We start from the raw sequence: 132,048 nt of genomic DNA, 5'->3' as shown, positions 1-132,048 counted from the left end.
CTATGGTTCACCTGAGAACAGGGAGCTGTGAATATCATTTAACTACCCTACGCTGGTGCAGCAGTACTCTACCTATTCACCTTGATTCAGGCGCCAGCAGAAAACGGTTTGCTGTGAGTGACGAGCAGCGCAATGTGACAGTTGTAACGTTCTGCCCTGAACACGAAAATATACAAACTACGCGGTCTGCCGTTCTAATTATCGGAATGCTAGAAACTTCCCCATCAGAGCCATGAAATCCTGGAAGATTTCAGTGTGAGATGCGTCTGCTCGCTGGTATGACCAAACCAATTTGACCCCCAGGCAGGACGGCGGGTGCTGGAATTGTCAAACGTCAGACAGCCGACTCAGGGTTCACCCTCGTGACACTTGATTTGCCTGAGATGATAAGCAGATCCTTTGTTGGTGCGTTTGGATACTGCCACAGGCTGTTAATCCGCTACAAGATATAGACCATAAGTCTCACCCACTAGGGACAAACCCGACGTTCTCCACCAGGGAAGGACCAGGAGAAGAAGTCCCTCGAATAGCCACAACCACCTTCCATGAAGCCTTGGTATGGGAGACAAATTAGCAAAAGAAACTCCTCCCACATTGCACAAAACAATTGCACTGTCCTCTACTCATTGAATCTCCCCTCTTGAGTGTTCTGTTGGTGTGGTTGCCAATACACACACCACCAGGGTTCCCACGCTGTGAGGAGAAAGCCTCTACTTTGCATATCCTGACAGTAATTAGTCAACAACTTCAGATCTCTCTGATCTGAAAAAAGAAGAGGCATCGGTATCACGGTAAGTACGGTCATGTTTAGGTAAAAAATCATCTGCCTAGATGGGACCACAGTTGATGTAATCTTTCTAGGTTGACCATTTCCAATTTCTGAAAGAAGGCTGTTACGCTTCCCAGACAAGGCACTATTGAAATATATATTTTTGCCACCCATTAAAAGAGCATAGCGAATTACTGGCGTCAGGTTTGCGTGTGTGTGTGTGTGGGAGGGGGGGAGGCGGCGGGGGAGGGAGGGTTATAGTACTACCTCCACTAGACACATACGCCAGTTGCTCTGTTTGTATCGTCCCAGCTTCTCACATGAGAATTCATGGAGTTTTACGGTCTTCCCACCATTTACACAAAAGCTCAGTGTGCAGCAGTTTCACTTAAATAGCTTCCTCAACCCGCTTTCAGCCATCTGGCCACCTTCTACGATGGACTGGCGCCTGGCCCAGGTATAGTATATTGCGAACTGGTGCACTTGTAAGTAGAAGGAGGAGAGCGGCAAGAAGTCCCTCTGCAGAAAGACCCATTGAACACTATTTCGCAGAATCACTCGCATGTCGTCACTGTGCTCAGTATTTATGGATTCCAATTCATCTTGCTCCCTGGTCTTGGCTGTCACCACGGAGGCTCCCACACTCCAGGATACACATGCAGTTACAATAAATTCTACCCAAAATTTCCTTGTTTAGAAAAACTCATTAATCACACATAGGAAATGTAGTACTGGGGAACACTGAGATCATGCCCTAAAATACGAAAATGGCTCTGAACACTATGGGACTTAACTTGTAAGGTCATCAGTCCCCTAGAACTACTTAAAACTAAGTAACCTAAGGACATCACACACATCCATGCCCAAGGCAGGATTCGAACCTGTGACCGTAGCGGTCGCGCGGTTCCAGACTGTAGCGCCTAGAACCGCTCGGCCACCTCAGCCGGCCCTGAAATACGAATGATAGTCTGATTGACATTGTTGTTAAAGTGAGAGGTGGGCCACCTGTCATCCTTTCTGGCAGTACAATAACTCGTGTATCTCAGAATCCATAATGAAGAGGTCAATAATCATCCAACCTGTGCCATGGTTAATGGGCCGGCCGGAGTGGCCGAGCGGTTCTAGGCGCTACAGTCTGGAACTGCGCGACCGCTACGGTCACAGGTTCGAATCCTGCCTCGGGCATGGATGTGTGTGATGTCCTTAGGTTAGTTAGTTTTAAGTAGTTCTAGGTTCTAGGGGACTGATGACCTTACAAGTTAAGTCCCATAGTGCTCAGAGCCATTTGAACCTTGGTTAATGGTTTTCTATACCCGTTTACTCCTAACAAACAGTTCAGCCAACAGCTACAAAACACCATACGAAAGTGTATGGTGTGTAAAACTCTATGACTAGACTAGTATGAGTTAACTTTGTGGCAAGTGGAAGAGAAAAGACTAGCGGGTAGCGCCCTGTCGACTATATAATTATAGTTGGAGTAAAAACTCAATGGTAGGGAGAAAGCTATGAACTTTTTAAAGGAACCATCCCAGCGTTTGCCTTAAATAACACAGAAAAAGCATTCGATATCTAAATTATACTGGCCAAAAGTGGATATCAGCTTCAGTCCTTCCGAATCCTGCTGTACCTGTATCGGAATAATACTTTAATTTACCTCCTCAATGATGATCTCCCACTGTTTACTTCGGTGTCAAAATTTCATTCAAATCAGACAAATTAACATGCAAAAACATAACATCAACACCTGTAGAATTTTCATAATTTTGAACAATTATGCTAGCAGAGTTGGTACAATGCATATCACTAAAGACCTTATTGCTGACTACAAGCATTTAATCGTACCCTGTAGCCCTCAACTAGAGCACTAACACATTTTGTCGAATATATATTGCAATATTACGAAAAACGTGCGCCACTGCGACATCATGTAAATACAACAAATGTTTAACTTCTGTCATCCGCCAAAATGCCTCTGAAATGGTTTGTTTCAGCAAATATGAGATGGAAGTTCTTAACAAGTACAACGGTTCAGCCGGCCGCTGGTGGCCGAGCGGTTCTGGCGCTACAGTCTGGAACCGCGCGACCGCTACGGTCGCAGATTCGAATCCTGCCTTGGGCATGGATGTGTGTGTTGTCATTAGGTTAGTTAGGTTTAAGTACTTCTAAGTTCTAGGGGACTTATGACCTCAGCAGTTGAGTCCCATAGTGCTCAGAGCCATTTGAACCATTATGAACACCGGTTCAAAATATAAATTCTTGATACAGTTTGAAAGCATACGAGAGTCGGTTTCTTTTAGTTCGCTTATACTGTTCATTTTCTGTGGTCAAAGATTTGTGCTGCACCCACCTCATGACGGATGCACGTAGCGATGGATCCTGACACCAGTGAAGCTCAAATTGATGACTCCTCTTTCCTGAGTAAAATGTAATTGATCATTACGATTATTAATGAAGCTAGCTGATTGATGCATCGCTGTCATATAGCACTTTCTTGAAATCAAAGACACCTAGAACCATTTTTGATTCGATGATCGGACAGGTTGGAGACTAAATTCTCATAGACACCAGTTTCATGTGAGATCATATACTGAGTTTATATGTTAATATTTTATTGATTATAAAGCAAAAGGAATTGGTCGTACTAACGTCATATTACTTATGCTGGGTGTCCCAAGAGGAATGGTCGGTATTCCGTGATATGACAGCAAAAATCATTGGAAGCACCAAAGTCTAGTAAACATAGGTTCTAAAATACCTTAAGAGATATGAGTACTTCATCCTAGATACTGTGAAACAAATCTCTCCTACTCCCAGCTGCATCACTTAAGAGCTATCAGCATTTGTTCATCATCGCTACTGTGAAACATTCTTCTACTGGAGAAGTGCTCATATTCCTTAAGGTGTGTATTTTAGAGCCCATGTTTATCTGTAATTCTTTTCTTGTTTTGATCCATATTATTACCACTCAAAATGTAGAAAGCAAAGAGATTAGGAGAGATTTGTTCCATAGTAGAGAATATGTGGAAATGGTAATGGCTCTTACGATATGCATTTTATAGGCCATGTTTTTGTTTCGAATGATTGTCTTTGTCATATCGCTGAATACTGACTATTCCTCCTGGGATATCCTCTATAGAATATCTTCCAAATCGTTACACTCTTCGTCTGAGTAATTGTCGTACGCAAGAAAAATACGCTCTGTATTCTTCTAAATGTTACGACACGACCTCGGAAGTTTATTTTAACTTTACAGAACTTTCCATACTAGTAATTAATTACTAATACCTTTTAATGAAACGTTATGTTTGCCTCTTGCATTGTAGCACGTAATCCAACAAACTTTTTACCTATCTCTCTCCACTCGAATGTACCTCAGCTGTCTGTTCATCTCATTTTACAGACACTTACCATTCTGGACATAGCCTCTTGCAACAGAAAATAGACGTGTAAGGTTTTCTCGGGGTCTGTTCAGAAAGTAAGGTAAGATTCGGCCCGAAATGGAAACTACAGTGAAAATCCGACGGAACTTCTCACAGATTTGTTGATCAGGATCTTTAGTACGCCAGTCGACTGCGTCTCTTTTAAGTTCTGAGTGATCATGTAAAGATGCCTCGATCAGTGGTGTTCCCGCCATATATGAGGACCTCGCGAGAGATTTCATCCGGTGGCATCCAGCCGACATAACAAAACTGTCCTGCATTTCCTTCTTCATTACAATTGTCGTCCGCACTCTGCAGGGGCAATGGAGATGTTCCTGTAGAGTCTTCGATGGTAAGTGTTTGATCACCCACAATACAGATCGTAATTGGCTCCCCATGAATTTCCTCTCTGCTCCCATTAACTGCTGACTATGACGACGCATGGAGAACTGTCATGACTTACTTTGCACGCTGTGTGGTTCTTTAGTGGATACAGCAGCGAAGAACAGATGCCCTTCATGAACATAGAATTAACATATTAGTTTATCCTGCATCTAATATGAAAGAATAAAAATAATACATCAGTTTGTCGTCGTAGTTGCAGCGTCAGTTGCTAACAGTGAAATCGAATGTTGAAATATAAATGGATACAAAATAACTTGCAATTCAGGCTTTAGTACTATGGAATTCAGTAAATGATGAGTCCTGACCTATATGAAAGTCTATAAATGTCATTCAACACCCAAACACACAAAGTAGACATTAGTGTATGAATGTTCTAATCTAAGTAAACCCACCGCTAGAGCTCCGGAGATGGGATGCTACCATCTCATTGGCAGTGGTGTAATCGCTCGTGGCAATGCCCTCATGTCACTGTAGCAGCTGTACGATGCATGGTGGTGTAAGTGGTGGCGCACGTACTTCAGTAATTCCACCGCTCGAGCGGTGTAATCGTTGGTGGCTGCGCTCTTATGCCATGCTAGTAGGTATAGGATTCACGGTTGCGTAACTAGCGGTGCACGTACTTACGTAAACCCGCCGCTCGAGCTCCAGAGAGGTGATGCTTGCATCTCATTGGCAGTGGAGTCATCGTCAGTGGCAGCGCCATCATGCCGCGGTGGCGGCTGTAGGATTCACGGTGGCATAACTGGTGGTGCGCATACTTAAGTAAACCTGCTGCTTGAGCTCCGGAGATGGGATGCTAGCATCTCAGTGGCAGGGGTGTAATCGTTCTTGGCAACGCCCCCGTGTTGTGGTGGCTGCTATAGTTTTCACAGTGGCGTAATTGGCGGCGCGCATACTTAAGCAAACCCATCGCTCGAGTTCCGGAAAGGCGATGCTTGCATCTCATTGGGAGCAGTGTAATCCTTCGTGGCAGAGCCCTCATGCCATGCTGGCGGGTGTAGGATCCACTGTGGCGTAACTGGTAATGCACCTATTTAAATAAACCTGCCTCTTAAGCTCCAGAGAGGGGATGCTTTCATCTCATTGGTAGCAGTGTAATCGTTCTTAGCAGCGCATTCGTTCGCGGTAGTGGCTGTAGGATTCACAGCTATATAACTGGCGGCGCGCGTACTTCGCGTTCCAGGTAGGATAAATGTCAGGAGCAGGCAAAGTACGATATGAACTCACAAATTTCAATAAGGTATCTTCATGTGAATGTGAAGCTCGAAGTTTTGACACTTGCTTCTTGGACGTTCGAACCAAACGTTCTGCCACGTTGTTAGACTGTAGCTGCCCTGAGATGCTGAATTCCAGTGTTTGCAGAACTGTGCTAATTCCTTGGAGGAATAAGGAGATACATCGTCAAAAACAATTTTTTGTGACCACTCTTCGAGAGAAAATACAGAAGCGAGCTCCTTGACATATTCGTCGAATGCTCTGGGATGAAAAAAAAGTTAATTTTCTGTAGCCATCCACGATAATCAACCATCATGTTTGTCAGAAGGGGCCAGCAATGTCTATACGGTAGTATTGCCCGGAAGAATAATTGCCATGGACAATCAGACTGTGGCCACGAAAAAATTCCTGGTGCGGAGCTGCTGAGTGTCTGCACAAGCGAGACATTGTGCCGTCACATATTCAGTTTGCTTCTCTAAAGCAAACTATGTACAATGCTGAAGCACCATCTGCTTAGTGCGAACTGTTCACCAACAATCTCTATGCAGAAGTCTTAACATCAGCTGTTGCAACAAGGCGGAGATTAAAGCTCTGCCGGCCGCTGTGGTCTAGCGGTTCTAGGCGCTGAGTCCGGAACCGCACGACTGCTACGGTCGCAGGTTCGAATCCTGCCTTGGGCATGGATGTGTGTGATGTCCTTAGGCTAGTTAGGTTTAAGTATTTCTGAGTTGTAGAGGACTGATAACCACAAATGTTAAGTCCCATAGTGCTCAGAGCCATTTGAACCACTAAAACTCTTGTCTGTTCATTAGGCGTGTGAAGCAAAATCACATCAGTCAGAAGAGATAAACTATTGCATAGCACAAGGTATCTTCGCACTAACGGATCTGGAATACATTTCCGAGAGCGCGGCCAACCTTTGCGAATGTAACTTTGTAACAATCATAGCGAGTAGTCATGCTCTGTGGCTTGTGGAATCCTCGATGAATCAATAAGTAGAAATCCATTGCTTCTGAATCAAAAGAATAAATATGTAAACAAGAAGGTTCCGTTGCGTCGAATGCTGCATCTGAGCTGACATGTAAACGAGACAATGTGTCAGTGTTTGGGTGTTGCGCCGTCGGGCGAAATAGGATTTCGTACTGGTAATTTTACAATAGTAGTCACCAACGTTGAAGCTACTGCAGCGTGCGGTCGGGAACTCGATCTGATGCAAGAAACAGTGCAGTGAAAGGCTTGTGGAACACGACCACGAAAAACTTTCTGCCACACAAGTAATGACAAAACTTTGTGTCACCATATACTAAAGCCAGGGCATCCTTCTCCAGATGACTACAATTAATCTGAGCAATGTTTAAAAGTTTGGAAGTAAATGCGATGGGGCGTTAAGTTTTCCCAGATTTGTAGGATAAAACTAGACGCCATGGGACGAGCCATGGACTGCTAGCAGCAGTGGTTTGAGCGGATCATAGTGCATAAGGCAAGACTGGTAAAGTAATGAATTTTTCAGTCTTTGAAATGCTGGGTCAGTGTTTTGTCCATTGGAACGGAACATTTTTACGTCTTCGGTGCTTCAGAGGTGTGGCAATTTGCGCTGCATTAGGAATGTAGTAAGTCAATTTTCCAAGAACAGCATGCAGTTCATGGAAGTTCTTAGGAGACAATAATTCCTGAACTGCTTGCAAATCGTTCGCCGAAGGACGAGTACCATTGGCTCGATGATATGTCCTATGTATTCAGACATTTTGTTGAAAAATGAGCATTTCTGCAAGTTACATTTGAAGCCCGCCTCGGTTAAAATTGGAGAAAGGTAGTCCAAATTGTTAAAGTGTTGTTCGGAGACAATTAGGTCGTCAAGATAAAACGATAAGGTACCCTGGACGTTACTTTTTCGAGTAATTTTTGGAACAACGAAGGCGCGGAATCACTTCCAAAATGTATGCATCAGTATTCAAACAAGCCCATATGAGGATTCACAACAAAAGTTTTCTCTTCCTCTTCGTCCAACTGTAATTGAAGGTAGGCTTCTGCAAAATCAGAACTGTCCTCCCGCTAATCGATCCAAAATATCCATGGAAGCAAATAAGAATCAAAGGCGGTCTATGAATTTACCGTGCTTTTGCAATCCGCACAAAGACGAATCTTCCCATTTGACTTACGAAAGGCGACTATGGATCATGCCAACTGACTTAACAGGTTTTAAAACACCAGCGGATTCCAGTTTCTGAATTTGTGTAGCAACGTCGTCGCATAATGCATGCCGCACAGGGTGCAACCGGCAAATTATGGGTTGTGCATTAGCTTTCAGCATTATGTAAGGGTGAAAATCTTTTGCACTTCCTAGAGTACCGTCAAACAAATGTTGATAATTGTCTCAAGGTTGTTGAATTGCGGCTGGGCAATCTTTTGTCAATGACCTGCACATTGTTTTATATGTCTGATCCGAAGAAATCAAACGCATCAATGCCGAAAATATTTGGACTCATGCGTGAGTGACCAACCGTGAAAGGTACTTCCTTATTCTTGTTCTTATATATTGCAAGTAAGTGGCATTTTCCAAGCACGGAAATGCTGTCGCCGTTACAGGCGGTGAGATGTTGACTTAACGTTTGCAAAGGTGGTTAGCCTAATTTTGTACATGTATCTAGGTTAAGCAACGTATAGAAGTTCCAGTATCTTTAAAAGACGCTGAGTGGTTTCAAATTTACAGTGTAATCCACAGTTTGCAGTGTGTCCTCTGAATACAATTGTCCATTAAACACTATTCGACGTTCAAGTGATCTAGCCATTGAATCAGTTGCGTCTAATGCTAATGCAATATCCATTACTTCACTCAAATACATAGGAAATTCCAAACGAACCTTTCTTGATATTTCCGGTTGTAGCCGCCTCAAAAATGCATCAAGAGCCCTCTGCTCTGCTTCCCACAACAATAGGAGGTTAACCCTACCATCATTCGTGAGCCCATAGGCGCATACATTGATTTTGCGAATACTGTCGACGAAACTTTCAATCGATTCCTCCTGCTTACGAAAAACCCTTGTAAGTAGTTTCCGACAATATCTTGGTGTTCTTCTTCCGATATCCCTCTATTAACCCTTCCTGAAAATTATCAAATGCTTTAGCATTCCTCAAATTCTCATTACTCATGACATGTGCTCTAGCATCTCCAGTTAACTTCAGTATAGCAACATGTAATAAATGCTCCTTACTCGATTTCCCCAATTTTGCGGCTGTAGCCAAATTCTCAAAAAAGATAAAAAACATCATCCTCGTGTTTCCCTGAAGACGGGGTAACCAGTATCGCAGTAGTGCCATGCAGGGTGGGTGGGTTTGGATGTGATTGCTCTTCCTCCACCGCTGTGAGGTAAGTCACCTCTATCAGTAATTTGTCTACCCGATCCCAAAATTGCCCAATAACCTCAGCCGCTGAAAGTTCCTTGTCGATGGCTACAATTTAACCAAGAGAAAAGTATACCCAAGAATATAAAAATGATCCGGGAAAAAAACAGGAAAAGGGACAACGCAACAGGCTCGAAACTAAGATAACTGAAATCGGCTCTTACTTCCTTTTCTGCGAGGCACACTGTAGCTCTAGGAGCTCCATGTTACTGAATCCTAACTCCACATTGTAAACGGATCACATTAACGGGCACGGGAGTCCACTGTCCGTCGCTGGAATTGAACGTGGGTTCTCTGCTGGGCATGAGGAAGAGGGCCTTTCTTACGTGGTGCTATGGCTGGGGTAGGGGTTGTTTGTCTCAAGTGAATCGATAACTGGTGGGCAGGAATATTACTCGGCTAGATCTTAAACCTCATTTGCATCGATAACTTTTTAGCACTTCACTGAGGCGAGGGCTGCGATGCTTTAGAATTTCGGTCCTCAATCTCTGATCTGATGAAATATGAATAGTAGCATAGCGAAACGTTTCATCCTGATACGTTCCGCCATAAACAAAACTGTATTGCAGTAGTCATGACCTGCAGTTCCACGATCCATTTTTATAGGACTGCTCACTGCGACGTTACGTGCAGAAAAATTCATACTGTGCAAAAGCAATGTGTATTTGACCCTCAAAAAACTAATCTACTCTTGCAATTGTGACCTCATATAGCTGGGTTTGGGGATCACTGGCGAGGAAAATTTCACTATAAGGTGTACACTCTTACACACGAAAAGAAAAATTCATGACATGATCCAACTGTGATTTTGTAGGCATCTAAATGTTGATATAGCTGTGTTATGTATTCTTTCCATGTTTCCTCCGTCTCATTGAAGTGCCGGAAGGGCAGCTGAATTCCTTCTTTAGCGTCTGGCGCCCTTTGCTACTGAGCTGCTTTCATTTGTACGACGCAAGAAAATGCTGATAGCAGTTATTTGTTGACTCTGAATATGAGCAAGAGAAGTTAGACGCTGCTCAACACTTAGATGTCTTTCTCTCTGATTTGCCATGATTCTTTAAATATATAAGCTTAAATATTTCAGCTTCGGTATTTCAACTTAATATATGCACACGCACAGGATAGAAATCAGTAGAACGAAAAAAAAAAAAAGAAAATTGTCCAGCTGTGGTGTCCAAAAATCCTTGTTCCACTATCGAATCCTCCTCGCCAGTTTGTTATGATTTCCTTTTCACGCCATGTTGTTCTTTAGTGGATAGAGGAGCAAGGAACGAATACCATTCATGAACAGATAACTGAAATACTAATTTATTCTACTACGTGCCTACTGGATTCGTGATTTCCCGTCAGAAAGGTCACAGTTCGCAGTAATAGACGGAAAGTCATTGAGTAAAACAGAAGTAATATCCGGCGTTCCCCAAGGAAGTGTTATAGGTCCTCTATTGATCTACAGGGTGTTACAAAAAGGTACTGCCAAACGTTCAGGAAACATTTCTCACACACAAATAAAGAAAAGATGTTATGTGGACATGTGTCCGGAAACGCTTAATTTCCATGTTAGAGCTCATTTTAGTTTCGTGAGTATGTACTGACTCGCGACTGGGGAAGACCTAGAACGACGAGGACACCTGCAATGGACGAGTCAATTCTTCGTGCAGTTGACGATAACCCTAATGTCAGCATCAGAGAAGTTGCTGCTGTACAAGGTAACGTTGACCACGTCACTGTACGGAGAGTGCTATGGGAGAACTAGTTGTTTCCGTACAATGTACAGTGTGTGCAGGCACTATCAGCAGCTGATTGGCCTCCACGGGTACACTTCTGCCAATGGTTCATCCAAGAATGTGTCGATCCTCATTTCAGTGTAAATGTTCTCTTTACGGATGAGGCTTCATTCCAACGTGATCAAATTGTGAATTTTCAAAATCAACATGTGTGGGCTGACGAGAATCCGCACGCAATTGTGCAATCACGTCATCAACACGGATTGTCTGCGAACGTTTGGGCAGGCATTGTTGGTGATGTCTTGATTGGGATCCATGATCTCTTCGTGCTCGTATTGTGGACGGCTGTGATACAATACGCCATTCTCCAGGGCTGCATCAGCGCATCAGGGATTCCATGCGACGGTGGGTGGATGTATGTATCCTCGCTAACGGAGGACATTTTGAACATTTCCTGTAACAAAGTGTTTGAAGTCACGCTGGTACGTTCTGTTGCTGTGAGTTTCCATTGCATGATTAATGTGATTTGAACGGAAGCAATAAAATGAGCTCTAACATGGAAAGTAAGCGTTTCCGGACACATGACCACATAACATATTTTCTTTCTTTGTGTGTGAGGTATGTTTCCTCAAAGTTTGGCCGTACCTATCTGTAACACCCTGTGTATTAACGACATAGGAGACAATCTGAGTAGCCGTCTTAAATTGTTTGCTGATGATGCTGTCGTTTACTGTCTTGTAAAATCATCAGATGATCTAAACAACTTGCAAAATGATTTAGATAAGATATCTGTATGGTGCGAAAAGTGGCAATTGACCCTGAATAAAGAAAAGTATGAAGTTATTCACATGAGTACTAAATCAGCTAATTTTTCATTACGCGGTAAGTCACACTAATGTGAAAGCTATAAATTCAGCAAAATTCTTAGGGATTACAATTACAAATAACCTAAATTGGAACGATCACATAGATAATATTGTCGGTAGAGCAAAACCAAAGACTGCGATTCATTGGCAGAACACTTAGAAGGTGCAACAGGTCTACTAAAGAGACTGCTTACAGCACGCTTGTCCGCCCTATTCTGGAGTACCGCTGTACGGTATGGGATCCGCATCAGGTGGGACTGACGGATGACATCGAAAAGTACAGAGAAGGGCAGCTCGTTTTGCATTATCGCGAAATAGGGCAGATAGTGTCACAGACATGATACGTGAATTGGTGTGGCAATCATTGAAACAAAGGAGTTTCTCGTTGCGACGGGATCTTCTCATGAAATTTCAATCACCAATTTTCTCCTCCGATTTCGAAAACATACTGTTGCCACCCACCTACATAGGGAGAATGATAATCACGATAAAATAAGAGGAATCAGGGATCGGACAGAAAAATTTAAGTGCTCATTTTTCCAGCGTGCCGTTCGAGAGTGGAACGGTAGAGAGAGAGCTTGAAGGTGGTTAATTGAACCCTCTGCCAGGCACTTTATTGTGAATAGTAGAGTAATCCCGTAGATATAGATGTAGGTGTAGATCTAATATCAAATAGTAAAAATAATATATAAATTTGTGGCAGTGGTTGCAGCGTCAGTTGCTAACAGCAGATTTGAATATTGGAATACATACCGATGCAAAATGATTTGCAGTTCAGACCGTCTTCAGTACTATGACCGTTCAGCAAATGACGAGTCCTGGCAAGTATGTAAGTTTTTAAGAGTCATTCAACAGGCAAACCCACAAAATGGCGTTACTGCATGAATATCTGATCTTAAGCAACAGGCTTCTGGAGATCTAGAGAGTAGATGCTTGCATTTAATTGCAACGGCGTAATAGTTTGTGACAGCGCCCGCGTGGGGCTGTGGTGTCGTAACTGGCGGCGCGCGTATTTGGAAGTGTTGCCGATCGGTTTGTGGTCCACACCCCAACAACGAGCGGCAGACCAGCAGAGAGGATTGGCGGCAAGCGCAGGAGGCTGCCTTCTATCAGGAGGGTATTGGAAAACTGGTACAATGCTACGCAATTGTCTAAGTCGAAGCGGCGACTGTGTAGGGAAGTAGCTCGAAGATGTAGCTAACTGTTGCAAATTATAAATTTTTTGTTTTTCACTGTAATTGGACCGTACTTTCGGAAAAATCATTGTGTACATATATTTTATACACGGCGGTGGCTAATGTGGTGTCGGGTCTCCTTTTTCCCGCCTTTTGTTCGACTGACATTTACACAACAAGTCGTTGGACGTCCCCTGCAGAAATATTGAGCCACGCTGCCTCTATAGCCGTCCTTTGTTGTGAAAGTGCTGCGGTGCAGGATTTTGCGCACGAACTGGCTTCTCGATTACGTCCCATAAATGTTCGATAGGTTGCCAAATCATTTGCTCGAATTGTCCAGAATGTTCTTCAAACCAATCATCAACAGTCGTGGCCTGGTGACATGGTGCATTGTTGACCGTAAAAATTCAAAAATGTTCAAATGTATGTGAAATCTTCTGCGACATAACTGCTAAGGTCATCAGTCCCTAAGCTTACACACTACTTAACCTAAACCTAAACTTAAACATGTGCATCCTTTGTTCCTTGACAGTGCAACAATATACGTCTTTCGAGGTTAATTACCAAGAAGGTAATTGTCATGTTAGGGTTCCCGGTTTCGTACAAACATTGTCGTCATTTATGGTTCAGTTGGCTCTGAGCACTATGCGACTTAACTTGTGAGGTCATCAGTCGCCTAGAACTTAGAATTAATTAAACCTAACTAACCTAAGGACATCACACACATCCATGCCCGCGGCAGGATTCGAACCTGCGACCGTAGCGGTCGCCCGGTTCCAGACTGTAGCACCTAGAACCGCACGGCCACTCCGGCTGGCCATCTTTTATGTTCCAGTTGAGAATTGATAACTGATACTGGTTCCAACGTCAATATTTGACGTGTCTTTCTGGTTAGTGATCGAGTCTCGAAAAGACAAAAAGCTTTGCTTGGTTACCAATGGCTTTACGCTCTGGGTTTGCATCTGATCTTTGTGTACAAGTAACTGTTGATGAGTAATGTGAACAATGATACTACTTGTTATTCGGTTATAATGTTGAGATTTCCGTAGAGTGCTTGCCGCCGTTAAGCACGTTTTCTTTTAATTGCTTAGTATTACATAAAGTTGATGCGAAACCACTCCCCGTCGAACGTTGAATGACGTTCAGCAAGTGTTAGGTAAACCTTTTGGTCAGCAAAGAACTTGTTTCCAATTGCCATACAACTTTGTAAATCCATACATTGTGTCAAATATTTAATTGTGCCTAAGGATTACTGAACGATTTATGCGACAAAATTAGTTGTCCCATAACGTTTGAAATGTCACTTATTGTAATTAAATTTTGTTTACAAACGTTAAGGACTGTCTGATCTCTTCTGTGCTATCGTGGTGTTACTTTACATTTGGACGGACTGTCATTAAGACCGGTGGTCTCTAGTAGTGTCTAGCGGTGCCCATTGTGTATCTTACAATGACTGTACTGTGGAGGGTTGCGACGATGTGCAACACAGGTATGTTATGTTGGTTGCATACATTCAGGTGCAGCCTACACGTTGGAATTCAAGCGTGACCGACTATTTTTGCTGTCGAGTGTACATGTTACATGTATTGCAACAATAATGAAAATCATGTACTTTTTTCGTACTTACTCTGGTGATTTCGTTTGAAACCACTGCGGCTGCAGGGGTAGTATTAGAAGCTAATGTTGTTGTTAATTTCAGTTTCGCAAAATGTGTTCTCGCAAATTAAAGGATGAGGAAGTTCTGGCATGTCTTTTAGAAGAAATTTCTTCTGATGTGGACTCTGAGATTGACAGTATCAGTGGTAATGGAAGTGATATTCTGGCTGAAGACAGTGATCTTGATTCACAAGTGCCAAGACCAGTGATAGCTAATGTTGTTTCTGAAAGTGAAAGAATAATAGTTCTGCAAATTACAGTGATTACAGTTTCTGTTCTGAAAATAACGTTCCACTAATTAGGTCTTTGAATTTTACATGGGCAAGGGATGACAGTACGACGCAAATGGCTGGTTCAAATGGCTCTGAGCACTATGGGACTTAACATCTATGGTCATCAGTCCCCTAGAACTTAGAACTACTTAAACCAAACTAACCTAAGGACATCACACAACACCCAGTCATCACGAGGCAGAGAAAATCCCTGACCCCGCCGGGAATCGAACCCGGGAACCCGGGTGCGGGAAGCGAGAACGCTACCGCACGACCACGAGCTGCGGACTACGATACATTCTTCGACTTTTTAGAGGAAATTCGTGTCAAAGTAATACTGAAAACTGAAGGTCAAAGTATGCTGCTAGTTGATTTCTTTTTATATCTATTTGGGGACAATATGCTGGAACACATAGTATTCCAGACTAATCTTTATGCTATTCAGAATGGTAAGAATTACAGATCTCTAGAAAAAGATGAACTCAAGGTGTTTTTGGCTATAAATATTCTAATGGGTATCAAACAACCTTGCGCATATCGTGATTGCTGGTCATCACACAACGGACTCAGAGATGAGTACATTTCTTAACTTATGTCACTGAAAAGATTGAGCTGGAATTTATCTCATATACATGTAAATGACAATGTCCTTATGCCACAAAAAGGGAATAAATGTTACGACAAATTGTATAAAATTGGACCACTAATAAATCAATTACTGACAAGGTTCAAAGAATGTTATGCTCCAACTAAGGAGCAATCTGTTGACGAATGCATGGAACAGTATATGCCTCAAAATTCCATCAAGAGAGGGTACAAAATATGGGTCAAAGCTGACAAAATGGGATGTATCTGCGATTTTGAGGTATATACTGGGAAATCAGATGGTGCAGTGGAGATATGTGTGGGAGAGAGGATTGTAAGAGATTTGTGTAAAGCCTTAGAAGGCAAAGAATATCACATATATTTTGTCAATTTTTTTACTAGTGCTCCACTTTTGCAGACACTAAAACTTGATGGTATCCTAGCCTGTGGTTCCATTAGAGCTCATAGAAAAGGACTTCCCTCTTCTGAAACGGGACAACGAGCTGCGGAGAGGAGAAAGTGACTGGTCAGTTCGTTCTGATGGGATTGCATGCATGAAATGGAAAGATAAACGTATTGTCACGTTAGTGTCAACAATTGACTCACCTGTAACTTTGAAAGAAGTCGCTCGGCCACCAACGGCCGGCACAACTAAAGGAATATCGGCGGCTTGTTGTAGCTGGCCATGCAGGATCCCGTGTTTTCAAAGACAGTCCTGGTCGCCAAAGCACATCATCTGAACCATGCGCCAAAAGGTGTAAAACTGTTGTTCCAGTGGAAAAACGCACAACAGAATCAAAACATCTGCCAGTACATGGCACATCGAGGCGATGTGTACACTGCAGCACAAAAAGTAATCCACATAGAAGCAGATGGACGTGTTCTTCCTGCCAAGATGCTTTGTGTTTGTCAGTAGAAAAGAACTGTTTTGTGCTCTATCAAGGAAAGTAATGAAGCTTAAGGTGGTGGTCTCATTTGAAGCCACCGCATTTATTGTGCAGTGGTTTCATTTGAAACCGCTCTGTACCTGCCTTTTTTCACATTTTTTCATAATATTGTATGAGTTATATCCTAATAAAACAAAAAAACTTTAAAAAATGGTTTTAGTTATTTTGCGTCTGAAAGGGTTAGGCGGAGAGCAAGGGATCGACATGCATACCATTCAGTTTCAATGTCAGCGGTAACCTTCGAGGAACTGATATCTCACTGATAACGGGAGTGGTGTCCCGCTATCTCACCCACACCGGGCGCGGCAGGCTGACCACCGGGTCAGACGGCTGACAGACATGGCACGAGTAGGAGGCGCAGTGACGGTGACCATCCCGCAGGGCACGCTCAGGGGCCGCAAGGCCAAGACGCCCTCTGGCCGGCCCTACAGCGCATTCCAGGCCATCCCGTACGCGCTGCCGCCCGTCGGTCCTCTCAGGTTCAAGGTGAGCACACGTAACAACTACTTTTACTATAACGAAGTAGTCTGATCAAGCTAATCCAAGCTGCATTTCACTTGTGAGTCATCGGTCCTCAGGATTCATGCGGCCTACCATTACTTTTTCTCCCTTGCCAAAATCTTCTGAGAAAGCACTTATACCCAACATCCTGAGTCATTTGTGGAATACATTCATATTTCGGTCTTCTACAATCTTTTCCCTCTACATCTCCCCTTAGTACTCTATTTGATGTTTAAACATATTCTACCCTATTGTCCCTCCTGGTCGACGTTTATCAAATATCACTTTCTTCGTCTTTTCCCCTGACAACCGTCTCATATAATGTCCACCTTTTTTTCAACTCCTCCTACAACGCATCTCAAACACTTAGATACTTCTTAAATTTCCTCGCAGCCAGTGCTTCACTTATCAAAACCTCTGTCGGTTTTCGGAACGCTTGCGGACGAAGGTTGCTACGATACAACTCTCAACGCTCGTTTACCGTGTACAATCCTCTTTATCCATGCACAACTGCTGCAACCTACATCCTTTCGAAACTGCATACTGTGTTTGAAATAATTATTCCCTCTACGGTTTTTACGGACCGCACTCTCCGCCATTACCAAATTGACAATCCCTTCACGCTGCGGCATGTGTGATATCAGCCGATACTTCTTTTTAATCAAGTTGTGACACAAATTTATTTTCTCCCCAAACCAATTTAGCTCCTATTCGTTAGTCGTCTTATCTGTCCAACTAATCCGCCGCAGCAGGTGAGTAGTCTCTGCGGCTGTCTGCTCAGTCAACGATCCAGATTCGATTCCCGATGTTGTCAGTGATTTTCCTTGCTGGGATGGCTGGGTCGGCGTGTACTCAGCCTCCTGAGGCCAACTTAGGAGCTCATTAAGAGATCCTACAACGATCGGGAGAACTGTGAGCTGTCCACCTACATACCGTTTCCAATGACGCCTTTGGCAGAGGATGACACGGTGGTCGGTGATGCCCAATTCGCCGTCTAGCACATTACCTACCAATATAACCTTGACCATAGTTTTGTAGCACCACGTTTCAAAAGCTTTAGTTTATTTATAGTGTAGGCTGATTATCAACCAAGTTTCACTTTTCTACAAGGCTGCTCTTCAGTTCTTATGTTCAGAAACTTTCCAACACTTTAATTTGTATTCTTTGTACCAAATTTGCCTTTTTCGTAATCATTTTTCTTACTATTGTCAGTCTGTATCTTGTATAACTTCTACTGAGCCTATTTTCAGTTATCTTTCTGTCCTACTGTCATAACATCTACTTTTTACAGTGTTCAGTTTCCTTATCTAATACCCTCATGATTTGATTTAATTCTGGTACATTACTTTATCCTTGTTTTACTGATGTTCGTCTCGTTACCTCTTTTCAAGATACCGCCCAATCCGTTCGACCGATCTTTCAGAGCCTAGTAGACTGACAGAATTACAAAGCCAGTGACAAACTTCTAAGTTTTAATTTAGTGACCCAGCACTTTTATTCCCCTCCAAAATTTCTTGTTGGTTACCTATATTATCTGCAAAGTATCCAGACTGAATAACATTAGAGACAGGCTAAAGCTCTATCTCTCTCTCCCTTTTCAACCATAGCTTCACTTTCATATCACTCCAACTGTAGTCTGCATTCCGTGCAAGTTGTGTGATAACCTTTCACTTCTTATATTTCATCCTTGCTGCCACCTAGCCAACATCGTCAGAAACGTTCCCTAAATTTACGTCTACCGTAAACGTAAGTTTTGCCTCCTCCAATCCGTGTTCTACGACCAGTCGTATCGTACAAAGTTTGACGAGAGCAGTGTTTTATCATAGCAGTGTTTGATCATTACGAAGAAAGAATTCCAACGCAAAGGCGACTAGTTGCAGCCGGAATAGAGGACTTATTTCTCAAAAATTTCGTGCAAGACGAACAGACGTTGTGAAATATCTCTTTCCTCTCAACCTCCTACTTTTCGTCTCTGCTTTACATTCACCAACTCAATAGCAAACTGATAAACATTAGATCATTGTCCACTACGACAATGAGAACATTTTTGATGAGGAAACAAATTTTTGAAAAGCGATTTTCCCACGTCTTTCCTCCTTCTAATACTTCTCGTTACAACAGAAAAGATGGAGTTTCGACAAACAGTGAACCACACAGCGACATGGTAAAAGGAAAAAAACGATAAAACAAGTTATAAATGGCTGTGAAACAATTAAAACAATCGTGAAAGGAATTCGCAGACATCAGCGCAGGGCATTTCGGTGGAGGTTGCCGTAGATATGCATAGATGGAGAGGCTTACGCAGGAGGGACTAGCATGAGGATCTGCATTTAGCCACTCTTCGAAAACAAAACGACAAAGGATTAGAGAATGTGATTGTAGTCTCAGTGCAGCAGTTGACCTCTCTCAGTTTTCTGGCAGTGTCTCGATGTTAGTCAGGTCATACGAAGGAATGCCTCGTAGATTTCAGAGGTTTTGGATGTAGTTAGGAAGTTTATTTTTAATACAAGGTGCTTTTCCTATACCACCAGTAATGAACATCTGTCCTCCAAGTTGATACTCATACAGACAAAAGTAATGTCACTGTCTCACTGCGTGATCAGAGGAAAGCGCTGTTTTTGCCTCAGCCAGTTACTAGAAGGATATCACATATTTTGTTCTAACGCTGACGGTAGGTAAAAAAAACAATCGTATTCAAACGCAAGCTTGTTGAAACAGTCATTCTAGCTTTCTGTCATTAACACCACATCATCTGCAGGATGTTCTACCTTTAAGGTTAAGTGTTCGTTATGTTGTAACAGATGATGTTTCTGACTGCTTCGATGATTTTTTTCTGATATCAATTAAAACATATGTGAAGCAAGTTCATCAACATTGTTGAAGGAAATTAACAGTCTCTTAGCGTTATTTCAGAAGTGTACTCTGCGGCACAACACAGGCTAAAGGGATCCCAGAAGACTGTCGTCAGGCACGTCTCAACGGAATGTACCTGCCGATCGAATGTAATTTAATTCCTCTCGTTATTAGATTTATAGAGATAATACTATCTCCTGCTACGAACCTGTCAAGTATTCTTGCGATATGATATCAATTCACATGTTAGATAACTCCGAAATCTGCGAAGTAGTTTCTTCAAGTTTCCTCGTCACAGTATATCGATATTTTCCACCTCACGTTTATAACTTTGTTAATCGTTTCATTTCTAAAAAGGCTTTATTTTTTGTGGTCGATTAGACGTCAAGTAAAGGATCCAATAAGTAATAAACTGTTTTCAGCTACTGGTTGGGTAATAAGAAGGGCGTTGATAGCACTTAAAGTATCAAACGCTCAGAGAACTAAAACATCAAAAAGTGGTACTAAGAAGGTCACAGTGCAAAATTTCGTAAATATCGAGCACAATAAATTTTTGTCATTATCTCAGAAGGAATGTACTATGTAAGCCCACTCTCTACTTCTACATCTATATAGATACTCTACAAGCTACCTTACGGTGTGTAGCGGAGGGTAACCCTTAACACTACTTGTCATTTCCTTTCTTGTTCCATTCGCAAATAGAGTGAGGGAAAAATAAGTGTCTATATGCCTCCAAATAAGCCCTAATATCTAGTACGTTATCGTCGTGGTCCTTACACGCGTTGCATGTTGGTGGCAGCAAAATCGCTCGGCAATTCGCTTCAGATGCCGATTCTCCAAATTCTCTCAACAGCTTTTCTCTAAACGAACGTTGCCTTCCCTCCAGGGATTACCATTTGAGTTCCCGAAGCATCTCTGTAACACTTACGTGTCCTTCGAATCTACAGGTAACAAATCTAGCACCCCTCCTCTGCTCTGATGTCTTTCTTCAATCTGACCTGGTATGGATCCCAAACACTCGACTTATATGCAGTCTCCTTCACCGGCAAATCACTCGTTGCTATTATTCAAGAAGTCTTCGAGACAGATATATGTGAACTTCTCGTATACCCTCGTACCTTCATTGACAGCCTCCAATTGAGTAACGTGCCAAATGCTTTACGGAGATCTAGAAACATTGTTCGCAGTACTTTTTTGAGTCATCAGTCTTCTGACTGATTTGATGCCTATAGTTTTTGCTCCCTACAAACCCGTCTAGTGCCCTCTCCTTGTTAGCGTTTTCCACATATTCCTTCCCTCTAAAATTATGTGCAGAACCTCCTCATTCCTTACCATATCGGTCCACCTAATTTTCATCATTCGTCTGTAGCACTACATCTCAAATGTGTCGATTATCTTCTAGTTTTCCGACAGTCTGTATTTCACATCCATACAATGCTGTGCTCCAAACATACATTCTCAGAAACTTTATCCTCAAATTATGACCTATGTTTGATACTAGTAGATTGCTCTTCGCCAGAATTGAACTTTTTGCCAGTGCTACTCTGTTTTTGGTGTCCTCCTTGCTCCGTCTGTCATTGGTTATTTTGCTGCCTAGGTAGCAGAATTCCTTAACTTCATTTGGTTCGTGACGATCAATCCTGATGTCAAGTTTCTCGCTGTTATCATTTCTGCTACTTCTCATTACTTTTGTCTCTCTTTGATTTACTTTAAATCCATAATCTGTACTCAATAGGCTGTCCATTCCATTCAGCAGATCATGTAATTCTTCACTTTCACTGAGGATAGCGATGTCTTCAGCGAATCGTATCATTTATACCCTTTGGCCTAGAATTTTATTTCCACTCCTGAATCTTTCGTTTATTTCCCTCATTGCTTCTTGATGTACAGATCGAACAGTAGGGGCGAAAGACTACATACCATTTTAATCCTAGTATTTCGTTCTTGGTCGACCACCATCATTATTTGCTCTTCGTTCTTGCACTTATTGTGTGTTCGCCCTCTCTCCCTATAACTTACCAATATTTTTCTCAGAATTTCGAACATCTTGTTCCGTTTTACACTGTTTTTCTAGGTCGACATATCCTATGAACGTTCCTTGATTTTTCTTTAGTCTTGTGTCCACTATCAACCAAAACGTCAGAATTGCCTCTTGGGGTCATTATTTTTCCTAAAACCAAACGGATAGTCATCTAACACACCCTCAATCATGTTTCCCATTCCTCGGTATATTATTCTTATCATTAACGTCGATGCATGAGCAGTTAAGCTGATTGTGCACTATTCTGGCACTTTCAGCTCTTGCAGTCTTCGGAATTCCGTGGATGATATTTTTCCTAAAGTCGCACGATATGTTACCAGACTTATACAATCTACACACCAACATGAATAGTTGTTTTGTTGTCCCTTCCACTAAAGATTTTAGAAATTCTGATGGAACGTTATCAAACCCTTCTGCCTTATTTGATCTTAGGTCCTCCAAAGCTCCTTTAAATCCTGATTCTAATATCTGGACAAAGTTCAAAACCATCATACAATATGTGTTAGATGAGTATGTGCCAAGAAAGATAGTAAGAGATGGAAAAGAGCCACCGTGGTACAACAACCGAGTTAGAAAACTGCTGCGGAAGCAAAGGGAACTTCACAACAAACATAAACATAGCCAAAGCCTTGCAGATAAACAAAAATTACGCCAAACGAAATGTAGTGTGAGGAGGGCTATGTGAGAGGCGTTCAATGAATTCGAAAGTAAAGTTCTATGTACTGACTTGGCAGAAAATCCCAAGAAATTTTGGTCTTATGTCAAAGAGGTAGGTGGATCAAAACAAAATGTCCAGTCACTCTCTGACCAAAATTTTACTGAAACAGAGGATGACAGACTAAAGGCCGAAATACTAAATGCCTTTTTCCAAAGCAGTTTCACAGAGGAAGACTGCACTGTAGTTCCTTCTCTAGATTGTCGCACAGATGGAAATGGAAATGGAAATGTCGTGTGGCTAGGGCCTCCCGTCGGGTAGACCGTCCGATGACAAAATGGTAGATATCGAAATAGACGACAGGGGGATAGAGAAACAATTAAAATCGCTCAAAAGAAGAAAGGCCGCTGGACCTGATGAGATACCAGTTCGATTTTACACAGAGTACGCGAAGGAACTTTCCCCCTTCTTGCAGCGGTGTACCGTAGGTCTCTGGAAGAGCGTATCGTTCCAAAGGATTGGAAAAGGGTACAGGTCATCCCCGTTCTCAAGAAGGGATGTCGAACAGATGTGCAGAACTATAGACCTATATCTCTAACGTCTATCAGTTGTAGAATTTTGGAACACGTATTATGTTTGAGTATAATGACTTTTCTGGAGACTAGAAATCTACTCTGTAGGAATCAGCATGGGTTTCGAAATAGACGGACGTGTGAAACCCAGCTCGCGCTATTCGTCCAAGAGACTCAGAGGGCCATAGACACGGGTTCACAGGTAGATGCCGTGTTTCTTGACTTCCGCAAGGCGTTCGATTCAGTTCCCCACAGTCGTTTATTGAACAAATTAAGAGCATATGGGCTATCAGACCAATTGTGTGATTGGATTGAAGAGCTCCTAGATAACAGAACGCAACATGTCATTCTCAATGGAGAGAAGTCTTCCGAAACAAGTGTGATTTCAGGTGTGCCGCAGGGGAGTGTCATAGGACCGTCGCTATTCACAATATACATAAATGACCTTGTGGATGACATCGGAAGTTCACTGAGTCTTTTTGCAGATGATGCTGAGGTGTACCGAGGGGTTGTAACAATGGAAAATTGTACTGAAATGCAGGAGGATCTGCAGCGAATTGACGCTTGGTGCATGGAATGGCAGTTGATTCTCAATGTAGACAAGTGTAATGTGCTGCGAATACATAGAAAGATATATCCCTTATCATTTAGCTACAAAATAGCAGGTCAACAACAGGAAGCAGTTAATTCCATAAATTATCTGGGGTACGCATTAGGAGTGATTTAAAATGGAATAATCATATAAAGTTGATCATCGGTAAAGCAGATGCCAGACTGAGATTCATTGGAAGAATCCTAAGGACATACAATACAAAAACAAAGGAATCTGGTTACAGTACGCTTGTTCGTCCACTGCTTGATCTGGTACGGATCCCACACTCAGCAGTGTGGGATCCGTACCAGATAGGGTTGACAGAGAAGATCCAACGGAGAGCAGCGCGCTTCGTTACAGGATCATTTAGTAATCGCGAAAGCGTTACGGAGATGATAGATAAACTCCAGTGGAAGACTCTGCAGGAGAGACGCTCAGTATCTCGGTATGGGCTTTTGTTAAAGTTTCGAGAACATACCTTCACCGAGGAGTCAAGCAGTATATTGCTCCCTCCTACGTATATCTCGCGAAGAGACCATGAGGATAAAATCAGGGAGATTAGAGCCCACACAGAGGCATACCGACAATCCTTTCCACGAACAATACGAGAGTGGAATAGAAGGGAGAACCGATAGAGGTACTCAAGGTACCCTCCGCCACACACCGTCAGGTGGCTTGCGGAGTATGGATGTAGATGTAGATGTAAATGTAGAAATCGACTCCTGTTTTTCTCTTCTGTCATCATACGAACTTTGGCCTCATAGAGGCCTTCAACCTACTCATTTCACCTATCCGCTCTCTCCTCAGCACATAACAATGGAATTCTGATTACACTCTTAATGTTGCCACCCTTGCTTGTAACCCCACCGAAGGTTGTTTTCACTTTCCTACACTCTGAGTCTTTGTTTCCGACTATCGTTTCTTTTTCGATTTCTTCACGTTTTTCATGCAGCCGTTTCGTCTAGTGGACGAGCGGTTCTAGACGCTTCAGTCCGGAACCGCGTGACTGCTACGGTCGCAGGTTCGAAACCTGCCTCAGGCACGGATGTGTGTGATGTCCTTAGCTTAGTTAGGTTTAAGTAGTTCTAGGGGACTGATGACCTCAGATGTTATGTTCCACAGTGCTCAGAGCCATTTGAACCATTTTTCGTCTTAGATCCTCTGCACCTCCTGTTTATTTCATTCCTCACCGACTTCTATTTCTGTATTCCTAAATTTCCCTGGACTGTTTTTTTCTTCCTTCTTCCATCGATCAGTGAAGTATTTCTTCTGTTTCCCACGGTTTCCTTTCAGTTATCTTCTCTGTACGTATGCTTTTCTTTGCAAAGTCTGTGACTGCCCTTTTCGCAGATGTCCAGTGCTTTTCAACTGTACTGCCTACTGAACTATTCTTTGTACCTGTACCTGCAGTCTTCGAGAACTTCTGGAGATATCACCATTCCTTAGTACTTCCGTATCCACTTCCCTGCATATTGATTCTTCCTGACCAATCTCTTAAACTTAACCCTACTCTTCATCACTACTACATTGTGATCTGAGTCAATATCTGCTCCTGGGTACTCTTTACAATCCAGAATCTCATTTCAGAATGTCGGGCCGTGATGAAATCCAAACGAAATCTTCCCGTATCAGCCGATCATTTCCAAGAATATCTCCTCCTCTCATAATTCTTGAACAGAGTATTCGCTGTTTCTAACTGAAATGTATTATAGAATTCAATTAATCTTTCCCCTCTCTCATTCTTTATCCCAAGCCTATATTCTCTTGTAACCTTTTCTTCCACTCCTTCCCCTACAACTGCATTCCATTCCCCCATTACTATTAAATTTTCCTCCCTTTGTGTATTGTGTTACCCTTCCAAGATCCTCATGTACGTCCTCTATCTCTTAATCTCCCACTTGTGACGTCGGCACGTTTACCTGGCTTATCGTCGTCGGTGTTAGTTTGATGTCGATTCTCATAAGAATAACCCTATCACTGACCTGTTCACAGTATATTCACAACGAATCCTACTCCCGTTATACCATTTTATGCTGCTATTGATATTACCCTGTACTCATCTGACCAGAAATTCTCGTTCCATTTCCATATCACTTCACTGACGTCTACTGCCTCTAGATTGAGCCTTTGCATTTCCCTTTTCAGATTTTCTAGCTTCCGTATCACATTCAAGCTTCTGACATTCCGCGCCCCGACTAGTAGAACATTATCCCTTTGGTGGTTATTCGATCTTTTTTCATCGTCACCTCCCCACTGGCATTCCTCTCCCGGAAATCCGAAGGGATGTGAGATGTTCCGGAATCTTTTACGAATGGGGAGATAATCATGACTATCTTTCAATTACAGCCACATGTATTGTGGACAGACTTTACGTGTGATTAATGCAGTAGTTACCATTGTGTTTCCATCGTCATGCCATTGACCATTGCTGATTCTTCTGCCTTCAGGGGCGCTTCCTTACCCCAAGGGCAAGAGAGTGGCCTGAACCTCTGTCCACTCCTCCGCCCTCTTTGACAAGGTCGTTGGCCGAATGAGGGTGACTTCGTATGCCACAAGTCTTTGGCCGCCATTGCTGATTATTAGTCAAAACTTAAACAGTGGCGTATTTCGAACCCGGCACCGAGGACTTTTTGATTAGGAATCAATGACACCACCCCTAGACCACGAGTATATTCAGTAGTATATCATATGAGAAAGGGGAAGTTAAGTTTGGCACGAGCGATGCTTTCTAAAACCACGCTGATTCGTAGATATAAGCTTTTCAGTCCTATGAATGTATATTAAATTCGAACTGAGAATATGTTCAAGCATTCTGCACCCAAGTTATGTACTCTTTCTCTTAGTTGAGATAATAATCGTGACAATTTCCGTGTATCCTCTCATATTAGTACTAGGATTATTGGAGTTCTGGCCAGATAACAACCCTGACGACAAGATGTGGCTCTACGGTCGCAAAGGTGGGTCGTCCAGTGTTGTGCTGACTTAATAATAGCCCAAGATGTTTATGACAGGTTCTGACAGGCAAGCACCGATTACACATACTAAGTCCAGTATACATTATTCTAATAAATAATCACTAAAGCAATTTAAATAAAACAAAACGAGTGGAATAAATATGCTAAATAATATAGTCAACCCAGTGGTGAAGTTAGGCTGAATACGGGATACTGTATTTTTATTAAAAGTGCAAAATAAAATTATGGTCTTAGATAAATTATCAAATGCGTATGGATTTCCACGTCAAATAAAAGAATTAAAAACGTAGCTAATTGTAGTTAAGATTACGTGAAAAGAGAGAAAATATACAATTTGGTCATAATTAACCGAGCATCAGTTAGAGGACGTTGATATTGGGCGAATCTATCCTTCGCCCTTATTACGCCATGAACTATGATCGGACACTTTCAGTATGGATGAACGTCCGTGGATGAATGACAGCTCATTCTTCCTCAAGTATCGAAACCAGAGGAGGTTGTGATGTTGGACGCTGGGGTCAGGAGTGGAAGCGACGGTCCAACTGTTCCCAAAGTATTCCATTGGGTTCAGGTTGCCCAACCAGTCCATTTCAGGAATGTTATTTTCCACAAATCAGCTCATCACAGATGCTGCTTTATGACAGGGTGCGTTGTCATGCTCATACAATCAATCATTTGGTACGAACTCTTTCTCTGTCGTACACTGTACAGAATGCTGAAAATATTTTCCTTTCGGATGTAGTACTTTCTTAAGCTGAATAATGGGATAACATCCTAACTACTAAAAGCGTGCCCGTATTGTAACACTGCTTCGTCCATACTTCACTGTTGGAGCTACACAACATAGCAAGTGACATTCTACAGGCATTCGTCGAACCCAAACTCTTCCATCGGTTTGCCACAGGGTATACCGTGATTCATCACTCCAAATATTTCGTTTCTAGTCACGCACTGTCCGGTGATGTTACTCTTTACCCCACAACAAGGATTGATCTGCAGTGAGTAGTGAAATGTGTATCTCATGAGGAGCTGTCCTCCATTGTATCCCATTACTTTTAACTCACAATGCACGGTAGTTATTACTGTGACAACTGGACCCCTGGTAACACTTTGGAGCTGGCATGTTATTCTTGCCGCTGATTTCATGCAATGTTTTACAAGCAATGCTCGTTGGTCTCAATCCGTCAGTACATGCGATCTGCCTAGTCTTGATTCAGCCTTGACTGTTCCTTCGGGTTTCCACTTCGGTATCGCATAATCAACAGTCGATTTGTGTTTCATTAGTGTGGTTGAAATGACCTAGGATGGATTTGCTATCAATGTGACATACGGATAGTACAAGCTTGAGGTGACGGAGTTCTTCTGACAGAGTTATTCAACTGTTACTCTTTCTGTATTGAAAACACAGTACTCAGCGCTACTCCTCATATTGGCTAGTCTATTTCTCGTGACAACTTGTGGTCACTTTCGCATTACCTAGAGGTATACGGATGCTTTTGATAGACTGTGCATTTCACAGATTCCACATTTAAACATCCAACTCGATAATGAAACGAGATTTGAAGTCTCAGCTATATGTGACAGTTAAACCTAAGTCAGTGATGCTGTTCCTTCGGGTTTCCACTTCCGCGACAGCTAAAGTTCATTATGAAATATACTAACTCCCCCGCCATGTTAATGTTCTCCAGCTGCGAAAACATGCGTAACTCGAAAACACTGTGATGTTTAAAATGCCCCAAGTGCTTCTAAAATCCAGTTATCAGTTAAATTCAAAGTACTGAAATGGCGCGGCTGCGCTGTCACCCAGAAAACTAAGATGAATTCCTTACTCAACGCTGCTCAAATTCACCACCACCTCGCCACAGGAGCTACTGCCAGTACTGACTGCCAAAAAGCGACTGACTAAGAAGTGTCACAAGATGTCGTAGTGTCACTGGTTTAGCATGTGCGAAACTAGAGCACACTAGTCACGTCACCATTCGCTTCAAGAGTATCGTCATAATCACCATAAGCAAAGGAACATTGATCTTCTTGCAAAAAACATCTGAAATGAGCACCACCCAATTATGGCCGCTTTCCGACTTCACAAAATAATGTAGGATACGTGTTACTGCAAAAGTTAGTAGAAAGTCACTATGGACGCGTCATGCATAAATTCCGAAATAATGAAATACTAGCTGATTTGCTTTCGTTAAGTTTGTCGTATCGAAACAATGTGGTCTTTTATGTGGTGCCCTTGGTTTAATTAAGACTCACTAAATTCGAATTACAGCTGCTTTAACTAGTAGCCTGTTTCAAAGGCAAAGATGTAGCATAGCTCGTGCTGTCGTCATGACATGGAATTGTGTGGTACATTGAGCGCTGGTCAAATTATTCGAGTTGTGTTTGTCAAAATCGTTGGTCCTCTGGATCAAGTCAAATTTCGAAAAAACTATGTTAGATATCTTCACTTAAAACTTACGGGCTGATAGGCCATGGTCGATGTATAAACCTCTCCCCTGACGTTTCTTCTCCGACTGCGAGAGACGTCCTCCGAGGTAAAGCGGCAAGTTGCAGAGAAAGCACCATACCATGGCTTGCACGTTCACCGGATCTGACGTCCCCGAATTTCTTTCCGTGGGGAAAGTTGAACGATATTTTCTATCGTGATCTTCCGACAACGCCTGACAACATGCGTCAGCGCATTGTCAATGCATGTGCGAAATTACAGAAGGTCAACTACTCGCTGTTGAGAGAATTGTCGTTACCTGTATTGCCAAATTCAATGAGGTTGACGGACATCATTTTGAGCATTTATTGCATTAACGTGGTATTTACAGGTAATAACGTTGTAACAGCATGCGTTCTCAGAAATGATAAGTTCACAAAGGTACATGTATCACATTGGAACAACCGAAATAAAATGTTCAAACGTACCTACATTCTGTATTTTAATTTAAAAAAAAAACCTACCTGTTACCTACGGTTTGTCGAAAATTGTGAGCCATATGTTTGTGACTATTACAGCGCCATCTATCACAAAGCGAAAAAAGTGTTCCGACTAAAACATACATATTTCTTTATGTACTACACGAATATGTAATAAAAATGGGGGTTCCTACTAAAAAAAACACAGTTGATATCCGTTTGACCTATGGCAGCGCCATCTAGTGGGCCTACCATAGCGCCATGTGATTTCCCCCTTCAAGCTAGACTTGTTTCGTCTTTGTAGTTTTTTCGTTTGACGCTTATTTCGTGAGATATTTGGCCCGGTCACGATTAATGGACCACCCTGTATTGTTGCTTCACACCTAAGATTCATAAAATACAATGTAAATATTGATCAAATTTCGTTATGTATCAGAAAATTCTTGAAGAATCGACAGTAGTCACAATCTACAGCACATCACTATTCACTAATTAGAAAATGGAAATCATCTTTAGTTATGGTTACCTATTCTCCCACGTATTTTCGGGATGTGAGTAAGTTGATGGTGTTGATTACTGGTTGGGCCCTGTAACAAGGAATGTTTCTGAAACAAGGAAGTTCTCATACATTTTCATACTCAAAAGTAATTTGTTGTTATTTGAATTGAATCGCACCACCAACAGTTACGATAAGGACGTAGATAGGAAAATTAACAATTGCGTGACTACAGAATTACGGACTCATGGTCCTAAAACTGTATGTGTTTTGGTCTTTCAGTCTCCAGAACCACCAGAAAAATGGAGTGGTATACGAAACGCCACAGTTGAACCTAATGTAGCACCTCAAATGGACGTATTTTTCGGTAATCAGTATAAAGGAGACGAGGACTGCCTGTACCTAAACGTGTACACACCTAAGGTAAGTTTCCATAATTTTTGTTATTCATTGAAGTTTCTCATGCTCTTCTCTGCAATCATAACTCACAGGATAAATCAGTTTATGTGTCATACGACATATCACTCAGTATCGGCTATCATTTCATTTTGACAGCTTTAACGAAGTTTGATATACTGAGGTATACTAGACGATCAGTAATTCCTTTCTTTATTTGCATAGGGGAAGGCAGTAACTTTCCACCAGGAAAGTAGTTCTGAAATGCTTACGCAACAAAATCCACTGTTCAATAATACAGTGTTGTCGTCGTGATACAGCGTACTATTTTGTAATGGAGCAGCACAGTTGTTGTAGGCCATATTTCAAATCTCTAGTACTACTGTATTTGAACACGTTGGAAGCTGTTGATTTACTTGCAGTACTTTGCGCAGTGAGTTCAAGGTTGTTCAAATGGAATCATATTAGCACAGAGCGCTAGGCACGGTGTCGAAGAAGTATCTACATGTCTTACCTCATATGAACTTTTGAGCACTGGCCTTATTTTCGCATGTGTCCAAAAATTAAAGCAACGAACTGCTGTTTCCCCATCCAGTGTCTAATTCATGGTATAATCGTATAAACTGTCGACAGATGTCATTACGATCGGACGAAGGCAGCAATAACGTCAGGGCACCCATCAAGCGGGGTAGTGTTTGCAGCGTATTCGCATAACCACAATCTCTGTGCACAGAGTCATAGACGGTGCTGCACGTCTCAGAATAGACACCTACTGACTCTCTACTGTGGAGAACACTTACAATATCGAACTGTGACAGATCTATTAAAGAACTGCTTGTTCACCCTCTTCTGGAGTACAGCTGTGAAGTGTGGGATCCGCATCGGATAGGATTGACCGAGGGACAAAGAAAAATTTCAGAGAGGGCCTATCGTTTTGTATAGTAGCGAAATAATGGAGACTGTGCCAAGGAGATGATACATGGATTTGGGGGGGGGGGGGGGAGGGAGCAGAGGGGACAGTCATTAACACAAAGATGGTTTTTGCTGAAGCAAGACCTTCTCCTGAAACTTCAGTTACCAGATTTCTCCTCGCAATGTGAAAATATTCTATTGTCACCCACTTACACAGGGAGAAACGATCATCATCATAAAGTAAGAGAAACCAGAACTCGCACGGAAATGTATGAATGTTTGTTTTTACAGTGCGCTTTTCTAAAGTAGAACGCTAGAGAAACAGCTTAAAGGTGGTTCGATGAACCCTCTACGAGAAATTTAATCGTAACTTGCGAAGTAATCATATGGATGTAGATGCAGAAAGAATTTAAACATGTTTGTGTGACTGATTAAAAAACTTGTTTTCTTTGTCATGACTCTTTCCGTCTAAGGCCCATCATCTGATGTCATCTTTCAAATTTTACAGAAACCTAAATTTCTTATAAAACTTAGTTGTAAATGAACAGTACTCAAGAACAAAGTCTTATCTGGTACAGAAAGACGTATCATTTTAGATACAAATATAGGAGGCTTTGATGTAACACATATTATTAATATGTACAATAATAGGTAGCATCAGTTCTTGGGTCGTTGCTCATCCGACCAAGTGGAATTGAGTACACCATTAGACTAAGTTAAAACTTCACAAGTTTGAACTGGGTTGGACGAGCAACGACCTAAGAATTTTTATTTTGTGATAAAAATGAAAATGTGTTTCTATGCTAAGTTACAGACCCAATTTACGCCGTAACAGATTTCATTTAGTCCTATCTTGATAATTATTTTATATATGTCCAAACAAAAACGCAAGTAAAGATTTTCGTACTCTGATTTTATGGTAACGTGTCACTTGAATATTTATAAGTATGTTTGGATTTTTGCCGGTGGGTGGCCAAGTAATTTTGTAAGTGTTTTATACTCTGATAAGCACTTTCAGCAACTGTGGCCTAAAAATTTAAAGGTAATACTTTCATAGGCCACGACTCTGTGTGACGCCGTTTAAACCTGCATCGAAACGCTTGCCCCGCCTAGCGTAATCTAGCCTCCTCCCAGCACACACGGTAACGCTAGCCATTTCTCGTATGGCAGTTCAGCAGTTAAGATGGAAACTTTGCAACTAATGTTAGTATCATTTATTGATCATTATAATAATATGTGTTACATCAAAGTCTCATACATTTGTATCTAAAATGGTACGTATCTCTGCGCCAAGGAACATTTTGTTCTTGAATATTGTTCATTTAGTCTGACTTTTGTAATAAATTAGCGTTTCAGTGAAATTTACAGCGTAACCTCTTATACCTTTGCTTGTAATAGGTCATTAGATGATGGGTGAAACCTGAAAAGTGTCATAACAATAAATGTAGTCGACTATTTCTAAGCAACCCCATTGCGTTTTTGAATTATTTCCAATAATTACTTTGATATCCTCTCGTTTTTAGAACGGAGAATTGTAAATACACAATGACACAATCGTGTTCTGCTTCTTAGATGTGTCACATTTGCTTCATTTGAAAAATTTAGTATTTTCTGTCTTTAAGCTTCCGACAGGAGCTAGTGCCAAACTGAATCCAGTCATGGTGTGGATTCATGGAGGTGCATTTATGATGGGCTCTGGAAACACGGATCTTTACGGACCTGAACACTTACTGGAACACGATATTGTGCTGGTGACTCTCAATTACCGTGTGGGTGTACTAGGTGAGGCCACTGCGGTCAGCTACGTATACGCTATGGCGTTTAGTACGACTGTTGTTCTAGTCATCGACTCTGGGTTCATAACATGATTTTATCACCTGTTTGTCTGCAGGTTTCTTATCAACTGGAGATGAGGTGATCCCCGGGAACGTTGGTCTCAAAGATCAAGTGATGGCCCTCAAATGGGTCAAGAGTAACATCGCCAACTTCGGAGGAGACCCACAGAACGTCACAATATTTGGCGAGAGCGCTGGCGCGATGTCCTGCCATTTGCTACAAATCTCTCCTGCAGCTAAAGGTTTGTCGCTATAGTTTTCTGCTTTCCTAACAGTCATTTATTGACTTTTTGGGATCTTTGAAATATGATTAATACGTGCTTCGTCGTGATGTGAAGTGGCGAGAAATCTCAGGTGCTTAGCTACGAGGTAGTGCGGTGGTAAGACATTGGACTGCTTCTCCACTGGATGGTGGTTCGAATCCGATGGTTCCTTTGACATGGTGCTCCGATTTCCTTCCCCTTCGTTTGTCATTTCGTCTCCGAAGACTACATTGTTCGCGGACTGTTACACACTAAATATCCTTTATGTGGCGCATAGGCGTCAAGTTCAGCACTTTCCCAACGGTGTATTGCCTGTGAGATAAACTGTAAGACATTTTACACGACTGATAAGTTACAAAAATCATTTATCGACAGATATAGCTCAATTCTCGCCCACCCTACACCTGTAAAATTGTCTTACAAAGATCTCATCTGACTTTGAGCGAAGAGATAAGTGGAGTAGGCTTAACGCTCCTACAATTAATGATGTAGCCGCAGCAGCACTCTAATTCCCTTAAGAGAAAGTGGGTCTGACCACTGGATATGAAAACGTGCATCCGTGAAGGTCAAGGTACTACATCGAAGTGGTACCTAACTTTCAGAGACATCTCCACTAAGACAAAACACGATAACAGAGCAGCACGTCACAAGAAAATCAGAACACGTCAAGTCTCCACAGAAAGAAAGTTTATTCGCTTTTACCAGTTGCGTCTCTTCAGACAAAACCAGCTCCAGTTAATAGCTCCAGGATTTAATACAGGTACTGCGGACCCATCACATTCGCACTCTCCTAGCTGCACCACCGAACGGTGTGGCACAGAGTTCGCATATTGGACGCATATTCTGGAGGACAACGGTTTAGATCACCATCATATTTAGGGTTTCCATCACTTCCCTAAGTCGTTTAAGGCAAATGTCGGGACGATTTCTTTGAAAGTGCACAGCGGAATTCCTTACTTGTGTTTCTTCTCTGATGTTGTTGTCGATGGGTCGTCACATACTAATATTTGTTCATTCGTTTCTAAGCCACAACACTCGGCTGCAAAAATTAAACATTAAAATCAGCTCAAAGCTACATGGAAACATTCCGTAACGAAATAAAATGATCTTTCACACTTACAGTATATCACTAACTTATGACGTCAGTAGCTCCAGTTATGACCTACATCAAAGACGGCCCACAGCGACCTCCCCACATCAAGGAGTACAGTCCGATCAACGCTCAGATCTCAAGAGCTCCAAGTACCTCGTAAACTGTTTTTCACCCAACAAATAATGAGCTGTTGACTCTTAATTCAAACGCTGTCGTCTTGAGTTGTTACCCATTTCTCGAACAAACAGCGCTTGTCTTGTTTATACTGTCTCCCAGCAGGAGTGATTATTTCCCACTTAATGATACTGGGAGAATATCTGTCATCGGCGGAAGGTTTGTAATCATTAATTGAGCTTACCTCAACACCAATAACCTTCCCAGTAGTCCGTCATGGTGAAGTAATCACATTGGTGATGACAGCAATAATATAGTCATCGAAAAATAAGGAAACTCCTTGCAGATGAACCTCTGAAGGATGTTTACTAATTGGCAATGAACAGTAATGTTATATTTAACATAAATAAAAGATTGTCATGGATTTTAGTTTGCAGAGAGAAAGTGATACGTCTATAAACTGGATACCAAATTTCCTAGGAATGAATATTGGTTGTCAGTTGAAGTTATGTGAACGTACAAAGATACTTGCAAAAAGAATTTCATCAGTATGGTAAGTCGTGACTGTCTCGTCATCAGTGTGTGAAAGCCAGTGTCTTTTAAGTGCGTAATACTCGTACGCCCACTTAGTGCTTACCTGCGTAACTTCACCATGGAGAAAAAACGCAAATAATTGTAGACACTTTTCAAAATACAAAAAGGAGTATAAAATAAGACAAAAACCAATTGCGTTTATCATAAAGATGTGATAAAAGATTTAGGTTTACCAATCCGTAACGCACATCAAAAATAGCTCATGGACCAAAATCTAAACAGAAATTACCAAAAAAGAATAAAACTCAAAAGAGCTGTCTAGCAAAGAATTAAGTTGTACAATAAATTACTATGTGAAATTACACAGATAACCACAACAATTATATTGGAATATGGGAGTTTGGAATTGCCTGTTGAGCAATTTATTATGTAAAGAAAGCGTTATTTAGGCAAAATAGAATAGCCGTTAAAGGACATCATGCCATACATCGACAGTACAGTATCAGTTTATTATCCGGAAATCTTACGCCGAAGCTCTGCAGTGGGTAATATTAACATCTAAACCTCTTTCTGATTACACAATCTTACTCCTTCAAGAGAAATGGTGATTAAGTTTTTCAGGCAGACAAGTAGGAAGTTGCGGTACACGAAATGAAAGCTAAACATGACCGTTACGATCCTGTCGCCAGCGGACATTTTGCGTGTAGCGTGCCCATTGAATGGTTTTGAGAAACTAGTGGACAGTGTCGCATTGGATTTTTACTTTCTGAACTATCTTCTAGACCTGGGAGTATGTTAACGCCTGCATACAAGATTTATGGTTTTTGGGTTGAAGTGATGGCACTTTGGGGAAAGTAGAAGAACTGAGACGTTATTTTATAAAGCTGCAAGTGCTATATATTCCAATATAACTCGTCTCCGTCCGAACAGTCCTCGGAAAGCCTAACGGTACCGACCAACCGACATGTCATCCTTAGCCGATAAACCTAGGCGTCGCTGGATCCGGATATGAATCGGCATGTGGTCAGCAAACCGCTCTCCCGACCGGAGCCACTGATTTTCAGCCAAGTAGCGCCTCAATTGGCCTCACAAGGCCTCAGTGCACCCTGCTTGCCAACAACGCTCGGGAAAACCGGACGGTCACCCATTCAAGTGTTTGCCAAGCCCGACAGTGCTTCACTTCGGTTTATTGACAGGAACCGGTGTTATCACTGCGGCAATGCCATTAGCATATATTATAATCGTCGTTAATCCCAACGCTTTGTAGAAATTGAGCTAGACACTGTAACTTCAGTTTGTTTCTCAGTATAATATGTTAAGCACATTGTAACGAACAAAACCAAAACAGGCAATATTGTCAGTCGACATAATATACGTTGTTGTTGTTCTTCTTGTTTTAGGGTGCAAGACACCTGCGTTCGTAAGCACTCGTGTCATTACTTAAAACGGTCACTTAACGGATGGAGTTGAAGTCGATGATACTCAGAGCCTAATCGACTGGAATGGAGGGACAGCTAAAAACAATCACGTCCCCCTTGAGGGGGAAATTGATACGGTTAATAATTAAATTTCGTTAGCCATACTACTACAACGAATAAAAAGTGAACCACGACCTACAGTTCGTGCTGTATCTGCTAAAATATCTGATTGTTCAGTTGACAAACATACGTTGGAACGTAAACGACTGTAAAATAGTCATAGGGGCAGAAAATGTCATACTGTTGATAGCTGGTTGCAGTAAATACAGAGTGGTGCGAGGCCTCCACTTAAAAATGACGGTGACTGAAACGACAGCGCCCAGTACGCAGCAGAGCTGAAATATCTCCTCCCTACGACAGGAACGAGAGGAAGACGTCAAGTTTGTTCCCATATAGATAAAATCAATGTCGAAGCCGGAGGGACACAGTGTTCCTATTTGATGGAACAGAATAGCTAAAAGGCCTAGGTAATCCATTCCGTTGTCGCCATCATCAACGAGCGAGTGGAGGCATTCGTGAATTCGTTGTACTCTACCATCTAGTGAGCAAGATGTATGAGACAGCCAAAAAACCCTCAGAATTCAAGAAAAACATAACAATTCCTATCCCAAACAAAGCAGGTGCCGAATTATCAGTTTAATAGGCCACGGCTGCAATAGACTAACACGAATTTATTTACAGGAAAAATTGGTAGAAGCAGACCTCGGGGAAGATCAGTTTGAATTCCGTAGAAAGGTTGGAACACGTGAGGCATACTCACCCTGCGACTTATCTTAGAAAATAGATTAAGGAAATGCAAACCTAAGTTTCTAGCATTTGTAGACTTAGAGAAAGATTTTGACAATGTTGACAGGAATTCTTTCAAATTCTGAAGGTGGCAGGGGTAAGATACAGGGAGCGAAAGGCTATTTACAATTTGTACAGAGACAAGATGGCAGTTATAAGACTCGAGGGGCATGTAAGGGAATCAGTGGTTGGGAAGGGAGTGAGACAGGTTTGTAGCCTATCCCCGATGTTATTCAATCTGTATATTGAGCAAACAGTAAAGGAAACAAAAGAAAAATTCGGAGTAGGAATTAAAATCCATGGAGAATGTTTGAGATTCGCCGATGACATTGTAATTCTGTCACAGACAGCAAAGGACCTGGAAGAGCAACTGAACGGTATGGACAGTGTCTTGAAAGCTGGATATAAGATGAACATCAACAAAAGCAAAACGAGGATAGTGGAATGTAGTCGAATTAAATCGGGTGAAGCTGCGGGAATTAGATTAGGAAATGAGAAACTTAAAGTAGTATATGAGTTTTGCTATTTCGGAAGCAGAATAATTTATGATGGTCGAAGTAGAGAGGATATAACTTGTAGACTGGCAATGGCAAGGAAAGCGTTTCTGAGGAAGAGAAATTTGTAATATTGAGTATAGTTTTAATGGGCAGGGGAGAGCTGCATCTAATCAGTCTCTGGACTAAAGACCAAAACAACACAAGGAGTTGTATGAGTATAGTGTACAGAGACTCTGGAGAGCACTGAGGGAAACGGAACAGTTGACGAGCCTGTGTCTCGGATATACTGAATGGCCTAATAGTATGCGGAAAGCTCTGCAGCAAAATTCGAGCACTGATCTAGAAACCGGTGTCAAAAATTTTCGTTGCCAATGAGAAAGGCGCATCCGGCAGCACAGTCGGTCTTAGAGTCATCATTTAAGGTGAAGGTGTGGCATCCAAGTTGCGTGCAAAGTTCTAGAACAGGGTCGCACAAGGTGCATGCACCGGTGCATCGCACAGTGCAGAGTGCAGAAGACGGCTGCGCTATGTTGACGACGGTGCAGACCCCCCACTCCTCGGCTTTATGCAACAGCGCTGCCTCTCACTTCCTTAGCTTATGTCGCTCGCGCCGCCTGTCTCCACCTGTTTCAAAGCTTTTACCCTGTTGTCTTCGTCATTGCGAAATACTAATGTACGCTAGATGGAGAGCTTAGTTTGGTATACCGGTGCAAAAGAGATTTATATAGTAACTGTAATGGTAACAATTTTAAATTTGGTTTCAACACAAATATATCTTCCTATGTGCTCTTAATTTTATTTGCAATTATGCTGCTAAGCTCTGGAGCAAGAGATTGGCTGACAACAATTTCTGAGAGAATTTTTTAAATTACATTTAGAAACACTCGCACGCAATCTAGTTTTTGTACAAGACAAAACAGAAAAAAACCTTTCACATACACAAGTGGAACCTAACATAGAAATAATCTTCTCTGCTTCTCTGTGTAACTTGGGAAATTCTTCCTTCGGCAAATTCTGGTAGAATTGGAGCAAACCTTTTGTACTATAAAACACATCCTTTCGGTGAACATCGCTTTACAAATCAATTAGTTCGAAATGTAAATATGAAGGCGCACTTTCAATATCCATCGAAAAAGGTTTCATAAAAACATCGAGAATTGGCTGCAGGTAGGTAATTTCCTGAAACAATAACAAAGCCAATGTTAATAAATGAAAGTAATGTAAGCCGTTGTTTCGAAGTACTAAAATACGATAGATTTTAATAAACATGTAATGTGTACTATTGGTTTTAATGTAATGCTACACTTGCATATGTAACGCCATCTCCTTTATTTGGCTGTATGTCACATACCGTCACATTACCTGGAATCGGTCGTTAAACGCATTTTCAAGCGATTGTAGCACCTCGACGTATTTTTCAAAGCGCGCTCCTTCCTGCACAGATGCTGTCAAACAAAAACATAGTACCGTTTTGATTAGAGCGGTTATAAAAGTCAGGCTGTTTTAATAAAGGTACAATTTATATCTCGCTTACCTAGTTCAGGAAAGTGTTGCGTATTTTTCTTTGATAGGTTGTTTTTGAGGAGATTCAGTTTATACTGGAAAGCCTTTATTTTGCTGATCATATCGTTGATGAGATTGTTTTCTTTTTGGAGTTTCAGACTTAAATCGTTTAGGAGAGCCATAATGTCTGCTAAAAATCCTAAATCAGCTACCAATTCAGGGTCATGAAAAAGTGGCTCCGGACGTCCTTTGCTCTCCAAAAACTGAGCCACAGTGTGCCGCAGGCAAAAAATTCGGGAAATCACTTTCCCTTTGCTCAGCCAGCGCACCTCAGCGTTGTAGGGTATGTCTTGATACTCTTCTTCAAAGGAAATCAAAAATTCTTTGAATTGACGATGAGTGAGTCCATGAGAACGACTGTAGTTTACGATACGCACCACTACTTTCATCGCATCTTGAAGACCGATAACTTTCGCACAAAGAGCCTCTTGGTGTGCAGAACAATAAACGGAAGGTAAATTCGGCATGTTAAGCTTTTTCCGCAGTAGGCCAATAAACCATTTTGCTTTACCGCACATTGCTGGTGCCCCGTCTGTGGTTACGGAAAACAACTTTTCCCAAGGAAGTCCTATTCCTTCAGCTGCCATTTCAACAGCTGCTAAAATATCCGCCCCTGTAACAGTGTCCTTCAACGAAATCCTATTCAGGAGCTCTTCCGTTACATGTAGGTCGTCGTCCACGCCACACAAAAATATTGCTAACTGAGCCGTGTCGTTAATATCGGTGGACTCATCAAGTGCGATGGAGTACGCTAGGAAGTTTTCAATTTTCGCTGCCAGTTGTTCATGCAAATTCTCAGCAATGTCGTTGATTCCCCGATGTATTGTCATTCTGGAAAGTGGTATTCTGCTGTACGTGGGAGCATAGAGGACAGACGGTAAGCGTCGGCGAACACCACGATGGCACGCTTAGGAGAACACCACGTGGTATGACAGCGATAGTTTGGCCGCATCTGCTTAGAGACCCATAACTGAGCTAGTATAGAAAGTACCAGTGGCCAAACGTATGCTCCGATGGTGGACTGTGTTGAGAAGGGGTAAAATAGATCGTCGTGCAGATGGGAAAACGAGACACCCATTGTACATTTTTGATTGGAAAAGGAATTGGTATGAGTGATGGAGGATTTTTCGATCTGCTCCCCCTGAAGAACCGTTTAAAACAGGATATTTAAGATCGGTTACAGCGTGCTGCCAGATACGATATGTGAGACTACCAATGGAGTTCCCTGTTGAGCGAGTCCGCAGCTCGTGGTCGTGCGGTAGCGTTCTCGCTTCCCACGCCCGGGTTCCCGGGTTGGATTCCCGGCGGGGTCAGGGATTTTCTCTGCCTCGTGATGACTGGGTGTTGTGTGATGTCCTTAGGTTAGTTAGGTTTAAGTAGTTCTAAGTTCTAGGGGACTGATGACCATAGATGTTAAGTCGCATAGTGCTCAGAGCCATTTGAAACAACCCTGTTGAGCGAGAGCGCCAAGAATTTCATGGTTTTGACAAACGACAAAGCAACAGGATCGAGACGTAAGGACGGTGGAAGAAACTCCTTACACCACTTGAAGTTCAGACAGACAGCCTTTTCAGTGGAAATGGGGAAGCCGTTTTCGATTATGCACGAGTAAAGACGGTCGAGACGTCGCTCAAGTAAACAGGTCTGTTAACAGCTGCAGTAGATCGTAAAGTCATCGGCCAAAAGGGAGCGTGATGTGCCAGACGGGAGTCGGTCCTTGATCGGGTTAACTGCTACGGAAAATGAGGCTACGCTCATCACTTAGCCCCGAGGCAGCCTCTTCTCCTGAATAAAAGTATTCGACAATGCCAAACTCTCACGAACTTTGAAAAACTGTTCTTTTATAAATTCTGCAATTAAATGTGATAAGGGGCCTCGGAAGCCCCAGATGCACATTGTACGGAGAATGCCCGTCCTCCAACAGCTACCATTAGCTAAATCAAAAAACACGTCTACAGTCTGGCACCTGCGCAGAAAATTGTTCATAATTTGGGTTGTCAGAGTGACGAGATGATGAGTTGCAGAGTGTTTCTTATGATATCCACGTACGTTTGTTAGCAAAGTCAGAGATTCAAACCTTCACACCAGCCGATAACTGATCATGCTTTTCATCACGTTGCTGACACTGCTGTTGAGGAAAATTGGGTGGCAGCTGGATGGAAGATGCATATGACCTTGTAGGTATGGCAATCAGAGCTAGATATCTATCTTGAGTATTAATAAAACGCTATATTTAGTCCTGTATCACTGAATCATCACCGGTTTCGTGGCACTAAAAGCCATATCTTCAGGTGAACATCTGCATAACAACCCTGAATTATACACTGGTATGGTAAATAATTTCAAGATTGAAAAGAAATTTTAAGTATTAAAGCTCGTACATGAGAATATCAAAATGTAGGTACTCACGTAACTAAAGCATTACAGCGGATAGGTTCGGATCATTTTTAACCATCTTTCGTTGTCCGTCACAATAAAACACCGGTACAATGCGGTATTTCATAGAGTGACACAGCCGGATTCCAGAATAGTGGATCATACCATAGTGATACAATGGTAAGGAGAAATTAAATGAAAACTATTAAGATCTAATTTTGGGCCAGAATGAAAAACCAAGAAGTGGCTGCCACAAAATGGAGGGACGTTATATCTGGAGCAAATAAAACAGGTAGATAGCTACTGACGGAAAAGCAGAATCTGAAAACTGCACTTACCGCCTCTCCCATCTACACGGAAGCGCGGACAGGGGACGCGGCTGCGTGCTGTCATACTGACGGCAGGAAAGTAAACAGTTTGCCTGTGGACAAGCTCGCGCTTGCGCTGATGATGCGCGTGCTCGACCGAATGACCGGTACGATATTGCAGTGCCTCTGTTATTCTGATTAGACTCAACGTTCCTTTGGAAACGCATTCATGTCCAAAGGAACAGACACTGCAGCCGCTACGAAATACATTAAACGTATTCGCAATTGCGAATATTGACAACCATCAGTTGTGGAAAGGAGTGGCGACAGTGAAAATTTGTGCCAGACCGGGGCTCGAACCAGGATTTCTCGCTTATCGCGTGCGATCGCGCTGCCATTTGGCTAAGCGTGCACGACTCAGGGCCAGACCCAATCAGGTCAGGCGTTGTACTTGAAAGTCGCTTGCCCAGTATCGGCATACAAAGACGATATTGCAGACTCTGTGTCCAAGGGAGCTTCGTATCTTAACAGAACAACGCAGCCACTGCAATATCGTATTTGTCTGCCGATACCGGTCAGGCGACAAATTCTGCCCTGTAAGGGAATATATACAGTGGATGTGCGAGTCCAGGTCGTAAACGCATGGTTGACGACATACGGACGTTTTGGTGTGTCTGTCAGTCGTGCACGTATAGCCAATGCCGGCACGGTAGCTGTGCGTATTCAGTCACAGAACCGATTGTCCTCTGTAATAAAAAAACTGAGTGAAGGAATCAACGATCGACTTCAACAGATGTCATATGGCGTTTGCCCAGACAAAACGAATCGACCAATGCCGAACAAAATTATATATATATATATATATATATATATATATATATATATATAAATGACAAGCCAACCGCTCGCGATAAGCGAGAAATCACGGTTCGAGGCCCGGTCCAGCACAAATCTTCACCGTCGTCATTCAGTTCCACAGCTGATGGTTGTCATTATTCGCAACTGCGAATACATTAAATGTCGATTGATTTGTGCTCTTTTGGGGATACACTAATGGTGAATGAGAACAAGAAACATTCGGATAAAAGGTCAAAAACATTTTTAAAGACCACTCTATGGAATAGCAATATGTTAGTGACAGTTGACATATTTTTCGTTACTAAGGCCAGTATGTTATGCTAAAGCTAGAGCGTAAAAGAGGAACATCATATGTATATATTAGGGCAACAAAACAGATCTGCTGACAGTGTCAATTGAAGAAACCTTAAAACTTTTTAAAAAAATTAAGAAGTTTTAAATTCTAAATATTATTGTTTCGTGAAAATGTTTCAAAACAATTCTTCGCTTTGGTAGTTAAAAGAATCCAAGACTGCAGTGAATTTTGATAGTAACTAAGAGCAGATAAAAAGAAAATTTCTAAAAAATTTAAGACATGTTCGAAACCAAGATGTGGGAAACCTAAGACAATAAGAAGGGAGCATAGGAGGTGGGGAGGTGGTGTAGGAGGTGAGGGAGAAGAAAATGGAATGGCCCAGGAGGAACAAAGGGGATTAGGTAAAGAAAATCCAGAGTATTATGTCAACTAAATTAGGCAGTCTAGGTTTCCAAAAACGCTACCGTTTCTCAAATCCGTTTGTCCATTCCGGGACTGGTGCGGAAAACGACTAATGGATCTCATATTTTCGACTTCCTCTAGGTTGCTTAAAGGATGGCCCTTGTTTTCTCGATATAAAACTCTGAAGTTACTAGTGAAATCGGCGACGAATGCCTCTGCCCACGAAAGTTGGTACCCAAGGGATATTCTGAGTTAGAAACCCTAAGATGTTCATTAAACCTGGTGCTAAAGCTCCTGCCTGCTTATCCGATGTTGCATCCGGGGCAAACTTTGCAGGTGATGCAATACAGCTCAGCTTGTCATATTTGGAACAAGTGGTATTTTCTCTATGACTACACTTTGTACCAACGTTACTGGGAATGAAGAAAGCCGATTCAGTGTTTTTAGACCCCAACTGTCTGCCGACTTTCCTTCTTTCTGAGGATACCCCTATTAATACAATTAACGAACTGTCATAGCCATTTTGAAGGTTTTTTTTTCTTTTGAGTCATAATTCCTCTGACTGGTTTGTTGCGGTCCACCGAGAATTTCTGTCCTGTGAAAACCTCTTCATCTCAGAATAGCACTTGAAACCTATTTGCTGGACGTATTCCAGTACCTGTCTTCCTCTACAGTTTTCCGCTCTACAGCTCCCTTTAGTACCACATAAGTTATTCCTTGAAGTCTTAACAGATGTCCTATCATCTTGTCCCTTATTCTTCCCAGTGTCTTCGACATATTCCTTTGCTCTCCAATTCTGCAAATTCTGCACAGAACCTCTTCATTCCTTACCTTATCAGTCCAGCTAACTTTCAATATTCGACTGTAATACCGCATATAGAATTTCGAACATCTCGCACAATTTTACATTGTCGAACGCTTTTTCCAGATGCTATGAACGTGCCTTGATTTTTCTTTATTCTTGTTTCCATTATCAACCATATCATTATAATTGATCCTCTGGGGCCTTTACCTTTCCAAACTCCAAACTGATTGTCATCTAACACATCCTTAATTTTATTTTCCATTCTTTGGATGATAATTTACCGAAAGTCAGATGGTATGTCGCCAGATTCACACCAACGAGAATAGCCGTTTTGTTGCCACTTACCCCAATGGTTTTAGAAATTCTGATGGAAGGTTATCTATCCAATTTGCTTTATTTGATGTTACGTTATCCAAAGCTCTCTTAAACTCTGATTTCAATACTGGGTACCCCGTCTCTTCTAGATCGACTTCTGTTTCTTCTTACATCACAACAGACAGACCTTCCCCCTGATAGAGACATTCAATGTACTCTTTCCACCTATCTGCTCTCTCCTCTGCATTTAACAGCGAAATTCCAAATGCACTCTTCATTTCTTAATTTTTGTGGCCATGTGGCTCTCTTCATGTTACCACGCTTGCTTTTAATTTCACGGAAGGTTGTCTTGACTATCCTACATGCTGAGACAGTCCTGAATTTTCCTAAACATTTTTGTGCTTCCTCCTTCTATCGATTTGTTAAAATATTTCTTCTATTAGCCAGGGTTTCTCAGCAGTTATTTTCTTGTACCTATGGGTTTTTTCCAGCGTCTGTGACGGCTGTTTTTAGAGATGTCCATCCACCTTCAACTGTCTACTGAGCTATTGCTTATTGTTGTATCTATAGCCTTAGAGAAGTTCAGGCGTATCTCGCTATTCCTTAGTACTTCCATATTACACTTCTCTGCATATTGATTCTTTCGGTCTAATCTCTTAAACTTCAACTAACTCTTCACCGCCAATAAATTGTGATCTGATTCTATACTTGCTCCTGGGTAAGCTTTAGAATCCAGTATCTTATTTCGGAATTTCTGCTGAACCATGATGTAATCAAACTGAAATCTTCCCCAGCCTTTTACAAGTATGCCTCTTGTGACTCTTGAACAGAGTATTCACTGCTACCTGAAATTTATTACAGAACTCAGTCTTTCTCCTCTCTCATTACTTGTCCCAAGCCCATATTCTCCTATAACCTTTTCTCCTGCTCCTTCTCCTACAACCGCGTTCCAGTCCCCCACGAGTATTGCATTTTCATCTCCGTTTATGTACTGTATTACTCTTTCAATAACTTCATATACTTTCTCTATCTCTTCATCTTCAGCTTGCGACCAAGGCATGTATAATGAACTAAAGTTGTCGGTGTTGGTTTGCTGTTGATTTTGATAAGGACATCCGTATCACCGAACTGTTCCCAGAAACACACTCTCTGCCCTACTTCCTCTTCATAACGAATCCTACGCTTCTATACAATTTTATGCTGCTGGTTATATTGCCCTATACTCATCTGACCAGAAATCCTTGCCTCCTTTCCATTTCATTTCAATGACCGCTACTACCTCTAGATTGAGCCTTTGCACTTCCCTTTTCAGATTTTCTAGCTTCCCTACCATGTTCTAGCTTCTTACATTCCACTCCCCGACTCACAGGACGTCATCAATTCGTTGATTATTCAGTCTTTTTCGCATGGTCGCCTCCTCCTTGACAGTCCCCTCTCTGGAATCTGTCGATGGAGAGATCATCATGACACTTTTTCAATTACAGGCCATACGTCCTGTGGATACACATTATATGTCATTAATGCAGTTTTTCCATTGCCTTCTGTAACCTAATGCCGTCTTCATGCCGTTGATTCTTCTGCCATTAGGGGCAGTAGCACCCGTGATATAGGGGTGCGGTTTTTAGTTGGTAATCAATACGTCCTCGGCCCCGGGGTTCGAAAACCGCCACTGCTTAAATGCTGATTAATAATCAGCGTTATCGGCCGACGACTTCCGGCAAAAGAAGTCCCCCCCCCCGCCCCCCCCCCTATTCTCCTAACGGCCTTGCGAAGGATGGCGAAGAAGCAGACAGAGGTTCAGGGCATTCTCTTGGCCTTAGGGTGAGAAATGCCTCTAAAGGCCGACATGAGTTAGTAGACGAATTACTCACGTAGAATAGTCTCTCGCTCGAGTATATGTCTGAGAGGATGGATCACTCTAGACGGCGTGCAAACAGTTCACTAAAAAAAAAAAAAAAAAAAAAAAAAAAAAAAACCTGATGCGAGAAGATAGGTGTGGAATCTGAAAGAAACTTGGGTTTATCAGAGTTAAGGGAAATGAGAGTAAGCAGTTTCAGAATATATGCCAGCAGAGAGACTCTCGGGCAGGTTCTCAGCCGCAAACGGGCTGGAGGTCGCTAAAGTCGAAGAGTTGAGAAAAGGTTGAGGGATCCGAGCGGTAGGCTGCGGCATGTGTGCCTTGGCGAGATCAGATGACGATATGTAGATCTCACAAAGAGAAAAAGTATAAATGGGAAGAAAAACACGGATAGCAACAGCATGTAGCTGGGTGTTCGATCAAATGGCCTAAAATGAGCCTCATGACTTTTTCGGTGAGCTGGAGTTCTTTCCTCGGAAAGAAGGCCGAAACATTTTGGAGTGGAGTGTAAGAAATCAAAGCTGTGTCGAGGGCGTGACCTCCTTGGCCCTATCAACCAACTCCACGGTGGAGAATCGGTTGATGGTTCGCTGGACAGAGAGGTGTCGTGTGGTGCCACTGCTGTAGAGGATCCCCGAGTTGGAGAATGAGGAGAACGTTTGTCTTTGTTCGACTCCTTAGCACTTTCGCGTTTGCCAGATGTAGACCTGGACGTTTGCTGACTTGATGAGCTAAAGGTTGTCTCAGGTGTATTTATATTTAACTTTCCGTTCCTCTGTGTATGATCATCTTGTCAGAGATGATTACGGGATCTCGGCTGTTCAGTACAGAATTCAAATCAAACACCTTTCAGCCGGCTAAATTTCCAAACGGTTACTTTATTGGACTATCAGTTTCGGGGATGTTTTGCCCCATCGTCAGGCCCCCTGACCAACGTGTAGGAAGATTCCAACCTCCGTTCCAGTCAAAAGAGGATCCAGCATTCATAGACGGGTATCTGTAGGTTTTTGATACAGGCATCACTTCAAACATCATCTAGTACCTACAGCTACCAGTCTTCGAACGCTGGTCCCTATTTTGACTGGAACTGAGGTTGAAATCTTCCTACACGTTAGTAAGGGGGGCTGAAGGTGACGTAATATATCGCCAAAACTAGTAGCTCAATGAAATAAAAATTTGTAAATTTAGCTACTTGGAAGGTGTTTGGTTTGACATACCGTTCCATTCTTCTGGCTGCGTCACATGTGACTTCACTGGAGTGGGCGAAGATTTTTTGGTGTATTGAGACAGAGGTGAGGACGAACCTTAGCACTTGCCGTTTTCGCAACCATAGCACTGAACTGGAGGTCGCAGGTGTGTGTGGTCATATCCTTCAGAGGTCATCGCTTAGTAACGACGATACTGTAATTGCCACGCCGAAAGTGGTGTGCAACGCTTTCAGCTAGACGACACTTTGCGAGCAATATCTCATTCTCCCAGATCTCCTGAACGGCCCGCTCATCGAGGTACAGATGACATTCACGGGGTGAATCGACATGGATACCAGCGCAATTGATGCAGTGCGGGGAAGGAGGTGGGCAGTCTCCCTCACGCGCATCCTTGCCACAAGTTACGAATTTGGCTGCATTTTTACGTGACATATAATTACGGTTATAACGCTGACATTTGTAGCAACGCATTGGGCTCGGTGTGTAGGGTCTAACGTTGATGACTTCATAGCCAGTCTTGATCTTCTGTGGGAGCCCGCCTCGATCAGACTTAAAGAAGGCTGGGAGTAGCCAAGAATTCTGCATCAACCTTGCTCATAACCCTCTGGAAGTGGTTACGCACGGTAACGCTGAATACTCCCTCAGTCATTAAGCAACCGACTGTATATAATACCACGAACACTTAATCCGTGGTGTACCGTAGCTTTAAGCAGCTTTTGGGCTTGAAAAACACTGTTTATCTCTAAAACCAATGTTCCACTGCGAAAGCGAGTGCAGGAACTTAGTGGGCCTGCAGTTGTGTCCACAGGTTTCTAAATGACGTAAGAGTTGACTGCAGGAAAGCTCTGACGTTCTGTGCGTGTCACCAGGTGGTAGCGAGTGCAAGTGGAACAATCGTCAAGTGACTGGCTATATCCCATTTCGGTTCATTAGACAAAGGTTGCATACATGGAGTTGATGTAATCATTGCCAATGAACATCCAGTGATTTCCAGCATATCTTCCTTCTAGGGGCTCCCATAGAGGTCATACCTTGCGAACTCCAGACAGCGGGACCAGTGGACAATTGGGAAGGTAACAGGTCAGGCAACCAGACCTCCCTCGGCATACCCTTTACCAGTGCGTTACGCACGAGAGAATGTCATTCGGACTTTAAATAAACTTTAATGAAAAGTTGTTCACTAGCGTGCTCTACCTGTCGACCCAGGTGCTAGGAGTTACACATTACCCAGTCGCATTTTGCACGACAAATGCGCGAGTCGGATTTCAGGTACGCAGAAGGTCTCGGAAAGGTAGAAGGTAAGGATGTATCTTCCCTTCGACGACGGATGACGAAGTCATTAAAGATGGTACACAAGGACGTGGAACGCAGTTAGTCGTATACGTTCCAAAGAAACCATCCTGGTATTTGCGTTCAGTGATTTACAGGATCATAGAAGACCTAAATTTGAAATCTTCCACGGAAACTTCCATTCTCCCGGAGTGCGAATCTGGAATCTTACCATTGCTCTACATCTCTTGACATCGGTCCAAATATGTACCTACGAAACAACACTGAAACGAGCAAATGTTTTACTCTCTAGTGCCACTTCGAAACATTTAGAAAAATATACTTCGGACCTCCCACCACAATATGTCACGTATGTACAGTAGTACAGCTTTCATACAAAGTTAAAACGTTTTTAACTGCTCTGCATACGTAAAGATTCTGACGCCAACTGGCGCGTTTCATCTGTGTTACGAGAATGATTTGACACCAAAAGCGCAAGATCTTGGATCCCCGTACCTCCTCTCGACAGAGGAGAGAGCAAACATCTGATACACCTCTCAGTTCCAACGAGAGGAGGTCTGTCTCAGTATCCTAACGCAATTAGTTGCGATGTTCCCTTGTATTTATTGAATATCGAAGAACTTTTAAAGAGGGCGTTTACTTCTAAAGTTAGCTATACCAGTGCATGTCTCACGCAATTCCCCCCTAACACTGGCTTCAATTGTAAACACCGGTTACGTTAAGCAGCACACAGCAATAATTGAGCTCACACACCGTAAATCTGGTACATGCATGAAGCACCCTCATTCAAATTAATTCCCTTTATACATCACGGAAGCTGTCTTCTTTTAACGCTCGCTTCAAGTATTTGATTTTAAAATAAGAGCCTTCATAATAGCATTTCGTTTCCCAGTAGCTAAAATGTGAAAACATCTCACCTACAGCCGATTCATAACACAGGCCTTTGCACTTATTTTTATCTGCAATGCCGTGGAACGCGCAAGAACTTTTATGAACTGTCTGACGGTTATCTACGCCTCCCGTTCCACCGATGCATGAAGTCATTAGTAATCGTGGTACTGTTAGTCTAGGCCATCCGTACTCAGTAAACACGCTATATTCACTCTGCCTGTGACATTTTCTGCAGCTACAAGCTGTAATGAAGTGAACTCAAAGTAATATTCATCCAACAATTTTGAGTCTTGTATGAAACAACGACAACGGCAGATGTAGCAGGAGCCATCTGTTACCAACCTTGATGATACGGGTCGAGTCATTTTTAACTTTCCCATACTCTGAAAATGGCACGTTCGAACATGTGCCGCAACTCGTAAGTACAGGTCAGTTTTGACACGCTTAGAGCTGCAGTTTTGGAGCGTGAGGTGATCTTGCATCCAAGTCGTAGATTTGTTCACATCAAAGAACTTTCCCATGAGTACAGTAGTATCCTGTATCAAGACTTTCCATACCAGAAATTCAAACTTGAAATCTGCTAGATTGTTGTCTTTCGTGTTCAAACTGGCTGACAGAACGTATCTTGGAGAATGAGTGTTAGTTTTGTAACGCGTGTACTGACTCGAAGGGACCTGACAGATTAAAGCTATGAGCCTGACAGGAACTCGAACCAAAAACCTTTGTCTTTTTCTGGGAACGCCCTACCGACTTAGCTACGTGCACTAGAATATGCCATGCTGTTTTTTGCAGATGATGCTAAATGAACAACCTCAGGAGTGTCTTTCAGATAATCAACTGTTCCTAATACTGCTTTCAAGAATGTCGCTCGGGTTTGAACATAAGTTAATGAATAATATGTTCAGTAACGTGATCTTTTGTTTAATTTTTTCTCTTTTGGCAGGTCTGTTCCACAAGGTTATCTGCCAAAGCGGCGTGGCGTCTTTGGAACTGGTGTCGTCTCCTATTAAGGACAGGACGTTTCGCCTGGCAAAATCCCTCGGCTTCACGGGAGACAGTTCAGAGGAACTACTGGCCTTCATGAGAGACCAACCAGTGCAGAAGCTCGTCGAGAACGTACTAAACTGCCTGACCAAAGAGGTGGGGTAAATGTGTCCAAAATTCGTGAGTGGTTATTACGAATGAAACAATACAAGTTTGTATTCTGCACTACTGTGGACTGTCTCTGTCGATTAGGAAAAGCAGAGAATGCAGTCGCTGGCACCTTTTGCGCCAACCATAGAACCGGACACCGTGAAGGACGCTATCATCACACAGGATCCCATGGAAATACTGAAGAGTGGCAAGTTCAACAAAGTGCCCACCATCTTAGGTGTCTGTTCTCGTGAAGGAATACTTTTCATTCGAGGTAGGTACATACGGCACCTCCAGCGGAACTCCAGAAACCTTATATTTAGGATCTGAAAAACGACATGTTCCAAATAATAAAGGACTGAAGATCTATCTTTATAATATTCGAAAACTTAACCTTACGTTAATACAAAATTCGGTCGTTGATTTTCGACTCTTGTTACTGATACTGTTAACAGAGGAAGTTTTCTCTCTAATATCTAATATTTATTATACGACTTACAAAAGAGGAAAATTTACTCTCACTGTATGATTGTGATCTTTTTTCCTCTCTCGCCACAGTACAATATTGCAATATATTTTTGTCAAGTATTTGGGAAAACGAAGAAATCTGCAATGATATGTATTCAGAACGCTGTGAAACACTATAGAATTACATTAATTGCACGCAAATTATTTTGCAGAAATTATATTCAGTACTATACGGATCCAAATATGAACCCTTAGACATTGATCTAGTACTACAAATCTGTCCTCGCTAGATTAATTATTGTTACTACACGAATGGTAGGTATACAATTTAAGTCTTTTTTTTGTGATATGTTACAATACAGCATCACCGGTCTATTGCGGTCTAACTGTGTTGGTGAGGCAGTAAATTTCCACAGGGCAGTGACTGCGTCACTGCAATTCACTGTGGAGGTGTGGCGGTGGGACTTGTAGTCCCGTACCACCCTCTGACGGTGACAGTACTACATGAGTCAGGCAGAAAAACTTAGCCAAACATGGGCAGGTATGATTGGAAAGTATTGGACGTAGAATGGGGGCTAGTCCCGCCAAAGGATGCGTCCGTGGTGGGCGTGCCAGACCTATCGTTAGCCATGGTCGGAATCCGTTTCCTATAGAATGGTTAGGGGAACCGGATGTCGATCCCAGCGGCGTGGAAGTGTGGTCCCAACGTGGCGTAACCCATGGACAGTGTCCCGCAAGGCATCCACTTTCTCATAGAGACGCCGCGCGTTGTTGCGTATGGTCGTCTTTAGGGGGACGATATCCGCTTCCTCGTGGAGAGTGACAATTATCGTGAGTGGCGGGACGTGCAGGCTCCACCTGAGCACCTTGTTCTGCAGGCGCTGCAATGTCCGCATCCTGGTGACACTAATCGTGGCCCATGCAGCAGATCCATACGTGAGGGCAGGCAGGATAACTGTTCGGTAAATGCGGAGCTTGGTATGCAGGTTCAGTTCCCTACTGCGAAAGAGCGGGTACAAAGCCCTGGTTAGCTTTTGCCCCTTGTTGGTGACATACTCCGCATGGTAGTGGAAGAGCAACTTGTGGTCCATCTGGACCCCGAGATAGGTGGTTGTCGGGGACCAGGGCACCTGCACACCTGTAATCGAGATATTGCGGCGGAGGACTGGGCGCCGTTTCGTGAAGTAAACTGCCGTAGTTTTGGCGGCATTGAGAGCTATTTTGTTTGTCCGGCACCAGGTGATAGTGGCGTCCACCTGTCGCTGGAGGCGGGCGACGACGGCGTCAGTAATGCGGCCAGTGGTGTATAGCGCTGTGTCGTCAGCGTATTGTGCAAGGTGGCACTCGGGGATGACCGGCATATCATTGACATAGATATTAAATAGGATGGGAGATGGCACCGATCCTTGCGGAGTGCCTGCCGACAACTGGCGAATGCCAGAACGCATTCCCAGTTGAGCCACTAGGAATGTCCTACCACGGAGGAAGTCATCCACGATCTTGACATAATTATCCGGTATAGGGGTCTGTGTCAGCATCTTGTGTAGGATGTTGTCTTGCCAGATCTTATCGTAGGCGTTTTGCAAGTCCAGAAAAACGGCAGCTGTCGACTTGGCAGTGTTGAAGCTTTTGCTGATGTGTTCAGTGATCCGTAGGACCTGAAGTTCAGCAGAGAGGTGCGAAGTGAATCCAAACTGTTCAGGACGGATCGTCCCAGCTGCTGCAAGAGGTTGGGAAAGTCGGTGAAGTATCACAGATACAAGGACCTTCGCCATAGTGTTTGGGAGGCTGATGGGCCTGTTGTTGGTGGGGACTGTACGGTCTTTGAATCTCTTGGGGATCGTAATCAGCTTGGCTTGTTTCCACTGAGGGGGGAAAAGGCCAGATGTGAGACAACACTTTAAAATCTTGGTGAACAGGATGAGTGGTGTGCGGGGAAGGTGGCAAAGATGTTCATTTAAAATTCCGTCCAATCCAGGGGCCGACCGGCCACGTTTCCGTCGAAGGATACGCTGAATTTCTGCCATGGACATAGGAAGGGGAGCGGACTGGGGTGGGCGGTTGCGGAAGGCAGCAACAGCTGTCAGGACTTCATGTTCTTCCTGTAGATCGTTCGGAGAAAGGTCCTGGACCAAGGGGCGGTTATATGACAAGCCCGCTGCTTTGCGAATAGGATGAGCAGTCGCTGGCTTGGAGCGCCACAGGGTGCGAACGACAGCCCAGTCACATTATTGGTAGAGTAGGAGGGTGGACATCCTGTCCTCCCACTGTTCAGGGCTCCATTCGGCGAGCCGGTAGCTGAATTCACGTTGGAGGCGTCTCATGTGGCGTTTGATCTGGAGGTGCAATTGAAGTCTAACGGACTTGTAGTCCGGGGTGATATGTTACAATACAGCATCACCTGTCGTTTGCGGTCTAACTGTGTTGGTGGGGCAGTAAATTTCTACAGGGCAGTGACTGCGTCACTGCGATTCAGTTTGGAGGTGTGGCGGTGGGACTTGTAGTCCCGTACCACCCTCTGACAGTGATAGTACTATATGGATCTGGCAGACAAACTTTGCCTAACATGCAATTGAAGTCGATGATCGAAAAGTATTTAAACAGCCAGTAGCGGAGCTGCAGCTGTGAGAGAGATTAACTGACTATTTTTATTAATTAAATTTACGTATTCTGTTGAAAGTCATTCCAGCAACGAACGTTGACAAGTGAATGGAAAAATGTGCACGTCTTTAAAATCACTGTTTGGTGTTACTATGTTCCGTGTTGCTACTCATTAAGTTTAGCAGCACGAGGAATGACAAATAAAAAAAAACTACTTATTTACAGTCATAGTATGGCAGGAGGATATGATTACATCTGCAGGTGATCTGAGTACATACAGGCCGCAAAACTTAGTGCGCATAGGTACCTACGTCGTTCTGTGCTTTTTCCACTCTATTCCATGCCCAATGAATCGTAGGCGAGATGTTATCAGTGAGTGAGAGATCCCCAGAAAGTGCTGACAAGGCAACAGTCGAACACCTTTATATGTAGCTACATAAGGGCAACAGAACTCACATTCCATCTTACGTTCTCGCGTCGAAATGTGACGTCATGGAGATCTTGACGGTAGGGAACAACCATCGGCTTTAATGCGCCAGAAATGTAACAGCTGCTGTCCAAATTACCGGCTTTGCGAACCAGAGATCATGGAGTTGAGTATCCAGCTTCACAACATATACTCATATACGTGCTTGTCTCGTAAGATGATGACGATTGCCATTTGGAACGTTCGTTACTATCGGAGCCTCAGGTCACGTCCTCCGTGGTGCTGTACGCAGAACCACGACTCGCCTGTATAGCCGTTCCTCATATACAGAATGTAGTCTGTTGTCATGTTTACTTCATAAGGAACACCGAAACAATGGAACTCCTAGCCCTAGCCTACTTTGAGTGATTCTATTTACATATCAGTTACAATTTCATTGATTAGTTCCACTAAATCTGGCTGTTCAACTCACCTCCCTAATACACTACTGGCCATTAAAATTGCTACACCAAGAAGAAATGCAGATGATAAACGGGTATTCATTGGACAAATATATTATACTAGAACTGACATGTGATTACATTTTCACGCTATTTGGGTGCATAGATCCTGAGAAATCAGTACCCAGAACAACCACCTCTGGCCGTAATAACGGCCTTGATACGCCTGGTCATTGAGTCAAACAGAGCTTGGATGGCGTGTACAGGTACAGCTGCCCATGCAGCTTCAAGACGATACCACAGTTCATCAAGAGTAGTGACTAGCGTATTGTGACGGGCCAGTTGCTCGACCACCATTGACCAGACATTTTCTATTGTTGAGAGATCTGGAGAATGTGCTGGCCAGGGTAGCAGTCGAACATTTTCTGTATCCAGGAAGTCCCGTACAGGACCTGCAACATGCGGTCGTGCATTATCCTGCTGAAATTTAGGGTTTCGCAGGGATCGAATGAAGGGTAGAGCCACGGGTCGTAATACATCTGAAATGTAACGTCCACTGTTAAAAGTGCCGTCAATGCGAACAAGAGGTGACCTAGACGTGTAACCAATGGCACCCCAATACCATCACGCCGGGTGATTCGCCAGTATGGCGATGACGAATACACGGTTCCAATGTGCGTTCACCGCGATGTCACCAGACACGGATGCGACCATAATGATGCTGTAAAAAGAACCTAGATTCATCCGAAAAAATGACGTTTTGCCATTCGTGCACCTAGGTTCGTCGTTGAGTACACCATCGCAGGCGCTCCTGTCTGTGATGCAGCGCCAAGAGTAACCGCAGCCATGGTCTTCGATCTGATAGTCCATGCTGCTGCAAACGTCGTCGAATTGTTCGTGCCGATGGTTGTTGTCTTGCAAACGTCCCCATCTGTTGACTCCGGGATCGAGACGTGGCTGCACGATCCGTTACAGCCATGCAGATAATATGCCTGTCATCTCGACCGCCTGTCATCTCGACTGCTAGTGATACGAGGCCGTTGGGATTCTGCACGGCGTTCCGTATTACCCTCCTCAATCCACCGATTCCATATTCTGCTAACAGTCATTGGATCTCGACCAACGCGAGCAGCAATGTCGCGATACGATAAGCCACAATCGCGATTGCTACAATCCGACCTTTATCAAAGTCGGAAACGTGACGGTACGCATTTCTTCTCCTTACACGAGACATCACAACAACGTTTCACCAAGTAACGCCGGTCAACTGCTGTTTGTGTATGAGAAATTGGTTGGAAACCTTCCTCATGTCAGCATGTTGTAGGTGTCGCCACCGGCGCCAACCTTGTGTGAAAGCTCTGAAAAGCTGATCATTTGCATACAACAGCATCTTTTTCCTGTCGGTTAAATTTCGCGTCTGTAGCACGTCACTTTCGTGGTGTAGCAATTTTAGTGGCAAGTAGTGTACTTGTTTTACGTTATTATTACTAACGGCCGAACTATTTCTGGAAAAGTACATCATTTTTCATTAAAATGTATTTCTCAAACTAGTACGAAACATACGACTTCAAACGTTAACACTTCTTATAACTCCTTGTAAATACTTACACTATGTGAGGTGTACAAGCCGTTCACCACTAACCTCGTAATCAACTATTATCGATTTCTGTCTCTTGGTTGCGGGGGTTACTTAACATCCATCCACAATTGAAGAGCTCTACCATTCGGTACACAAGGTGTAAATTTTGTCTACATTTTCCTGCATTTACTTTTCTTACTGCAGAAAACACCAGTATCTGCGAGTAATCTCGTACTGCTACTGATCATATTTCATAAATCATTTACACAGAACGTTAGAAATATATTCCAGTGTACGAGTATAAGCTCGTTTCTACTCAGTTTTAAAAATTAAATTTCACGTAACTATTCGTGAAACAACTAGTGAACTCTGATGTTAGTTTCCTTACTGCATTGATTATCTTCAGTTACCACTACTATCCACTGTAAAGTTCTGTGTGTTCACAATGAATATCTGCGTAGAGTTTACATAGCTAAACTGATACTATACCAGCCACTGGCACTGCTTCTTCTGAATATACTTCCTTTCTCCATATCTGATATGACCAGTATTTTCAACATTAATAGGTGCTATGTGGTAAATTTATCAACTCTGAAGGGTTTTCTGGTTTTAACAACACCGCTTTCTGTATTTCAAAATTCTAGATAATATAGTTTAGTGATAAGAATTCCAATATTCCAAGATGATACAGTCCTCTTGTCTCTTCGGAACTAGGCACATTTTGGGATCAGCTCAGTCAGAAGTAATGTTACTGGAGTTGAAGATTTTTTCAAAGACTTCGTTATCATTTCAAGCACATAAGTAAGAATTAACTATCTATTACTGTTTGTTAACAGCCTCTCAGCTACACAAAAATCTTACAGACCACAAGGGCGTAAGGTCTAGCGGCCGTTGTCCACTTCAATAAATTTCTGCCGTCAGTATCACCCTCTTATAATATCACTGATATTCATTCATCCGGAGTTTTAATCTCACTTTTGAACTTTTCTCTTATTTCTGTCTTTACTTGTTCTATAAATAGATTGAACGTTAGGAGTGAAAGACTGCGCCACAGTCTGACAGCTTTTGAAGCCAAGCACTTCATTCGTGGTCTACCAGTCTTATTGTTCCCTCTTGGTTCCTGCACACATTTTATAACGCTCGTCTTACCTTATAGCTTACACCATTTTTCTCAGAATTTCGAATACCTTGCATGGTTTTACATTGTTCCTCTAGATCGACAGATTCCATGAACGGGTCATTTCTTAAACCTTGGTTCCGTTATCAAGAGCAACATCAGAAAAGCCTCTCTGGTGGCTTTATCTTTCTGAAAGCCAAACTGATCTTCACTTAACATCTCTCGGAGTTTCTTTCATTGTGTACATTACTTTTGTCACCAAATTAAATGCATAAGACAATCAGTTGTTCTGCCATATATTGTATGTGTAGAGTTTGTACCATGAGAAGCAACGGAAAGTATTATTTAAGGCCATAATGGCTACTTATGTGAACTGTGAATGTGTGGGATAGTTATTTATTTCTAGTTTCTGCTACCAGTCCATTCTGTTAGATTAAACGTAAAATAAAAAAGTGACTGGTAGCAGAAACTGAAAATAAATAATTAATGCAAAGGATGTTATTACAGGTGGCCGATATCCTCTTTCTACCACACAAATGCACGCGTGGATTAACAGGGTACTTTACTTACATGAACAAGAAGCTACTTATCTTGAATAGAGTCCATGTGTTGTGGTAAAGTTCTTCCGTGAGACTCCTTTTGCTGATAGTATCGGTACCCTTGCTATTACAATTTTTTAGTCTCTCTGCTAGTCTTGATCTGGTCGTTATGTCGTAACCTGCGACGTACACTGACAGACGCCAAGTGGAATATTAAGTTGGTTGGTTGTTTTGGGGGAAGAGACCAAACAGCGAGGTCATCGGTCTCATCGGATTAGGGAAGGATGGGGAAGGAAGTCGGCCGTGCCCTTTGAAAGGAACCATCCCAGCATTGGCCTGGAGCGATTTAGGGAAATCACGGAAAACCTAAATCAGGATGGCCGGACGCGGGATTGAACCGTCGTCCTCCCGAATACGAGTCCAGTGTGCTACCACTGCGCCACCTCGCTCGGTGTGGAATATTAAGTCAGTGAGCTAGTGCCTGAGTTGGTGAGCGACTGAGGGCCTCCGGTAAACCGCGGCAATCTACATACTTGTGGGCGAGAGGGCGTTGGCGGCGTGTTGCTTGTGAGTCTGTCTCTGGCCTCTCTCTTGATAGGCGTGCTTGATCGAGGGCCTAGTATCGATCTTAACGCTGTATCTTTGCCGACCAGTGTGCTGGCGACAGCTTACGACGGTACATTCCTCACCCCCAAAATGCGACATCGCTATCATGTAGGAAAGATGCGAATGACAACAGGGAGGGAAGTAGGATGTTGGACGTAGAGATGAGACAGGAGCCGTGACTATGGAGGACAGGTCAGTTTCCTGAACGATTAAAGTACTCAGTAGTAAAGCCGCTTAAAAATGGGAGAAAGGGATAATGTAGACAATTTTTGACCTATTTCTATGCCACAGTGTTTGCTAAAGTTATTGAAAAGGCTGTGTATGTAAGGTTAATTGATCATTTTATATGACACGATTTGCTATGAAATGTACAGTTCGGCTATAGACGTCGTTTAACAACTGAAAATGCGATATTCTCTTCTCTGTGAGGTACTGGATGGGTTAAACAACAGGTTTCGAACACTAGGGATATTTTTTGCTTTAACTAAGGCATTTGATTGAGTTGATCACAAAATATTGCTCCATAAGTTGGACCATTACGGAATACAGGGAGTAGCTCACAATTGGTTCACCTGTTACTTTAGCAACAGACTGCAAAAGGTCATTATTGACAATGTTGAGAGTGGCTGTGATCTGGGGTCTCAGTGGGGTACTGTCAAGCAGAGGGCTTACAAAATTGGGATCAATATTGGGGCCACTCCTGTTCCTTATTTATGTAAATGATATCCCCTCTAGTGTTATTGATAACTCAACAATATTTATGTTAGCTGATGGCACTAGCTTGGTGGTAAAGGATGTTGTGTGCAACGTTGGATCGGTTTCAAATAGTGCTGTTCATGACCTACGTTCATGGCTTGTAGAAGATAGACTAACTCTAAATCACAGTTAGACTCAGTTTTTACAGTTTCTGATACACAATTCAACAAAACCTGACGTTTTAATTTCGTACATTGCCATATGTTTACTGAAATTGAACAGTTCAAATTTGTAGGTGTTCAGATAGATAGTAAACTGCCGTGGAAAGCCCACGTCCAAGATCTTGTTAAAAGGCTTAATGCTGCCATTTTTACTATTCGAACGATATCTCACGCGAGTGATCGTTCGACAGGAAAATTAGTTTTCTTTGCTTATTTTGATTCGCTTATTTCGTATGGTATTATATTTTAGGTAGCTCTTCCCATTCTAAAAGGATATTTTGGGATCAGAAACGGGCTCTTCGGGCAACGGGTGGTGTAGGTTCACGAACCTCTTGTCGAACCCTGTTCACGAGTCTGGGTATTTTGACATTGGCTTCTCAATATATATATTCCTTACTGTCATTAGCTTATCCCCCATAATAAGTAGCTTTCACTCAGTTAATACTCGGCAGAAATCCAACCTGCATTTGGATCGGACTTCCTTAACTCTTGTGCAGAATAGTGTGCAGTATACTAATGCATCCATTTTCAATAAGATACCACTGGAATTCAAACATCTCAGCAGTAATCCACGCGCTTTCAAATCGAAACTGAAGGGTTTCCTCATGGCGCAATTCTTCTATTCTCCCGAAAAGTTCCTTGAAAAATTAAACTTATTCTTGTTGTATAGTCGATTGCGTTTACTTAATGGAAAGACTTTTTTTTGGTTCATAAACTTTTATTTTTATCTTTTATTTCATTTACGTTATAATTTGATGTACTGACACGTTCCATGACCTCAGAGATTTGCTCCTCAATTTAGTCCTACGGAACTTGACGTGTAAATGAAAGAAAAAAGTATACTCCCGACTGTACCCCACCATCTGGCTACCGAGGTGACAGGAACATCCTCCGGAAAACTGCTGCGATGGCACATGTCTAGGCCTGAGGGCATGTCCTGCGGTGATGACGGCGACGGCGACGGCGGGGGGGCGGCGGAGGTGGGGGCACATCGTCGACCCGCTCCTCCTGCGACGCCCTGGTGGCACAAGTGGGCGGCTGCGAAGGCCGCGTGCTCCTGTGAGGCCGTGAATTTATGGGAAGCAGCAGAATCACTGAGGAGGATGACACGCACGAACTTCGTTCCGGCGGTGGCGCTACAAACCATCGGGACCTGCAGTCAACTAAATAAAAGAGCCAGTGCGTTCCTGGTTCACGCCTCTTTCACAGCGCCCACGCTTGCCATATAGCCTGAAAAGAACAAGGTCGACGGTGCAAAGTGATACTTGGGGACAACTGGTGGCGCCGGATGCTGCGGTGGGTGTAGCAAAGGTAGCAGCTACCGATGGCGACGGCCATGCAGAAGTTAAGAAGGTGATGGACCGTTTCGTGGGTGGCAGCAATAGGAGGCGAGAGCACCTGTTCCCGTGCGTGGGTGGTGCGAAGCTTGGCCATCCGTCATTTAAATGTGCGTACGAAGCGTTCTGCTTCTCTGTTGGACTGGGGGTGAAACGGAGCACTTGTTAGATGACGAATGCCATTTCGTTCGCAAAACTGTACAAAATCACGTAAAGTAAACTGTGGTATGTTGTCCGACAAAAGTACTTCTGGCAAAACTTCTATGTAATTTATGGAAGACAACGTTTGAATGGTGCTACCTTATGTGGAGGAGTTCAATGCAAATGAGAACTTGCTACAACAGTCTACCACTATGAGCCAATGAGTGTTCCAAACTGGTTCTACAAAGTCTTTGTGCACTCGTTGCCATGGCGATTGAGTCTTAGGTCAAGATGAAAACGTCTATGGCCAAGCTGATTGGTTTCCCGCACATGCGCGACACTGTGACGTCATATGTTCAATGTGGGCGTCCATGCCTTGCCAGGTACAGTGCCGCCATGCTGTTTAGTGCGAACAATTCTCACATGTCCTTGGTGGATCAGTCACAACACATCCTTATGTAACACTTCCTGAATAAGCGAATGCGATCGTCCACCGTCATTTTGAACTAGAATCACACGCTGTTGAACTGAAAGGCAATGCCGGCGTGCAAAATATCGGCGGAGCACAACTGAGTTGTGAATAGTGTTCAATGAACGAGGCCAAGACTTGCGAATGTAACCTAACAACATCTTGAGATCTGGGTCTGCTGCAGTGGCCTGTGCTATTTTTCTCTAGTGCAAGGCCAATGATTCCAGCAGTTCAGAGTCCTGCCCAGAAATTTGACAACGAGATGCGGCACATGCATCAAAATCAGAGTCTGGGCCAATGCCTTGCTTTGACGTAGGTCTGTGCGCAATTTCATACTGATACTGCGAAAGCAACAAAGCGAAAAGTTGCAGTTTACTACATCTACATCTACATGATTACAATTCACTTTTAAGTGCTTGGCAGAGGGTTCATCGAACCACAATCATTCCACTCCCGAACAGCGCGCGGGATAAACAAACACCTAAACCTTTCTGTTCGAGCTCTGATACCTCTTATTTTATTTTGATGATCATTGCTACCTATGTAGGGTGGGCTCAACAAAATATTTTCGCATTCGGAAGAGAAAGTTGGTGACTGAAATTTCGTAAATAGATCTCGCCGTGACGAAAAACGTCTTTGCTTTAATGACTTCCATCCCAAGTCGCGTATCATATGTGCCACACTCTCTCCCATATTACCTGATAATACAAAACGAGCTGCCCTTTTTTGCACCCTTTCGATGTCCTCCGTCAATCCCATCTGGTAAGGATCCCACACCGCGCAGCAATATTCTAACAGAAGACGAACGAGTGTAGCGTAAGCTGTCTCTTTAGTGGACTTGTTGCATCTTCTAAGTGTCCGGCGAATGAAACGCAACCTTTGGCTCACCTCCCCCACAATATTATCTATGTGGTCTTTCCAACTGAAGTTGTTCGTAATTTGAACACCCAGGTATTTAGTTGAATTGACAGCCTTGAGAGTTGTACTATTTATTGAGTAATCGAATTCCAACGGATTTCTTTTGGAACTCATGTGGATCACCTCACACTTTTCGTTATTTAGCGTCAACTGCCACCTGCCACACCATACAACAATCTTTTCTAAATCGCTTTGCAGCTGATACTGGTCTTCGGATGACCCTACTAGACGGTAAATTACAGCATCAACTGCGAACAACAACACGCAGTGTGCGTAGAAACCGGCGTCGACGGATGAAATAAGGACTCCAAAAACTTGTGATCTCTAAGTAAATAGAACTTGCTACCATACAAACAGTGATGGAATTTGGTCACATCATACACAATAACGAGAGCCTCTTCTTCAATTCGAGAGTAATTGCACTGAATTTGAGTTAACAACTTTGAGGCAAGGCAATAGGTCTGTCTTGTGCACCGAGTCTGTGCAAAAGCACAGCCCCGATTCCGTAGGAAGAAGCGTCGACTTGCGAAACTATTGGCTTAGCAGGGTCAAAATGCACTAAACACCTCTCACTAAGGAAGGCATTTCTAAATTTATGAAATGTGTCTTGACAGTCTTTAATCAACACATTTTTGCGACGCAAGCACAATACCTAGTACTGGTTGCGGTTCACACATTGCGAAGAACAGGCAGATCTGGGATTGTAAGCAAATGAAACTGGAGGAGGTGTACACCCAGACTGTTTATCACATGACCTAAGTACTTTACTTCAGTCTGAAAAAGTGACACTTTTCGAGACGACACTTGAGTCCTGCTTGTGGTCACACTCGAAAAAGAGTAGACAAATTAGTAATGTGTTCCTATGTTGTGCGACCTGAGACGACAGTATCGTCAATGTAGTTTGAATAACATGCAGCAGTTCCAAATAACGTTGCAAAATTGCCGGTTGCGGAAACACTGCCTAAGGGCAAACGCGAATACATAAAAGTCCTAAGTGTGTATTTACAACAAACGCTTTCTGTGATTCTTCAAATGAAAATGGTTCATATGGCTCTGAGCGCTATGGGACTTAACACCTGAGGTCATCAGTCCCCTAGAACTTAGAACTACTTAAAACCTAACTAACATAAGGACATCACACACATCCATGCCCGAGGCAGGATTCGAACCTGCGACCGTAGCGGTCGCCTGGTTCCAGACTGTAGCGCCTAGAACCACTCGGCCACACCGGCCGGCTGTTATTCTTCATCCAATGGAATTTGCAAGTAGGCATAACGCAAGCCTGTGTTAGAAAAGTAACGTCTTGCACAACGCCTGTCCATGAGTTCCTCAGGACGAGGTAACGGATAACTGTCAACTACTGTAGACTTTAAGTCAACACAAACGTGAATGTGACCAGGTTTAGGCAACAAGATGAGAGCACTTGCCCATTGACTAGCTTAACAGGGAGCAATGACACCGTTATCTTGCAAGTCTTTCGATTCACTGGCTACTTTGTTTCTTAAAGCAATTGGAACTGGGCGGACCCGGAAAAACTTAGGTTGTGCATTGTCTTGCAATGTAAAATGCGCTACAAAGGTATTAGCTTTTGCTTCTGAATATAGATCAGGAAACTCTTTAACCAAGCAAACTACGCTGTCTTTTGGTGACACTAACGCTGAAAGTTCATAGTCTTGAATGCTAAGTCCAAACAAGTCAAAGGCATCTAAACCAAATATGTTCTCACTGTAGAAAACACAGTCCTAGTAAGAAGTTTGTAATTGGCAGGTCAATTACGCTGTCCAAGGACAGGAATTTCCTATCCATTGTAAGCAGTCAGGTGCTTGCTAGATTTAGAAAAGCGTGGTGAGCCTGTACTTACGTGGAACGATGAAGCAAAGTTACTGAGGCACCTACGCCTAACTGAAAGTTCACACGACCCGGTCCGAATTTCGTAATGAGACAAATTGTTTGTTAGAATGTCGTTGCACAGCACTAGGCCGAGAAAGAGGCACAACCTTAAGCTTACTTTTGTCAGAACATGTTTTAGGTTTTGAAAACATAGCGTTTACCGCATGTGCACGAGCCCGGTCTCCCTGGGAGCGGGCAAAATTGGCGTTTTCGTGCCGTTGAAACCAAACTCCTTTGATATGGCGTTGCATTACGTGGTGTGCATCCTTGTCTTTTATGGCGAGCAAAACATCTATGGCAAGACTTCACTAAATTGAAAGGAGTGTTTACATGTTGATGTGGCTGTCCGCACGGCTGTGTACGCGCTCGTTGTTGTGGCTGCTTTGAGTGATCGCGAACAATGGGCGACTCGGCCCAACAAATCTGGGCCTGGTCAAACTGATCGGCCGCTATGACACCCTAATCTTATTGCTCTAAGTTTTGCAATACTTGCGAATATGATGGATCAGAGTACTTTAAGATTTCTTCCCGTATTCTACCAAATGGGACACTGAACGTTATTGCATCTCGTATCATGAGATCACAGTAAAAGTTGCCACAACCACACTTCAGTTTACACTTCCTAGACATGCCTATTAGTTCTGTGTACCAGCTTTTCCTGAAAACGAGAGAACTGATATCTAGCTGCAGCTACTTGAGCTTGCTGGTCATAGTACTGAGTTAATGCAGCGGTTACTTTGTCACGGCTAAGTTCGTCGGGAGACGCTGTTGGGAAAAGTTTTTGTATTAATCTGAATACTGGGGACCCCGCAATATAAAGGAAGCGTTTTAACTTTACAGTACCTTTAATATGTTGAACTTAACAATGTACTTGGAACTGAGACAGGTATTCGAGCTATTCCTCCTATGTGTCGTTAAATTTCCATGTCGTTTGGCGGCATTTGATTGGTTGGTTGGTCGGTTGTGCTATCGATGCAGGTTGTGCAGCCAAAAGACGTTGTACCGTCGTCAGTAGGGTAGAAATTTGTTGGAACTGAAAATGAAAAGCTTGTGTTAGATCCACCACATTGGTCGTCTGCGGAAGTGGCATGTGGGCAGTGGGTGGAGGGGGCGGGGAATTCATAATTTACACAAACACATTGTAGCAAAAAGCAAGTAAAGCCTCCGAAAAGAAAAAAAAATTGATTACACTACTGGCCATTAAAATTGCTACACCAAGAAGAAATGCAGATGATAAACTGGTAATCATTGGACAAATATATTATACTAGAACTAACATATGATTACATTTTCGCGCCATTTGCGTGCATAGATCTTGAGAAAACAGTACCCAGAACAACCATCGCTGGCCGTAATAACGGCCTTGATATGCCTGGGTGTTGAGTGAAACAGAGCTTGGATGGCGTGTACAGGTATAGCTGCCCATGCAGCTTCAACACGATACCATAGTTCATCAAGAGTAGTGACTGGCGTATTTTGACGAGCCAGTTGCTCTGCCACCGTTGACGAGACGTTTTCAATAGGTGAGAGATCTGGAGTATGTGCTGGCCAGGGCAGCAGTCGAACATTTTCTGTATCCAGAAAGGCCCGTACAGGACCTGCAACATGCGGTCGTGCATTATCCTCCTGAAATGTAGGGTTTCGCAGGGATCGAATGATGGGTAGAGCCACGGGTCGTAACACATCTGAAATGCAACGTCCACTGTTCAAAGTGCTGTCAATGCGAACAAGAGGTGACCGAGACGTGTAACCAATGGCACCCCATACCGTCACACTGGGTGATACGCCAGTATGGCGATGACGAATACACGCTTCCAATGTTCGTTCACCGCGATGTCGCCAGACACGGATGCGACCATTATGATGCTGTAAATAGAACCAGTATTCACCCGAAAAACTGACGTTTTGCGATTCGTGCAACCAGGTTCGTCGTTGAGTGCACCATAGCAAGCGCTCCTGCCTGTGATGCAGCGTCAAGGGTAGTCGCAGCCATGGTCTTCGAGCTGATAGTCCATACTGCTGCAAACGTCTTCGAACTTTTCGTGCCGATGGTTGTTGTCTTGCAAACGTGCCCATCTGTTGACTCAGGTATCGAGACGTGACTGCACGATCCGTTACAGCCATGCGGATAAGATGTCCGTCATCTCGACTGCTAGTGATACGATGCCATTGGGATCCAGCACGGCGTTCCGTATTAACCTCCTGAACCCACCGATTCCATTTCTGCTAACAGTCATTGGATCTCGACCAACGCGAGCAGCAATTTCGCGATACGATAAAACGCATTCGCGATAGGCTACAATAAGGCCTTTATCAAAGTCGGAAACGTGATGGTACGCATTTCTCCTCCTTAGACGAGGGACCGCAACAACGTTTCACCAGGTAACGCAGGTCAACTGCTGTTTGTGTATGAGAAATCGGTTGGAAACTTCCCTCATATCACCTCGTTGTAGGTGTCGCCACCGGCGCCAACCTTGTACAAAGCTAATCATTTGCGTATGACAGCATCTTCTTCCTATTGGTTAAATTTCGCGTCTGTAGCACGTCATCTTCGTGGTGTAGCACTTTAATGGCCAGTAGTGTAGTTCCGTGGCTCCCATCCTGGAATACATGCAAGAAAACAACAAAACATAAGCGAAGGGGAACACGATCACTCCTGCAAGCTAAAACACAAGAGAAGCAAGTAAAATCCTCGACCAGGTTGATTAACTTCTATTGCTACTGAACTGTCGTCGTCGCCTCCGTATCATCCTCGTCGCCACACTAGGGTCCTCGTCGCCACTGTAGAGTCTTATACCAAAGGAAGAAAAGGAGATGATGTTGTTATGGGTGGCCGGTGTTCAACACACATGCACACTTGGATTAACAGGACTCTTTATTTACATTAACGAGAAGCTACTTAACTTCAATAGTCCATGTGTTGCGGTACAAGGGTTGGGTTGGCTGGGGTAAAAGATCAAACAGTGAGGTCATCGGTCTCATCGGATTAGGGAAGGATGGGGAAGGAAGCCGGCCGTGCCGTTTCAAAGGAACCATCCCGGCATTTGTCTGGAGCGATTTAGGGAAATCACGGAAGACCTAAATCAGAATGGCCGGACGCGGGATTGAACTGTCGTCCTCCCGAATGCGAGTCCAGTGTGCTACCACTGCGCCACCTCGCTCGGTGTTGTGGTACAAGCTCCTCCATAATAGTTCTCTTGCAGACAATATCGATACTCTTGCTAATACACTCTTTACTCTTCCTGCTAGTCTCGATCTGGCCGCTATGCACTGTCACAGCCTGCGATATGCACTGATAGACGTCAAGTGGAATAGTGAGTCGAGTCAGTGTCCTAGTGACCGAGTTAGTGAGTGACTGAGGCCCTCCGGTCAGCTGAGGAGATCTAACTACTTGTGGTCGAGAGGACGTTGGTGGCATGTTGCTTCCGAGTCTGACTCTGGCATCTCTCGTTATTGCCGCACTTGATCGGGCACGTACTATCAATCTTCGCGCTCTATCTTTTCCGACCGGTGTACTGGCGATAGCATACGGCAGCACAGAATGCACGATACTTCTCCGAAATTCTATGATATGTCAATACATTCATAAATTCCATAAATCAGTTTTAACAGTCATTTGCTTGCCACTTATCCCCCTTGATATTAGAAATTCGGATATATATATATATATATATATATATATATATATATATATATATATATATATATATATATATATATATATATAGCCCTTCTACATTACCAGTTTGCAAATCAGGTAAAGCTCTGTTATATTCCAATATTGTGTCCCCCCAACTCAAGTCTTCCTTCTCGACTCTCATTTCTTCTCCAGTGACGCAACCAAACAAATGCTCCCTTTTGTTCAGTGTACTCTTTCAACGTATCTACTCTCAACTTTGTGTTTAGCAGTGGAATTCCCGTTGCACTCACAATGTTTCCATCCTTACTTTAAGCTGGTCGCGGTGGCCGAGCGGTTCTAGTCGCTTCATTCCGGAACCACGCGGCTGCTACGGTCCCAGGTTCGAATCCTGTCTCGGACATGGATGTGTGTGATGTCCTTAGGTTAGTTAGGTTTAAGTAGTTCTAAGTCTGGGGGACTGATGACCTCAGATGTTAAGTCCCATACTGCTTAGAGCCATTTTGAATGTTACTTTAATTTCACTAAAGATTATTTTGACATTTCCATAATCTAAGTTAGATCTTCCGACGACCATTTCATTTTTCGGTTTCATCACATTTTCCCGCAGCTACTTCATTTTGGATTTCCTGCACATTCTATTTATTTCAGTTGTAAGTGGCTTTTGCTATATTCCCCTCTTTCCTTCTTTAGCTGACAGGCTCAAGTAGTTCTTCGCAATTACTCCGTCTCAAATGACCTCGTTGTCGACGGGACGTTAAACACTAATCTCCTCCTCCTCCTCCTCGCAATTACTTTTCTTGTACCTATGGTTGTAGTACAACTTACCTGACTGTTCTTTTTACTAAATTATGCTCCAAGACATACTTTACTATCATATATATGATTCCGGAACCTCTATCTGTCAACAATGTAATCCAGCTGTAATCTTCCCACCTCTCCGAACCATTCCGAAATATATTTCCTTTCTCCCCCTGCGAAAGATTACTTCATTCTTGTCATTTGTATGGTCCAGTGAAGAGAAATTTTAATTGCTTTCACCAGAACTGACGGAGAACAAGGGAGCTATGCGGGAGCTCAACGCAAACTTCCAGAGGCTGTTGCCAGCTAGCATCCCCATTAAGAGGGAGGAACGCATCACCATTGCTCGAGACATCAAGAGGTTCTACTTTGAAAACCAGCCCCTGGAAGATTCAACCGTAGAAATGTATGCTGATGTAAGTGACAAGCTAATTAATATCGTTAATTTCTTCTGTTTTTTTCTTAGACATACTTCATGAATGTAAGTATTATTTTATTGCAGCGAAACACACTCAATATTTATCAGTGAAATTTTGGGAAAATTTGTAACAAAATGTTTTTAAATGAAATAACACAAGTCTAGTGTTCCACTATAGCCTAATGCAATGAAAGAGTGGAAGCGAAAACGTCTTAAAGACCATATTTCTCAACAATAAGTAGAATGTAAAAAGAGTTTCTCTCTATACATGGCTGATTTGTAACCAAAAGATTGAAAACATTTACGCCACAGAACTATGCTGCACGCTGCATCAGAGAAAAAAATAACGAAACAAATTAGTAAATATACACTTCTTTAACAACGTTCTAAGTGTCGCACCAGGAAACGGACTGGGTCTAAGCGCCAATAACGAAGTTTTTGCAAGCTGATTCTCCCAAAGAAAATAACAACAGTCATCTTATGTACTCGTATTTACACAATTATTGCCGTTACCAGTTTCGAACAAATATGTTTACCTTCATTAAAATTCTTGTTGTTCATATTATCTGCCTGTTTTTTTTTTCCAACGACTAACATAAACAACAACGATTTTAATGTAATGTGAACTGCCGCCTAAGGACAAACTGTCAGTTCGAAACTGTTATCGGCGATGGTTGTGTAAATAAATAGCAATGTTAACATGGCTGGTTGTCGTTTTATTCTTTGTAATAATCAGCTTATACCTGGCACACAGACACACTCTTAAAAATGTCAGTAGTTTTTGCCATTACTATTGAGGCACTACGTTACGTACGTGACGATACAAGTACAGAGATACAACATTAGAACAGAAATACAACATTAGGTTTTAGCTGGTAGAACTGAAATGAACAAAAATCACTTTCTTAAATTTTGGAACATCAGAGGAAACTATATTTGGGCCTAAAGACCATAATTCATCTACTAAAGCATGTTTGAAAGACTTTCTACTTGATTTGTCACCTGATGAAGGAACAAGCGACAAGTACCGAGAACAGAAAAACACCGAAAAAGGCACTTTGTGAAAAAATAGCACTCCAATTTCCATTCTTCATAACTAGTGGATGCTCGTCATCAATTATGTTCATTTTATTTTTTGTTCTTTACTTCCGCTCACCGCCTTCTCATCTGAAGACTTTCTTACATTTAGAATGTACAGTTCTTTAAATATCTTACGTTTGTGTTTACGAGGGATCTTCTGAAAGGAAGTTACACATGTCGTCCCACGCTAACAGCTTTGGCAATAAAAATATCGAATTTTTAGGAGTGAATACATGCTCTGGGTTTGCTGTAGACATAGTACTGCTGCGGTACGGATAACACGAGCATCACAGTGTGTCATTTACGTGCTCAGTAATGGCACCCGATAACGACTCCATAGCATTTACATCAGGTGAATTTTGAAGCCTAGGCATCAATGTGAGTTCACCCTAATGCCACTAAAGCCACTGTATCATGGTTTTGGCTCCGAGGCACGGACAATTACACTGCCGTAAGATGACATGGCTGTCGGGGAACACATCAAAATCAAAGGCACGTAGATGGTCCGCAGCTGTCAGCGTGACTTCGATTACCATAATAGATACCACGCAAGCCTAGGAGAATGTCTCCCACAGCATAATACTGCTCCCACCAGGCTGCGTTCATGCCGCGCTACTCGTTTCGAGCCATTGCTCACCTCGATGGCGGCGTTTGTGGAGACTTGACGATCAATCTAGTGTAGAAAATATGATTAACCCGGATAGTCGAACCGTTTCCACTGATCGACCGTCAAATCCCGATGGCTCCGTGCCCGCTGCAGTCGTAACTGACAATGTCGTTGGGTCAACATAGAAACACGTAAGGGTAGTCTTCAGCGGAGTTCCACGTTCAACGAAGTACGATGAAAAGTGTGCTCCGAAACACTTGTGCGTTCACAAGCGCTGTGCTCGTTCGGCAGGGATGCCACAGATGAGCACCTAACCCACTTTACAGAGCAGGCAAGCCTCCGAACTCCACGTTCCGTGAAGAGTGGAAAACATCAAACCATTGAGAGATTAGTGGTGGTTTCCCTGTCATTTCAACTCTTTCCGTAAATGCTAATGACAGTAGCACTTGAATATTCCACCAGCTTCGCTTTTTTCGAGATAATCGTTTAGAGGCTCTGCGTAATAATAATCTTCTCGTTGTCAATGAAGCTTATCTCAATGGATTTACCCATTTTCAGCCCATATCTTCGCTGTCCGTGTCTGTTCCGCTTACATACTCGTGTTACCTCGTCACGTGCCCGCAATGCCACGAGGCGCCACCGAACGTCGCGATGGGCAGTGGTCGTAATGTTTTGCGTCAGTGTATGTACCTGTGTATGTAGGTATGTAGAAAGGTAAAACTAAACGACTGGACCGATTTCAACCAGCCTTGGTATACACAGCCCTTTGTTTCAGTCAAGAATTGCTATGGGGGTAAGAACCACCTTCGTATTATAGCTCAAGAAGTATGACGTATACAACGAGATGCGTGAAAAACTGCCGCAACATGCATGACGTTTAAATTTATTACTTTTGTGCTACTAACTGTACTCGCAATAAACTTAGAAGACGCTATTCACATATTCGACTAAATGCACCTAATAAATTATGTCATAAAGCCTAGCATGTTTCAGAAGATATGACGTCATAAACAGTGAGATGCATGAAAAAATGCCGCATTCTGCATGTCGGTTAAATCTATTACTTCGTTGCTACTAACTCTATTCACGACACATTTTACAGGCAGTATTCCCATACGCCGCTGAATGCACCTACATAATTGTATCGTTGTAGGACACACAGATCTCAGGATAGGACGTCATCAGCACTGAACAACTTGAAAAACTGCCGCATCATTCATGACGTTTAAATTTATGACTTCTTTGCTACAATCTCAAGTAGCAATATATTTTGCAGACAGTATCCAGATATGCCACTGAATGTACCTACACAGATCTATTATTTTATGACACGTTGTTCAAGAGGTGTGTCTTCATAAACCCTGAGATGCATGAAAAATGATGTATCATCCATTTACAATTATTCTTTACTACTGAGACAACGTGCTGTCGAGTCAACGTAAAGAAATCCTTGACAGCTGACAGCGTTCTTGACAGGTATCAACTGTTAAGCGCAAACAGTTGCAGGTGAAAAAGATAGCGATCCTTAGAGCTATAAAGAGGCGTGGCCATAGGGACGTTTACAAAATCACAATGTAGACCAGTGAAGAATCTGTGACCAGTGTAAAGAAAAAGTCCGGGTTACTGTATTTATACATGTGTATATTACACTTATTTTTTTGTAAGACTGTTTCATAATTGTAAAAGGTGTTTTCAAGAATACAAGTGAATGAAATTTTCTCGATATTACACCAAAAACACAATGTTTTTTTTGTTTTAGTCTCTAATACGAAATTGACAAAAAGAATACCGAGTTAGTGCCGGGTTTGTCAGCTCGTGTGTTATAAAGTTTTCATTTAGAAGACAAATTTGCTAAAATGACTAGATGTACACAGAATAGAAAAATAGCAGCTGATAGGGCTTCTCTCAAGGCTTCTACCACAGGGTATGGGTGCTCAGTACGTACACCGATTTTGATGCGACTAACTAAGGGGTTGAAAAATAAGTTCTGTTCGAAGGCCTTTCAGTCCAGAACTGGTATGCCAGTCAAGCCAAATTGTTGTGAGCATTGAGGCAAACATTCCAAGACGCACCAGATGGAAGATTCCCTTTTGGTAAAACACCGTGTCCTGCTGCGTGAAGAAGTCTGTACCTGCCTGCCGCACTCCCCGGTCCGAAAGGAATCCACGAATAGTCGAGCCTACAGACGTCTTCTTTAGGGGATCAAAGCTGATGATCTCATGGTGGGAAGAGGGCTCATCAGGACTCTATGGCACGTGCTCGAGTGTCTCTCACTTCAGTTGGCTTAACTTCTGCTTTACGACATTTGTGATATGGTGATGTTAGTAACCATGAAGCAGCACCATCCCTTGGCGCAACATTCCACAACGGTGGCTTCCGACAGACATGCTACCCCATACACATTCTTCATTTTGAGATGCATGTCTAACGATGTTTTCTCTTCGGCAGATAAAAAGAGTAACAGCGTATTGATCACGTTGGGACGCATTTGATAATAATGTCGCCAAAGTTGACGTATCCACAATTACCGCAGTCACGTCGGGAAGACAAGAATGCATCACTAATCCCTTGCTTCCATGTCGGTGCTTATACGCCTGCTTCGGAGTCGTGCTACGTTACATGCACGTCGCAACAACGCCGTCAAAAAGATACTTTTCGAGCGCCCATTATACACTACCGGTCATTAAAATTGCTGCACAACAAAGATGACGTGCTACAGACGCGAAATTTAACCGATAGGAAGATGATGCTGCGATACGCAAATGATCAGCTTTTCAGAGCATTCACACAAGTTTGGCGCCCGTGGCGACACCTACAACGTACTGACCTGAGGAGAGTTTCCAACCGATTTCTCATACACAAACAGCAGTTGACCGGCGTTGCCTGGTGAAACGTTGTGGCGGTGCCTCGTCTAAGGAGGAGAAATGCGTACCATCACGTTTCCGACATTGATAAAGGTCGGATTGTAGTCTATCGCGATTGCGGTTTATCGAATCGCGGCACTGCTGCTCGCGTTGGTCGAGATCCAATGACTGTTAGAAGAGTGTGGAATCGGTGGGTTCAGGAGGGTTATACGGAACACCGTACTGGATTCCACGGCATCTTTTCACTATCAGTCCAGATGACAGGCATCTTATCCGCATGGCTGTAACGGATCGTGCAGCCACGTCTCGATCCCTGAGTCAGCAGATGGGGACGTTTTCTGGACAACAACCATCTGCACGAACTGTTCTACGACGTTTGCAGCAGCATAGACTATCAGACCACTACGGTCGCACGTTCGAATCCTGCCTCGGGATATGGATATTTGTGATGTCCTTAGGTTAGTTAGGTTTAAGTAGTTCTAAGTTCTAGGGGACTGATGACCACAGCAGTTAAGTCCCATAGTGCTCAGAGCTATTTTTGGGTACTCAACGACGAACCTGGGTGCACGAATCGCTAAACGTCATTTTTTGAGATGAATACAGGTTCTGTTTACAGTATCATGATGATCGCATCCGTGTTTGGCGACATCGCGGTGAACACACATTGGAAGCGTGTATTCGTCATCGCCATACTGGCGGTATCACCCGGAGTGATGGTATGGGGTTCCATTGGTTACACGTCTCGGTCACCTCTTGTTCGCATTGACGGCACCTTGAACAGTGGACGTTACATTTAAGATGTGTTACGACCCGTGGCTCTACCCTTCATTCGATCCCTGCGAAACCCTACATTTCAGGAGGATAATGCACGACCGCATGTTGCAGGTCCTGTTCGGGCCTTTCTGGATGCACATTCTCCAGATCACTCACCAATTGAAAACTTGTGGTCAATGGTGGCCGAGCAAGTGGCTCGTCACAATACCCCAGTCACTACTCTTGATGAACTGCGGTATCGTGTTGAAGCTGCATGGGCCGCTGTACCTGTACACGCCATCCAAGCTCTGTTTGACTCAAATGCCCAGGCGTATCAAGGCCGTTATTACGGCCAGAATTGGTTGCTCTGGGTACTGATTTCTCTGGATCTATGCACCGAAATGCGTGAAAATGTAATCACATGTCAGTTCTAGTATAATATATTTGTCCAATGCATCTGCATTTCTTCTTGGTGCAGCAATTTTATGGCCAGCAGTGTACATACGTCCAGATTATTCAAGTCACAGCTACGACAAGCCGTAATGCAGACAGCTTTGCAAATCTGTTCACCGAGTTGCCTATCTGCATGAGCTCACTGATTCGATACGACAACACAGAGCGGATGATTTGTCTAAATACATTAAATGTATTCGCAATTGTGAACGTAGGGAGTCGTCAGCCATATAACGAAATGACGACAGTGAAAAATTGTACAGGACCGGAATAAGAAACCGGATCCCCCGCTTATAACGAGCAGTCGCCTTAACATAGCACGACTCGCGACCTGACCGAATTCCCATATGTCGTCAACCAGGCGTCCACAGGCTGTACTACTACATCCATTACCTATATTCCCCTACAAGGGAGACATTTTACTTGAAAGGAAATAGCTGTGTTTTACCACGGAATTACCGAAGTAACACTTGATTTCTGGTTTCCATCTAAAGTTTATTTTTATCCTGCACACCAACAAATATCAGAGATTTTAGAGGCTACCACCCGCAGTTTACTGTTTTCCTCGACGCCTGTAAAACCTCCGATGTTTTTCCGTGTGCGGAGTAGGATGAACTGATGATGGAAACCCGTGTCCGTAACCGTCATGCACCAAAGCAATAGAGCATCACATTTATATCAGACGAGACCTCTCTACGCAGTACCTAGCTCCCTACTCTCCACTGGCGATCGTGACAGTCGCGATCACTAAATAACAAACAACATTGGCAGACGCTCCGCCTACGGTCCGTCAGCGTACAGTCACGTATTCTGCCTAAGAAGTTGCCTAGTAGACGGCAAAACTCTAGCGCCGGGCGGGAATATCGGTGTGACTACACACACAGCACATTACTGTTAGGCCGATAAAAGCCACGCACAGCCACAGACGTCGCTACAAATTCTGACTGCACGGGGAAACCCTGCCCGATGTCAAGCGGCTTGTAAAGTTTGCTGCGATGTGCGCCAGGGCGAGATCATTTCGCTCTACATGACCGCTTTGAAAGCGTCGTAGTCTCCCTCTGCTGACGACCTGTGTATCTGCCTTTTTTTTAAAAAAAGAAAAGTATTTGATATTCACACAAGGAAGGATAATACTACGAAAGTTCGTGTCCACCTCAGAGACTAATCAACTTCCACGTAAACAGTCCGAAGAAATAACCATAGTGAGAGAGAGGCCAAAATTCACAGCAAGGTTTAGCGAAACATGTTGTTAGTGATTGCGTTAAGTGACGTACGGCACGATCCGGACAGTTCACGCTCCTCCGGATTATCAGTGTGACGTCACTGGTTCTGATATGGCCGTCTTCCTATGTAGTCTCATATTGGTGCAGCGTGTAGCAGCGACGAAATTAGGCCTTTGATTCCGCTGTCCGAAGCGATACAGTTAAACAAGAACATAAAAAATGAAACAGCAAACAATTACATACATATTTCGCTTTTCGTCAACAACAGGAAGTTTTCTAGCGTATCTCATTTGCATCGTTACTCATACCCAAAACTACGAACAACTGGTATTCGTAACATCAACAATTGGAGGGTAGTTGATTGTGGGTTTCTATTGACAGTTTCAGGACTGAAGCAGTTACGTATTACGTGGAGTACTAACACGGGCATGTATTGAATCCATAGTATTGGGCCATCAGTTTTCTGCTTGTTTTATTTCGGACCGCCACGATTTTCTCTCTTGCTTCAACTTCTTTGTTTCGGGTGTCCTTACACTTGTCCTGCCATCCAATCCCTTCCTTTTATCCGTCTATTTCCATTTCCTTTTTGTCGCTTTTTCTGCGTAGAACCTCCTCACGTCTTATCTTAAGAGTTCAGTCATTTATCGCCATCCTTTCATAGCACCTCATCTGGAATGCTTCGATTCCCTCCTTTCCGATTTGCCACATGGTACACACTACTGGCATAAGGTTGCCTGGGAGTGGAAAGCCCGGGAAAAATAAGGATTCAATACCATTGGTATCAAGATTTTTGTAAACACTCCTCAGGAGAAAAGTAACTGTACGAATTATCTTGACATGAAGGAACAAAAACCGTCCAATTAGGTAAAACAATTGCAGAACAATTAGATAATTGATAAAACTATCTCTTTAAAGATTCTGAAGGGATTAGATATAAAACTGAAGAATGCCACAAACAGTGTGTTATAACAACTATAACGTGATAGGAAAACATTCTTCAAAACAGGCAGCCAATAAACACCTATAGAATGTGTGTAACCAAAACACAGCGAATAATTCAGTTTTACCTAAAAGGAAGGAAGAACAATGGGGCGAACGGCCCTAAAATTGCTTAGAGCATGCCCGATACGCTGCCCCTTCTCTAAGCAACCTCTGGGTACACGCCCCAAGGCACAGCATACAATGGTAGCCTCATGAAGAGAGGAGTAACTTTTAAGCAAAACGAGTGAAAATCTTAAGTCATCAGATTACACGCAGATACCGTAGTCAAAACAATTGTGGTAAGCCGTTAACAGATAAAAAGGCAATTGGCCAAGGCAGCACCCCCACTTATACCTATTTGTAAAGATTTTCAGCTGCCAACTGAGATTCAGCTTCAAATCACGTCTCGACGTAGAAACGGTAAACACCTAACCGTCGCACGGGACGGAAAACATAGGTGGAAGGGAGACGCAAACGGCTGGATGGTGAAGGTCACCTACATTAAGCACATGCTTTGCTTGAAAGAATAATCCTCCAAAGTACATTCAACAAGATTTGCTTCTTCCTTATTTGCTTCTTCCTTCTACTTTATTTGTGGGCAAGTTAGTTTTAAATGCTGATAATGGATCATCTACGACTCCCTTATCGATCTCCACTTGTGTCATCAGATAGTTTCTCCCCGTCGTTAAAGCCTCCAATGTACTCTTTCCATCTATCCTGTATCTCCTCTGCTTCAAAACCTAGATTCTTAATATCTCTTAATGATGACGAACTGGCCATTAAAATTCATCGAAGTCTGATTTTACTTTTATTTGCTGATTTTGTCCTTTCCACGCTCATATACCTTTCGAATTTTTCGTACTTTTGCAGTAGCCAATTAGTTTCGTTCCTAAGAGACTTATATTGCAGCTTTACTTCATTTTCATGAATGTTTGTGTGCACCTTCTTTCGTCGATCAGTTGAAGAATTTCTTCAGTTAGCAAAGATTTCTTCCAATTACTTTCTAGTACCTACATTTGCCTGTCTACCTTCTCTGATTTCTCTTCAAAGGGGATGTCCATTCTTGTTCAGCTTACTTGCCATCTGTGGTGTTCATTACAAAATTATCTGTGGACTGAGATAGCTTCTAATGCACCTCACCATGCCTCAGTACTTCAGTAGACATACCACTTCTTTACACATCGGTTGTTCGTCCCCATTCACTACAATTCCGGTGCACACTTCATTACTGGTATAGTAGTGCTTTTTAGATGCTAAGTAGTGCAACTGGCGTAAAGAGTGCTTTCTCTTTTCCTCTGCAAAAAAGTGAGAAGTAGATTAAAGCTAATTTGTTTATGTAAATGAAATTCTTTATGTTCCGCAGCCAGTACTAACTCATTTTTATGCAAATTTTGCTGGATAGTCCTACAATTATAGATCTCGATGTCGAAAGCGTCTAAAAAGACATTTCAGTAAAATCGTTTATCTCTATATATTTCTTCCAAGTATATATTATGTGTGCTACGTAGCGTATAAAATAGTGCCTCAATTAAGAAACTTCAACGTCCGTTTCATTGAGTGGGACGCGACTCATAGGAATTCGATACTTTCACTGTCAGCACTTCGCAGTAATGTTTCACGACCCTCTTCCGAGCCATTGTTTTATTTGGTTTAGCCTATATAAAAAAAAACCGACACATTTTTCGAAATATATTGTAGTGAATGTAGTATCAGTAAATTGCGTTTTCAGCCATAATGGGAGAATGATGCTATTATTCTGCAAATAGTACTTATGTAGGCCGTTGATCAATCTCAGTCTGAGGACTTTTCTCTTGTTACAGCTGCGCGGCGACCTGGTTTTCGTATACCCCGCCCTTGTGGCAGCACGAGTGCAGTCTGCAGTCGCCGGGGCACAACCGGTGTATTTCTACCAGTTTGACGTCGTCACGAATCTTAACATGTTAAAGAAGGTCTTCACCAAAGAAGAAATTGCCGGTAAGTACGTAATTCTTAATCGAAATATAAGGGGCTATCTAAAAGTTTCCATTCGAAGACCGTACATGCAGAAGTGGTATGCTGATCTGGAAAAATCTCCGTGAGTTTCTGAGGCAATTCTGCTACCGACACACCAGCCTGAAGATATGCGTTCGGTAAAACATGTCCGACTTCCTGAAGAAGTCCATATACCTGCTGCACATAGTTTTCCGACAGAATCGTCGATCCTTCAGGGCCTTTTTAAAGGACCCAGGACGTTATAATCACATTGGGAATTATCAGGACTGTCAGGGGGTGTGGGGCTCGTCTCAAGTGTAAAGAATGGGGCTGGCTTCCCAGATCGACCAACATCTTTTGTCGAATCGCGTCCGGCACAGAACCACAATGGTGGTTTTCGACAGGCATGAAGCCCCCATTCTTCATTCTCCAATGAATGTCTATCGGTGTTTGTCATTCGGCAACCAAGAAAAGAATAGCAGCACGTTGGTTCCGTTCCGACACATCTGCTTATAGCGTCACCACAGTTCATGCTTCCTCATTTACCACACGCACGTCCCAAAGACATGAACGCCAAATTAATCCGCTGCATGCATTTCAGTGCTTATATACCGACATTGGATTGCGCTACGTTGCATATGGAATGCAGCAACGCCCTCATATGGAAACTTTTTGATAGCTTATTAAAAAAAAGGTATAAGGATATAGTATCAAATCAGGAGGAACCAGATTTAATTTTTTAAGAAAATATCTAACATACAGTGTAACATACCCTGCAGTGATAATCGGTTATATTTATAGGGGCATCTCATGGCGATGACATCCCCTATTTCTTCTCCGGAGAAATGTTTAAAGACATACCTAAAGGACCGGAAACGGTGGAAGGAAAAGCAATAGCGCGTATGACCCGCATGTGGACTAACTTCGCCACTAAGGGGTAAGTACTGCAGTTGAATAATAATGTCTGTCGTTCGAAGCTGTAGATATGACTCTTTTTCATAAACTCTTCTTGCGCCATGACAAGGTTTTTAGTTTTGAATAAACCGTTGACATAAGAACAGATATAAGTGTAACGATGATATGTAAACTCATCAGACAAAATATTTTTTACCCCGTTAAAAGAGCACACTGGTAATTTTCGAGCGCCCTCGATGATGCAGAATTATTTCTGTTCGGTCATGTGACCCTGCACTACAGACGTAAGTCATGGCAGTGCAGTGGTTCGCTTGTGCCAGTTAGTTGTTCGGGAACTGAGCAGTGAGATCGCTCAAAGTGAAGACGTGACAGGAAGGCAGAAAGAACCTGTCGAGCCCTGACCTTCCATGACCATACCGTGAATAAAGTTGCCCAATTTGTCAATGTATCACCTTGGACTATCTAACGTACGAGGATGGTTTGATAAGTCGGTTAAATTACTATGAAATAATAGAACATTTTTGTTGCGCCTTCATGGTTGGTAAGGCTGATTATTCTATGGATCATATAAAGAATTTCAACAGTGTTCAGTGCAAAGTTGATTGCTAATAGCCGTCTGAATTGGCCAGTGTGTTGACTGCGATTAAAGATGGTCAAAATCGAGTTTCGTGCTGGTATTAAACATTTTCATTTGAAGGGATAATCTGCCGTACAAATAAAGACTTAATTGGATGAAATTCACACGGACTCTGCGCTATCACAGCAGACCATTCAATTTTGGATTAATGAATTTGGATGTGGTCGGACAAGCATCGAAGACGAAGCAGTAGACAATTGTGGTCACCACAAGGAAAACCGTTGACAAAATCCGTGATATGTTAATACAAGTCCATCGAATAAAATTGCTGAGACCGTAGACAACGCAACTGAACAAGTGAATAATATCCTCTGCGGAGAATCGAATACGAAAAAGATGTGTGCAAGCTGACTGTCGCGATTGCTCATAGTCGATCAAAAGCGGGTCTGGCAAACATTTCAACACAATACCTGACGACGCTTAATCGCAATCCGCGAGACTCTTTGCGCCAAATTGTGATTGTTGGTAAAACCTAGATCCGTAATTACTCACAAGAGTCAAAACGACAGTCGAAACAATGGACAAAGACTGATGAAAGTTGATAGAAGCAGGCAAAGACCATTTCATCATCTGGTAAAGTGATTGCCACTGTTTTTTCTAGGATTCCTAAGGAATAATTCTATAGATTACATGGAAAATGGCAGAACAGTAACTGGGCCCTATATGTTTCATTGTTGGATCGACCGAAACTTGCATGGGCTGAAAATAGACCACAGTTAGTACACAAAAAGTGCTATTTTTCCAGGATAATGCACCATCCCAGACATCAGTGATAACAGGAGCGCAAGTGCATGAATTGTGTTCTGAATTAGTTCCTCATCCACCCTATTCAGCAGACCACCAGGTGACTTCTTCCCGTTCGCTATATTGAAAGTAAACGAGCGAGGTGGCGCAATGGTTATCATTCAGGCCTCGCATTCGGGACGACGGTTCAAACCCGCGTCCGGCCTTCCAGATTTAGATTTTTCGTGATTTCTTCAGGAAATTGCCGGCATGGTTCCTTTGAAGGGGCACGGCCGATCTCCTTCCAGATCCTTGACACAATCTGAGCTTGTGCTTCGCACGTAGTGGCCCCGATATTGACGTGACATTAAAATCAATCTTCCTTCCTTTCTGTACTTTGGCTTGCTGGAAATAAGTTTTCATCAAATCATTGACAGTTGCCGTCAATGGGTATTTTTTGCAGTAAATGAGTATTTTGCAGAGTTTGACACAATCTGTATATCTTATAGGATGAACAATCTGGAGGGTCGCTGGACCATGTGTATATCCCTGGAAGGAGACTATATCGAAAACTAAAATGAGTTGTTTACGAAACAAACTTTTTTCCAGACTTATCAAATCACCCTCGTTCTACTAGTAGTCATGTAACACATTGTAAGACCAGCGGTTTTATAAATGTCCTAACTGACTTACACCAGAGAGATGTGCCACGACCTACTACTGACTGTCGGTTTGAAAACCGACAGTAATTGCTGCTGTCAGTGAATCCGGTCCATATCAACCAGTTGTCGAACAATCATTGAGAACGAGACTGCATGGAATGGAAACTTGGAATCGGGTGCCTCGCAACCGACCAGTGCCCTCAGTGGCCACTGCTCTCATTAGCGTCACAAAATGTTCAAATGTGTGTGAAATCTTATGGGACTTAATATAAGCGTCACACCACCTTGTTTTATTTAAATGCATATTTGTTTATCTGTACGTCGTAACATTATGATTTCCATTTCACAGGAATCCCACACCAGATCCTGAAGATCCCATTTTGTCTGTGACATGGACTCCATTCAAGAAAGACAATCTCTGCTACTTGAACATAACAAAGGATGGACTGAGCGTCGAGAAGGACCTCATCAAGGAAAGGATGGATTTCTGGGACAAGCTCTACAGACTGAGAGCATGATTGTCCTCAAGACAAGCACCATGAAAAATGCTGCTATGCATTGCAGTGCTATTCCGTAGACTCAGAAGTAACTTAACTGATTTATGTAGTGCTGTAACAGATCCATTTGTGTATGCTGCAATCAATAAACGGAATTCCATTTGAGGAAGTCTCAAGACAGTAAAAAAGACTCAGAATCTGACAAAACCAGAAAACTTTTTCAGATCATTTATTGGAGACATTGTCCACGCTGAATAAGGTTTACCTCCTCACTAATGTTCTCTCACTCACACCTTCAGAAAGAATATCTTCAAAATTGTTACATCCTTTTTATGAGTAAGAGTAGTACACAAGTTAAACCGATCTGTAGCAGTGATGTTTAAACAGTACAACATGACCTTTTCTTTTGAGGCATCTGTCTTCTGACTGTTTTGATGCGTTCCACAACGAATTCCTCTCCTGTACCATCCTCTTCATCGCAGAATAGCACTTGCAACCTATGTGCCCAATTATTTGCTGGAGGTATTCCAGTCTCTGTCTTACATTCGGTAGATCATGTAACTCTACTTAACTTTCACTCAGGATAGCAATGTCATCAGTGAATCGTATCATTGATATCCTTTCACCTTGAATTTCAGTTGCACTCCTGAACCTTTCTTTTATTTCCATCACTGCTTCTTCCGTATTCACATTGAACAGTAGGGACGAAAGAGTACATCCCTGTCTTACATCCCTTTTAATCCGAGAACTTCGTTCTTGGTCGTCCACTCTTATTTTTCCCACTTGGTTCTTGTAGATATTTTATATTGTCCGTCACTCCCTAAAGCTCACCGCCAATTTTCTCAGATTTTTCAACATCTTGCACCATTTCACATTGCCGAACGTTTTTTACAGGTCGACAAATCCTCCATTTTATGTTACCCGTCACTCCCTATAGCTTACCACTATTTTTCTCAGAATTTTCAACACCTTGCTGCATTTCACGTTGCCAAACTTTTTTCCAGGTCGGCAAATCCTATGAACATGTCTTGATTTTTCTTTAGTCTTGCTTCCATTATCAACTGCAACCTCAGAATTGCCTCTCTGGTGCCTTTACTTTTGCTAAAGCCAAACTGATCATCATCTAACACATACTCAATTTTCTTTTCCATTCTTCTCTATCAAAATCTTGTAAGTAGCTAGGATGCATGAACTGTTAAGCTGATTGTGCGATAATTATCGCACTTGTGAGCTGTTGAACCCTTCGGAATGATATGGATGATATTTTTTTACGAAAGTCAGATGGTATGTCGCCAGACTCATACATTCTATACACCAACGTCATCAGCCGTTTTGTTACCACTTCCCACAATGATTTTAGAAATTCTGCATTTAACAGTGGAATTTACGTTTCATTCTTAATGTTACCACCCTTGCTTTTGATTTCACCGAACGTCATTTTCACTTTCCTATATGCTGAAACAGCCATTACGACAGTCATTTCTTTTCCGACTTCTTCACGTTTTTCGTCCAGCCATTTCGTCTTAGCTTCCTGATCTTCCTGTTTACTTCATTCCTTAGCGACTTGTATTTCTGTATTCCTGAATTTCAATTAACATTTTTGTACTTCCTTCTTTCGTCGATCTGTTACCCATGGTTTCTTCGCAATTACCATGTTTATTCTTTATAACTTCGGTGATTATGCTTTTTAGAGGTATCCATTCCTCTTCAACTGTATTGCCTACTGAGCTACTCCTTACTGCTGTATCTATAGCCTCATAGAACGTCAAGCGTATCTCGACATTCCCTAGTTCTTCCGTATGCCACTTCTCTCTTATTGATTCTTCCTGACTAACCTCTCAAACTTCATGACCTACAACTTTGCACACCAATAGTTAATGCCTAAGATTATTTAATGAAACTTGTGTCCTTCTTGTCAACCGCTAACTAGTCCATCAAACTCCATTAATTATCTTCACCACCCAACTGTCCCTCTGTTGTCGGTTCCTCTTAGTGTAACACACAGATTAGTCTCTGTGGACATAGCCCCCTGAAACAGAAAATATAGATGCAAATATTATATAAAAGTTTACATATGACATACAACGTAGATGACATAAATGAACGGAAACATCACGTTAAGTAATGTACGAAACAACATTCATCACACGTTGTCCTATTCCTGCGTCATCTGGCTCAGTGCTAGTCACACATCGGACTACGAGAATTAATATATCCAGAACGAGCGATACCCAGATCACAAGAACCAAGAGAAAAAAGGAGTGACACTACCGAAATATTGTATTGTAGATTGTAGAGAGATCCAGTACGTTACAAAAAATGTTAAACTGTTGAAATGAAACTGGTTTTTAGGACATTTATATTGAGACTGGCTTCGAATCCTGAAAGTGTGTAAATCAATGTCCGGCTAGCTTTATTTCCGTTTTTCGATAACTTGTTGGCTGATGGGTAATTTCTTTACCTGTATAGGGGGTTCCTTTCTTATAACACTAATATCAAATTACTATTAATCTAAAAACTTTCCGTTTCTGCAGAGATTCGATTGTAGTAGGTATTACACTTCACACGCAAACTTGTTTTCTTAAACAACTGGGAGATAAGGAATTAAATTGCTGACGCTGAAGATAAGAAGCATTTCAGGAGTTTGTAAAAATTATATATACCTGTATATTATAAAAATGTTTTTCAGATGCTCCACATCTCTTAAAGCCACTTGACCTATTTCAGTCAAACTTGGTGCACATATTAGTCATTGTACGGAAAGAATCCCCGTGGGGGTAAGATCCACGTAGCTATTGAAGGGGTGAGGGTGAAAAAGCAGTTTAAGTCATGACACAAATACTCTGAATTTATTCATACAGCATTTGAGAACGAGAGCACTTAGTGGCTTGCATCGAACTTTATACTCGATTTCAAATCTTTACGAAACTTTCTCGCTGAGAACCTTCACAAAATGATGAAAACACAAAATTTTATCGCTTACTTGATTTTCGCCCTACTGTAGTGGAACTACCGCATTAGGCACAACGTTTTAATTTGTTACTTCTTTACTACTAACCGTATTCACGACACGTTTTTCAGACATTGTTACATGAACCGTTGAATGTATCTGCAAAACTATATCATTGTATGACAGCTACTTCAGGACATATGACGTCATAAACATTCAGATGCGTGAAAAACTGATGCACCATGCATGACATTTTCATTTATTACGTCCTTATTACTAACTTTTTTTCCCAGCACATTTCACTGGTCGTATCTAAATATACCACTGAACGTACCTCCATATTATATCGTTGCAAGACACCTTGTTGGAGAAAGGTGACGTCAGAAAGTTTGAGCTGCGTAAAAACTAAACAGCTGGGTGAAATTCGCTGGAGAAACGGGTGAAATACGTGTAAATATGTTTGTTAACTATGTGAGACGTGCGTACCCTGGCAAAGCTGTGGGTAAAAAGCATCTGTTATAGCGCGGAATCGTTTGTAACCAAACTTGGTCCATATATTACCTGCTATCTGCACAGAACACAGTGGGGGTAAGAAGGATGCACCAGCTTCCAGTGGGATGAGATTGATAATTTGGTGAAAGAAGATGCGAAAGAGAAAATGGGTAAGGAGAGGGAAGGTGGTGATGGACAGAGATGGGGGAAGAGGAGTAAGTGGTCAACGAGGATAGGGGGAGGGAGGGAGGGAGGGAAGGAGAGAGAGAGAGAGAGAGAGAGAGAGAGAGAGAGAGAGAGAGAGAACAGGGAGGGAGAGGGGGTCAAAGAGAGAGGTGTGAGGAGGGGATGGTCGGAGAAAGGGGAAAGAGAAGAGCAACAGAGAGGTGGGAGAAAAGGAGGAGAGAGACAGTGTGGGGAGGAGAAGGGCCAGAGGCAGACGGAGGAGAAGGTGGACCAACGGAAAACCTGTACAATGGTGCGTACTCAGCTGGTATATGTTGTAGTGAGTACATGGTTAAGGAGTGGAGCGCTGCGTTTATACAAATTTTGGAACACCTGATGGATCATCTTCCTAGCAGCGAGGGCATAACTGCACCAAATGATATCAACTGTAGAAGATTATCGCGAAAAGGACCAGCTGTGGATTCCGAAACTGGCTCTCAACTGTCAGCACGCACAACAGTTTATTTTCTGGCAGGAGGGAGGCTAATGTCATCTGTCAAGAACGCTGTGACTTACAAAGTGATTGTTTGGCAACGTCTCTCGTCAGTACAAAACATCTCACTAGTACCCTAAAAATTCTAAACTAATAGCGATAATTAAATCCGAATTTTGGGAGTGAAACATATATTACTTTATAATGAACTCCAAGCCTATAAGTGTTTCGATAGTCGAAAAATCAACTATATCTTGAAGAGGTGTAATAACATGATCACCAAACGATTTTAATTATTTCTAATCTCTTAGGACGTTATACTTAACAAGAAAATCTAATTAATAATAGATCAAAACTTAAAAAATTATATATTGCTGATTAGCGTTCGCCACAAGGACGCATACAAGACACCACCACGTCGTAACACATTTGGCAGCACAAATAAACAGAGAACCAGTTTACCAGTGTCAAGCTATTACTTTTTCTAATCTGGCCCAATATTACACTTCGCCACGTCGTTAAAGCGCTACTTACACTGGACAGCGCGCTTTACGAATAGCTTAGTACTAAGCAGCTCTGGATTTTTGGCGGTAGCCTTGCTGTTAACAATTAGTAACCTGTCCATGCTAAGGCGAAAAAACTGCAATATGCAATGCCTCAATCACTAATCAGGGGATAGCCCTATTCACCATTCATATCTTGCACTGTTATTTAACCTTAGCCTTGAGTAACAGAGCTGAATCGACGCTGTTAAGTATGGCTAGGATACTCGTAGCTTACACTAAAGAACCACATAAATGGTTGCTTTAATACATTTAACGAAATCAACAACCGTAAGCCTGGGTGCTAACGAGGTCCGCAGTAGCCAGTACTGAAGAAAGACTTACACTGAGGTGATAAAAGTCATGTGATAGATCCTTATACTCTTTCGGGCCCACTTTTGCCCGGCATAATGCTGCAAATCGACTTAGAATGAGCACAACAAGGCGCAGTAAGTCCTCCGCAGAAATATTGAGCCAAGCTGCCTTTGAATCCGCCCATAATTGTGAAAGTGTTGCCGGTGCAGGATCTTGTGCATGAACTGACCTCTCGATAATCTCCCATAAATGTTGGATGGGATACATGTCAGGCGCTCTGGGTAGAAAACTATTCACTTGAATTTTCCAGAACCTTCTTCGAAAAGGGAAACATTGTGGCCTGCTGACGTGGAGCATTGTGTTTCACAAAATTTCCACCTATTTTTGTGAATATAATGTCCATGACTGGCTGGAAATGGCTTCCAAATAGCCGAACATAACCGTTTCCAGCCAGCGATCGGCTCAGTTGGGCAAGAGGACCCAGTCCATTTCATGTAAATACGAACCGTATCATTATGGAGTCACCAGCTCGCGTAGTGCCTTGGGTCCTTAGCTTGATGGGGTGTACGCCACACTCGAACCCCACCATCAGCTAACCTCACCGTCAGCTCTTAAATGATATCAGGACTCTCCTGACCAAGCCACGGTTACCCAGTCGTCTAGGGTCCAATCGATACGGTCACGAGCCTACGAAAGGCACTGCAGGCGATGCCGTGCGCTTAGCAAAAGAACTCCCCTAGATTGTCAGCTACCACAGTCCATTAGTGCCAAATTTTGAAGCATTATCCTCACAGATATGTTCGTCTTACGTCCCGCATTGATTGCTGTTGTTATTTCATGCAGTGCTACTTGTCTGTTAGCACTGACAGCTCCATGCAAACTCCGCTGCTTTCCGCCGTTAAGTGAAGGGCTTCAGCCACCGCGTTTTCCATGGTAAGAGTTAATATCCGAACTTTTGTATTCTCGAAAGACTCATGACACTGAATCTGGGATATTGAGTTCCCTAACAATTTCCGAAATAGAATGTATAGTGAGGCTTGCTCCAACTACCATCCCGCGCTCAAAGTCTGTTAACGGCCGTAATCACGTCGAAAACCTTTCATGAATCACGTAAATACAAGTGACAGCTCCGCCAATGCAGTCCCTTTTATACCGTGTGTGAGCGATACTACCGCCGTCTGTAGATGTGCGTATCACTGCTAAATGAATTTTCTTATCTCAGCGTAAACCATCATTCGGGCACACCTGTAGTCTAACCTCAGCCAGCAGCCAGAACAATGTTCTGTTTACATATGTCTTAAATTTTATCCACGCACAATCAATACTGACTTCCATCTGGAGTGAAATGACGGCAGCAATCAATGTGAACACAATAAATTAAATTACTCATCGTTCACCAAACGCAGTATTACAAACAAGTAGCATCAACAGTCCACTAGGGCGCAACGAACTAAAGCGACCGCCACAGGAGCGATTTACAGACAATTGTTTCGCAGCCACGTTAGGAGAACTGTTCCAGAGCACGGGGAAATTGCGTATCCAATGCTCAGGTAAAGGTTCCATACCAGCGATGTCGTGTAGTAATAAGTTATGCACAACCTTATCTATGGCTCGTCGCTGGAGAGAATTTCACACGTAACCATAGTGACTTTAGTCCGTAGTTATACCGCTCTGTAAGGAGGGCATAAATTAATGCAGAACTTCGTCATACACAGAACATCATTAGTAACCCTGCCGTTAATAACGGGACTACGCCGTCTTGTAGCAAAAAGGCGCCAGCGCCTACAGGACACAACTTAATTAACAGCTGAAGCAACTGCCGAAAGCACCTACCAGATGCAGAAACCTCCCCAGCACGACATCCACAAATATAGGCAAAAAAACATATTGCGTGAGCCTGACCGTATATAAACAACATAAAGCACCGAATCGTGTCTCAGTTCAACGATGTAATAAGGACAGAAGCAAACTACAATGGTAATACGAGAGAGAAAGATCAAAGATGAAAAGCAGCAGTTTTAAAACGTATTTTGGAATACATCCTTCTCCATTACTTGAAATCCTAAAAGTAAAGGATAAGCAGTCTAAAAGTACACCCACAATTCAATTTCGCTGCTCGCTCTATTCCTCAACGTAGACACTAGAAGACTCAAATACTCACCTCGGTCCACAACCGTATGATCTAACAATCAACTGAAAAGACTTACTGGTGCAACGAATCCGCCTCTGGCACTCGCTACCACCAAATTGCAGGTGTTCTGCAGTGGTTATACGTCGTGCCGTGCGAAATGTATGGCGACGTCCACGCTGGGCGAGCGCGCCTCTACGACCCGGAACGCTCACGTGACAGCCGGAACCTTACCGCCTCAGAACATCACATAAACGGCGACGAACTGCGTAAACAGGACCATTCAAATTGGCGGAAGGATGTTTCGCTTCTGACACAGCAACTGATTTCTAAGACGCTGTCCACACACCAGATGTATGTTGCTGTTATGCAGAATTTGACAGCAAATAAGCGGACACGGACACGAACCGCTCAACTCCTTTATGAGAAATGGAATAGGGAGAACATAAGCAATAAAAGCTATACGAGAGAGAAAGATCAAATATGAAAAGCAACAGTTTTAAAGTGTATTTTGGAATATATCCTTCTTCATTACTTGAAATCCTAAGACAATAAATACTGTAACATCCAGTGTCCTCCTTTCCTCGCTCTTTGACATTTGTGAACAAATACATCTTTAGGAACTATCGATCGATCGATGTACTTTACCAGAGGAAAACAGCAAACAGGTTTAACGCACTTAGATCCATAGTTTGTTTCTCACAAGCTTCCAAAAGATACGTGGATTTCCTTAGAGAGGACATTCGAGCCTGATTATATATTTACTGGACTAAATTTCTTGTCATGTACATGAGATGCTGATACAACTGAGAAGATCTTTTTCCATCGAGAACAGTATTGAAGCTGCAACTTATAATTAAATCACAAATATTAAGCTGACTATTATATTTTATGTGAACCTGATAATGGACCTTAACAGTCCATGATGATGATGAACTTATTTTGCAGACTAATCGGAGAAGTGATATGCCGTTGTTCATTGAGCCGACTAGCTGCAATAAATTCTCAACGATTTTTCAACTACTGTGAAAAATAGTAGCATCCAACTACATATCACTAAATCTATGACTCTCATCAGCACTTAAAAATTACATCAAGAGCTATTTCTTATTCAGTAATGGACAACCGAAGGCACATGCAGGGTGTAAAAATACTACATACACTAAATTGTATAATGTTTAGATGTGACAAAAATGTCGCAAGTGTGCCATTTCCTCGCTAGGAATCCATAAGGTGCTAACGATAGCGATGTTCAGGGACGGTGTTCAAGCTGCAGTGCGATGAGCGATGAATATTACTTAGAGATGCTGCTGAGAATATCGTCTGTTTACATAAATACACAGCTGGTGTCTGCTAGCTAATGATTGTCTACCACGCTTACAGCGTCCTGGTTCACGTATTATGGCGGTATCTTCAGCCAAACGGGCAACTAGGTCTGCTACAATGTCTGTCGGTGTTTCGTTCACGAAATGCTGCACTTCTAGCTTCAAATACGAATCCATAGGAGCTCATCATCATTTCTAAAACGATATTCATCTTACGGCAATTTGAACACTGTCTCACAAAACCACTAGCGTTAATACCTTCGTAGATGCGATTTTGTCATATGATGACACGGTTGTCGACAAATGTTGATGGTTTTGAGACAGCAACCAGCCACAAATTTATTTCAAGTTCCTTTATTCAAAAGATACCGTTACCGGTTTCGAATCATTACGATCCATCGTCAGACGGTTTTCATTACAACATGTACTGCGTTTTTTTACTGATTAGTTATCCTAAAATATAAGCAATACACGTGAAATGTGGGTTTGTAGTACTTGTTTTCATAGTTTTCGTCCAGCATACAACATTTGCAGTTTTCGCCGCATTCACATCATTGCACACATAAACTTGTATAATTGAACACTTCAGATTTGTCAGTGATTGCATTTCTAACACATTTCTATCGTTAAACACGTAAATTGGTATCACTGAGCACTTCAGCTTAGTCACGGAACAGACTTCTGACATGCACCGCATGTTTTGATTGATACAAAGTGCTTACAAACATACGAGTGTCAAAGATGCTATGATATATCGTAATAATACAAAGATGGAACATGTCTGGAAAAAGATCGTATATTTTCATATGCAACTGAAACGCCTTTTACACCAGTACAGAAAGATATTGATTTTTTGACTATTACAGCGAATACTGCTACACTAATTCATTAATTATAAAGATGTTCCATGTCAAAGCTCTTTTACATATATATATATATATATATATATATATATATGTATATTTATATTTATATATATCATGAGAACTGTAGTAACAGATAAATTTGCTACTTGATCTGCAGAGAGGGTGGAAATTAATTTTTGGAAATCTTTCACGAAAGTGGTGTTAGCCAGCTCAGTTGTTTCATCAAGGAAATAGTCTGGGGTGCTGTTTCTTGTGTGTGTGTGTGGGTATTTCTATTTCTTCCAATATATTCATAGTGGTTTCCTTTACTGCTAGATGCATGATTTTTAAGTTGTTCTCAATGTTTCTCACTGAGTGGTTTTCTTCAGCAATATGGGCTGCAAATGCAGATTTGTTCAAGTTGACAAGCCTTAAGGCCTCAGTGTGTTCTTTGAATCTAACTTCTAAATTTCTGCCTGTCTGTCCAATGTAGAATTTAGATCATGTACCACATTTGAGCTTGTATATCCCTGATTTACTGTAGGTGCTCTTGGAGGTGTTTACATCATGGATTACTTTTTGTTGTAATTTATTATTTGTGGAAAAGCTGATTGTGATATTATTCTTTTTATATAAGTTCGCTATTTGGCATGATGGTATGCCTGTGTATGGGAGAGCAGCATATTTAGGTTTGGCTTTTGTGGCACACTGATTTGGTTTGGAGTGAATGTTGTGTGGATTGCTGTTTAGTGGATTTATGTTTTTTGTTTGCATTTTGTTGTGGAGTTTTTCTATTATTGTGGGTTTATATCCATTATTATGAGCAACTCTTAATTATATCGATTTCATTTTGTTGGTCTGTGTCACTCATTGGTACTTTATAATTCCATGTACCATGGCTCTGAAATATGCCATTTTTTGTTGGTGAGGGTGGCACAATGAGTTGTCAGTACTGACATTTGTGATGTTAGGTTTTCCGTTAATACTAAATTGATGTTTATGGTTACTATTGCGTGAGTTACATCACTATGCAAATCTATACCTCAAACATGTTTGTGACGTACCTATAATTATGTATTATTTATATTTTGAGATAACTAATCGGTAAAAAAAGAAAGAACATGTTATAATGAAAGCATGAAAGCAGTCTGACGATGAATCGTAATGATTCGAAACCGGTAACGGTACCTTTTGAATACAGGAACTTAAAATATACTTGTGGCTGGTTGCTGTCTTAACACCATCAACATTTACCTTCATGGATTCCGATTGAGGAAACTGTGATATTTCTGTAACGTAATCCTTTTATCGCCTCTAATCACTCCAGAATTTTGCATACCTAGTTTTTTTTCGCCCTATTTATTTCATACAACACGTGTTTCCAATTACTGTGCTGTCAGAGTTCCGAGCTGTACTAGTGACTTTTTAAGTAGGCCGTATCAGAAACCTACCGGGAAGTCGATCTTAAAAAGCATTCTAAAGAAAGAATTGTTTTTCAGTCAGCTATGGCTTTCATTTAATGTCAATAGCAGTGTGTCGTCACTACCTGTAGTGTTTCAATTTTGAACTCGTGGTCCAATTATACAACTAGGAAACCTATAACAAGTAAGTTTAACTGTGACTAACATAAAATATTAAGAATTTTTGCAAACAAAGTTATAAGACACGATGAGTATTTTTCTATACAGGGTAAACATTAAAGAAACCGACAAATTGCATGGGGGGTATTCCTGAGAAATGGAGGAACAAAGCTCGTGTGAACATGTGTCCGGAAAAGCTTCGTTGCCACAGTAGATGGTGCTGACCAACGAAAGTTCCTCTAACCACCTGCTGTGTTCTCCTAATGTGTTGCCGACTGTGTGATTGATGCAGGTTACTGTAAGCAGCAGAATGGTCCGGTTTCATGTCGGCAACAGGCCGAGATAGTGTTTGCGTACGACCAAGCACATGGAAAAGGTCGAGATTCACGACAACTATTCCAAAACAAGTACTCTCACAGTCACCAGCCACATCACACAGCATTTCAAGCCCTTTTTGGGCGTTTGTGTGGTCAGTGGTCCATTCAGATACATTAACGGGGAGGGAGGCGGTGGACTGTGAGTACACCAGATACGGTGGACCGAGTTCTACAGTATACGGAGATGAACCCTAGTAGAAGCTCCAGGTAAGGGGCTCACCAACATGGTATAAGCCAAAGTACGATTATGCGTATCCTGCATGACGACCGCTACTATCCCTATCACCTGTAACGAGTTGAAAATCTGTTGTGACGTGGAAGGAATGTAGCTCTGTATTGTGTTCCGGGACGATTCTGTATGGGAAGCGAAAGAAGGGCTAGATGAGATGTGAAGGGGGAGTAGAGATATCATGACTCCCAGCCGCACAAGGCATTACGGTACTGCAATAGCGAAAGTTGAAAATTGATGCCAGAAACGGTTTCGAACCCGTATGCTCCGCTTCACCAGAAGGGTCCACTTTAGCGTCTCGGCCACCCGGACAAACCTGCCGACCGATGCCAATTATCACCTTATCGCCCGCTGCATTGCAGCGTCCCTCGTTCTTTACATCTCCTACACCATAGGGATTGCAATGATATTTGTGCAAGTCCAACAAAACAGACGACACTCATAATCGATCGCGATGGCTCGATGACGTATGTTTGGATGCGGGTGCAGAAATATCAAGAATTTGCAAGTAGGTTTAATAGTCGAGAGATGCTGCAACGCAGCGTGCCATTAGTTGAGAATTTAGGCAACCGTCGTATGGAAAGTGGTTGCGTGATTTTGAAACCACGAGTAGCCGACAAGGTTTCATGCGGCCGAGTACTGCTGTCATGAGCTTTTCTGTAAAGTGGATGAAAGATGGTGAAAGAGCGAGTAGACGACAAGGTGTTCCATGTCCACATCTGTTCAAAGAACGTAGAGATTGGAAAGTAAAGCAGAAGATGACTCCCAAGTGTTTCCACGCTGATCCGACGTCATCGTCAGTTGACGAAATCATCGGGATTAGACATGGTTGGGTGAATCACGGTTCTTGTTAGACGATATCGATGGTCGTATCCGGATATGCCGAGCGGCTGCTCGAAAGATACACGCCAGGTCACAGTATGATAAGAACAGTACTATTCTATCTGGTCATTCACGTGGGTTGCCTTATCTACGGTATGGCCGCACATAAGTCTGCACACCCGAGAGGAGATCACGAAACGCCTGTAGACGATGTTTCCTCATTCGCCCTGACTTCGAACCCTTTGGCCCAATGGAGAATATCACGGGGAAGCATTGCACCAATTATACAGCAAAAACTTGTCAGAGACGCATACAGGCTTTCACATTAAAGTTGCGCAAGGCAATAAAACTAAACGAAGATTACACCGAAGAATAGGATTTTCTAGCCAGAAATGTACCACCACGAAGAACATTTTTTAGATGTAGAAAACAGCCAAAGTTGCGAAGTTCATTTCGTTTTATTTATCTGATGACCAGTTTTGGGTATCAGATCCCAATGCCAAATTATCCAAACAGGAAAAAATGATGTATTCCTTGATAGTAGGTTGTACATACTTGTGTCTCTCTTTTTTCAGTGACGACTGGCGTGACAAACTTACATCTGTTTCTTCTGCAATTTGTATCCTCCATTCTTATATCCTCCATTCTCAGAAACGAAAAATATTTTTATTTTTTTAATTCAAGTTTCTGCTACCAGTCACATTTTATTTTATGCTTAGTCTAACATAATGCAACGCGTTTCGAACATGTTTTGTTCATTTTCAAGCGTTTGCAAATACATCGAAAAATGTTACTTAAAATTAAACAGTTTTAAATTAGATTAATCTAGAAAACTTTGTTTTTTATTTTTTACGGTAGCTGCTGGCGTGGCATTTGTGGGGGAGGAAGGATAAGTGCATATCTAGAAGTCGAAGTCAGGGATGTCTTCTGCTATTTTTCTTCTTTGTTGTTCACTATGTATATCACAGCCTGTATCGGATGCAGGTAGATTTGCATCAGTTATGTGTTACGAAAATAGTGTGAAAGGCTTTTATATGACGGTTAACCACTTACAGTTACATCTTCTTGCTGCTTCACTAGTATCACTGGTGTAATGGCGGAGATGTTGATTGACATTACACTATTGCACATTATATTTTTTCACTGAATGCCACTGCACAAAGTGCTTCGATGTTATACACACAACACAAGATGGCGGACTGTAGCATGTGAATATCTATCGATTATCGAGGTTTTGTATCGATATTCTTGGTTCTAGCCGATTATTTACATTGACACTTCGTGAGTTACAACTGGCTTAAGACTGATGAAGAATTTTGAGTTTTTGAATACGGTTATTTCATTAAGAATGTTATCTCCATGTTTTTTTTTTTTTTTTTTTTTTTTTTTGGGGCGTCAGTCTACTGACTGGTTTGATGCGGCTCGCCACGAATTCCTTTCCTGTGCTAACCTCTTCATCTCAGAGTAGCACTTGCAACCTACGTCCTCAATTATTTGCTTGACGTATTCCAATCTCTGTCTTCCTCTACAGTTTTTGCCCTCTACAGCTCCCTCTAGTACCATGGAAGTCATTCCCTCATGTCTTAGCAGATGACCTATCATCCTGTCCCTTCTCCTTATCACTGTTTTCCACATATTCCTTTCCTCTCCGATTCTGCGTAGAACCTCCTCATTCCTTACCTTATCAGTCTACTTAATTTGCAGCATTCGTCTATAGCACCACATCTCAAATGCTTCGATTCTCTTCTGTTCCGGTTTTCCCACAGTCCATGTTTCGCTACCATACAATGCTGTACTCCAGACGTACATCCTCAGAAATTTCTTCCTCAAATTAAGGCCGGTATTTGACATTAGTAGACTTCACTTGGCCAGAAATGCCTTTTTTGCCATAGCGAGTCTGCTTTTGATGTCCTCCTTGCTCCGTCCGTCATTGGTTATTTTACTGCCTAGGTAGCAGAATTCCTTAACTTCATTGACTTCGTGACCATCAATCCTGATGTTAAGTTTCTCGCTGTTCTCATTTCTACTACTTCTCATTACCTTCGCCTTTCTCCGATTTACTCTCAAACCATATTGTGAACTCATTAGACTGTCCATTCCGTTCAGCAGATCATTTAATTCTTCTTCACTTTCACTCAGGATAGCAATGTCATCAGCGAATCGTATCATTGATATCTTTTCACCTTGTATTTTAATTCCACTCCTGAACCTTTCTTTTATTTCCATCATTGCTTAGAACTTCCGTATCCTACTTCTTTGCGTATTGATTCTTCCTGACTACTGTCTTGAACTTCAGCCTACTCTTCATCACTACTATATTGTGATCTGAGTCTATATCTGCTCCAGGGTACGCCTTACAATCCAGTATCTGATTTCGGAATCTCTGTCTGTCCATGTGTTATGTATGAAAATTTCTATTTCTTCCATCATATACATTCCTTTACTTTTTCCTATTTTGTGTGAAATTTCGGGGTTGTCTTCGACTTTCAATGGGTGGCCTGTGTCTGTAATGTGAGTTGCTACTGCTGATTTGTTACATTTATCAAGCCAGTAGGAGTCTAAATGTTCTTTAAATCGGGTTCTGAAATTTCTGCCTGTTTGGCCGATATAATATTTATTACATTGGTTGCAGGTAATTTTGTAAATGCCAGATGCATCAAGACTATTTACTGTGATGTACCAGTGCTGTTCGATATGACGACCACAAAGTTTTGTGCACACAGTGAATCTGTGCAGTAAGTTCGTATAAACTCCGTCCAACATGCGTGGTGTACAGTTAATCACTTCTGCCACAGCCAGATCCCTGCAACCTGATCTCCCACCAACTCGACATGGGACTCATTGTTTTGCCCCACCAGAAAATGTCCAGAGGCGCTAAACCTGGAGTTGTTGGTGGTCAAGCATGTGGTCCACCTCGACCGATCAACCAGTCCGCTTAAGTTACGTACAGAAGGAACTGGAAAATGGACTGGCGCTTCATCATGTTGAAACCACAGTTCCTGCCGAAAGTCCAGTGGCACATCTTCCGAAAAATTCACCAGCACTTGCTGTAAGAATTTCAAGTACCAGCCATCAGATGGGGAGGAAGGATGTACATGCCAATCGCGCTACCATCGAAGATAGCCGCACAGACACTGACGGCGAAGGTGTGCTAAAATCTTCGTGTACATGTGGCTTTGGGGCTTTGCTGATGCCCAATGTAGCTATTGCGAGGGTTCAAAACATCTTCTGTTTTGAAATGTGCTTCTTTGGTGAACAAAATTCGCCTAGGAAACTGGACAATCCTGACAATGGAGTAAAACACCAGGACAGAAATTGACACGTGTCACAAAAGCCGTCGGGAGCGTGGCGTGTACGTCCTGAGGGTGATACCGGTGGATTTGCTGTTCATGCAGATCACGCCACACAGATGAGGGAGACACATGCAAGTCTCGTGCAATGGCTCGGCTACTCGTCGATGGGTTCTCTTCAACTTGAAGCACTTCGTCGTCAGTGCAACAGTGTGCCGCTTTCTTGGAGCATCGTAGTGCAGTACTAGTCACAATAATGTCAACTGACGCATAACCAGGAAGCATGAGAACAGGGCAGATGGGAATAGAGGACATCACGTGACATCGCGTCAACGTACCATTCATCAATGTGGGTAGCCTACATTATCAGGCGAACTGCGTAAGGAGCATAATAACGCACGATTAAGTAGTTGTTGTTTCCCTTGTAACATGGAAACGAACCGTTTTCGGATATGGGTTCCTACGTAACACTTGATCTCGTAAGTCGCTCTTTCCTGACTACGACTTTCAGTGAAGTGTGAAAGACCCTATATATTTCAATCTGACATTAGAATTTTGACGCCGTTAATTCCTGGTTTCAGCCAACTCTCTGTGCCGAATGCTATGTTGGAATTATTATCTTTGGTGAGCGATACTCGAAGGCTTTGAGGTATGTCCTACCGGGGAAATAAAATATCCGAGACGGATCAAAACTACCACAAGGTGAGGACAGATCTTGAAGCCGTAGAAAAGGCAATATGTCTAGAACAGAACAAGACTGAAATAAAATGAGCTGGGTGGGAAGCTAAACTGTGGCAGCTTCACCCCTGTCCTTACCCAGCGCAGCGTTTGGATGCGGTCAGGGGACACCTAAATTGCTAAAAATCGAGAACGTTTCACACCAGGCTGATCATTACGTGAAAGAAACAAGGTAAAGAGCAAGGAAAAATCGCACGTATCAGAAACATTTAAAATAGCAACACGAAATGCAAAGTTTCGACGCATAAAGAAACAGAAATGGAACAAAATCTTGGAAAAGTTGATGTTATTATCGTTGCCATCACTGAAACGAAAAGTAAATTAGAGGAAACGTTCGAATTTCAGAATTAGTTGATGATGATCTATCACAAGAACAAATAGCTGCTCCTGGAGTCTCCATCTGGTTGCAGCGTTAATGATAGAAGTCAATTGCACACTTTTGAACGAAGATATTTCTACGTCTTAAGGTAGAGAGAGAGATAGAGAGAAAGATACGTCTTCATATTGCCTCTATGTGCGCCAGAAGAAGGAAGAACTCAAAACACTAACGAATTTTATGACCTGTGAAAGAAAATATATTTACTTACCATGGGAGACAAACTTCCAAACGGGTAAGAGATCTGTAAAGGATACAGTTGGTACAGATGCCGAAAGTACACTGAATAACATTGGAAAGATCTACGAGGGTTTGCCAAACGTAATGAATTAAGATAACTAACACATTTTTTAAACATCGAGAGATCCATAAATTGACATGTGCAGCTCTATGTACAGTGTTGAGCATAAAAAGGAATAATTAAGAATAAAAAACACAGGAGCCTGCAGAAGCTCGGATGTATAATCAAATCATGTCTTAGTATGAAGCGACACAATTTTTTTTAACAATGATGGAAGAAACCACGCATAAACACCCAGTCGTAAATCACAAAAAATAAGTTGCACCTACTCCAAGAATATATACCAAAAGAGACTAAACGAGAAACATCAAGTACAATCGGTAATTGAAAACATAAATGGAGAATGGAGTACTATTAAGGAAATTATAACTCAAGCAGCCGTTTAAACATTACGAATGAAGAAAAAGAAATATTTTAAAACTAGACTAACGATTTGGAGCGACCATCCTGACAAACTAATAATCTTGTCATTACCTAACAGTATGAATTGCAGGGAGGATTATGGAAGTAAATCTGCTTTAGTATAGAAAGAAATATGAAAAAGGAGAGGGAAAGTTGGGATCTATAAGTGAGTGAAATAGAAAATAGACAAAGTACACTAAAGTAAGAAGCAGTTGAATGAAGAAGAAATGCGTATGTACTAGTAGTCTTGAACGAACTGTGACAGATACCCGAACAACTGGAGATTGACGTACTAGGACATGCACTGATTGAATAGTGCTTTGATAATGGCTAGGCAGTAACCGAAATCTAAATTTGCTTAATAAAACATGTAAGAAAAGGACGACTGACTGCTGTGCTCGGTCATTTTGAAAGTCATGTCACAGTAGTTGAGTGCTTCCACATTCCTAATGGAAGGTAACTTGATGGACTACAACATATTTTACAAGTTAATATAAAATTCGAAACTGTATGGTTTAAGTACTTTAAATGTTTACGGACTGGCAATGAAGAACAACCAGAATTAAACACCAATACCACCGACTCTGTAGATCTGATAAGACTGGATGAACTGAAAATGTGACCAAGAAACGAAAAACGAAAACTTGAGCCTATTAAGTAAGTATTTGATTAACATAAGTATAGGCTATCAGTTTTTATGAGTGTTTCCTGGCTGAGCAGACTTGTGCGAAACTAGTGGATAAAGCTTTGGTGTGACTTTTTTTCAGGAAAAGTGACACATCACAATGCATAAGCTACCAAGAAATAATTCTGTTAAAATACTGTTAGAGCTGCATACTAATATTATAAATAAGAGTTTAATCTCACTAGTGGAAGCACGTATGTTAGAGGTACAGCACGGTTTTACAGAAGAGAGATCAGGGTTGGTTGGTTGATTTGGAGGAAGCGACCAAACAGGGAGGTAATCGGTACCGTCGGGTTAGGGAAGGATGGGGAATCATCCCGGCAGTTGCCTTAAGCGATTTAGGGAACCATGGAAAACCAGGACGGCCGGACGCGGTTTTCAGCCGTCATCCTCCCGAGTGTGAGTACAGTGTGCTAACGACTACAGCAGTTCAATCGGTGGTACATCATTTTGTGCCTGCCTTTTCGCTTTGGCTCATGTACTTATGAAAATGAAAGAATTTAGATTACCAACTTGTTGTTGTTGTGGTCTTCAGTCTCCATGCTACTCTATCCTGCGCAAGGTTATTCATCTCCCAGCACCTACTGCAACCCACATCCTTCTGAATCTGCTTAGTGTATTCATCTCTTGGTCTCCCTCTACGATTTTTACCCTCTACGGTGCCCTCCAACACTAAATTGGTGATCCCTTGATGCCTCAGAACATGTCCTACCAACCAATCCCTTCTTCTAGTCAAATTGTGCCACAAATTTCTGTTCCTCCAAATTCTATGCAGTAACTCGTCATTAGTTATGTGATCTACCCATCTATTTTTCATCATCCTTCTATAGCACCACATTTCGGAAACGTCTATTCTCTTCTTGTCCAAATTATTTATCGTCCATGTTTCACTTCCATGCATAGGTACACTCGATTCAAATACTTTGATAAACGACTTCCTGACACTTAAATCTATACACGATATTAATAAATTTCTCTTCTTCAGAAACAATTTCGTTGCCATTGCCAGTATATATTTTATATCCTATCTACGTCGACCATCATCAGTTATTTTGCTCCCCAAATATCAAAACTCCTTTACTACTTTAAGTGTCTCATTTCCTAATCTAATTCCCTCAGCATCACCCGACTTAACTCCACCACATTCTATTATCCTCGTTTTGTTTTTGCTGATGTTCATTTTATATCCTCCTTTCAAGACACTGTCCATTCCGTTCAACTGCTCTTCCTAGTCCTTTGCTGTCTCTGACAGAATTACAATGTTATCGGCGAAACTCAAAGTTTTTATTTCTTCTCTCTGGATTTTAATACCTACTCCGAATTTTTCTTTTGTTTCCTTCACTGGTTGCTCAATATACAGATTGAATAACATCGGGGAGAGGCTACAAAACTGTCTCACTCCCTTCCCAATCACTGCTTCCCTTTCATGTCCCTCGGCTCTTATAGCTGCCATCTAGTTTCTGTACAAATTGTAAATAGCCTTTCGCTCCCATATTTTACCCCTGCCACCTTCAGCATTTGAAAGAGAGTATTCCTGTCAACATAGTCAAAAGCTTTCTCTACGTCTACAAATGCTAGAAACGTAGGTTTGCCTTCCCTTAATCTATATTCTAAGATAAGTCGTAGGGTCAATATTTCCTCACGTTTTCCAATATTTCTACGGAATCCAAACTGATCTTCCCCGAGGTCGCCTTCTACTAGTTTTTCCATTCGTCTGTAAAGAATTCGCATTAGTATTTTGCAGCCGTGACTCATTAAACTGATAGTTGCGTAATTTTCACATGTGTCAACACCTTATTATTTGGGATTGGAATTATTATATTATTCTTGAAGTCTGAGGGTATTTCGCCTGTCTCGTACATTTTCCTCACCAGACGGTAGAGTTTTGTCAGGACTGGCTCTCCCAAGGCTGTCAGTAGTTCTAATGGAATGTTGTCTACTCCCGGGGCCTTGTTTTGACTCAGGTCTTTCAGTGCTGTGTCAAACTCTTCACGCAATATCATATCTCCCATTTCATCTTCATCTACATCCTCTTCCATTTCCATAATATTGTCCTCAAGTACATCGCCCTTGTATAGACCCTCTATATACTCCTTCCACCTTTCTGCTTTTCCTTCTTTGCTTAGAACTGGGTTTCCATCTGAGCTCCTGATATTCATACAAGTGGCCCTCTTTTCTCCAAAGATCTCTTTAATTTTCCTGTAGGTAGTACCTATCCTACCCCTAGTGAGATAACTATCTACATCCTTATATTTGTCTGACATTCTACGCTCCGTTCCGTAGAACGCCAGTTTTCTTTCTCCTGGTAACGACGTCCTCTTTAGTAGTCCCCGCTCGAAGATCCGAATGGGGGACTATTTTACTTCCGTAATATTTTACCCCAGAGGACGTTATCACCATTTAACCATACAGTAAAACTGCATGCCCTCGGGAAAAATTACGGCTATAGTTTCCCCTTGCTTTCAGCCGTTCGCAGTACCAGCGGAGCAAGGCCGTTTTGGTTAATGTTACAAGGCCAGATCAGTCAATCATCCAGACTGTTGCCCCTGCAACTACTGAAAAGGCTGCTGCCCCTCTTCAGGAACCACACGTTTGTCTGGCCTCTCAACAGATACCCCTCCGTTGTGGTTGCACCTACGGTACGGCTATCTGTATCGCTGGGGCACGCAAGCCTCCCCACCAACGGCAAGGTCCATGGTTCATGGGGGGCAACAACTTATTATGTTTTTATCGGCTACGAAAAGATGTTTGCAAGGTAGAGCGGAAACAGCTGTGCGAATCACTAAAGAAAATGGGAGTTCCAGCATATCTCATTAAGAAAATAGAGTCATTCCGCCCGCGAACTTAACAATATAAGGATAATCCCGGAAAGAGAGGGTGACAGGACCTGCAAATGATAATCAAGATATGAGACAAGGCTGCCCACTGTCCCCCAAACTTTTCAATTCTTATATTGATCACATGATTAATAACTGGTTGATTATACTAAATGACACGTTAAGAAGTGATAATTTTAATTTAATGACAACGCTATTGAGTGTTAGCTTATAATTGGAGAATTTGTTCTTTAGTTATAGTGAAGCTGTGAAGCACTGTTTACAGACAATTCTTCAAAGGATGGCAAATCTCGGCGTGACTGCGTCTGAAATTCTTGCTCAACTCATGTCACGCAGAGGAATTACTTATTAAGAGGCACCTCCTTTATCGGGCTTATTATCAGAACAAAAGCAGCCGCTAGACGTTTGACATCACTTGACAGACTGTGACGATATGACTGATTACGGTGAAGAAAGATAAAATTCTCATTGGCGGTGCCTTCATATCTCAAGGTGAAACAGACTGACAGATATATGAGGTTCCTGCAAAGCAAAGAGTGTCTGCTGTGGTACGTACGCAGTGAAAAACTGCGCATTCTCGTATGACGCATTGATCATGAGCGGAAAGAAAAAGCAGTGCTACAGAACATATAAACATAGCACAGTTCTATTTAGATGGATTGCTGTATGGCTGAACGGCACCTCAATCGCTGTAGCTCTGAAAGAAAACAGAACTCTTCCCAGATGTGTCCGACCCATACATGCGCGAGAAGAAAAGAGGCTGCCGAATACTATTGCTAAAGACGAATCCTGTTTTGCCATGACAGGGCTGGTCAGCTTATCAACAGTCTTAGTCAGTCCCGATGCTATACTAATTTAATTACTTCGCAGCAACTGAATTTTCAGACATATGGCAAGTTACAGCGACTAAAAGTGAACCTAGATAGCAAGTTGCCAGATTTAACGATCATACTCTTTCCTCGAATTAGAGGCAGCAAAGCGATTGCGAACCATCATTTCCTATCGTGATATTGGCACAAAGATGTTGCACTGCGTTCAAAATTTACGTTGCGTTGCAGCCGCCACCTTTGAAGCGAGTTACGAAGGTGAAGAGATGTCAGCAGTGACGTTCACACACAAGGATGCCTTTCTGACCCCTGTGAAGTAATACCGTTCGATTCACAGCCCACTGGCCAAATTTTCTGATTGCCCAGCATTCATGCTTGGTCAGCACAAGTTTTCAAGCGAATTTCTCTTTATGGAGAAATTGATTATATGGCCAGTCAAGTATCTAAGGCACGACAACAAGGACGCCACCCACAGGCCCGGATTATTGATCATCGGAGGACCTTCATCATCTCCTGCGGTTCCCTTATTAACCTCCAGATCCATCATGATTTAGTGAAAAACAGGTGTCTGAATTAATGTGTAACAACGCCGAGAAAGAAATATATTCATTAAAACTTATTTGCTTGGGATCGTACAACCTTAGGTAGACGCACATACAGGCTATAAATTATGAGTGCTTTGCAAGTCAGATCTGGGGTATGGAGAGACTGAATAAGATTCTCTAACTGTTCTTTCCAAAAACCTATCGTCTTCTAAAGTTGCGTCCCCAGTGCAGAATACTGCTCGTCGGCCGTGGGAACTTCTTCGGTGGAGGCTGATACGCTCGTAACTTGAACCTGTGATCGGGCTTTTTGCGGGATGCCACATCCTTAGGTTATTCTCTGTATTGTTACTGATTGTTACTGATATGGATAAGGTAAATGTAAGTGGATATAAGCTCTCTGCACATGTAATGAGAGAAAATATGGAGAAAGGAGGAGTTGCCATGTATGTCAAACGTTATCATTGTGCAAAAAGTATAGAAACAAAAAAGTTTTGTGTAGAGAAACATATAGAAGCATGTGTCTGTGAGCTTAAATTAAATAAAGGTACATTTATAATTGTAACTGTATATAGGTCCCCATCAGGAAATTTTCATCTATTTCTGAAAACTTTGGACTCCTTGTTGTGCTATCTGTCAGACAGGGGGAAGTAAATTATTATTTGTGGGGACTTCAGTATAGATTCTCTGAAAGAGGGTAATAGGAAAAATGACCTTGAAGTATTACACGGTTCTTTCAATTTGACACCCGTTATTGATATTCCTACTCGGGTTGTAAAGGATAGCAACTCACTGATAGATAACTTCTTTATAGACCAAGATAAGTTTAACCAGATAAGTGCTCAGCCTGTTGAGAATGGTCTTTCTGATCATGGTGCACAGCTAGTTACAATATATGACATAGCTCCATTCAGCAATACTAAACAGTCCTCCAAAGTAGTACGTACAGTCAACGATTTAACAATTACAAATTTCAGGGAAAGCCTACAGCAGTTAGACTGGGATGAGGTGTACCGTGAACCTGATGCCAATTTAAAATATAATTTTCTTTCATGACATTTTTGTAAATGCTACTTCCCCAAGAAAACTGCTTCCCCAAGAAAATAGTTAAATATAATTGTAAGAAACCTTGTAACAAACCATGGCTTACTAAGGGTATAAAAATATCTTGTAACCGGAAAAGGGAAATGTATCTGACAGCAAGAAAGAGTAGTGACCCAGAAACTATCAAACATTATAAAACTACTGTGTTATATTAAGAAAAAAAGAAAAGTTATTAAAGAATCCAAAAGTATGTGTATCATGTCTGAAATCAGCAACTCTGATAATAAAATTAAAACAATTTGGAATATTATTAAAAGAGAAAAAGTTCAACCAAGAAGACAGAATTGCCATCAAATTCAATGAAAACATTACGAACAAAAAGTCAAATTTTTAATAATCATTTTCTAAATGTTGTGGATATAGTAGGATCCAGGTGTTCATTAGAAGATGCTAGGCTGTTAATGGAAGAGGCCATACCTATGCAATTTGATACAATTGAAATCTCACCCACTTCTCCCTCTGAAATTAGGAAAATAATAAACATGCTTAAAAGCAAAATCTCACATGGAATTGATGGCATTTCCAGCAAAATACTAAAAGCTTGTTCTCAACAGATAAGTAAGTTTCTCAGCCACCTGTGTAATAGCTCTCTGGAACAGGGCATTTTCCCTGATAGACTGAAATATGCTACTGTTATACCTTTGCATAAAAAGGGGGATCGATCTGATGTCAACAGCTACCGTCCAATCTCCCTTCTACCAGCTTTATCCAAAATTTTTCGGAAAGTAATGTATTTAAGAGTAGCTTCACATATCTGTAAAAATGAAGTACTAACAAAATGTCAGTTTGGTTTCCAGAAAGGTTTTTCAACAGAAAATGCCATATATTCTTTCACCAATCAAATTTTGAATGATCTGAATAACCAAACACCACCCATTGGGATTTTTTGTGATCTCTCAAAGGCTTTTGATTGTGTAAATCATGAAATTCTGCTAGACAAGCTCAAGTACTGTGGTATGAGTGGGACAGTGCACAAATGGTTTACTTTGTACCTAACTGGAAGAGTGCAGAAAGTTGAAATAAGCAGTTCTCATAATATGCAAACATCAGCACATTACTCAAACTGGGGAACTATCAAGAATGGGGTTCCACAATGGTCAGTCTTGGGTCCTTTGTTGTTCTTAATATATATTAATGACTTGCCATTCTATATTCATGAAGAGGCAAAGTTAGTTCTCTTTGCTGGTGATACAAGTATAGTAATCACACCTGACAAACAAGAATTTACTGATGCAGTTGTCAATACTGTCTTTCAGAAAATTAGTAAGTGGTTCCTTGTAAACGGACTCTCACTGAATTTTGATAAGACACAGTACATACAGTTCCGTACAGTGAATGGTATGACGCCATTAATAAGTAAATCAGAAGCATATAGCTAAGGTAGAATATTCCAAATTTTTAGGTGTGTCCATTGATGAGAGATTAAATAGGAAGAAACACATTAATGATCTGCTGAAACGTATGAGTTCAGCTATTTATGCAATAAGGGTCATTGGAAATTTTGGTGATAAACATCTCAGTAAATTAGCTTACTACGCCTATTTTCACTCATTGCTTTCATATGGCATCATATTTTTGGGTAATTCATCACTGAGGGATAAAGTATTTATTGCACAAAAGCGTGTAACCAGAATAATAGCTGGAGTCCACCCAAGATCATTCTAGGGATATTCACAGTAGCTTCTCAGTATATATACTCTCTTATGAAACTTGTTATTAACAACCAAACCCAATTCAAAAGTAATAGCAGTGTGCATAACTACAATACTAGGAGAAAGGATGATCTTCACAATTCAAGATTAAATCTAACTTCGGCACAGAAAGGGGTGAATTATACTGCCACTAAAGTCTTTGGTCACTTACCAAATAGTATCAAAAGTCTGACAGATAACCAACAAGTATTTAAGAAGAAATCAAAAGAATTTCTGAATGACAACTCCTTCTACTCCATAGAGGAATTTTTAGATATAAATTAAGAAAAAAAATTTATAAAAAAAATAAAAAAAAATAAAAAACACAAAAAAATAAAAAAGTTGTTATATTAACTTAAGTATGTTGTTAAATTAACCTAATTACGTCATGTACTGGAAAATTTGACTCGTTCCACATAATTACGAAAATCGTATTCATGATCCATGGAACTAGTATTAATCCAATTTAATCTAATCTGTCTACAGAGGGCAAGATCCGTAGTACTGACAATGAAGTAGGCGACAAGTCTCATTTATATTTTCTGTTTGGTTATTATTTAAATATTTACACATTTTACACTGTTTTTACAACACTTGACATAGCTTTCTTAATTGTACGGTAACTTTTCCATTCAACTTACGACATAGAATACGTCATGTCCGTCTCTCCAGAACGACCGAAACACAGTTACCACCAGTCCGTCCCTCTAGAACGCCCGAATCAGAGTGACTAGTGCATCCGAAGTACTTCGTCTCCCAGATGCGCCGAAGCGAACCGAAGGTGTCCGAAGCACTTCGGTTGCAATGTCGTTACTCTTATGTTGCTCAGAACTAGCGAAATTTTAGAAACAAAAACGATAGACTCGTAGGGTAACAATGAGATGTTGTCATACTAAAACTGGCTTAAATACAATGAAAAGTATGTAAATAATTAATTAGAGAAATTAGGCGTTTTGGTGCCTAGCACCCGAACACGGCCACGAATCAGAAGCAAATCCAGTACAATTGGCGGGCTCTCCCACGGGACTGGTATATATTATATCATCTGTCGCTTGTACCTCACTTCACTTCTGTATCATAAGGTACTTCACGTGTATCAGGCCTCATGAACGCGAGCTTACAGGAAAATAAAATACTGGCGGCCACAGCCACGAATATCACAAGGCATGCCTTTGTCTTTTCACGACGAACTCTGGCAGTAGTGGTCATACGTCGGAGGTGGAGCTGTTAATTCCAGTCTGGAGATGAAAACGCTCCAACACTTGTGGTTCAGAACGTGAACGAAAATCGGCCTCATGCAGTGCAACGCGTGAAGAGTCAGCGCCTTTCCACGACCAAGTACCTCGTAGTGCCTAGTTCGGACACCTCTAACTCCTCATCCCTAGTTTCTGATGAAATCACGGGATAAATTGTTATTGTCGCCATAAAATCACTGGTAATCACACTCTGAACTATCGGTGATTGTGCTCTGCGAAACTGACACATCATGTCTGACCTTTCAAAAATCTCTGTCGAGAGTTCGGAGTTAAGCTTTTGGGGACTATGTTTTCGTGTTTAGCTAATGTAGCAAACTGGATCAAAACTTCGACTACGTTCCATTTTATTTCAATTATCGTTGCTGTTGTGGTCTTTCTTTCATTTGAAGACGTCGACTTCAAAAGTAACAGCTAGAAACAGTAAAATATTTCATCGCAAAGAAAGTCCTCAGAGCCATGAATCTTACTTTTCACACAAACCAGCGACAAGGACGAAGAGCGAGATGTTTGCGGAGTCTTATATGGATTGACAAAACCAAATGGAGATCTTCTATTAATCTTTTGAGTTTGAATATCTTATACTTTTTCCGTGTCTACAGTTAAAATTATTGGAGAACTCACTCAGGAACGAGTGAACACCGACGGGGGCAGGACATACAACATCGCTTATAACGTGTTTTGCGAAGTGAAAAGGCGTTTGTTAAACCAAAATTTTGCAAAGTATAATGTGTGTGTGTGTGTGTGTGTGTGTGTGTGTGTGTGTGTGTGTGTGTGTGCGCGTGCGTGTGCATTGCTCTCAGAACAAGAAAGAAGAAGGATGTGACTCAACAAAACGTGAGTAATAAGAAAAATATACACGCAAAACATTTTGTCACGCCAAAATCATTTCTTTTTTTTTTTTTTTTTTTTAAATCTAGGGATGTGTTAACTCGCTGACTGAATTCACATTTACATCGTTTGGTTTGCAGGTCACAAGCTATCAGTACCGGGTATCATACATATGGTCCTGCAAAACCAGATAATGAAAAAACAAAGGTAAGAACAAAAACAAATAAAATCTGTCTTTAGGCCTCATTTCGTTAAATCAGTTACAACCTAAAATGTGTTCCCTTTTTACAGTTTTTCAATAAACAAAACCCACTGATGGTGTCACAGAGGTGCCGAAACATGTTTGGATAAGAAGAAAAACAGTGTTCTGTATTAAAGGCGGAACTTATATCCAATAATTTTAACTGCAGTCACGGATAAGGTACAAGAGCTGCAAATCCAAAAGATGAATATTTCGTCGCCCAGCCATGCATTATCTCTCAAATCACTACAGTAAACAAACACCTTAATGAAACTTCAGAAGATAACCTCAACATACTGTTTAATAAAACTTGTCTAACTCAGAATTCCAGACTATACAAAGAGCTCTGTGAATAGCATGTCACCTGCTCCAAGGCGGAGATTATGTTGTTAAAATACGAAAATAAGGAACTATCAACTAAAAAACAATTGCTCACCAATGAGATTAGAACTTGCCAGTAAATTCGCAATGTCACCACAGATTGAATAATTAACACAGCCAGAAAAGGCACAGGTAAAGTAAATAAGGCAACAGGAATGATCAATCAGAGAACTAAACAGAATCATAAACACCACAAGCACATCCGCTGCAAACAGTCATGATAATCAGAAACATCAGTTCCATGATAGAATCACCAAACTAACTAATGTTAATCTCACCAAACAAGAAATCATTCTACTGTAAAAAGGACCATAACACAGCGTCAACACACACATGTCATACAAAGCAATATCAGATGTCATTACAGAAAGACTATGTATCTTCATTGATTCTCAGATCAAAATTTATTAGCCTTACTTATTTCATACGTTGGTAATTCTGTAACATGTCGGTAGGTTTTCATATCAACAACGCTAAACGTGCTTGTGGTGGAACCAGGAATACGAATTCTGTGGGTAAATTGCAGTAAGCAGTGGCAGTGATTAAATGATTGTGAACTATGTTTCGGTGTGACCTTTCACGTGTCAGGTGTCATCGACAATTTGTTTTGTCATTGTATAGTCGAGAGGAAAACTGTAAATTGTCTAATACTGAAATCATTATCTTGTAATCTCAGACTGCCATTAACGTGGTTATTTCACCACAAGATCATTGAATTTTTAAATAGAAAAACCCTGCAGTGAATTTTTTAATGGAAAATCCTGCATTCTTCGCTCGCCCTTCTGTGGAAGATAAACTCTTGTGAAAGAACGAAAGCCGATGACAAGTCTGTCTAATTAAAAAATCTTATAGAAAATCTGTAAGACGTTTCCAAACACGATGGTACAATTCAAAACCGTGATTAAGTGGCAGCGTTGTAGGGAACACTCTGTTTTTTATTACTTTGTATTATTTGGAATGGGTAATGACGGTTTTGAAAGGAGTAAGTGGGGAGTAGACGAAGAGATTCTTCAAAATTTCCTTTCGACAGCTGACGAGCACGAATGTTCCATTTCACATACCACAGCAGTTTTAAATGCAGCCAGCTCGGTACGCTCTTTCAGAGCAACACTCCTGGATGTTTTGAAATATAATTGGAAGGCTGATTGAAACATAAATATTATGAGGACGCTAATTTCGACAATCTGCTTTTTAGCACAGGAAGAGTTAGCTCTTCAAGGTCTTGACGAATCTGATTTGTCAGTAAATGAAGGAAATTATTTAGAAGTTTTAGACTTATTAGCACAAGAAGACCCATGCACGAAAGATCATTTAGCATCCGATAGACGTATCCATAGACCGGAGTGCGCAAGACATAGCCACTGTTTCATTGCAAGTTCTAAGCAGTTGGAATATTAATAAAAACAAATTAGTATCGCAAACATATGACAGCGGCAGTGTAATGGCAGCGAAAAATTATGGTGTCAATTCTGTTGTGTAACGAGCATATCCTCATGCTCTCTTTATCCTCTGCTACGCACATCAATTGAACTTGGTCCTACTCTGCGACTGTAAAAAAATTATGCACGTAAAAATTTTTGAGGCAAATCTATCAGGATTTCTTTAGCCGTTCCAGTGAATGAAGTGAACCTCTGAGGGAAAGAGGATTTTAACTACCAAGTCCTGGTGAAACAACGTGGAATATTCATTCACGCGCTGTACAAACTATTATTCTTCACTAAACATCTGAGAGCAACATCTAATGATGTGATAAACATTGAAGGGTGGGATGATAATTCTTTACATCAAGCAACTAAACTAAATAGTATACTGGATAATCAAACTCTTTCCTTTATATTGCAGCTGTACATAACAAGTATCTTGTTCGACATCTTGCAAAGTAAAACTGTGGACATAACACGCTGTAGGCTCGAAATTAAAAACTGCGTTAAGACTGTTGAAAGACTAAGATGTGAAGTACGTAGTGAAGCTAAGAGCCTACTAATTACAGTAGGAGTATCGGGAATTAATTTTAACGGACAGAAGCAAGTACACAAAAACTGAGAAGGCTAATATTCGAAATTATTGACACAGTAGTAGTAAATGTGTAAACTGACATACGGCCGGGAGAGCGATGTCCTGACCATATCCGCATCCGGTGACGCCTGCGGGCTGAGGATGACACGGCGGTCGGTAGCGTTGGGCCTTCACGGCCTGTTCGGGCGGAGTGTAGTTTTTTAGTAGTAAACATGGAAACTTGATTCCAGGACTTCCGTGAAACAAGCTTTACAGAAATCGTAAATGAGTAAAAGTTCTAAGGATATAATAAATCAAACATTTCTCGCATACGTGAAGTTGAAAAGCTGCTTCAAAATATCCTTCCTTTGATAGTAAAAAACTGGAAGGAGAACTTACGTTTCGTTACAGCACACTGGATAAACGTCTACAGCTTCAGGACTTCATTAAATCACTTATAAACAATGGATTAAAAAACATCTTCTCTAAATGTATAAAATTACTGTCGTTAGTTTTTGCATATCCAGCAACCGTTGTCGTCTTGCGAAAGAAGCATCAGTGTATTAAAATAAGTTTAAACCTACTTTCCCAACACAGTGGCAAATAACAGACGGCCAAACTGGTTGATTTTGGCTGTAGAGAAGGGAACTGTGAAATCTTCAATCAAATAGGAGGACTTCATATCTCATGTTATCTATGCTTACGTCCAGAAAAAGAACAGGAGGATAGAACTAATTTCTAAAAAGAAATATGTAATGGTGAGTTACTATGTGTTACAATTTTATTAATGTGTACGTGTTTAATATTTTAATGTATTTATTTATAACAAATTCTGTAGTGGTTTCAATGCTAGTAGAAATAGGTAATTACGTCACTTTCACAGTGTTTTTGTTTCAGGATATTTTTTCTTTCTTCGAAATTCGTGATTCTCAACCTACCCTACAAAAATTCACGCTTCGTCGCTGAAAGTTATATACTGGTACCGTTATGTCGATTGCATAATATGTCTGACTGCGGAACCCCTTCCCCCCCCCCCCCCCCCCCCCCCCGCACACACACACACACATAGAACAGCTACACATTGAAATAAACAACTTACACCCAAAGATTCACTTCGCATGACTTCATAAGATATAGAAAACCGGCAACCACGAGCACCACCATTCACAATCTATCGAAGAACAGTGGAACTCAAGTAAACTTCAGATTCATGCTCGACAGATTGAACGTAACACCATAAGCAAACAGAATTACACACAGGAGCTCAACACACTAAAACAAATAGCAGTGGAAAATGGTTGCAAGAACCATATAGCATAGAAATTAAACCAAAAAATTGGTAAACCGAAAAGAAACGAACTTACTAATCACCCACTAAACCCTACACAACATAGAACACAACACAAAAACAGTACAGCATGTGAGACACAACAGTGCTACAGCACACGTTTAACACAATGGCATCTACTCACTAACAATAACAAAACTTTGCACGGAATAGGCAACATATTTAAAAAAAAAAAATAAAAAGAAAACAAGGACTTCAACTAGGATGCAGGACAGACAACACAACAAGAAAAAACTCAGAACTCAGAAGACACACACAAATTAATTAAAAAGATCAGGAATATATGATCTCAACATGCAGCACTTGCCAATCAGTATACGTAGGACTAACATGTAGGAATTTTAGAAGTAGATACTCGGAACACCTCATAGCCCTAAAAAGTAACAGCGCCCAGAGCACATTTGCTGACAATCTAATAGCTCATGACCACCATCCAGTTGCTACAGCAACAGCTTTAAAAATACTGAAATACAGCTACAGTCCATACCACCAGATAGAAGAAAACTTCCACATACAGAAACAATAGCATAGGGCAAACAAGTTTTAAATGAAAGCATTACGCTCTATAAAGGCACACTGTTTCACATATTAAAGGAAGTTTGCAGAAAAGACAACGCAAATGGCTGAAACAGCTCTCTCTCTCTCTCTCTCTCTCACACACACACACACACACGCACATACACACACGGAAAAAGAGAGATAAAAGTAAGCAAAATTCAAATTTGGTGCCAAACTCACTCGGGAATAAATGAACGCCAACGGGGATATGACGCACCACAACATCGTTTGCACCGCTGTTTGCGGAGTGAAAAGGGGTTTGTGAAACCAAAATTATACGAAGCGTATTTAATGTGGGTACACAGTGGTCTCCGAATGAGAAAGAAGAAAGATCTATCACAACAAAACGTGAGCAGTAACCAAAAATATATGCTCAAAACATTTTACCATACCAAAACCAAGTTTTTTAAAAATCAATGGATTTGTTAACTCGCTGATAAAACTGGCATTTACTTCGTTTGGTTTCCAGATGACAAGCTATCAGTGGAGGACACCATATAGATTGTCCTGCAAAACCGTGTAACGTAAAATCGAGATAAGAACAAAAACGAACAGAAACTGTCTTTAGGCCTTATTTTGTTAGCTATAACCTAAAACATGTTCCGAAATCCACTGATTATGGCACAGAGGTGGCGAAACATGTTTGGCTACGAAGAAAAAACAATGTTTTGCGTATAAGCTTGTAATGGTACTTGAACCATTACGGCAGCTCTCGATACCAGCTATATTCTACTGTGTTTCTGTAAAGTAGTTAACATATTTCTGAGACAACATTCAGATTTGATTTCATTTGTGATATAGTTCAAATGGCTCTGAGCACTATGGGACTCAACATCTTAGGCCCCTTAGAACTTAGAACTACTTAAACCTAACCAACCTAAGGACGTCGCACACACCCATGCCCGAGGCAGGATTCGAACCGGCGACCGTAGCAGTCCCGCGGTTCCGGACTGCAGAGCCAGAACAGCACGGCCACCGCGGCCGGCTTTCATTTGTGATACATCAATATGTTTATATTGCAATGATATTATTCTTATGTGTATTCTTTCTTTTGTCACTATGATCTTTGACTTACTTGTAACTCTGATATTTGGGCGCGTAAGCGATTAATAGTCAGTTAGTTAGTTGTTGAGTTGTTAGAGAGTCGGACCTTGAGAAAGTCAAGTGTTGGACGTCATGTTGGAAAGACGCATAACATAGTCAGCTCATAAAAAGTTAACTTTAACAGCGACTGTGAGAGAGATGTTTTCAAGTATGTTTTGTACTGTCAAGTGATGTTTTGTGTTTAAGTGATATTGCAATAAAAGCAATTAAAAGGAAGTGTAACTTAATTTCGGAGTGCTGATTATTATTTTATTTTATTTATTTTATTTATTTATACACTTATTTTACCTGGCACCATTGTACAGCAAAAGCGTAATCTTCAAGGATGGTTTGTGAAGCGCATCTACATAACTTTTGAATATAGCAGAATAAGATCTAGGCCTCTTTGCATCCGAGCTTGGAATCATAACCACCAAGATATTCAACGATTGAGCCATGATTTTACGACGAGACCAGCGTGGGAAACACAAAAAGGTGAGTGCTTAGTTTTTTTACTATTACAGGAAATGACTTTACTAACTGTGCTCTAATGACAACTGCCACAGAATATGACTGTTGTTGCCCGAAAATGCAGTATTTAAGAGCGTGAGCAACACCACAATCGTTATTAAAATTTTGACCCTCGTTGTGGTAGGGTTGTTAGAAGCTGGAATCTATATCTACTACTTTGAAATCCTCTATGCGATGAATGGCGTTTACAAATTATTCTTCGTCCACATACACATTCCCGAAGTAAATTTGCGGATTATCTGGAAACATTAATACACCGCTGGCCATTAAGATTGCAGTACCATTTGTGGTAGCATATAATGTAATTTTAGTTATTCTGCATGTTCAATACAACAGAACAAATATACGATTAAATGTGCTGGGGATTTGGGTGTATACACGCTGTAAAATTGAGAATCCAGATGGAAATCTCCGGCAGAAACAGTAGCTCTAATCAGGGTCAGTACGAGAACACAAGCGACTTACAGTTTCCAGAATGAGTTATTCACTCAACATCGGAGTGTGCACTGATATGAAACTTACTCGAAGGCTAAAACTGTGTGCCGGACAGAGTCTGGAACGGGGGACATCTGCCTTTGACGGACAAGTGCAAGTGCTCTAACGACTGACCCAGCCACGGCTCGCGACCTGTCCCCACAGCATTACTTACGCCTCTACCTCATTTTCTGTCTTTCAAGCTCCACAGAAGTCCTTCTGTGTAACTTGCAGCACAAGCACTCCCGCAAGAAAAGATATTGCGGTCAATGTGGAGGCTGGCCGTGTGGCATCGCCCGCTCTCCCTGTGAGTGGACATGTGGCCGCTCCTTCAGCAAGGTCCGAGCAGGCACACGGGGGGAGGGGTTTATTAGTTATTGGGAGCTCCAACGTTAGGCGGGTGATGGAGCCCCATAGGGAAATAGCGGAAAGGTCGGGGAAGAAGGCCAGTGTTCACTCTGGCTGCTTGCCGGGGGGTCTCATCCGAGATGTGGAGGAGGCACAGCCGGCGGTGATATAGAGCACTGGGTGCACCCGACTGCAATTTGTTGCTCATGTCGGCCCCAATGACTCCTGCCGTCTGGGTTCAGAGGTCATCCTCAGGTTGTACAGGCGGTTGGCGGAATTGGTGAAGGCGGGAAGCCTCACTCTTGGGGTGGAATCAGAGCTAACTATTTGTAGTATCGTTCCCAGAACCGATCACGGTCCTCTGTTTTGGAGCCAAGTGGAAGGCTTAAACCAGAGGCTCAGACGATTCTGCGGAGATCTGGGGTGCAAACTTCTCTACCTCCGCTATCGGGTGGACAAATGTAGGGTCCCCCTGAATAGGTCAGGCGTGCACTTCACGCCGGAAGCGGCTACAAGGGTAGCGGAGTATGTGTGGAGTGCACATGTGGGTTTTTTAGGTCAGACAATTTCCTCCCTAGGCCCGACAAGACGCATCCTGAGACGCGGCAAGGTAGGAGTAGGCAAAATGCAACAGGGAATAACAATATTAATGTGGTAATAGTAAACTGCAGGAGCGTCTATAGAAAGGTCCCAGAACTGCTCTCATTAATAAACGGTCACAACGCCCATAGTACTAGGGACAGAAAGTTGGCTGAAACCAGACGTAAACAGTAATGAAATCCTAAACTCAGATCAGAATGTATACCGCAGAGACAGGCTGGACAGTGAAGGTGGGCGTGTTTATAGCGACAGGAAGTGCAATAGTATCGAAGGAAATTGACGGAGATCCGAAATGTGAAATAATTTGGGTGAAGGTCACGGTTAAAGCAGGTCAGACATGGTAATTGGATGTCTCTATAGGCCCCCTGGCTCAGCAGCTGTTGTGGCTGAGCACCTGAAGGATAATTTGGAAAATATTTCGAGTAGATTTCCCCACCATGTTATAGTTCTGGGTGGAGATTTTAATTTGCCGGATATAGACTGGGAGACTCAAACGTTCATAACGGGTGGCAGGGACAAAGAATCCAGTGAAATTTTTTAAAGTGCTTTATCCGAAAACTACCTTCAGCAGTTAAACAGAGCCGGCTGGAGTGGCCGTGCGGTTCTGGGCGCTACAGTCTGGAACCGAGCGACCGCTACGGTCGCAGGTTCGAATCCTGCCTCGGGCAAGGATGTGTGTGATGTCCTTAGGTTAGTTAGGTTTAATTACGAGTAGTTCTAAGCTCTAGGCGCCTGATGACCTCAGAAGTTAAGTTGCATAGTGCTCAGAGCCATTTGAACCATTTGAAGCTAAACAGAGAACCGACTCGTGGCGATAACATATTAGACCTTCTGGTGACAAACAGACCTGAACTATTTGAAACAGTTAACGCAGAACAGGGAATCAGCGATCATTAAGCGGTTACTGCATCGATGATTTCAGCCGTAAATAGAAATATTAAAACAGGTAGGAAGATTTTTCTGTTTAGCAAAAGTGACGAGAAGCAGATTACAGAGTACCTGACGCCTCAACACAAACGTTTTGTCTCAAGTACAGATAGTGTTGAGGATCAGTGGACAAAGTTTAAAACCATCGTACAATATGCGTTAGATGAGTATGTGCCAAGCAAGATCGTAAGAGATGGAAAAGAGCCACCGTAGTACAACAACCGAGTTGCTGCGGAAGCAAAGGGAACTTCACAGCAAACATAAACATAGCCAAAGCCTTGCAGACAAACAAAAATTACGCGAAGCGAAATGTAGTGTGAGGAGGACCATGCGAGAGGCGTTCAATGAATTCGAAAGTAAAGTTCTATGTACTGACTTGGCAGAAAATCCTAAGAAATTTTGGTCTTATGTCAAAGCGGTAGGTGGATCAAAACAAAATGTCCAGACACTCTGTGACCAAAATGGTACTGAAACAGAAGATGACGGACTGAAGGCCGAAATACTAAATGTCTTTTTCCAAGCTGTTTCACAGAGGAAGACCGCACTGTAGTTCCTTCTCTAGGTTGTCGCACAGATGACAAAATGGTAGATATCGAAATAGACGACAGAGGGATAGAGAAGCAATTCAAATCGCTCAAAAGAGGAAAGGCCGCTGGACCTGATGGGATACCAGTTCGATTTTACACAGAGTACGGGAAGGAACTTGCCCACCTTCTTGCAGCGGTGTACCGTAGGTCTCTAGTTGAGCGTAGCGTTCCAAAGGATTGGAAAAGGGCACAGGTCATCCCCGTTTTCAAGAAGGGACGTCGAACACATGTGCAGAACTATAGACTTGTATCTCTAACGTCGAGCAGTTGTAGAATTTTGGAACACGTATTATGTTCGAGTATAATGAGTTTTCTGGAGACTAGAAATCTACTCTGTAGGAATCAGCATGGGTGTGAAACCCAGCTCGCGCTATTCGTCCACGAGACTCAGAGGGCCATAGACACGGGTTCACAGACGGATGCCGTGTTTCTTGACTTCCGCAAGGCGTTCGATACAGTTCCTCACAGTCGTTTAATGAACAAAGTAAGAGCATATGGACTCTCAGACCAGTTGTGTGATTGGATTGAAGAGTTCCTAGATAACAGAACGCAGCATGTCATTCTCAATGGAGAGAAGTCTTCCGAGGTAAGAGTGAGTTCAGGTGTGCCGCAGGGGAGTTGCTATTCACAATATACATAAATGACCTTTTGGATGACATCGGAAGTTCACTGAGGCTTTTTGCAGATGATGCTGTGGTGTATCGAGAGGTTGTAACAATGGAAAATTGTACTCAAATGCAGGAGGATCTGCAGCGAATTGACGCATGGTGCAGGGAATTGCAATTGAATCTCAATGTAGACAAGTGTAATGTGCTGCGAATACATAGAAAGATAGATCCCTTATCATTTAGCTACAAAATAGCAGGTCAGCAACTGGAAGCAGTTAATTCCATAAATTACCTGTGAGTACGCATTCGGAGTGATTTAAAATGGAATGATCATATAAAGTTGATCGTCGGTAAAGCAGATGCCAGACAGATTCATTGGAAAAATCCTAAGGAAATGCAATCCGAAAACAAAGGAAGAAGGTTACAGTACGCTTGTTCGCCCACTGCTTGAATACTGCTCAGCAGTGTGGGATCCGTACCAGATAGAGTTGATAGAAGAGATAGAGAAGATCCAACGGAGTGCAGCGCGCTTCGTTACAGGATCATGTAGTAATCGCGAAAGCGTTACGGAGATGATAGATAAACTCCAGTGGAAGACTCTGCAGGAGAGACGCTCAGTTGCTCGGTACGGGCTTTTGTTAAAGTTTCGAGGACATAACTTCACCGAAGAGCCAAGTAGTATATTGCTCCCTCCTACGTATATCTCGCGAAGTGACCATGAGGATAAAATTAGAGAGATTAGAGCCCACACAGAAGCATACCGACAATCCTTCTTTCCACGAACAATACGAGACTGGAATAGAAGGGAGAACCGATAGTGGTACTAAGGGACCCTCCGCCACACACCATCAGGTGGCTTGCGGGGTATGGATGTAGATGTAGATGTAGACATGGTTAAGCACAGCCTGGGGGATGTTTCCGGAGCGAGTTACTACTTTGCACCCCGTCCCTCCGTCCTCTTCTCCTTGTACAGTTTCATCCGTATCAGATCTCGCTACCAATTGTGATCCATCTGACCTATCTGGCGCTAGTCGCATGGAGGGGCTGCGACCGTGCATAGCGTGGAGTATGGTCTTCCTGCATCCATTGATTCAGTATTGATTGTTGATGGCCCACGATTCTGCAGCTGTCTAATTCGATAAATGGTTTCAGGCATCTCTCTATCTTCCATAATACGATCTTCTCATAAAAAAGCATTCAACTGCAATTACTGAAAGAGAAACGGGCTGTGTAATATTGCCTTGTGTTCTGAATGGAGATGGAATCATTCCTACCTACTCTGCAGGGTCGCGTTGATATGCTCATCACTGGCATACCCAGCCATGTAGCGCAGTTTTTAAGCCAAATTCATGTTTCTTAATCTTGCAAGTTTAGTGGCCAGTGTTGTACCATAATGCTTATAACACACATCAACACGGCCTTTTATTTAGAAAAACTCACTACCTTGATTCATTAATGAACGCGTCATTCAGTATGTGGATTACTTTCACAAAATAATCTACTGCGTCGGATTTAGGGGAGCTGAAGTGGAGGAGTACTAGAGAGCCAGCGAGTGATGTGCATACCATTCAGTTTCAGCGCCAGCGATAATCTTCGAAGAACTGATATCTCAGCTTCAATTTGAGCTCTCTTAAGAACTACATTTACTATGATCAAGTAGTCTGATAAAGGTAATCCATTTAGTGTATTTCACTTCTGAGTCATCAGTAATCTGGAACACGTGGCCGCCACTACGTCCTCTCCCGTGCCAATCTCTTCATCTGAGAAAGCACGTACACCCATCGTCTTCAGTTATTTCCGAAATGTAACCCAATTTTTGTCTTCTACAATTCTTTCCTTCTAGAGCCCGCTCTTGTGCCATGGACATTACCTGCGTCTAAAACAATTCTCTCCCTCGCTCTTTCTAATCAATGGACCTACTTTCCAGCATCCTTCTACAACACATCTTAAACAATTCGATACTGTTCACTTATTATAACCTCTCTCGGTTCTCAGTATACGTACGGACGAAGGCTGCTATGATACAACTTGAAACGTCCCCTTAGAAAAATTAATTAATTACTGTGCTGATAAACCTCTTACATTATTTGGTTTTCAAACAGCTGAGCAGAACTGAACGCACTCAGTCATTTCGCTCTTTACCTATACTGATCAACACTAAACTGACACACAATAATTTTAGCGCAACGCAATCTGACTTTCAAAAATCCCTACAAAAGAATGGCCCTGACTAACATTAACCTATACCTTTCACAAATCACTTGCCTCACCAAAAATCTTCGTTACTCGAACTACTGCAATACGGTGAGCGCCACTACTGCCAGCTAAATAAAAGATTCAAACTACTGAAGGCACTAACTACTGATAGGCATGGTTAGCAAATGAAAGATTTTGATAGAGATCAAACAATGTTTTTACCTTAATAGTGTTCAAAAGTCATAATGTATATAGCAGTTCATGACATCCAGTCTTACAAATTTCCAAACTCCGCCATTTCTCTCCCCACATCCACCACTGCTGGCGGCTCACCTCCAACTGCGCAACGCTACGCGCTGTTAACATCCAGCTGCCCAACACTACAATGGCAGACAACAATGCAAACTAGCCACAGACTGCACACAGCACAGCCAGTGATTTTCATACAGAGCGCTACGTGGCGTTACCAATAAGAAAACCTAAACAGCCTACTTACATAGCCCCCATGCTCCCCACAAAAAATTTTACAAATTGTTTTGGGCCTTGGCCAATACAGATTTGAAAATTTTTTTTTCATAATTACAATAACAAAGAAATCAAATGCATGCACTTTTTGATACAATGTTGGTCAAAAGCTAAAATTTTCTCACAGTCCATAAAGACAGTCCTGTTCATTCATCACAGTAAAATTGCAGTGTTTTTTTTCTCAAAGTCAGAGCAGTAAAAGAAAATCCACACAGAAGTAGTGGATTTCCATGCACTCTTGAAAATGTAGTGTTGTCCTTCCAACGGAAAGACAGTGCTGACTCTTGACATGCAGACAGGTAATGGGCCACACCAGAGCAAACCCACAACAGAGTCAGTCGAAGTTTTGAAGAATATTGGTAGGTAGGTCAACACAGAGCAGACCCACTGCAGTCTTGTTAGAGATTACGGTATTGGTGGGCCACCAGAGGTGCAGACCCACTGCAGTCCTTGTATAAATAATGGTATTGGTGGGCCATCAAAGATGCAGACCCCCTGTAGTACTTGTAGAGACGGCCAGCAACCATCTGCTGCGACTGTGCAGGTGCACAATCACCATCGAAGAGTCTTGCGGACAATATAGCAAGTCCTTAAACCACCACTTGTGCACTCACAAAGTTTTTTTTTTAATTGTCCTTAGAACCAGCAATGCTGTTACCCAGTCCCTTGCTGAATTATTAACACACGTGCTAACACTATCAGTCGCTACTTCTCACATATTGTCCACATACTATGACCAGTGAAGTGTAACTTACAAGTTACTTAATTTGATGAACTGGTGTCAATTACAATTTTATAACATAAGAATACAATAACAAAGGTACAAAATACATAATTAAAAACATAATAATACAGATAACATTTGTAGTAATACAGGCTTTACAAAACAATAGAAATAAACATGTACATCAGTGTTACAGGAATTATGACGTAAGTATATAAATAAAAGATCAGAATAACTTTTGAAACATCAACTTCACACGAGTATTAAAACAAAACAGAATAAATAATGTCTAAACATCTTTACAAAGTAGATAACATACTATCAGAAAAATTCTACAACGTAAACCTTATTAGCTACACACATAAAGACAGGAAAAACACAAATACACAAGGGTACACAAACACCTAGCGGTATAATATATGAGGAAAGGACAGGGTTTGTTTTCAGTGTAACATTTGTTACTGCATTCCAACCCAAAACTTCATTCCATAGATCTTTCGTCATATTTCAACATTTGTTTTCACCAAAGAAATCCTATCCAAGCATGCTTTCTGTATTTATATGTTCACATATTTCTTACCTCATTATTTATTTTCCATTATCTTACCTCATCATTTATTTCAAAGAAAATCCTACCTAAACCTGTTGTTCCTAAACCCTACTTTTTTGTTCATATCCTCTTTCAAAATACTTTTTTGGCCAAAACATTTTCTTATAGCTTCTCAATGCTTTACTTCCAATTCATCACAACTTGTTCTTTTATATAGCCTACCCCATCTTAAGCTAACTTAAATCTACTGAGCTCAGATGCTAAACTAAGGGACAAGGCAATACAGCAGCACAAAACAATGAACACAAACAGCAATGAAAAAATTGCAAATTGGCGATGCTAGCTGCAATACATATGAACTAGCAAAGCAATTGTAATATTACAAGTAATATAAGGCATTGAGCAACAAAAACTAAAAATAAATCAGTAGTAAAACTGGCTTAACAGAGTAATACAAAGTGAAATTCAGTAACACTATACCTGGCAAACAGCAGCAGCAAATGCAATAACTAATATCTAAACATGACAAAGCTCAAGCAGAAAAAATAGTACACTAAAGACAACAATGCAGATAAGAGAGATATCTATTCACATCTTAATGTCTATATAATTAAAGTGGTGCACCACAAAATCTTATTCTTTGAAATAAATTACCAAGTACTTGAAAAGAAAATTATGTAAGCAGTTCCTGTGAAGGGAAATGTCTTTTTGTGCTCCCTCATTTTTTCGGAGGTATATCACAAAATTATTATTTACTGGATCTGTAGACAGAAAATATTTATATTAGTACATCTATAAAGTTTTATTTTAACCAATGCTGCAGTGCAAAATAGGCAAAGCAAAGCGTGAAACGTCATTCACTTGCCATATGGCATTTCATAATGCAGTAAACAATCTTTCAACTAGCAAGACAATAGATGTGAAATGTTTCTCATCATTTCATTTCAGTAAATATCATAAATTAAGAGCTCTACAGTGTAATCATGTTTTCAAGTTTGAGGGTGTCATATTTGCGATGCTTTCTACAAAGAAATGTCAAAAGCGAGGATAATGGCCTCTTTCTTCTCCACTTAATGGTTTTTTCTCAATGCGGCTGGCACACCTGGCCGCTCACAACGCATTATGTCATGGTCACCTACCTTTCTTACCGAAATATTTACAGCAGTTTCCGCTACAGTGACAGTCTCATATAAAAATTTCACAGGTCGAAAATTTGCGTTACAAATGTGTAGAAACAAAATCCTGTAAATATAACAGTGTCCAAAAACTTTTCACCGGCATTGTGATACATTCACGCATATACACACATTTCATAACTCTTACAGTATGATTCTTGGTTTCCAATATCATTTTCATAAATCAGAGTCCCTAACCACTTCTCCTTATTCCTTACCTTATTACACATGTACATATTCATATTCATCAACATGTCTTCAATATTTCATCATAATAACTACATAGCATAATCAGATTCTCATATGGCATCATCTCATTGATCATAAACGTCCCTCAAAAGCATAATACACATCGTCGTCGTAATAATAACACCATAACGCCTCAGCCAAATCTCAAAAACGTCGTAGCTTTCTGCAATAATTTCAAAACCTAAAAAAAAATTCTCTGCTCATTTCAATAGTGTCATCCACCTCAAACGTACTTTAAAAATCATGACCCCATACCAAATGCGACATTCAAAGCTCTTTTAGTATCATAATGGTTCAAAAAAAAATATGAACAGTTCACAAAGTACAGACAAAATACAGTTTCATAAGTGTGAAGTTATCCAACTGTGTAATTGCGTAAACATCTGTCACTGACGTAAAAAAAGTTTGTCTTTCTCAGTTAAATTATCAGATACCTGTGTAATTATGTGTTAGAGAACTATGGTACCGATGTGTAAAGTTGTATAAGCAAATACCATATTAGCTAGGGCTCCTTGTGCTTGCCAGACACATAGGCCACAAAGTAATCGTGAACCCCCCTGAGGATTAATGTAATTATACCCTCAGGTGTTACAGATTACAGCAATGGAATGAAATCTATCACAGAAAACCTTTGTATCATTGTACTTCAAATATCTTTAAAAATAAATGTTTTAAGTACAAAATTAATCACTCAAATAAGTGTATTGTAATGCTAAACCGTGCGTCTTGCTGTAAGATTATCTCTGTGGAAGTGTCGTAGTTATCGTCCTCCGAAAGCTAAGTTCTGCAGAAGTCAATGTACTTACATCATGATAAACAAAAGTGAAATGCTTTGCGTATAGATATCTTAGTTATTATGCTTGTTTCTGTGATGAAGAAAATACTGTGCTGTCACGTATTGTTGTGCTACAGAAAAGGCTGTCTCATTGTAGCTATACCACAAAAGTTAGTACTAAAACATGTTTTACTTTCCAGAATAATTCAGAAAATATGTGCAGGTATAAAACAGATACAGCACAAAAGCAACAATGTAAATTGTGTCACTCATTAGCAGCATCGTGATATAATGGTGTAGCTGTCAAAGAAACCAAATGCTAAGCCATCTTTAATCCCACAGAAAATACTTCAAATAAAGAATGTGTTTTCAAGTATGTTGCAGTAAAATCTCATTAGCAGTATATGTTCTAAGTGTGTAAGCCTTATAGTCGTTACGTAATTGTGCAATTAACAAGCAAGAGTGTACAAATAGCAACACTGTGTTGTCTGTTCACTATAACAATGCATTCGTACTTTCTGTTTAAATAAGTTCTCTTGGTTCTTGAATGGATATTTAACTTCAAACATTGTTGTGTGTTAACAGTTTCTAAGTCTAACAAAGCATACTAGTAACGTGAAGTGAAAAATTTTATGGCAAAGACTAAGTTAAAAAGCAGATAATCTCTCAATAAACGGTTTTGGAGGTAAAATGCGGTGCAATCTTTTACCCTTTCCAGTGTGCAGAGTTTCAACTTCAACTTAATTATCATGTTGTATACGTTGGTAAGGAATACTGGAATTTTTCTCAAGGTTTGCTTATGTTATTTTTCTCAAGCCCAGCTGGCGCACGTGGCTGCCTGCGGTGCGAGTCATTGTCTGTTTCTTTGTTGGCGCGCGTCGTTATTGGGATTAGAAGACCTAGCTTCTACAAATTCACCTTGTCGAGCGGGCCCTGCCCTGTTTGAATCCCGCCAGTTCTGATGAATTTCAGGTCTGTAGTTACGATTATATCGTCTGTCGTCATGTCGGTAGATTCCATAGTTGCTTTCTTGTCGGTCACGTAGTGGAGAATTTCTCCCTGAATCGTAACTGCATGCTGAACTGTTGCGTCTGAAGTTATTCTGTCAGCCTTGATAATAATTGTTTTGGTTCACATATTGTCTGTTTCTGTGGTTATCTCTGTCGTATTCATTACTACGGAAATGCGATCTCTCTCTGTAACTGTTTTTACCCTGCCAACGGTTGTCATACATATGGTGTCTCTTTTGGTCATGATTTGCGTTGTAAGAATAGCCTTGTCGTGTCCAGTTATTATTTCTGTCGTCACAGAATTGTTACACATGTGACCTGTAATTGTTGTATTCATGTTTTCGCGTTCTGCGATTATCAGTGTCAATTTCCAATTCTTGTAACATCCCCTGAAAAGCTTCAATGTCGTCTTTGCAACGTCCTGCCAAAATAATATGTCGTAAATGTTCAGGTTGTGACTAAGCAAATGCGGATGAGTTCTGAGGGGCTGTATGGGTTTGACAGATACTGATTCTTGTGCAACATGTCTTCAAAGTATTTCACTGGAAAATTCATATTGCTCGTAATGTTTCATCATTATGATGCTATGTTTTACTCGGTCTTGTGTGCCGGCCGCGGTGGTCTCGCAGTCCTAGGCGTGCAGTCCGGAACCGTGCAACTGCGACGGTCGCAGGCTCGAATCCTGCCTCGGGCATGGATGTGTGTGATGTCCTTAGGTTAGTTAGGTTTAAGTAGTTCTAAGTTCTAGGGGACTGATGACCACAGCAGTTGAGTCCCATAGTGCTCAGAGCCATTTGAGCCAACTCGGTCTTGTGTAGCTTGAGGCCAATATGCTGAGAGGAAGGAATGATATAATTCTCCTTCACTGTGACAATCGTGAATGATTGATCGCATTCTTTCAGCTGGTTCATTCTCTGAGTAACGACACATAAATTCTAATTTTTGCTGTAATGACCAGTTGGGGGGAAAACAATGAGACAATTGATGGAGTCATGCTTGTGGATGAATGTCATTGCCAGAATTCTTAAATGTTTTGAATTTACGTGTAGTAATGAACAGCTTATAGCCAAAATCATCGTGTCGGCGAGTCGCATATCGGTCATTGTTACGTCGTGTCGGCGGTTCCATCTCAAATTTCGGTGCACCTTACCAATTTCTTTCATAATTTCCGAAATGCCCTGTGTTATTATTTTGCGGCTTTTCCGTATTTCTAAGTCCCTCTTCCCGTGTTGGAGGGCGAGTGTCCTCTGAAATACGTAATTTTTGTATTACTTGTGACAACTGATCTTGTACTTCCTGGATTTCTCTTTTGTGTTGCGTATTAATTTGATTCTGATTTTGTTTGAATTTCTTAATTTGTTCATACTCTTCTGTGTGAGTGATGGGTACAGGTCTTGTGTCATTCAGATCATTATCCACCTTTGCAGATAAGTTAGTGAACTGATCCGAAAGTTCGGCTACTTTCTCCGATAGTGTACTTATTTCCTCAGTGTGTTTTTCTGAACCAAGTTTCAGAAGTGTCCATTTGTGTTGAAATCGTAACTACTGTGTCCTTTAAGTTTTCCTGAGTTTTTCAAGTAGCGTAACCGAATCGGTAGATGCAACTGAGTCAATTTTAGCCCACAAGGTCTTATGATTTTCATGAAGAATGTTTGCAGTTCGTTTATGGCTGCTTCGTGGTTCTGTGTAATGCATTTTCATGCCGCGAAAAAATAGGTTGAAAATGCTCACAAATTTGTGTTTTTACATCATTACAGAATTTTGACATTTCGATTCAATGTTATGTAACTCAGTAGTTAATTCTTCACGTGTTTGTTCAAGTGTGGTGTCTAACTTTTGATGCTTTTGCTGTGTTTCTCTCTGATTTTGTTCCATTGTGTCTAACTTTTGAAGCTTTTGCTGTGTTTGTCTGTTATTTTGTTCCATTGTGTCTAACTGTTGCTGTGTTTGGCTCTGGCGTTGTTCCATTGTGTCTAACGTTTGAAGATTTTGTTCCATTGTGTCTAACTTTGGAAGTTTTTGTCCCATTTGTTGCATTAATTGTAGTAACAACGCACTGGTGTCTGAAACATGTTCCTCAGTGCTATTCGGCAATGCATTTGAACCGGCAATATTCGCATTTTGAAAAACAGAAAATGTGTCTTGACTTATTTGAGAAAACGGCGAGGACGCAAAACCTGAATTTCAGTATTTGCAAGATTGTGACCTGTCATTTCGGATTCCTGAGGCAAGCTGTTGCCGACCGATCGATCGATAATGCTTCCCTGTTCACTAATTGTTTCACTGCCTACATCATTATTTGCAGCCCGCTCCATTTCAATATGCACAATTACCACATTACTACTTTGAACATTAATTAGTTCATTACACGGTGGCGCTAACACACTACTTTCGTCTTCACTGTCATTTCTCAGTTTACTTTGGAGCCAAGTATTACGTTTTTCACACGCCATTATTGTCACAATATTTCACACGACAACACAGAAAAGCACAATTTGAAGAGTAAAATAAGAAAAACACATTAACATAGCATTGAAATTAATATCTCGTTAATTGCAAGCGCAGCTGCGAAATACTTGGTGCAAATCTACATGCATGCCACAACTGTTTTACTGTACAAGAATGAAAAACTACAACTACAAAGGAAATTATCTCTACAATTACGCGCTAGCAATAAACAAAGGCTGCACTAATTGCACCAACTACAAGAGAAATCAAGAAGATTCCAGTGAGATATCCTCGGCTAAGGGTCGACATATGAAACGTCCCCTTAGAAAAAATAATTAATTACTGTGCTGCTAAACCTCTTACATTATTTGATTTTCAAACAGCTGAGCATAACTGAATGCACTCAGACATTTCGTTCTTCACCTATTCTGATCAACACTAAACTGACACACAATATTTTTAGCGCAACGCAATCTAACTTTCACAAATCACTTACCTCACTAAAAATCTTCGTTACTCGAACTACTGCAATACAGCGAGCGCCACTATTGCCAGCTAAATAAAAGATTCAAACTACTGAAGGCACTAACTACTGATAGGCATAGTTAGCAAATGAAAGATTTTGATAGAGAACAAACAATGTTTTTACCTCAATAGTGTTCAAAAATTATATTATATATAGCAGTTCATGGCATCCAGTCTTACAAATTTCCAAACTCCGCCATTTCCCTCCCACATCCACCTATAACTGCGCAACGCTGCGCGCTGTTAACATTCAGCTGCCCAACACTACAATGGCAGACAACAATGCAAACTAGCCACAAACTGCACACAGCACAGCCAGTGATTTTCATACAGAGAGCTACGTGGCGTTACCAATAAGAAAACCTAAACAGCCTACTTACAAACTCTTAACTCGTGTGCAGTGCTCTACATCCACGCAAAACTACTGCAGCCTACATTCATTCGAAATTGTATACTGTATTATGCAAGAAGTACTCCCTCTACAGTTTTTACGAACCATGCTCTCCGCCATTACCAAATTGATAATCCCTTGCTGCTACAATACGAGTGCTACCAGCCGGTATCTTGTTTTAATGAAGTTGTGACACAAATTTATTTTATCACCAGTTCGACTCAGTTCCTACTCATTAATCGTCCACTCTGTCCACTGTCCAACTAATCCGCCTCACCAGGAGAGTTGTCACTTCGGCTGTCTGCTCTGTGAATAACAAGGGTTCGATCCCCGGTATCGCCAGTGTCTTTTCCTTTTTGGGACAGCTGTTACGGTGTGTATTCAACCTCGTGAGGCCAATTGAGGAGCCGCGCGTCCGACAAGTAGCAATGTGAAGGTCAAGAGATCCCACAACGACCTGGAGAACGGTGAGCTGTCCATCTGCATACCGTTTCCCATGACGCCTTTGGCAGAAGACGACACGGCGGTAGGTCAGGCCCGTTTCGCCCGTCTAGGGCGAGAACGTGGAACCTTACATACCCATCTAACCTTGAGCATAATTCTGTAGCACCACATTTCAAAAGCTTTAGTTCATTTATTCTGTAGGGTGTTTATCAACCAAGTTTCGCTTCTCTACAAGGCTACTCTGCAGGAATTTATGTATTTATGTTCAGAAATTTTGCCACCAAATTTATCTTTTTCTGGTTCATCTTTTTTACTACTGTGAATCTGTATTTTGAGTCATTTGCACGAGTACTTAGGCTATTTTCAGTTACCTTTCTGTCCAAATTTCATAACTCATCTACTTCTTACAGTGTTCAGTTTGTATATTCAATTTCCTTAAGACAGGGTTTAATTCTGATACATTTCTTTGACCATGTTTTATATTTTACTGATGTCCACCTGGCTACCTCTTTTCAAGATAGCGCCTACACTGTTCGGCCGATTTTTCAGATCCTAACAGACTGTGACAGAATTACAATGTCAATGGCAAAACTTCAAAGTTTTAATTTCGTGACCCCGATCTTTAATCCCCTTTCCGAAGTTCTCGTTGGATACCGATACTTGTTCAGTATACCGACTGAATAACATTGGTGATGGGCTACAGCCCTGTCTCACTTACTTCTCAGAGTCCCTATCATATCACTGCAAGTTGTGTGATAACCTTTCGCTCCTCGTATTTTTCCTTGCTGCCATCTAGTCAACGTTGTCAAAAACGTGCCCTAAAGCTCTATATATTGTAAACGCAGATTTTACTTCCTTTACTGAGTGTGCTATTACCGGCTGTACCGTACAAAAATATGAAGAACAAAGCCTAACTCATAGGCGACTAGTTTTATCGGCAGTACAGGATTTATCTCTCAAAAATTTCGTGCTAGACGAACAGCCGACGACATATCTCTATTGCTTCCCATGCTCCTTTTTTACGTCTCTCCTTTACATCGTGAACTTCAACAGTAAACTGATAAGCCTTAGATCGTTATCCACAATGACAAGGCGAACACTTTTGATATGGAAATACATGTTCGGAAAGCGATTTGCCCATATCTTTCCTCCACCCAGTACTTCATCTTTCTAGTAATCGTACTGTTTCAAATGATTATGAATAGTGATACAAAAGAAAATGTGGAGATTCGATAAGCAATGAATAAGACAGCGACATGGTAACGAAAAAAAAAGAATTAAAGAATTCATAAAGGGCTCTGAAACA

At 41.8% G+C, this 132,048-nt stretch overlaps 1 protein-coding gene across 1 annotated transcript; it reads left to right on the top strand.

Annotated features, from left to right (window-relative positions):
* The first annotated feature begins 16,749 nt into the window (after positions 1-16,749).
* On the top strand, positions 16,750-83,074 carry LOC124595086 (juvenile hormone esterase-like). Its single transcript, XM_047133676.1, has 10 exons — positions 16,750-16,921; positions 30,310-30,450; positions 32,958-33,117; positions 33,227-33,412; positions 51,048-51,244; positions 51,341-51,512; positions 69,369-69,541; positions 79,325-79,478; positions 80,277-80,412; positions 82,762-83,074. Exons 1-10 carry the CDS (start codon positions 16,775-16,777, stop codon positions 82,928-82,930), a joined length of 1,635 nt encoding a protein of 544 aa, XP_046989632.1. The 5' UTR covers positions 16,750-16,774; the 3' UTR covers positions 82,931-83,074.
* Positions 83,075-132,048: the final 48,974 nt, after the last annotated feature.

Source organism: Schistocerca americana, chromosome 2, assembly GCF_021461395.2.
Source record: "Schistocerca americana isolate TAMUIC-IGC-003095 chromosome 2, iqSchAmer2.1, whole genome shotgun sequence".
NCBI lineage: Eukaryota > Metazoa > Arthropoda > Insecta > Orthoptera > Acrididae > Schistocerca > Schistocerca americana.
Note: the sequence above shows the minus strand (reverse complement) of the source record. Positions and strands in the feature narration are given on the sequence as shown.

Excerpts from the sequence above, each read along its gene's own strand:
- LOC124595086 (XM_047133676.1), top strand. The coding sequence starts at position 16,775 with ATGGCACGAGTAGGAGGCGCAGTGACGGTGACCATCCCGCAGGGCACG. Across the intron at positions 33,118-33,226 it reads TTACCGTGTGGGTGTACTAG|GTTTCTTATCAACTGGAGAT; the intron begins GTGAGGCCACTG and ends GTTTGTCTGCAG. Across the intron at positions 51,245-51,340 it reads TAAACTGCCTGACCAAAGAG|GAAAAGCAGAGAATGCAGTC; the intron begins GTGGGGTAAATG and ends TCTGTCGATTAG.